General features: G+C 42.7%; 1 protein-coding gene across 2 annotated transcripts; it reads right to left on the minus strand.

The window, feature by feature from the left end:
• Window positions 1-20,937: 20,937 nt before the first annotated feature.
• FKBP5 (FKBP prolyl isomerase 5) lies at window positions 20,938-118,477 on the minus strand. 2 transcript variants are annotated; one of them, XM_045843662.1, is made up of 11 exons: window positions 118,346-118,477; window positions 77,828-77,953; window positions 70,478-70,622; window positions 61,085-61,227; window positions 60,033-60,147; window positions 38,849-39,005; window positions 32,976-33,066; window positions 30,569-30,652; window positions 25,109-25,294; window positions 22,563-22,802; window positions 20,938-21,960 (listed from the first exon to the last, which is right to left on the minus strand). In XM_045843662.1, exons 2-11 carry the CDS (start codon window positions 77,930-77,932, stop codon window positions 21,853-21,855), a joined length of 1,374 nt encoding a protein of 457 aa, XP_045699618.1. In that variant the 5' UTR covers window positions 77,933-77,953; window positions 118,346-118,477; the 3' UTR covers window positions 20,938-21,852. The 2 variants fall into 2 exon arrangements, with proteins under 2 accessions (XP_045699618.1, XP_045699619.1); XM_045843663.1 differs by having other exon boundaries at window positions 77,828-77,956; window positions 118,346-118,469.
• Window positions 118,478-144,179: the final 25,702 nt, after the last annotated feature.

Below are 144,179 nucleotides of genomic sequence, written 5' to 3' on the forward strand. Positions count from 1 at the left end.
CCCTGAACACGGGCCCTTCCTTGTGGAGCGTTGGGCTTCCTGACAGCGAGGCAGCTGGGCTCCAGGAAGGAGTGTTTCAAGTAGAGAAAGTGGAAGTGGCAGTTCTCTTATTTTTAAAAAAGTTTTATTTTATTCTCATTCAAGAGAGGGGAAAGGAGAGAGAGAGAAAAAAAAACACTCGATATCAATATGAAAGAGAAACTCTAGTCGCTGTCTCCTGCCCGCACCCCAGTGGGGGATGGAACCTGCAACCTGGCCGTGTGCCCTGATTGGGAACCGCACCATCAACCTTTCTGGACGATGCCTCACCAGCTGAGCCGTGTGCACCAGCCAGAGCCCCAGGAGTTCTGTTAAAGACCAGCCTTCAAAGCCTCACAGCATCACTACTGACACTTCTGTTGATCAAACCATGTCAGCAAGCCAGCAGCTCAAAGGGAGGGAAATGAACTCTTGATGGGAGAAGCGGCAAAGAAACTGTGACCATCCTGAGCCCATAGACAAGCCACCCTGGGTGGCTGTCCGTGCGATTCCTCACTCAGCCCTCCTCCCTGAACCAAAGCAGATCCAGGGATGTTCTTGCCACCAGCCTGGGATCTCTTCCAGTTGCTGCAAACGAGAGATTTTGTTTTTGTAACTGAGGGTGTACTCCTCACTATAAAGGTGTGTATTTCACTACTTCTCACACTTGCGCGCGCGTGTGTGTGTGTGTGTGTGTGTGAGAGAGAGAGAGAGAGAGGAAAACAGGAGGCTGCACAGGGACACAGAGATGAGGAGCACAGACTCTGCAGCCAGACGGCCTTGGTGTGAATTCTGCCTCTGCCACCCACCACCTGGCTGACCTCGGGCACTCACTTCACCTTCCTGAGCCTCAGCATCGCTGTGAGTGCTGTGTAAGCCTTCGCCACTGCTGTCGTGTTTCTGTTACCGACATCCTCATCTCAGCCACAGGCTCTGAGTCGGCCTCAACCCCTTCGCCTGCTCGCTGCTGCTGCTGCTGCCATGGGCTGTCCCACCGCTGCTGTCGCTCAGGGATTTCAGGGGAGCTCCTCGGTTTCTTGTGCCTCATTTTCCATGTTTCTCCTAGTTGATTTTTTTGAGAGGGAGGAAAATGCTCATTTTATTTTATTTGAGGTGGTGAGATGCTCCTGGTCCCTGGGCAGGGTTCCTTTCACGAGGGAGATTTGTCTCCTGTGTTCAGGGAGACACAGGCACGTCAGAGTGTCTTCCTTGCAGCTATTTCTCAACAACCTATAATTTAAGATCATCAATATGCCCAAGTGGCCTCTTTGGAGTGACACATTCTTCTCCTTGTCAATTACCTATACCCATCTGAATCTAAAAACATGCTGAATGAACAAAGTATGTTACAAAAGTATCCTTTTCAACCAGGTTCTTAACCCTAAGCAACAGACTGACTGAAGCAGAGAAAGGATTGGGAGGATAGTGGTAGTTCGCCGTCCCCAGGGGAGCTGAGATCCGGGACTACTCCCTGGTGCTGCGCAGCTGCAGGCCCTCTGGGGACTTGGGCGACCGTCTCTGCCAGGGCTCAGGGTCTCATGGGAGAGCCTTGGTCACATGTCTGTCCCCACCTACGAGGACAGCTGGGACGGTGGGCAACCGTCCTTTTTGCTTTTATGGCAGAGGAGACTCTTTCTCCCTGGAAAGGGGCCTCAGATGCTGAGCAGCCAAAAGAATGACAAACGGCCACATACCATATTTTGCCGTGTACACTGTGTATTCACGTTTGTGCACATTATACACGGGATTGTTATACCCATGCTATGTAATCATTATACCCATGTATAATGCACATCCTTATTTTCCCTCAAAAATTTGCACAAAAAAGTGATCATTATACATGGCAAAATATGGTAGCTATCATTTATGCAAAACTTATAAACACCCAAAGCAATGGTCTGCATCGTTTGCAGGTAAAAAACGCAGTTAATAAAGCACACCACCATTCATGGGAACCACACCTCGGACTCCAGGAGAACAGGTTCCTCTGAGGGGAGTGGGGCGGGGAACAGATGCGGGACTTCCATTGGATTTGAAACGTTGTATTTCTTAAAATGAAAGCTCTGAAGCAAAGATGGCAAAAATGTTAACACCTGTTTATACTTGGAGGTGGGTACATAGTACCATTATTTTCTATATTTATTTATATGTTGCAAGTATTTCCTAATTTAAAAATCACTTCAATAAATCCTAAGTATTGTCAGGCCACTGCGGTCTCTGCAGACGTCTCCTCTTAGAGCTACTGAAGTGCAAGCTGACCGGCGCCCTCAACAGGCCGCGGAAGGAGTTGCCTGCCAGCGCCCACCTCTCTGGAGTTTTCCCTGCCCCGTGCGCAGGCTCCTCCCTGTGGGCTGGGAGTTGGCGGGATCACTGGGCTGAGATTGTGAGGCTGGGGAACGCTAGGCCTGGAACTATCTCCCGAGAAGGAGTGATTCATTTCACTAGCAAAATTCCACGCCCTTTAAAATGCCTGTCAAGAAGTTAACTGGTTTGGAAAAACTGACAAGAAAACAAAGATCTCAGAAAGTTGGAAAGATTAAAAAAAACAAAAAAACACCTCTTTTGTTGTGGCGCTGACTTCTGTGGCCAGTAGAAGTGAATTAGCGAGTCTGTGTCTACACGTAATTTAAAAACCTGAGCTGTAATGGACGTACAACGTTGTGTAAGGTTAAGGTGCACAGTGTGTTCATCTGATACATTTACTCGTGTATATTGCAGTGTGATCATCACCACAGCATTGATGACTCTTCCACGTCACATAATCATCATGTATTTTTGTGGGGAGGGACGTCTAAGGTCTGGTCTCTCACAACTCTGAAGCACACGATACCGCACTGCTGCCTGTGGTCTGCGCTGTGCATCTGTCTCCAGAACTTTGTCGTCTTCTAGTTCCAAGTCTGCAGCCTGTAACATCATCTTCCTCAGTACCTTCCCCAGCCCCTGGTGGCCACCATTCTGCTCTCTGTGTCTAGGAGACTGGCTACTTTAGCTTCTAGATATGAGTGATGTCATACAGTATTTGTCTCTCTCTGTCTGACTCTTCTCCCTTAGCTTAACGCCTTCAGGGTCCATCCATGTGGTCGCACGTGGGAGGATATCCTTCTTTCTTGTGGCTGAACATTCCACTGTGTGTAAACATGTATGCACATGTGTATTTGTGCAGACATCTGTGTATATGTGGATATTGATGGACACTTAGGTTGTTTCCATGTCTTGGCTACTGGGAATAATGCTGCATTTATATATAATTTTTAATAACAAGAAATCAGTTTCCCCCTGTCCCTTCCCCCTTCCCCTCCCTCCTAGCATATGATAAACACATATTTAAAGACCATGGGTTTGAAAAGAAAAACTAAACAAATGGGACTTCATCAAACTAAAAAGATTTTGCACAGAAAAGGAAATTGTCAACCAAATAAAAAAGACAAACCCACAGAATGGGAGAACTCATTTGCTGATACATCTGATAAGGGGTTAATATCCAAAATGTATAATGTACTTACAAAACTCAACACCAAAATGACAAAAAACCCAATTGAAAATGGGCAAAGGACCTGAATAGACACTTCTCCAAAGAGAACATAGAGATGGACAACAGACATATGAATATTATTAATCATCAGAGAAATGCACATGAAAACCACAATGAGACACCATGTCACACCCGTCAGAATGGGTATCATCAATAAATCAACAATGAGTGCTGGCGAGGATGTGGAGAAAGGGAAACTCTTTTGCACTGTTGGTGGGAATGCGGACTGGCGCAGCCACTCTGGAAAGCAGTATGGAGATACCTCAAAAAAATTAAAAAAGGGTAGGGCTTTTGGCCCAGCAATTCCACTTCTGGGAATATATGCAAAGGAACTGAAAACACTAATTCAAAAGAACATAAGCACCCCTGTGTTCACTGCAGCGTTATGTACAATCGGCCAAGACAGGGAAGCAGCCTGAGTGGCCATCAGTAGACGAGTGGATGAAACAAGTGTGGGGCATTTACACAGTGGAATTCCACTTGGCCATAAAAAAGAAGGAAATTTTACCCTTTACAACAGTATGGATGGACCTGGAGAACATTATGCTAAGTGAAATAAGCCAGGCAGAGAAAGACAAGTACCATATGATGTCAGTCACATGTGGAATCTAATGAACAAACTGAACTAAGTAGTAGAACAGAGACAGACTCATAGATGGAGAACAGATGACAGCTGGGGTGGGGGGAGGTGAGGGGTGACAGGACTGAGCAGAAAAGAAAAAGGACTCATGGACATGGACGACAGGGTGGTGATTGCTGGGGGAAGGGGGCATACAGGGACTAAATGGTAATGGAAAATTATAATAAAGATTATATTAAAAAAAATAAAGACTGGGTCTGAAACAAAACCAAATTGTTAGGTTGCCAGGGTTACCAACTGTTTTAGTTTTGTTCTAAGCATAGCCTAATAAATATTAGCTACCATTACACAACAACAAAACCCAAAATGACTCACATAAAAAAATGGGCAAACAGGGCCCTGGCCGGGTAGCTCATTTTCCGGGTAGCTCACCCAGAAACACCAAGGTTGCAAGTTTGTCCCCCATCAGGGCACATGCAACAATCCACCAATGAATGCATAAATAAATGGAAAAACAGATCAATGTTTTTCTCTCTCTGTTTCTCTCTCTTTCTCTCTAAAAAATAAATAAAGAAAGAATTTTAAATGGACAGAGGACTTGAATGGACATTTCCCAGAGATGATACATGACAAGCCAACAAGTGTGTGAGAAGATGCTCAGCATCACTGATCATCAAGGAAACACAACCAAACCACAGTGAGGTATCACCTCACACCCATTAGGATGGCTGCCAATCAAAACGACAGGAAAATAAAGCTTAGATGCTGATGTGGAGAATCGGAAGCCTTGTGCACCACTGTAGGAGTGTGCAATGGTGCCGCTGCTGCGGAAAACAGCATGGTGGTTCCTCAAAGAATCAGACGCGGAACTACATATGATTCAGTCATCCCACTTCTGGGTGTGTGTGTCCCTAATGAATTAAGAGCAGGATCTCAAAGGGATATTTGAACACCTATGTTCCTAGCAGTATTACTCACAGGAGCCAAAAGGTGGAAGCAACCCAAGTGTCCATTGGTGATGAACGAGTAAACAAAATATGGCCTATACGTACAATGGAACATTCCTCAGCTTCAGAAGGAAGGAGATTCTGACTCGTGCCACAACATGGAAGGACCCTGAGAACGCTTTGCTAGGTGAAATAGGCCGCTCTCAGAGAGACAAATACCACGTGATTGTGCTTGTACAGGGTGCATAGAGGAGTCAGACTCCCAGAAAGAGGGATGGTGATGGTCTCGGGCTGGGGGAGGGGGGATGCGGAGTTGCAGGTGATGGGTACAGTTTCAGTGTTGTAGGGTGAGAAGTTCTAGAGATTGGTTTTGCAACAGTGTGAATATACTTAAAAGGCTGAACTGTACACTTAAAAATGGTTAAGATGGTAAATATTCATGGTTGTTGTTGTTTTTTTACCACAAGTCAGATTTTTAAAAGTTAAATAAATATTATGTTATGTTACAGGTTTGGTAACTAAGTCCCAAGAGGAAGGAAGGGACTTGACTAGGATCACTTCCTGTCAATGCAGAGCTGTCCGCCTGACCCCCTGGTCTTGCCACGTTTGGTCTCTGGTTTCCTCAGATGGACGAGGTCCTGCCGAGGACCCTCAGAGGGAGCTCTGAGTTGTCACTGGGAATGAAACCACAGCACAGCGCAGAGCTGTGGGCCCCACGCAGCCAAACCAGGCTGTCCTGCAGTAACTGGGTTCTGAGGCCCAGACAGACTCACAGCCTGGAGGTGACATTGTCTGTCTGTCTACTTGCCATCAGGTGCGGGATGAACCGGACGGTGTGAGGTCACTGCGCACAGCTGGGCTCTGAGAGGCGTAGAGGCCCACAGAGAAACCGCTGAGGGCCTGAGAGGGGACACATTCAACAACCCACTCCAGCAGGGCGCTCTCCCTGCAGGAGGGGCACCGGGGCAGCAAAGGGCTAGGACTCCCCACAATATCGGAAACTGATGCCCCTCTGACAGATGCTGTTCTGATTAAGACATAAGAAAAACATGTTTCTTTGAAACACAACACTTTCTGGTGACCACTCAGTAAACAAAATTCGGCATGGTGTACTGTCCAGTTGATTTGTAAGCAACAAACTTCTTGGGTTTTGTAGTCGCAGTCCAGTGGGTGGGTCCCTGAGAAGCAGACCTAAGGTGTAGTTCCTCCCTGCTCCCCAGACTTCTGCCTTGAGTGCCTTTTAAGAGGGGGCATTGGCTTCAGGGAGATGAAGATTCTGCCACCAGGAGAAACCACCCAGACTGGGCCCAAGGCAAGAGGCAGGCATGACCTAGGGTGGTGCTGGGGGTATCCACATGAGGGGACTGGTGGCCAGCCGGCTCAGGCTCAGGGGAGTGCTGTACATGGGCGTGTGCATGGAGGTGGCTCTGGGTGTCAGCTGTGGGTGGGCCCTGGTTGGACTTGTGTGGAGATTTGGATCAATAAAATGCATTGGTCTGATCAAGATAGCATAAAGTACATACAACAAAATGGAGTCACTCATGTCAACCAAGACGACTGCCAGTCAGTCATGACACTTTGGCTCAAGAGGGAAACTACTTAAGTCACACTAGACACATCTGGCAGGAGACACACCCAGGATATCTGCGCACGTGATCAGAATTGCCGCGTTTGCAGAGCGGGACCACCCATGGATAGGCTCCTGGGCAAATTCCACACTTGGCATCAAGGGTGCCAAGACATTTATCGAAAAGACCCAGAGGGTGGGAGTGCACCACTCTCAGGGTATAAGTGAGGCAGGTTCCAGACCACTGCTGAGACAGCCGAGCTCCACACACCAGAGTGCTGCTGCACGCCACGTGATCTCCCTGGGCATTGGCTGCCTCAGGCTCTTCCCTGCTGGACTGAGGACTTCGTCTGCCCTGCTGCCCACCTGACTGTGGAGAGCCTTCCTTGCAAGACAGTGATCACCCCTTTGCCCACCCTGCTGTCTCTTGCACCTGCAAACTGAGACTCTAGGACTCAGATTCATTATCCCCCATTGATTGTTGTGCGTGTTATAGTTCTGTTAGATTGTTACAGTGTGAGTAGGACATTAATGTGTGTTCATGTTCTACTCTGAGTGAGCCTGCATTCAATAGAGGCTGAGTGAATAGCACAGTTACTGCGTGTGACTCTCGTCTATGCCTTGGTGCCGGGCTGCTCAGCAGGCAGCTAGCTGAGCAGTTGTCCGGCTGACTTACAGGAAAGACTTTGTCACAAACTTACACTCATGACAACTTGGCCTCTACCGAGGCTGTGCGGGAGCGGGGACGCTGAGGAGGCGGAAGTAAGTCTCGGGCTCTGTTCCCCAAGCTTTGCAGCGTCAGTCACAGATGAGATGCTCTGCGGAGCCACAGCCACTTGGAGGCCTCAGTTCCTGCCTGTGTGGGAGCTGCTCAAGCCCAAGGGGCCTGTCCCTCCCCGCAGTGTCCCTGCATGTGGGACAGTAGCCACATGGGCCATAAATGTTTGGGGGCTTCCTGGTGGCTGACAAGGGCACCAGGGCCAGGAGGGTGGTCCTAGAAAACCGTCCAAGGAAAACACTTCACTTTTTTTCTTTCTTTGTATTGTGTTAAAATACTCACAACGTTTCCTATCTGAACCATTTCGAATTATGCAGTTCAGTGGTATTAATCCCTTCACACTGTAGTACTGCCATCACCACCATCTGTCCCCGTGAATCTTTTCGTCCTGTAAGTCTGATGCTTTTCCCCATCAGCCAACAACTCCCCGATCTCCCCTCTCCCGGCTCTGGTGACCCCCACTACCATTTCTGTCTGTATGATTTTGGCTACTTTAGATAGCACATAAAAGTGAAAGCATACAGTAGGTGTCTTCTTGTAACTGGCTTATTTCACTTAGCATGATGTCCTCAAGGCTCATCCATGTTGTAGAACATTGCAGAACTTAGTTCATTTTTAAGGCTGAATAATATTCCATTGTGTGTATATACCATATTTTCCTTATCCATTCACCCATCAGTGGATGCTTGGGTGGCTTCCGCCTTTTAGCTCATGTGAATAACGCTGCTGTGAACGTGGGTGCACAGGTATCTCTTCAAATCCACTTGGGTAGAATCCCAGAAGGGGAATTGCTGGGTCAAATGGTAACTCTGTCCTTCATTGTCTGAGGAGTTGCTGCGCCGTTTCTCGCCGAGGCTGCACCATCTCACATTTCCATCAGCAGTGCACACGGCTCCACTCTCTGCACATCCTCCCGTCCCACTGGGTGTGACACGGTGTCTCACTGTGGTTTTGATTTGCATTTCCCTGATGATCAGTGACGTTGAGTCTCTTCCCATGTGTTTCTTGGATATTTCTGTGTCATCTCTGGAGAAATGTTTATTCAAGTTTTTGCTCAGTTTTTCAGCCAGTTTGTTTGTTTTTTCTTCTTGAATCTTAGGAGGTCTCTCTCTATATATATTCTTGATATTAAACTCTCATCAGATATATGATTTGCAAATATTTCCTCCCATTCTGTGGGTTTCCTTTGTACTCTGTGGATAATGTCTTTTTATTCTTATATTCCATCTTATTGAGATATAATTGACATACACCACTGTGTAAGTCTAAGGTGTACAGCATGATAACTTATAAAAGGTAATGTGTAAATATTAATAACAAAGGTCATGTTGATACAGAAGAAGAAAAATGCTTGTTTTCATTGTGATTACAACCTACTGTTTTAGGACCTACTGTTTTAACGACTTCTGAAGGTACCATGTAATGGTGTTAACTGTAGTCATCATGTTGTATATTTTATCCCCAGTACTGTTTTTTTAAAAAGATGTCTTTATTTATATGTAGACAGAGGGAAAGGGTGGGAGGAAGTGAGGGAGAGAAACATGGATCGGTTGTGCCCCGCTCCCAGGGACCAGGCCTGCAACCCAGGCATGTGCCCTAACTGGGAATCAAAGCAGTGACCTTGGGGATTGTGGGATGACGCTCCACCCACTGAGGGACAGCCATTCAAATGTATCTGAGGTGATGTCTCACTGTGGTTTTGACTTGCATTTCCCTGATGACTGGTGATGTTGAGCATCTTTTCATGTACCTGTTGCTTCTCTGAATATCTTCTTTGGAGAAATGTCTGTTCAGGTCTTCAGTTTATTTAATTTTTGTAAGATTTTATTTTTAGAGAGAGCAGAAGAGAGGGAGAAAGAGACAGAAACATCTCTCTCTATGAGTAAAATATGAACTGGTTGCCACTGGCACACGCCCAACCAGAAGGCTGGCCTGCAGCCCAGGCCTGCCCCCCTGACCCAGAAAGGAACATGTGACCTTTTGCTTAGCAGGACAATGCCCAACCCCACTGAGCCACACCAGTCAGGGCTTCTGTCCATTTTAAATCAGGTTTGGTTTTGGGTTTTGGTTATTATTAATTTTTTTTGCTATTGAGTTTTATGTATTTTTAATAAATATTTTGGATATTAACCCTTGTCAGATATGACTTGCAAATATCTCCTTCCATTCGGTAGGGGGTCTTTTCATTGTGTTGGTTTTCTTTGCTGTGCAGAAGCCTTTTCCTTTGATGCAGCGCCACGTGTTTGTTTTTTTATCTTGTTGCTTGTGTTTGAACCGTCACACCCAAAAGATCGTCGCTAAGACCCAAGTCAGGGAGCTTTTTCCCTGTGTTTTCTTCTATGGGTTTTATGGTCTCTATTCTTACATTTAAGTCTTTAATCTATTTCAAGTTAGTTTTTGGGAGTGGTGTGAGAGAGGTTTAGTGTCATTCCCTCACATGTGAATATCTAAATTTTCCAGCACCATTTATTGATGACACCGACTCTTCTCCATTAAGTATTCCTGGCTCCCTTGCCAAATATTATTTTGCTGTATATACATGGCTTTTATTTCTGGGCTCTCAGTTCTGTTCCATTGCCAGTACAATACCATGCTTTTTTGGTTACTTTAGCTTTATAATATAGCTTGAAATCAGGATGTGTAATACTTCTCCATTTTTAAAAACTGAATTTATTGGGGATGACATTGGTTCATAAAACTGGACAGGTTTCAGGTGTACAATTCTGTAACACATCACCTGTACATTGTCTTGTGTGTTCCCCACGCCAAGTCACGTCTCCTTCCATCACCATTCATCCCCCAAATACTCCCTCCCCCCCTCACTCTGTTCTTTGTCAGGATTATTTTAGCCTCTGGGGGTCTTTTGTGATTCCATATTAATTTTAGGACTGTTATTTATACTTCTGTAAAAAATGCCATTGGAATCTTGACTAGGATTGCATTGAATCTATAGATGGCATGGGTGGTATGGATATTTTAACAATACTAATTCTTCCAATATATGAACAGAGGATACCTTTCCATTTATTTGTGTCTTCTTTCATTTTTTTTAATCAATGTCTGGTAGTTTTAAGTGTAGAGATATTTCATCTCTGATTAAATGTATTCCTAAGTATTTATTGTTTGGGATGCTATTGTAATGGGATTTTTCCTTTATTTCTTTTTCAGATAATTCATAGTTAATGTATGGATATGCTACTGATTCTTTTCCTGTTTAATCCTCACTCATGGATATTTTTATTGATTTTAGAAATAGAGAAAGAGAGAGAAACATTGATGTGAGAGAGAAACATCAATCAGCTGCCTCCTATACAAGACCCATCCTGGGATTGAACCTACAACCTAGATATGTGCTCTGACCGGAAATTGAACCCATAACCTTTTGGTATATAGGACAAAACTCCAACCAACTGAGCCACTTTGCCAGGACTAATTCTTTTTAAAAAAAATTATTTATTTATTTTTTAGATAGGGGGAGGGAGAAAGAGAAACATCAATATGAGGGAGAAACATCAATCAGTTGCCTCTTGTACATGCCCTGACCAGGACTGAACCCGCAACCCAGACATGTGCCCTGACTGGAAATTGAACCAGCAACTTTTCACTTTGTGGGATGGTGTCACTAGGCTAGGGCTGATTCTTTAGGTTAATCTTCTACCTTGCAACTTTACTGTTTTGTTGATTAGCTCTAACAGTTTTGGGGGGTGCTTTCTATATATAACATCATGTCATCAGCAAATAGAGATAGTTTTACTTCTTCCTTTCCAATTCTGATGCCTTTTCTTTTTTTGTCTTGCTTGATTGCTCTGGGTGGGACTTCTACTACTGTGTGGACTAGGAGTGCTGAGAATGGGCACCCTTGTGTTAGTCCTACCTTAGAGATAAAGATTTAAACCCTTCATCATTGAGGTCATAGTTAGCCATGGGCTTGTCAGATATGGCTCTTACTATGTTGAGGTAGAGTCCTTCTGCACCTAAATTGTTCAGTATTTATCATGAGTGGATGTTGAATTTTGTCAAAGGTTTTTTTGCACCTATTGAGATGATCATACGATTTTTTTCCTTTCATTCTATTAAATGTGGTGTATCACATTGATTGATTTGTAGGTGTTGAAATATACTTACGTCCCTAGATTCTCATTTGATCATGGCATGTGATCCTTTTTAATGTGCTGTTCAATTTGGCTTTCTAGTTTTTTGCTGAGAATTTTTGGATCTACATTCATCAGGAATATTGGCCTCTGGTCTTCCTTTCTTGTATCCTTGTCTGGCTTTGGTATCAAGGTAATGCTGGCCTCATAATGTTTGGCGGTGTTCCCTTTTCTTCGATTTTTTTTTAAAGAAGTTTCAGAGGGACTGATGTTTCTTCACTGGCAGATTTTAAATTACTGATTCAATCTCCTTACTAGTAATTGGTCTGTTCAGATTTTCTATTTCTTCTTGGCTCAGTCTTGGTGGTGGTTTTAGAAATTTATCCATTTCTTCTAGGTTGTCCAACTTGCTGGCCTATAATTGTTTATAGTGATTTCTTATGATTCTTTATGTTTCTGTAGAATTGGTAGTAATGTCCCCACTTTTATTTCTGATTTTAGTGATCTCAGTCTTCTCTTTTTAGTATATCTGGCAGAAAGTTTGTCGATTTTGTTTATCTTTTCAAAAAACCAAATTTTGGATTTATTGAGTTTATGTATTGTTTTTCTAGTCTTTATTTCCTGTATCTGTTCTCTCATCTTTATGACTTCCTTCTTTTGCAACCAGGGTTTCTTCTTCTTTTTCTTTCATTAAATTATAGTTAGGGTATTGATTTGAGAGCTTTCTTGTTTTTAATGTAATCATTTATAGGCCTAAGTTTCCCATTTAGTATCATGTTCACAGCATCCCAAAAGTTGTGGTGTGTGGTGTTCATTTTCATTCACCTTTAAGTACATATATTTTCCTTGTGATTTCTTCTTTCATTTCTGTGTTTGTTTGATTTCCACAATTTTGTCAAGTTTCCATTTTCTTTTATATTGATTTCTAATTCATCTCGTTGTAGTCTTAGAAGATACTCTTTATGGCATTTGTTTTTTTAAATTTATTGAGACTCAATTGGTGGCATAACATCTGGTCTATGTTGGAACATGTCCTATGTGTACTTGAGAAGGTTTACACTGTTGTGAAGTCAAGTGTTCTCTGTAGAAATCTGTTAGTTCTAGTGGGTTTGTTGTGTTAAGTCCTCTATTTCCTTATTAGTTTATTCTTCTGTCTGGTTGTTCTACCCATTCCTGAGAGCAGGGTATCAAATTCTCCAACTGGTGTTGAAGAACGATCTATTTCTCCCTTCGATTCTGTCCATTTTTGCTTCATATATTTTGACCATTTGACATTAGGCACATGTTATATAGTTCTATCTTCTTGCTATGTTGAAACTTTATTAATATACAGTGCCCTTTGTCTGGCCACCTTCTTTTCATTTAACATCTATTTTCTAATATTAGGAGAGACAGCCTTGCTTTCTTATGGTTACTCTTTGCACGTAATTTATTTTCCACCCTTTCATGGCCAACTTATCTCTTTGGATCTCAACCGAGTCTCTTGTAGGCATCATAGGATGTTGTGTTTTCATTCATTCTGCAGATCTTGGTCTTTTGATTGGGAAGTTTAATCCATTTCTGATAACAGACTTATGTCTGTCATTGTGTGGTTCGTTTTCTATGTGCCCTATAAGTCTTTTGTCCCTCATTTCCTGCAATCCCATCTTCTTTTGGGTTGACATTTTCTTTTGTAGTGGAATGTCTAAATGACTTCTTAGTTCGTTTTGTGCATATTCTATTGCTACTTTCTTTTTAGTTCCCAGGGCCATCACATTTAACATAAAGCCATAATATTCAAAGTTGATTTTATAAGGGATTAACTTCAGTAACATATAAAAACTGCTCCTTTACAGTTCTGTCTACAATGCTTTCAGTTTTTGATGTCATAAAGTAACTGTACATTATGTGTCCAAATATGTAAAGTAATCATTCTTATAAATCTATTAATCCCCTAAAGTATGTAGAAAACAAGATTTGGAGTTACAAAGTTACAGTAATACCAATATTTACATTAATAATTGTTTCTTTAATCACCTAGAAAACAAAAAGTACTGTTACCTATAAATCGTGACACCATAAAAGTCCTAGAGGAGAACATAGGAAGAAAAATCTCAGCTCACACAACAATATTTTCCCCAATATGTCCCCTAGAGCAAGTGATATATGGGAAAGAATAAACAAATGGCAGCACTTCAAACTAAAAACTTCTGTATGGCTAAAGAAAACATCAGCACAATAAAAAGAGTACCAGTTGTATGGGAAAACATATTTGTCAGTGATACCTCAGACAAGGGTTTGATCTCTAAAATATATAAAGAACTCACATGACTCCACTCCAGGAAGACAAATAATCCAATTAAAACATGGGCAAAGGCCCTGAAGAGACACTCCTCCAGCAAGGACATACAGAGGGCCCAGAGACACATGAAAAGATGCACAGCATCACTAGCCATCAGAAAGGTGCAAATTAAAACCCCAATGAGATACCACTTCACACTGGTCAGAATGGCCAGCATAAACAAATCAACAAGCATTAAGTGCAGGTGAGGTTGTGGAGAAAAGGGAACCCCAGTACCTTGTTGGGGGGAATGCAGACTGGTGCAGACACTGTGGAAAACAGTATGGAAATTCCTTGAAAATTTAAAAATGCAATTACCTTTTGACCCAGCAATTTCACTGCTAGAATCATACCCTAAGAACCATGAAACACCAACTCAAAAAGAATCTATGCACCCCTATGTTCATAGCAGCATTATTGACAATAGCCAAGTGCTGGATAGAGCCTAAATGCCTATCAGTAAATGGGTAGATAAAAAAAATTGGTGAATTTACACAATGGAATACTACACAGCAGGAACAAAGAAGGAACTCCTACCTTTCATGACGGCATGGATGGAAGTGGGGACTATTATGCTATGTGAAATAAGCCAGTCAGTGAAAGACAAAGACCTTATGATCTCACTTATAAGTGTAACCTAATCAACAAAACATATGAGCAAAAAAGAACCAGAGACATAGAAATAAAGAACAAACTGAGAGTGACCAGAGGGGAGGTGGAAAGGGGTAGTGGGGGAAAAGAAGGGAAGGGTTAAGTCAGGGAACATGTACAAAGGACCCGTGGACAAGGACAGTGGGGAGGGGATTGTCTTTGGGAGCAGGGGTTGGATGGGGCAGGGGAGAGCAACAGGGGCGGGGAGAATGGGGACAACTGTAACTGAACAATAAAAAATAAGTTGTTACAAACCATGATTATAACAATACTAGTTTTGAGTATTGCCTGTTTATTCCTCATTATCGAGAGCTCTATTTCTGTGTAGGGCTTGGAGGTGCTGTTTGGTGTCCTTTCACTTCCCCTGCAGGACGCCCTTGAGTGTTTCCGGCAGGGCAGTTCTAGCGGTTATTACCTCCCTCAGCTTTTGTTCATCTGGGAATATCTGAATTTCTCCCTCCTTTTTTTTAAAGTCAGTTTTGCTGCATAGAGGACTCTCTTATTTTTGAGAACTTTGAATACATTTGCCGACTGTCTTCTAGCCTCCACATTTTCTGAGAAATCTGCAGATAATCTTGAGGTTCCCTTGTAAGATTCAATTTTTGCCTTTGTCCTTTGAAAGTATGATTATTTTGTACTAGGTGTGAGTCTTTTTGAGTTCATCTTCCTTGGGATCCATTGAGCTTCTTGATGTTTTATGCTTGTGTTTGATCACACTTAGGAAGTTTGCAGCCATTATTTCCTATGCTGTCTTGCTTCCCGGGCACTCCCAGGCTGTGTGTGCTGGCCCGCTTGGTGTCCCATCAGCTCCCTCTGCTCTTCTTCAATTTTCCTCTCTGTTCCTCAGTCTCAGTCATTTCCATTGTTCATCTTCAAGTTCAGATTCTTTTTTTTCTGCCTGCTCATATCTGCCTTTGAATCTATCTACTCAATTTTTTTATTGTGCTTTTCAGCCTGAGAATTTTTTAATTTCTTTTGAGGTTTCTTCTTTATTGATATTTCCATTTTATTCACACATAGTTATCTTGTCTTTAATACATTTGCCATGAACTCTTTTTCAGGACAGAGTCTGTTGACTTTTTTCCCTTTGAATGGGCCACACTTACTTGTCTCTTTGTATGCCTGGTGATTTTTTGTTCACTGCTGGCCATTTGAGTCTAACGATGTAGTAACTCCAGATATCATATTCACCCCCTTCTCAGGGTTTAGTGGGGAAGTTTTTTTTGTTGTTTTTTAAAATTGTTGTGGGCTGACCCTGTGCTGAGAATCAGCTGGAGGTGTAAACTTAATGTCTCTTAAGAGCATATTCCTGGGCATGTGTGATCACTTAATTTTCCCTGAATATCCACTTGTTTTTTTTAATGTGCTAGCCTTTAATGTCTGCATCCTGAAAGGTGAAAATGTGAAAAATAGGGGAGTTGCTGGCCCTGTAAACCCCCTCAGGAAGTACCATCAGTCAGAGAGGGGTGGGGCCTTGCAGCAGTGGGGGGAAGGAGAAACAATGGCTGCCAGCCTCTCTGCACCTCAGTGACCAGAAGCAGCAGAGAACTGACCCCAGTATGCAGGGGACAATCTTTTTCTCCCACCCTCACTCCTGCAGGCTGTGACCACTGGCTCCAGCAAAACTTGCAGAGCTGCCTGCCATGGCTGGAGGCTGTGGGTGGGTGGCTGCTGCTCTACTAAGAACTAAACTTGTCTCCAGTTTACCATCCCTGGCCTCTCTGGGAGTTGCAAGGCTCCAGCAGGCTCACATTCCAAGGTGAACATCTGAGAGGTTCTGCCAGTGCAGCTGGTGTCTAGGTTGGGAGAGAGACTCCTGGTGCTTCCTACTTGGCCCCCTTCCCAGAATCCTCCTCTATTCCCATTTGATCTGTTTAGGCTGATGCACTCTGAGTTGTGAGTGTGACTGGAAACAGGTTGAAGATCAAGGTGGCCCGAAGACCACAGACCCATTTTGCAGCCATGCCCCCCTTTAAGTCTGCTGCTTGTTCCCCACCTCAGGGAATTCAAGGCCAAAGTCAGGTTGCAGGAATCTCCAAAAAATCGTGATTCTGGCCTCCACACCTGAAGACAGTATCAGGAATAAAGGTCCACAGACATAGAGATGCAAGGCTGCTTAATGAGAAAGGGCAGGAAGTCAATTCACTGAGCATCTAGCATATTCTGTATTGGGACGGTGTACTCGGTGCTGAGATGGGGACGAGGGAAAAGAATGAGTTCCTGGAGCTCAGTGGGGTTCACCCGACTGCTCACTACACGTTCAGGCTGGTGTCATCTTTATGAAGATGGTGCAGTGGGTGGAGGATCATACACGGGGGTTTACATCTTTGACTGAAAATGTCAGGAGTTGTGTGTGGGAACAAGGTTGTGAGCAGACACCAAATCACTGGTCGAGCAACTAGAAATAGTCACTGGACCCCAAGTGCTGATTATCATCAGCTACTTGTTCTTCCCACCTTATCTCCTTAGTCAAAAACTTAAAGAGGTCACTTTAAAGCCAAGTCATGGTGTCAACAGTAACAAGTATTTTATATAAACACTGATGCAAAGCACACCCAGGTGAAAAATATTGAATACCTCAAAAAAGGCTTAGACACTTGGTGTTCTCGTAGGATGTCAACTAACCCAAGACTGAAATACGTGCCCCGGAATTCCTTCCTTGCATGACTTTGGGTGGGAACCACATGACCGTGTGTGAGATTCGGAAAGTGGAAGCAATGCAGCAGCCACGTGCTTCTTATATGTGGAAGGTCAGTGGGTCTGTCTGGCACGTGGTGGGCACTCAGTGAACAGCAGTGTGACCGGTTTGTGCCCGTGTCTGCAGGGCAGCTTTTCCTAATTGCTCTTCTCAGCAGGTGATACTTCCCCAGCCTTGTTGACACCAGGCAGATCATTGAAGAGTTGGTTAGTTGGTCTTAAGCATCTTAAAAAGGCAGGGTCCCTCCAAGCATGGATATTTAAGTTTCTGAAAAATGAGATAACAAAGGAAAACCTTTTGCGTTTTCTTTCTCCAACCAGATCCCAAGGTGGTGGGAGGCGAGAATCAAATACCTGGAGAAAGGAATCTGAAAACAACAAGAACCCAAACACTGCAGTTCCTTATCTCAACCTGGAGCATGATTTAAACAGCAAACCATGCCTGTCCGTTACACACTGGTGAACCCCAGTGTCTTCACTCCAGAGTGGGATGTGAGGCCTGTGGCTCTCTGCCTTTCCACTGCCAGCAAACGCTTACGGATTCTGAGGGGCTACTAACATCTCATTCCATATGCCAAGAGATTCATGCTTCTGACTAGAAAAAGGCCTACTTTGGAAATGTGTAAGGGCATCACGTGACCTGGACAACCATGGCACAGCCACTTTACCACTGGTCCTTCCCCTTTCTGGATCTCCAAGGTCCTCAGGGAAGCCCTGCATTATGGCTCTGCTCTGGCTGTCCCATCCAGGGGGTAGCAGTGAGCTCCAACAGGATGCTTCTTGGGATGACATTCAGTGATGTCCCTTTTTTGTCATGTATTATTAAGGTCACACATAGATTATGTGCAATTAGAAGTCAAAAGATAAATTATGCAGCTCTGGCCGGTGACTCAGTTAGGTGGAGCATCATCCTATTCAGCAAAAGGATGCAGGTTTGATTCCCGGTCAGGGCACGTGCCTAAGCTGCAGGTTCGATTCCTGGTTGGGCATGCATGGGAGGCAACCAATCGATATTTCTTTCTCACATCCATGTTTCTCTCTTTCCCAAACCAGAAAGCAAATCCTCAGATGAGGGTTAAGAAGGGGAAGAAAAGAGAGATTAGTTATGTAAATACAGCAGCATCAAAATTGTTGGGCATTCTCCATATGCTCTCCCGTACCTCCCAAAGAAATGTCAGCTGTGCATTAGAGAAAAATCTCCAAGGGAGCCCTGGGCTCACCCCAAAACATTTTTTAAAGATTTGTTTATTTATTTTTTCAGAGAGAGGGGAAGAAAGGGAGAAAGAGAGGGAGAGAAACATCAATGTGTGGTTGCCTCTCATGTGGTCCCCACTAGGGACCTGGCCTGCAACCCAGGCATGTGCCCTGACTGGGAATTGAACTGGCGACCCCCTGGTTCACAGGCTGCACTCAATCCACTGAGCCATGCCAGCCAGGGCCCCAAAACATTTTCAAACCATTAGAGAACGTCCTTTTCTGTACATTGTCAGCCACTGCCATTCAAACATGTAAAGAGCCAATTGACGGAAATGACACACAGCTAGGCTGGGGGATTCTGAGTTTTGGGATTTAGACTAATCACCTCACACTCAGTGAATCTGATACCCATGTCGCCAGTCTCAGAGAGTGTGTTCTAATGCATCGCGCTAAGAGGGGAGTTCAGTGTCGCTGCAGAGACCAAGTCAGGATGAACAAAGTGCTTCCTGACACTCCTCCTACTTTCCAGACAGGTGCAGGCTGCCTCCAATTACCCAGATCACAGATTCACAGCCAGGAAGCTGCTCTGGCTCATCTCAACGTGCCCACCTTAGTCATTATTTGCTTAGGAAAAATATGCAAAAAGGGGAATTATCTCATTATCAAATGACTTAGCAGCCAAAGGGGGGGAGTATGCCTCACATGCAGAGACGAAGCAAGGAATGCAGAGAGAGTGAAAGGCCTGGAGCCTGCATCCGCCCTCTGCAGACCTCGGTGCTACCTCTGGAGAGAAGTGCGCCCCTGCACCAGCCCCACTGCCCTCCCTTCTGTAGTGAGTGATGCGTCCTTCATGGTGTGTGACAGCCTCTCCTCAGGCCTTCAGAGTGCGTGACTCCAATGAAACATGCTGCTTAAGAAGAAATGCATGCTTAACATGGGGCATCAGCTGACACAGGCTTACTTATATTTCACATTTTTATTAAAGGGCAAATTAAATCTCTTCGTTTCCCAAATTGAATCTACATTATAATCACTTAAATTGGTCAAATACCCACTGGTTACTGAAAACACACAGTCTCTTGTTTCCCGACCGTGTGGTTCATGGGAACACAGACGCGTCCCTTCTCAGTGTTCAGCCCAGTGTGGACGGACTCACGGGTGCACGTCACAGCACCCAGCAGGGCCCCGCTGTCCTTGCCAACTTCCTGTCTCGTGTCACTCGGTCGAGTATAGTTTTCCAACCCAAACAACCTTCCCTGAAGACTATTTAAGCAAAACCGAGAACAATGTGAAACACACTTGTATAGTTAAGGAACACAGAAAAAAGTGCATCTGAATGGTTTTTTTTTGTTTTGGTTTGAACTCACCCCACTCCATAAGCATCTAAAAGACGGTTCAAAGACACTTGCCAATTTCTAGACAAACTAAGATTTCCGGGTTTTCTGCAAGAACTTGTGAGGTTTCTTTTTCTCAAGCAGCGATGGTCCCCTTCTGAGTGTTTCTTGGGACCCACCCAGTGCACCCTTCTCCTCTGTCTCTTCCACGTTCTTGCCTGCTCCCCCTGGTGACACAGACACACTTGGGGGACAGTGGCTGGGCTGATCTAGTTTTGGACACTTTGTGTGTGTTACCTGCAGAGAGCTCGCTGGCCTTTCCAGGATCAAGTCTCAGTCTCGGGCTCACTGGGGTCACGCTCTCGCCCACAGAGCTGCAAATGCTAAACAGCTGAGCAAACAAGCCAAATCAACTCTTGCTTTTCCTATTTCCTAGGGAAGATTTGGGGCTTTTGAAAGAAATATCTCATGGAAAAAGAAAAAAGCATGACTGGGAATTTAAAAGAATTTTAGATGTCATTATGGTGAAACAGAATACAATTCCATTTGTTCCATGGCTAAGAACCCAGGTAGAAAAAGAAATGACATTTAGTTTTAAAATAAGCCCTAACCCGATAATGAAAGTGTTTTGTTAAAACCACCACAAAATTAAAGGGAATCTAAAATATAATTGCCGGTGTTCTCTACGATGTAAAGCAGTGAGATGCTGCAGGCTGAAGTGAGTGCTGTAGGTCGCCAAAAGCATTCCCAGGAGTGCTCCTCAGTCTGTGGGACCAGAAAGCCAGGCTCACCTTGTTTACCTGGAAGGACTAAGACTCAGTGACATGTACAGATGTGGAGACTCGCCCTAACTCAGTGCCCCAGTATTGGAGACTGTGAGCTGGATGCACCTGCACGGGAAGCTTCCTCACTTCTCTGTCACACCCGCAGCAGCACAGAGGAGCTCTCGGCGCAGGAAAAGGAAGCCGCTGCGTGTCAGTCTGTGAGGAACACCTTAACGCGGGAGAGCGACCACTGATTTTTCCAACCCCAGAGTTTGTTTTTAAAAATTCAGCTACTTAATAGTAAGAAGTCAAGACGGGTTTTTTTTTCAAAAGAGAGGATTGTAAATAAGTTCCATAAACCAGGGTACATACAAATGTTTATGAGCCAGTTAGTTTTAAAAGACAACAAAAAAAGCTGCACGGGTCCTATGTGGATGTGTAAACACATCCACTCCCGGTACAAGAGCAAGTCGGACATTCCTAACAGCAGGGGCTGGCGTGGAGACCAGGTACTGAGTAGCAGCGGGGCTGACAGGTGGGACTGCGGTCACATCGTTTCCTAAAAGGAGCGGACGAAGGAAAATGCACGATTCTGATTGCTCTTTACACACTTCGGCCTCTCAGAACTTCACCCAAAACACAGAAAACGAATCCAGACACCCACTCTGCTCCCTGTCGTTGCTGAAGAGAGCTTTAGGAAGGACAGAATTCCTCCTCAGGGACAGGCAGGTGTGGCAGAAAGCCAGCTCAGAGGGGGGTGGGCTCACTAAGGAGGGGGCGGGGCTAAGTCTGCAAGCAAGTGGCCTGTGAGGTTCTTGGTGCCAAGTCTGTGATGCTGCTGTGGACCTGAGGGGGCCAGCAGGCCGCTCCACTGTGGATTCTGTTGGTTAAAACACAACAGTCACAGTCACAGCACTTCAGTGATTGAAAACACAGACCTCCACCCTCCTTTCCCCACCCGTCTGCAGGAAAGGAGAAATTCAGTGGACATTCATTTTCAGGTTTCTGAAGTGCTACTGACATTCCATCCCAGGTGACACCTCACAGACAGCCCTGATGGTCAGGACCATCCGGGGGACCCTGCACTGCAGGGGGGAAGCTGACCTGAACTGAAATGAGCTGGACTTCCGCTGCCGGCTGCACCTCTCCACACCAACGGCCACCTGTCTGTGTCCCCACAGGGGTCCCACGCCTCCCCTCAGTGACAGCCCTGGGCAGCAGCAGGGGTGGTTTTGTGGGGACCACTGGTTTTGCCATTTGCTTCCAGAATCACACAGACTGTGACAAACTGCACACCGAACACGGTCAGTCCTGAGTTGGGGAAAGCCCGGGGAGCAGGCCGAGGTCACTGGGACTCTTCCCTCCTCTGCGTGGGGTCACACGTGGTCTCCAGATCGCCCTTCTTCCTCTGCTGGACTTCCTGTGTCTTTTTGATCGGCGACCCCTACTAACGTCTTCTTGCCCATTGCTTTACTGGCCTCTTCCTGAGGAAGAAATAAGGGAAATATTCGAGTAATTCCTGGCCCCACCCACTGTCTGTCGAGTCTGACACGAGAGGGCGGTACAAGGACTTTGTTTCCGGTTTCCTGATTGGGTCAGGCAGGGCTGTGCTGCCCATGGTTTAAAGGGGGAGAGTTTACTTTTCTTTGGTTAAATGACTAGCTTGCCACCATTTAATAATCAAGTCCATGTGACAAAAGAGGGTGGGGAGTGTGGGGAGTGGAGGATGAGCTCAGGATACAACTCTGTGGCAGGGGAGGCTGACCTCTGTCCCCCCTGCCAGGAACCTCCAGGGGGAGGGCAGGACCCTTGCCCACCCCTCCTCCTCCCCAGCCCAGCTGCTGGGAAAATCAGAGGTCTTCAACCTGGAGGTGTTATTTAAAAGAAACCTGATGTGCTTGATTTGTTTAATTTCTAGGGAATTAGCGTCCCTCAGGTCCTGCACGGACAGGTCAGTGCGCTACTTCCTGCCCTGGTGGGAGGAAGAGCCCATTCCACCCGGACCCCATCCAGCCTCAGGTCAGACCGCACTGCGCCCCCTGCTCCGTGCTCCCGGGGTTCTGCGGGGAACCGGGTCTGCACACACCTCGGCGTCCCGCTCTGCGAACTTCGCGAACATGTTGGCGTAGGTCTTGCGGTCCCGCTCGTTGTGCTCCTTCGCCTTCTCCCGGCACACGGAGATCTGCAGCCTCGCGGCCTTGTTCTGGGGCTGACCTCCAGCACCCTCTCGAAGTCGCCCTCGGGCCAGCGTGAACTCGTTCATGAGCAGACGGGCCTCGCCCCTGCGGTACAAGCCCTTCTCGTTGGTGCGGTCCAGTCCCAGGGCCTAGAACGGACGGTTCAGTTTTAGAGAGAATGAGTGTGACTAGGGGGCGTTTTAAAGACACTCAGTATTCACATAACTCACTAAAGCTTTCTGGCCAATAACTCACTAATTTGTAGAAAAAGCATACTGAAAGATGGGCTCAAGGTTATTCTGCACTACTGATCAAAATACAATGCACTACCGAAACTAATTTCTGTATTTAATACCATTTCTCTAAGATCACAAAGGGGTCTGGAGGGGGGATCCTGAGAAGTACGTTTTAAAGTTTCATGGAAGGAGTAAATGCCCAAGAATGCCTAGGAAAATTTTGGAAAAAGAAAAATAATAAGAGGGACGTGCCTTACTGGAGAAAAAGATACAGGACTAAACCACAGACACTGAACCAGTCTGGTCACCAGTCCGTGGGCAAACGGCCCGTGGGACAGAACACAGCGCTCAGAGGCAGGTCCTCAGAGAGCGGATCAGCTTCACAGCAAACGGGGCCCAGACAGCAGCTACCCATGACGGAAAATAAGAGTTAATTCTTACCTCATCAGAAACCCAAAAATAAGTTCTAAACTAAGTGTATTTACATGCAACCCTCCCTAAAAATAGAGTAGCCTTATTTTAAAATTATTTTTTTCAAAAATAAACCTAGTTGGAGTAGGTTTTGCAAGTACCGAATGGGGTTAGTTTTACATTTTTAGTGTAGGGAAGACTTCTAACTAGAAAGGAGAAGGCAGATTTGACTGTGTAAACAGCAAAACTTTCCTCACAAAAAAAAACGATGCTATCGACCATGTTAAACACAAACGAGAAGAGGCCCAGCACCCCTGACTGTCAGACAGCGGGGTGACAGCGATGACGTACAGGCCGTCTCAGTCAGTCGGAAACGGACAGTGCAGTTCAGACTGTGAACAGGAAATTCACCGAAGTGCAAATGGCAAACAATGAAGAGATGTGCAAGAAGAAATAAAAATAAAATTGATTGTTGCCAATGATATTAGGAAAGAAACACTGATAATATCCAATGATCACATATAGCATATTAAAGTTGAAAATGTTAATGTGTTAAAATCAGGTCTTTTCACCCAGTATTCCCACTGCTACCGATCTGACCGGTAGAAACAACCCCACGAGTCAGCACAGGGAGACGCTACAGGATTTGTAACACCAAACACCCGGAAATCCACCAAAGGGGTCTGGCTGGATAAACCACAGATGCACACGGTAGATACTGAATGAGATTTAAAAGGATGAGGGAGAGTTACACGATAGACTGGTCAGAGGCAGGAAGATGTCCTCAAAGCTGTATACCCTCACGTTTGACAAGCACACACATCTGCTGCTCTGCGTGGGAAACACAGAGGGAACGAGTGTGAGACGAACGGCGGGTCCTGGAAAGACGGTCGGGGGGGATTTCACAGAGGACCCTCGAGTTCCTGTGTGTTTCTGCAGTGTGTGAAGTTGAATGACTTTATACTGCTACAATACAAATGAAGAAGCAAACAGCTTAAACAATGTAACAGTAATATTTCTTCCTTAGGCAAAAAATTTAGTGAGACATGATAGGAAACGTACTGATCCACAAAATTAAAAATACCAGAATTCAAAAATGATCCTACAAACAATATGTGAAATAGTGGCTTGTTTTTCAGATCCCTTTCTGTTTCCCTGAAGACACACTCCACCGTCAGCCGCACCCACAGCACAGCACACACGCTCACTCGGAGACCAGACACCTGACAGGGACAGGCAGCTGCGCCGGTGCACAGGGACATCGGACACGCTGCAGACGGACACTGGCCCCGCACAGCCGCGCCCTCAAAGACCAGGAGCAGCAGCAACCACACAGGTGTGAACAGGGAGAGGGCCGCGGACACTCAGTGGGTCCCTCAGATTATCCCCGTGTGTTCCTGCCCAGTGAGCAAACGTGGTGTCAGGGGAAAGTGACTTCTCCACACGGCCTCCACCTGAGCAGCTGCCGGCGTCACAGGAAGTCCCGAAAGGCTTGAGTCAAACCTGATTTTTACTGAATTGAACCTGAGGAGCTGGAAGTGCCATAGATTTAAGGAAGGTCATGGGTAACATTTGTTTCATCTTCTCAGACCTTTTATTTTAAGTACAGTCTAGGCATCAGGAAAGTCTTTAATTAAAACCTTTCTGAATTTCCAGTTCATACTGAGGAAGAAATACTCCCAAACATAAATACATAAAGCCAAATAAAAAACCCTCTATTCCTTGCCTGAGAAGAAGGCACAGCAGCCCAGGGGTGAGGATGGAGGGAGGGTGTGGAGTGTGGGAAGCCACCCCCACGCTGACCCCACCTTGTCGCAGCACTCCACGGCTTTGATGTATTCTTGGAGCTTCAGGTAGCACATGGCCAGGTTCAGGAAGGCAGCCAGCAGAAAGGATTCGGAAGCTTTGGACTCCTTTTCCGATAAGCCGTATTCCATATCCAACCAGGTCACTATCTTCCCGTACTGAATCACCGCCTGCACGTACTTGCCTCCCTAGGAGAAAAAAAGCTGGTAATCACTCTCTGTGCAGGCTGGAGGGGGGTGCGGGGGTACAAGAGAAGGGGTGGGCTCAGGCCTCCCTGAGAACCAAATCCTGAAAACGGAAACCTTCCTCACACGAAACCTAGGGGTCTGATCATTTCTTTTCGGTCCTAGGGGCCGGCTACCCAGGCACTTCCCCATCCTCCCGAGGTCCTGGGGACCCGAGAGCAGCTTCAGGACAGCCGCGCACAGGTGTTCCCAACACTCACACCCCCCCTCTTTCCAAGGGGGCAGTGCTCTGCAAGGGAGGGCAGCAGGCTTTGGGGTTATCTTCTCAGGTGCTATTATCCATCTCTCAGACCTTTGAAAGGTTAGTGAGTAGTTTCAGACGATGTCACCAGTTTACGTAAAAGGGAAGTCACCTTTCCCTGTGCTCCTGACCGTCAGCCCTGCACAGTGGGTACAAGAGGCCCAGACAACGTGTAAATAAACGGGGGTCTGCATCCCAAGAGAACCTTACTTACAAAAACAGGCTACAGTTTGCTGACCGACAACAACAGGAATATACTCAGTTGAAAAAGCAGCATCCAACAAAAATAACTATGAAACACAAATTCCAGAGGTGACAGGTGAAAGAAATCTTTCCTTTAGTCATGTTTTCACTCTCTCCCCTGATTGGTAGGATTTGAACATATCGTGAGTGACAACGCATGATTAGCTCACGTATGTGAGTCACACACATGCTCGACACAAGGAACCACGGAACTGAGACAGTGGGTTTCCTGAAGTTTCAGGGTGAATGAAAGACAGCTGACGGAAAAGCTTGAAAACAGGTGACACGTCCTCCCAGACGGCGGACCGTGATCAGACCCATCAGGACGTCAAACCCAAGGTGACCAGCGACCGGTGTCCGGACAACATCACCAGGACTCACCGCCGTCAGCACGGCACACACAGCTCTGTGCAGAGTGGCGGCTCCGTGGCTCAGAAGAGAAACATCACAGAGTCCACGAGAACGTTCCCGCTCTGACGGGCTCAGGGGGCAGTGTTGGACAGCAGCGCCCCCGGGGGAGGAAGCCCTGGCGCGCGTGGTGGTGAAGACCGGGCAGCCAGTGTCAGGGGGCAGCGACTGGGCCTGAACAGGGGCAGAGCTGCGTCCCCCCCGAGTGCCCCCCTTCCGGGGAAGGGACAGGGAGAGGACCGAACAGCTCCTGCAGGTTCTGAATCATCAGAGTGGCAGAGGCTACAGTTTCTAAAAAGAAAAACAAGTAGCAGACTTCACAGTAGTCCCTTTACATTGACGGAGCCCTTGAAAGCCCTTCCACACAGCACGATCACACATACTTTTATTTAGATCTCAGCTTCCAATGAGCAAAGATGTTTGTTTTGTGGTATTTCTGCTTCAGATTTGCTAACACAGGAGTCTTCAACTTGGGTGATTTTGGCCCCTGGGACATTTTCAATGTGTAGAGATGCTTCTCAGTTGTCACAACTGGAGGGCGTGCCTGCACTGGTGGCATCTGTGTCCCCCACAGTGCACACAACAGCCTCCCCCCAATGCAGAATCACACAGCCCCCAAACGTCAGCAGTGCTGAGGGTTGGGAAATCTCACTGAAAGAATGTAGGAAGGAGAAAAAAGGCAGGGTTGACTCTTACGAGGTGTTTTCAAACTAAAATTCTAGAGTCATAAATGACTGGTTTCTTGGTTCAGCAGGGGTGGTCAAGACAGAGTTAAGCCTGGCTGTCTGTAGAGGGTGCAGTGGTTGAAAGATGATCCTTCACCTGCTGGCTTTGGACATGATGTTTCCCCACAGAGCACAAGGGGGCGCCAGAACCCCACCTCACTGCAGTGTCCTCACACTGCCACTGAGCCTCCACACTGGAAAAGAGAAACACTCAGCAGGTGTGACAGTCACTGAAAGCTCCTGTTCTGGGGAACCCAGTCAGCTAGGGGAGGAAGTAAAAATCACGTCTGTCGCACAGCTCGCACAACGCCTGGCACAATGCCATGTTGTTATCCAGGCTGAATTATTTTTAGAGCCAAGTGAAGAGAGTCCTGTCCTACCTTCTTCTCTTCAGTGTTCAGAGGCTCATCTGAGGACATTCCCATCTAAACAGCAAAATCGTTCCCATTTAAAAGCTGACCACGATTCAGCCCTATCAGGGGAGAGATTTACCCACTGAAGGGTAAACCAAACCGACAGGTCAATGAAAACAGAGCTCCCACGCACTGAGGACAGAAATGTCACTGTTATTTCTCTGCATCTGCCGTCACCCACAGTCTGCACGCTGCAGGAGTGCGGGGGCTCCAAGTCAACCCCCCTAGAAAGATGAGGCCCAGGAGGCCAGTGTGGCAGACAGAAACCTGCCTGGAATCTGAAATGGGAATGCACACAGGAAACCGTTCCCCCACTACTCTGAAGCCTCACAGCTAACGCCAGGACCACTGCTGGGGCCTGTTATCTGCAGCTGTGCGGGTGCGTCTGGGGAACTGGGTTGTCCTACAGACTGTTCAGACACGTTCTGGGAGAAGGGTCTTAGGTCAGTGGTTTTGAACTTTTCATTAATTTTCCCCCAATGGACTTGTGTTTTGGAAAGATTTTCTCTATCAAATTACATGTTAAAAATAATGTGTTCCATCTATGTGACTGTTAATCCAGATTTTATTCAAAGATCAGTCATTTTAGGAGGGTTCATAATGTGAAATACACAAATCACTACTGCAGTTGGGATGCTTAGAAGCAACAAAGTTGAAGTAATTGTATAGCAATGCTTTCTGCTACTGGTCACGAATTCTGGCCATTTTCTGTATACATTTAGGAGCTTTCTTTATATATTCAGAGCTATATGGCATGTGGCTTTACAACATTATTTCATTATCAATAGTATTCCCTAAAGTTCAGTCATCAATAACCAATAAGAGTTTCTAAATTGTCAAGCTGTTTTACTACATTGAGTTGATATAATCCTAGTAAATGCCAAGAGCTTCAACCTGCCACCCCCAAACTGTTAATATTCTATTTTGAAGTCGTGGGAAATATTTTAAAAATACATTTAAAGGCTTTAAAGGATTTCAGGTATATACGAAACACCATTCAGGACCTGTAGAAAAAAGTTTTTAAAGAAAATTTTCTTTTTATTCCAGTGTCCTGTGTATTTGGGGTCTATGAAGAGCCCATTTGGTATCTGACTTGAAAGGTTTAGAAGTACCCAATATACATGATTTGAATTTTTAAAACACCAAACTTGCAATTCCACTTCCAGGAATTTATCCGAAGTAATCTGAAACACCAATTCCAAAGAGTATATGCAGCCCTGTGTTCATTGCAGCGTTATTTACAATCACCAGGATTTGGAAGCAGGCCCAGTGTCCCATGGGCAGACGAGTGGGTAAAACAGCTGTGGTGCATATTCACACAATGGAATACTGCTCGACTGTGAAAGCAGAAGAAAACGTTACCCGTTTGTGACAGCATGGTTGGACCTGGAGAACTTTATGCTAAGTGAAATGAGTCAGTCAGAGAAAGACAAGCACCCTATGATTTCACTCCTGTGTGGAATCTAATGAACAAACTGAAATAACAAGCAAATCAATCAGTCAATTAAAAATCAAACTTGCTCTCAAGACTAAAAATTGACAGGATTTTAGGGTTGGGGAAGAAACTTGGAGATCATATAATCTAACTCCCTCAACTTTGCACTTGAAAATATAACGTTTTTAGACCTTCAATGACTTTATATCACTTAGAGCCATAATGCCCAGTTTTCCCAGCTTCCAACTCAGAGCTCATCCCCCCACACTCCCTTGTGGTGAGCTGTGCACTATTTTAGCATATAAAATAAGTAGTTAGAAATAAATACAAATAATTATGTAAGCCAGGAGATTTCAAATTTGTTTAACCAAAATCCACAGTAAAAACTGTTTGAAATGATGACCCAGTACCCATTCACAACAAGTGAACAAAAGATTCATGAAACAAAATTTATCCTTACTGCATAAAGTATTCACTGCCACTGAACTATTTCATGACCAGTAAGAGGTCGTAGCTTGAAGTTGAAACAACAACCACACCTGTCGCTCCCTGACCACACTAACTGTGTGACCTCGCAGTCTCACGGAACTGCCTAGGGTGTCCCCTGGCTGACCGTCGCTGCTGCTCCCTGCAGACCAGGGTGACGGCACAGCGGCGTGTCTCGCAGCCCGCGCTCCATGAAGCCTGGTGAAGCGCATCTGTGCATCGCTGCGTGAGACTGCGGACAGCATCACTGAGCTTCTGTCTGTGGACGGTGGTGGCCGGAAAAACAGAAACAGAAAGGAGCCTTCACAACACCCCCTTCTCTCTCTGCCTCCCCTCCGCACTGAGCCTTCCCTCGCCACGGAGAGGTGCGCATCTGGGGCGGGGGCAGCACTGAGGGCAGCACCTGGGTCAGAAGTGAACAAAGTGCTGTGTCTTTTTCTTTTTCCTTCTCTCTGGGGGTCTCACATGTAACTGAGGAAATCACACGGCACTAGATGTGACAAGCAAGGGTTTTCGAGAAGCAGTCGATGACGGAGGTCACTGGGGAATTTCTGAAGATCGCTCACAAAAGCAGGGGGTGGCAGGGACCACGGTGGCTTCAGAGACATTAATCATCCTGACCTCCGGTCGGTTTCTTTGGAAATCCCTGCATGTTCCCTGTCCTTTGTCATGTGCCTTAGTGACTTCACAAGACAGTGCAAAGTAAAACAAGGTAAAAACTCATGCTCTGAATCCCTTTACTGCTCATAATTATTCTAGATTCTCTTGCTGCATCCCACAAACACTGACTGAGGGCCAACTGTGCACCAAAGCAAGATGCTCCAGACTTTGAGGGACCCCTGGCGGCTGGGCAAGCCAGACCTGGTCTGCCTTTAGGGAGGGCTGCAGTCTAGAACAGACATTGTAGAAGACCATTTCTATTCTTTTGTCATGTTAATTCACCCTTTCTCACTACTTCTTATACTGTAAATGACAGACTTTAAAAATTGATTTGAGAGAGAGAAACATCGATTTGTCGTTCCACTATTGATGCGTCATTGGCACGTGCCCTGACTGGAAAGCGAACCCACAGCCTTGGCCGTCAGGACGGCATTCTAACCAGCTGAGCTGCTGGCCAGGGCATGGAAATGACAGACTTGTACACAGTCCGGCTTATTCCTGCCCAGAAGGGGGTTGATAAAACTCAGAATACGGAATATCAGCACAGTCCTCCGACACCTGAGTAAACTCTTTGAGCTGGAAAGGGCTGCACCAGGACACACGTACCTTGAAGTACACAGTCCCCTTCTCTTTGACGATGGCAGCCCGCTCCAGTTTTTCTTTGGTGTCCATCTCCCAGGATTCTTTGGCCTGTTGTGTAAATTTGTGACAACAGGGAGATGAACAGAGGAGGGAAAAGTGTCAGCCGATACCCAAGAGAACACACAGTGGCCCCTGTGACGACGCCCAGCCCTCGGACACACTGGCTTGTGAAAGTGTGCCGTCGCCACGGCGTCAACGGGCTAGAGCTCGCTGTCCACAGACAAAGCTGCAGCTGGACCCCGAGGCTCAGGGAGGGAGGGAGCCCCCCAAAAATGCAGTGAGTGACACGAACCCCTGGAGACGGCTGAACGGTGCGTCTCTGGAGTTAAGAGGGGAGGCCACACGATGAAAGCTGCCTCCCTCTTCCCTCCTGTGACTTCTCCCCTGAACGCCAGGACAATTGGAGCTGGGGGTTCTCTCAAGCCTCCGTTTTCCAGCTCTGACATGGGAACGCCAAAGTAGGCACGCCACAGCTGTGGATTCAAGAGAATTTTTAAAGTTCCAGGTCATGCAGTTGTCCCTTCCACTCTGATGCAACCAGACATAATAAAGCCTCCAAGTTGTATCAACCTGCAGATGGACACTTGGGGGAGTTCAAGTCAAACATAACTGGGAGGGTACAACTAATGCAAACATATCATTTCAAAGCCATACATACATGATTCCATGATCATCTGCTACACTGTGGTATCTGTGTTATTATTCTCCCCCATTAAAGACACAAATCCAGAGACAACTGTGCTTTCAGTATGAATAGCAGGATTTAGGGGGATCCCAGAGTCCACAGAACAATCTGGGGCCCTTTAAGGAAAATGACAAGGCTATGTCAGAGCTATTTACTGCATAGGAATTAGGAAGCTGAAGTGAGTAACTATGAAATTCTCTCTAATCTAAAGACAGAGAGTGGTGTATTCCTTTAAGGTGAATAATAATACAGTTACTAGGCTTTCCGGCAACCCCATGCTGCCTCACATCAAATTAGCTCTATTATTTGAAAATCTAGTAACAAGGGTCCTTTGCTCTTTAATATTAGGTTCAGGCTTTATGGAGTATAAAAATATTCTTAAAATGAGGCAGAAAATTAAATCAAGTTGCCTCCAAGATCACACAGCCTCACATGGGTTCAGACAAAGCCAGCGGTGTCACGGGGAACAGACAAACCGCTGGTGCAGTGACAGGGGGCAACGCCAGTGAGAGGTGCCACGGGGGCAGTGCCCGCCGGGCCACGGTGGGAGGGGCAGGGAGTGACTTCATTACGAGAACAGGAAAGTCAAAGGTCCAAATACCCGTGAGCTAATGATTCTTCTCTCTCTCTCCAACAACACTGTGCTGGGACACAGCTTTGGAGGGTCAGGGTGGAGCCAGCAGCTGTCAGAAGAGGTGACATGACAACCAGTGATGGTCAGGAAGACAGCGTGCTTGTTGCAGGGAATGTGAAGTGTGAGGGGTGTGGCAGGAAGCTCCCAAAGCTGCACCCCCTGCCTTTCTCAGCCCAAACTTACAGGCCTGCATGACAATGGTTTCTTTTCTGAATCTAATAAAATATAAACAGTCCCATTTCCAGTCCAAAGTTTAACATACAGGACCTGTAGGGGGCGCTGTGGGGAGAAGACAGGCAAACAAAATGCAGTTCCTGAAGCTCTTGGGGAAGGAAGGGCTTTGGTGCTGACCCACAGGGGACTTAGCTGGACACGACAGAGTGCCTCGCTCGGGCCCGTGCTTTCTGTCTGTCCGGTGGGGGTGCCGCTGGGAGCTTCCAGAGGCAGGTCTGAGACGGAGACACAGTTACACAGGGGTGCCGTTTCTGGAACTCAAGGCAACTGACAAACTGTCCTGTTCTCCTACTGGGACAGTATGAAAAGAAAAGGCCCTTGGTCAGCAGGTGTGTCTCTCGTGTTCCGTGTCACAAAGCTGGTGGCCCGTGAAGCCTTGTCTTTTTGGACAATAACTTGCAGCCACAGCGAAGGCCTCTTCACCACTCCTGAGAGGGTGTGACCCGTTTGGCCTGGAAACTTGCACCCCCCCACCCCAGGATCTGCTTGGCAGAACATGAACTTTTCTGTCTTCAACTGAGGGGAAATGTACAAAAAGAACAAGTCTGTGAACAAACAAGGGGACAAGTCTTGGGTTCTCCCCACCCTCAGAAAAGGAGGCGGACCCACAGGGACAGAGTGAGAGCGCTGAGCGCCTTGGCGGTGCGTCGGCCGTGCTGCGTCCGCGGTCCCCACTCCAGGAGCATCAGTGACGACACAAGAGAATGACATGCAAATAAATGCCACCCACCTGCTCTGCCTCATAACATATTGAATAATTCCTACAAGTGGATGGAGAAGAAACCCACCATGATTTCAGAGAGGTTGTATTTTCTCACCTTTTCAAAGCTCTTCAGTTTAACTTCATACATAAGCTCAGCATTCGGTTCAATGCCAAATGTAGGCTTCCCTGACTCTCCAAAACCATACCTGAAATGGAGAGTAGAAAAATAAAACTGTAAAACAAGTGGTGTGTTTCCAGGCACGTCCTTCGGTGCTCTGCAGAATCACATTAGCTCAGAGCTATCTGTGATGGTTTATGAGAAGCCACACTAGACTGAGCTTTCTCTTCTCCTTCAAATGCACATGTGATGCAGCACCTGTGCTCCAGGGGGCAGCATGCTCCACTGATCTTAAGTGTCACTGCCCTTTATTCTGTCTTTTGATAACACAGCCATTATCTGGCTATTAGGACCCTTCCCTGAAGCTTTAGCAGCAGGAGGACAGAGCAGACAGCACTGTCACCAGTATGGTACTATTGTTATTTGGTAGAGGTGTGGGGATTTTTTTTAAATTTTTTATACTTTATTTATTTTTAGACAGAGGGGAAGGGAGGAAGAAAGAGAGGAGAGAAACATCAATGTGTGGTTGCCTCTCGTGAGCACCCTACTGGAGACCTGGCCTGCAACCCAGGCAAGTACCCTGACTGGGAATCAAACTGGCGACCCTTTGGTTCACAGGCCGGTGCTCAATCCACTGAGCTACACCAGCCAGGTCATGGCAGAGGTGTGTTTTAATAAGCTTTCAACTCTCAAGTGCTGTCTCCTTCTAACAGTACCACTTCCAGTTAGATGAATGGGAGGAAAGGCTCACACATCATGGAAAAAAACACATTTTCACAGTATTTCTTCAATACTTTTAAAAAGCACACTGGAAAATACAAAAGACATAACAAATATATAACCAAAAAGAGCGGCCCTAGCAAGCTCTACCACCTCATCCGGAGACACGCTCTCACGGCTCTGCGGCTCTCACACAGTAAAGGTGCGGCGCTCACACCTTGTAGCCCCAACTGACTGGATAAAATCACTGCAGACATGTAAACATGTTCCTTCGGATCACGCAGAATCTTTAATAACCCAAGGCAGTGAGCACACATCTACCAGACTGGAAGTTCTGGTGGAGCTACGTCTGTCTGGGTCGGAGGTTGCCCAGCACTTAGAAGAAAGCCCAGCGTGTTAGGAAAGCGATCACTGGGATTCATTCTGTTCTCGTCTGTTCCAAGCCAGACGACGCTTGAACATATGGAAGAACGTTGCAAAAAACTCAGTAAACCCAAACTTTCATGCTATGGCTCCCAAGATGCCAAACCAGGTTGATGCCAATGAACTTTCTCTGTGGCAAAAGGGCCAGAGTGGGAATACACAGATCTTGATGCTTGCACTGCTTCCTTTGCCCCCGGCCTGGATTGTTCAGGAAGGAAATGCTTTCTCACTCCCCTCCACTGCTGCACAAGGACACGGCAGCTGGGGCCAGACCAAGGCAAAGGGAGCTGCAGGGGTGGGGCGTGGCAGTCACATCAGCAGGGCAGAGGGGGTTTCCCCCAAAGAAATGAGAGGACATAGCTACCAGTGGCCACTTTTAGGAGGTGGTGACTAGTTTTCTATCTGAGCTCCCAGACCTATGTGTCTCCTCTTCTGGTTCTGCCACCTGGTGAATGAGGAACCTTCCTTACCTGCTGGGCACTAGGTTGGTGGGAGAGTCCTGCTGAGCGTGTGGTGACTGACGGCACGTCCTTTCGGGACTGACTGGTATACAACTGGGTCCACTGAGCCCCACGGGTCAGTGGCCCTGCCCTAAACAGCTGATCCAGCACGGGCCTCAGACCAGTGGGACTCGATGGGGGGAGTTTAACCCCCAGGGACGCAAGGGCCTTCAGCAACGTCTAAGGACGGGTTTGTCACAACCAGGGACATGCTGCCGACATCTAGTGGGTACAGGCCCAGGGACCCGGCTCAACATCCTACAATGCACATGACAGTCCCCACAGCCAAGAACACGCAGCCCAAGGCGTCACCAGTACTGGGGCGAGAGGAGCTGTCTTCGAGGCACTCACAAGCGGTGGTCTCACGGCTGCGGTGGGACGTGTGGTGGTGTGTTCAAGGGAGGCACCAGTGTGCCCTCGGTGTTTATTAACGACGGGATTAAAGGAGACTGAAGGAGGGTCTTGTTGTGCAGTCTCTCCTGGGGTCACATGAAGACAGCCTGTGGAGATGCACGGAGGACACGGCCCTCTGGGGAGGGGCATCGAGCCAGCCCTCCCTAAGGCACTGAGAGCTGGCTGATGTCCGTCCACTGCAGCAGCCCGGGCGGGAAGGCCCCGGCACAGACACGGGTCTGACTCGCAGACACAGCCGCCGACAAACCTCTAGGACGCCCCCGAGTGACAAACTGAGAAGACGGGTGTGAGCCGGACCCATCCCGCACGGTGTGTGATCCAGAGTATCGTGCCGCGTGCCTTAAACTCCTACCTTGCTGTGTGCCAGGTGTTTTTCAATAAAACTGGAAAACATTTACTCCTTTGGGTAAATTGAAAAAATCCACACTACCTTACTGCCTTTTGATGATTTTCTTAAAGGCCACAAAGCAAACTTTAATAAATTCCAAATAAATAAAAATAAATAATGAATATCATAATCTTGGATCAAAAGTCAATAAAAATACATTTCTTTGAAGTCAGGGAATAAACTCCTCCTGGCTAGAGATGGTAAAACTTTAGTCTCAAGAAGCTGCGGGCGCAGGGGCGCCCCCGTGGGAAGGAACAACGGGGGAAACAGGACCGGCGGAATCCCCGGGCGCACGTAACACGGAGCTCGTGGGAGCGTCCGCGATGTGTTTTGTTAAAGACCCAGATTCTCATTTTACTCCTTTCGTGTCTTGTTCACACAACAGTTACAGTCAAGCACTTATTGATGTACTTTTGCACGTATCACTTCCACACACACACACAGGTACAAGAAGACAGACATACAAATAGGGATTGATTGAAGTCTTTAAGGGCAGTTTTAAAAGTTAAGCTGATAACAGAGTAAATAAAACAATGTGTACAATATTGATGTTCTTCAATTAACAGTGGCCTGCAGACGGTAGAGACACAACGATGACCACTAGTGACCATCAGCCTCTGCGTGCACACAGCCACTTGTACCCTAAGTCCTTACCAACTGCTCCCTTTTTCATGGACAAAAGAACCCGGGCTCAGAGAGAAGTACTTCCTGAGAGCCACACAAGGGGGCGCTGTGGAGCCGGGGTTTAACTCCGACCCTGTGAGTCCCCAGAGCACAGGGTCGCTGGTGACCCAGGCTGCCACACAGGGAGACACTGTGGCTCCTGGCGGCTTGTGTTTTTGTTCGGGGTTGGTGCAGGATAGAAACAATTCGGAAAAAGGAAAAGTGAAAACTAGCCATACTTGAACTAAAATGAAAAAGATGAATCAATCACAGCGTTTAAATCAAAATAAAACATATCGTCCTGATGAGGAAGACATCCTGCCACCCAGTCCATCAGAATGGAGGAGAAGGTGCGCCCTGGACCCCTCTGGGGAAGGAAACCGCGGTGACACGAAGTGACACTGAGCACAGGTGAGCAACAGCCACGTTCACAGCACTCAGGTGCAGGGCAGCCTGGCCAGTGGGGATCCGAGGAGGGTCACTGCAAGCAGGAGCACTGCACCCGGCGTGGGGGCCCTGCACGCTCGGGTACGGGCTCGCAGCGCACATGGGAATGGTCTCCTATCGCAGAGCAGGTCCTTCCCGTAACTCGGCACACTGACCAACGTCTCGAAGAGACAATAACACGTTCCTTTTTCACTATGAAAAATTACGATAAAAACACACCAAATGAAATACTTTTATACCTAAAAATTTATGAAAAGTAGTTGACTATTTGTATGTCTTAAACTGAAAAAAATCACCACAGTTATAATCGGGTTTCCTTTCTCTTGTGGTCTGAGGATAAAATGGAAAGACATCACAGGAGCAAAACAGCTAATATGCTGAGGGGTTGATATGTGTCAGGCACTTCGCTAAGTTCTTCACATAATTATCTCGTTTAGTTCTCCAAACCTTTATGAAGAAGATACTATTATCCTCATTTTACAGGAGCGGCAACTCAGCCTGAGGGCAGTTAAGTGACTTGCAGAAGTGCACAGGGCTCACTAACAGGGGTGAAGCACTGAGGACACAACAAACCATTTAAACTTGGCAGGAACTGTTTGCATTGATAACCATAAGGATAATTTGCTTCTCTCTGTCCTTGCACCTGAGAGATCTGCCCCACCAGTGCCCTGTGAGCTAGGTCACAATGTAACAAATGATTCCTGTAACATCACATGTTCACAGTGCATCCAGACCTTACCCCAAGGAACTTAAGTCTGAAAACACACACTGGACATAAATACCACACTCTTCATATAAATCTACAACTAGTGTAATTTTGGAATGCCAGATTAAAAGTCCCTGGATATTACTCAGTTATGGAGGAGAAAGTCATCTCTATGCATTTCTCCATTTTCAAAAAGTCCCTTAGAGAGAGAAATAGGTTCACCTGAGGCTGAACTACGAGAGAGAGGAAAGGTGGGCAGAGCACACCGAGGCGGGAATCCCGTGGTGCAGAAAGCAGTATGACAGAGAAGGTGTTAAAGACAAGGGGCGCCCAGCGAAGGCTCCAACAGGTTCGTGGTGCAGAGCATTCTGGGAGGATGTTCAAGTGCGTGGCGGCATAAAGCACCACTCCAGAAAGAGGGCCCTGGCCCGAGTGGCAGGGCAAAGGTGAACGTGCCACTGGTGACTGCTGAGGCCACACAAAGGCAAGCGACTGTGCAAGAGGCACACTAGTACCTACTGCTGAGTGGGGTTCAGCACGATTCTTCATTCCTCAAAACCCTCCTCACCCAAACCCTGGGAGCCAGAGAGGGAGAAGACATGACACAAGGAGATGCACTTACAGGCAAAGAGAATATAACCCCCTGGTTTCACTCAAGGGTCCATTTCTCAAAGGGTTGGATTCATGGCACAATTTCAGATGTGAAAACAATACCAAACATGTTTTCACAAGAGAGACTATTAGTGTCTGGCAGTTCTAAGCTTGGAAAGGCTGATGGGCATCCTTATAATGGGAAAAATTTAGGCAAAAGTGAATCATCTCCACTGCCTTTACATCCAGGAAGAACAGTTGTTGTTGTTGTTTTCCTTAAGATTTTATTTATCTTTTTAGAGAGAAGGGAAGAGAGAGAGAAAGAGAGGAAGAGAAATATGAATGTGTGATTGCCTCTCATGCATCCCTTACTGGGGACCTGGCCTGCAACCCGGGCATGTGCCCTGACTGGGAATCAAACCAGTGACCCTTTGGTTCATAGGCCTGGGCTCAATCCACTAAGCCACACCAGCCAGGGCAGTTGTTTTTCTTTCAGGGACTCTGTATGAGAACAGGGGGCACAAATTCAAGTGGTAATAAATCATCCAAATGTTTCTTCTACTTCCAACCTCTGCCTAATTTAGAGGAAAGGGAAGAGGGGTCAGAGGATCACGTGAGAAGTGCTAATAAATTCCCTCCTTGGGAATATGGTAGCCAAACAAATAAACAAAAAAAGTAAAACTTGCTTGTCGGTTCTTTCATTAACAATCATCAATTGAGCACCACATTTTGCTGTGTATGATGGCTACATACCATGGGTATAACAATCCCTTGTGTGGCACACACAAAAATGTGGGTGCACATTACACATGGCCACATACTGTCAACACCTTCACATCCCTTTGTTATTTGAGGTCCAATACTTCACTCCATCACTACAGCTTGATTTAATTAATTTAATTAATTGTTTGTACTCTTACCATTAACTTCACTGACAACATCAAACGTTGACTGAAAAAGCAAACACATCCCTGTGCTTCAGACAACCTCACTGCGCACTGGACGGCGCGCTGCTCACCGTGATCCGAGGAACAGCACACAGTGTTCTCCTCGCTGCATCTTCTCCAGGGCTTTGTCAATTCCAATGGGAACGTCATGGTCTTCTCCTTCGCCAACGATGAAGGCCACGTCTCTGCAATCAAACGTCCTTTCCCCACAGCGGCCTTCCAGGTGGACTGGGGGAGAGGAGACAGGACAGTCACCCGGCTGCTCCTCAGGGCGGGCAGACCGAGGGAAGGGGTAAATGAGAGTTTCCCCTTTCTCGTTCTATCTAGAGCCATAAATGGACGTCTTGTCCAAGCTCAGCTTGCCTGGTCTGAAAACTGAAGAGCAACAATGTTTCTACCCATTTCCACTTTAAACTTCCAACTACTGATAACTGTATCAAGGAGATAGTTCAGTGGAAAATAAAACAAAGTGGAAACACAGGTTTAATTTAAACCCACTATGTGGCAGAGGTATCCTCACAGGATCAAGAAATACTGGATTATTTAACAGATCATTATCAAAATGGTACAGATTTAATCCCAAGTATGTAACTGCTTCAACACTGAGAACTGCACCCTGGCTTCAGATGTTCGCATGAAAAACAACTGAATGCCCATTTCCGGAATGATGTACAAGGTTAACTATATTCCGAAACTCTTTATTTTTTTGAGGGTCTTAATCTCACTCACAAACATATTGAATAAAAACAGAAAACCCAAAGGCAACACCATCAACAACTAACAGAGCTCCACCCCTCAGTGGGGAAATAAGTGTAAAGTGAGACAGAACCCACAGTCTACAACGAGGTCACAGACCGAGTTACTCCACCGCCGCATCTGAAATGTGAGGGAGAGACCAGCTGCTTGGGGCCTAGTTCCTTGCTCCACTCCAACGCCCTCAGCTCCTTTCCAGGGTCATTTCACATTAAATAAGGGGCTTTTCTGTTTTTCAATACAAAATAAGGAAAATGCATACACGTATTTTTTCCTTGACCGACTACACTTTTTTTCTAGGATGAACAATTCTCTGAAACTCTGAACCACTTTTATAGTAAGGGTTCTTCATTCCTTACCTGATAGGTCTTTGACTCAACAAGAAATATGAGTTTGAATTATAACACATCAATGATATAATAATTTGTCTTTCACAAGAAAATTCTGCATTTCTGCTTCTGAAATATATTGGCCAAGATTCAAATGTAACCACTTCCTAAAATGCTTCAGAGTTGTGGACTGGTTGCTCTACTTCAGATCAATAACTTGCTTTAGAGAGACTAAATAAATATTATTTGTTGTTATACTCATTCCATGAGAACATTATTTTCCGAATACAAATTCCAACATATTCTACTTTTGAACTACATCATCCCAAAGGTCCTGGGAAGCTCTAAAAGTCTATGATCCAATGACCCAGTAATGTAACTCTCAACACAGGCCAAACCCAGTTCCAAAGGTAACGCCTCTGGGCCTGAGAAATGAAACCCTGATGAGTGAACAGCAGTCACACAGACACTAGGGACCACGGTGGCTCACGGACACGTGTGCCTTTTAACTCACGGGGGTTAGTACCATCCTGACTTGTTCCCGCTGCAGACAAGGATGGCGTCTGAGAAGCTCGGCCAAACTACAAAAGGCCTGTCAGGGTGGAGCCGGCATATAGGAAGTTTGCTCTCTGTCCCACACTCATAAATGCTGATGATTCTGTTCTCACTTTTGGAATGCTCTAGATAAAATAAAACTTAATTAACTTGCACACTGAAATGCTGATATTTCTAAAGGAGTTGAAAATTCTGCAAAGTTTGCATTAAATATGTCTAAATCTGCATAAAATTTTAATTTATATTAATGTGATGATACTTTTCATGAAAAAAGATTTGCTGAGCACTGACTGGTGTGCCTCAGTTGATTGGGCACCATTCCGCAAAGCAAAAGGTCATTGGTTCAATTCCCAGTCAGGGCACATACCTGGGTTGCAAGTTGAGTTCCCATTTGGGGTGCCTATGAGAAAGTAACCAATTGATGTTTCTTTCCCTCACTTTCTCTCTTCCTTCCCCTCCTTCTAAAATTAAATAAATAAAATCTTTTCTAACACAAGATTTGCTGAGTGAGGAAAGTGAATTTCAGCCCATGTATTTGGAGTTCCTCAAGTATTGAGATTAATTATCTTGGTAGCCCACAGCTTCACTGACAAATTTTTTGTCTGAGGTTCATTGTCAGAAGCACCTCCCTCCCTAAAGGAGAGGCAGTCAGTGGGGGAGGACACTGTCAGCACATTCACTGCGGGTTTTGGTGATGGAGTCTGAGTGTGTGGTCAGACAGGAAGTCCAGAGACTGCAGAGGGTCCCTTCCTGTGTGTCAGTTTCCTAGCCTGGTGTGAGCTTGCTGCAGGTTCCAGATAGGTATTAAATTATAGAAATAATTTCAGAAGTTCTCTTCACATCTGATATCCCATCACATTAGGAAAAGACTGGCTACTCATAAACATGTTGGGAAAGATAAGTGAAGCAAGCAAAAAAAGAAAAGTTCAAGTCAAATGATAATGAAGACGTAATTAAGAAAGCAAAAAAAAATAATTCTGTGTAGCTGGTCTAAGATGCAATGTTTGTGGCCACCTATTAAGAAGGTAAAAAATAATTGTAGTAACTCTTATAAATACTTACTACCTCATAGATGGACTAACCTTTTTTTTTCTGGTAAATTTAACTCTTCTAAGTTGGACCTGAACAAGCACTACGCACAGTACCATAAACTCTGAAACTAATGAGCTGACCTGCACACTCACACGCACCCCAGTTGGTAAGTGAACATATAAAACCAGCGCCTGTTGGACAAGAGGAGATATCACAGCCTCAGGGAGTATACAGCCCATTGATTCTTTACTTGTATATCTACAAGTAGCAAAGACTATAGTTCCTTTTTATAAAAATGATTTTATTTATTTACTTCTAAGACAGCAAGGAACGGAGGGAGAAAGAAAGGGAGAGAAACATCTGTGTGCAGGAGATACATCGATTGGTTGCCTCTTGCACGCCCCCAACTGGGGAACTGGCCTGCAACACAGGCACGTGTCCTGATGGGAATTGAACCTGCGACTTTGGTTCATAGGACAACGCTCAATCCACTGAGCCACACCAGCCAGGGCTATAGTTCCTTAACTAGCTTCTAAACTTGGAGCACTGGTGTACCAAGTTCTACAGGACGGCTGACAAGCACTCACACACCACCTTGGAGCCACCCAAATGCACGCCCTTTGCCACAGTAAGGAAGCCCCTTCCCGGTGACAGAGGCAGACGTGCCGAGCTCCTGCACAGCTAGTTGCTATTGTTTTATTGTCTCAGTGATCGCTACTAAGGAGAACCATGGCAGCTCTGGCTGTGGAAGAACTGTGGTTGCTTCTGACCTTGCATGTCTTAATACAAATGCTCACTTAATAAATATTTAATAATAACCACCATGACTCACTGGGAGCTCAGCCTCTGGGGCTCAGGAGGTCTGTTGCTAATTCCAACCCGCATAATTTACGGGAAGTGAATGATCTATGACGTGCCCAGAGAGAACAAAAGTACATACAGGATGCTTCTACTCAGGGCTTTTTTAAATAGGGAAAGAAATACACAAGCTGAAAAGAGACACTTTCTCTTGACATAAAGTCTATGCAACTCAAGGGAAAGGGCCCAGCAAACACCACAGTCAAACCAAACTGAATCACCCGAGCTTAGCCACACAGTCTGAGGGCACCCACATCACATGAGCTCAGCCTGCTGCAGAACGTCACTGGGACTGGAGCTCTGACTTCTTGTTCTCTGCCTGCCCTGCAGCAATTTGTTTTGAAGAGCACAGAACACCCTGTTCTGAATGTGCCTGGCACATGAACTCGATGTGCTGACAGCAGTGTGTACACCGATTAAAGTGTGCGTGTGTGCTGCAGTTACAAAACCTGGAATGCAAAAACTGTGGAATTTGTATTTTAGGAAGCAAGAGTGAGACAGAGGCTCCACACTCTTAAAAAAAAAGTAGTGCTGTAAATGCTCCAGCCTAAAGGTGTAGCTCTGGTGAGTGTCTGCTTTTCCTTTTTCTAATTATAGTTGTTGTTGTCTGATGGCTTTGCACTCCTTCCAAAAACAATCACTGGGTCATGGGGATCTCAATGGGAATGTTGCAATAGCATTACTACTGACAAGATCGGTCACTTGGCCACAGAAAACCAGGCTGTGACAGGTTACTCTCACCAGTGAAGAGTTTTCTCTGCTGCCTAATTCATGCAAATGAGTCTCTCTCTGCCTGTGTCTCCTGCCTGATAGAGCAAGGGTGTCCGAGGACAAGGGGATCTTAATGTCTCTCTGAGAAGGCACATGAGAAAGCAGAGGTGGCTTTTCTAAAATCAGGAGAGCGTATTTCATCGCCGATCAGGAGAGGAGCTGTTCCCACCAAGCATGGTGGTGCATTTGGGGGCAAACTGCCTCCTCTCCCCCTCGGCACCACTTCATTCTCTTCGAGATGAACCAATGCCACTGTGATGTTGCTCACGAAACTGAGGGACAGATGCTAACTGCCCAGCAGGCTTGGAAGCCGGCTGCTTGAGTAGAATAAAATTTCTGCAGACGATGTATGTCTTAGTCTGAACAGGAAGCATGCTCACAGCAATACATCCTCCACCAAGACAAATCCTCACAGCTCTTCTTTACACGGACACTTTAATCAGACCTGCATTCCTGTCCCAGTTTGCCACTTAACAGTTGTGGCTTTGGACAAGGGCGCTTGAATGATCTGACTCAGTTTTTTCATCTGTAGAGTGGGGAAAATGATATTAGCTAACTCCCAATTGTTCAGAGGATTCAATCAGGCAGTGATTAAATCTCCTCGCCCAGTACCTGGCATTCATTCATTCATTCATTCACTCATTCATATATCGGGGTGTCTACCACGTACAAACACTGTGTTATATGTAAGTGCACAGAGAGGAACTCAATGAATGTTAGCTATTACTTTCCTGTAATTATGCCACATAAAACTCATTTTGGAACTTTGTATAAGAAACATTTAATGGCTCCACAGAGAGAGCTGTCAGAATATGAGTAAAACTCAGAAGTAGGCAAAGGCAATGTCTTAGGCTTCTTTCGTATCCCACAGTGCCCCACACACTGCTCAGGACCCGGGAGTAATGATTCATTTAATGATTCTTATTCTTCAGTGGGAGTTATTGGGGTGACCTGGTGAACACAACTGTACAGGTTCAGGTGTGCAATTCCACACCACAGCACCTGTGCACTGTGCCGTGTTCACCACCCGCAGTCGTCTCCTGCCGTCACCGTTTACCCCCGATTTCCTTAGTGATCGATCTGAACACAGGACAGCAGGGAAAAGGGAAGTAACTTTAATTTATACAATTCTTCCTTTTTGATATACAAGTACCCCTATTTTCAATAAATTCCAAGAGCTATTTAAATTCTTTACTGATTGAAGCTTTTTTAAACACTATTCTAAAATAAATGATCCATTGGCTGGATTTTTAATTAAAAAAGTATTTTCTGCCAAGATTTTCTCTACCTTAAGACTGAAAGATAGCTTTCCAGAGGGAGCTATATACATCCACAATATTTTTTTAAAGATTTTATTTATTTATTTTTAGAGAGGGAAGGGAGGGAGAAAGAGAGAGAGAGAGAGAATCATCAATGTGCGGTTGCTGGGGGCCATGGGCTGCAACCCAGGCATGTGCCCTGACTGGGAATTGAACCTGCGATGCTTTGGTTCGCAGCCCACGCTCAATCCACTCAGCTATGCCAGCCAGGCATCCACAGTATTTGAAAAAATGAACACTCTCCATTTTAGACCAAGTGCCACAGTATGTTATTTAGTGAAAACGTAAGAAAATGCCATTAAGAATTTGCTCTCTTATTGGACAAACTTTGCCAGGACATTCACAAACACTTCAACAGCATGTGAGAAACCAAACTAAAAATACCTCATAGCTTTATCAGATCTCAACATGGGAACACAGGGAATCTTTCCTCTATTTTCAATTTCTGGTGCCATTTTGGTTTTTGGTGTTTTATTTATAAAGAGCATACAGCTAGATTTTCTTGTCATTTAAATCTTATGAGAATCCCCTCCATATATTTTTGATCACTGATGTGATTTCTTTTATTCCTACCATCTTATTTTAGGTGTTCTATATCATGTTTTCTTGTTATTTTTCCTTCTTTACAATACTGGACTGATCACATTTTCCTTGTTCCTCTACTTCCCGATGCCCCACTGGGTGATTAGAAATTCTACATGCTGTTCTTACTAGTACCTAACATTATATTTTACACAAATCATTTAAAGGTATATAATTTTATCCATTAACAATCAATCAGCATAATCTCTCCTGGAATAAGAAAATCATTTTAGGCAATTTTGCCTCCTCTCTTCATTTCCCATCTGTGCCACATTTTTCTAAAATGATCCAGAACCTTCCCTGGCCAGGTAGAATGTGTGGGTTTGGTTCCTGGTCAGGGCACACACCTGGGTTGCATGTTCGATCCCAGATTGACCCCCCTGCAGGAGGCAACCAATCAGTGTTTCACTCTCTGATCAGTGACTCCCTCCCGAAAATCAATAAACATATCCTCAGGTGAGGATTGTGTTTTTAAAAAAGGACCCAGAACCTAGCTCCAAGCTTATACTAGTATTATTTTGAACATTACTACCACTTCAGGGATCTTTAAATATAAATGTATCCAACTACACTGTCATATTCTCAGAATTAGTTTTTTTGCTCACTAATGTTTCTTATGCCTTAGCCTTCACTTCTTGACTTTATTTTTCCTGGTATTACAGTATATCCTATAGTATTTCTTTTCTCAAAAAGAGTATTGAGTCTGCATATTCCAGAAAGTTAATTTTTTCCCATATTTAAACGATCATTTGGCTGAGGACAGAAGTCCAGGGAAAAGCACTCATAGTTAGATACAATGTTCAAAGCATGGTCTTTCAGTATTTAGTATCACGTGTAACAAGTCTGATGTCACTCTGATTCCTAATCCTTGACAACAGCTTGTTCCTACCCAGCAGAATTCAAAATTCTCTTTTAAGCTTTGGAATGAAACAATTTCCACAGGATGTCCTGTGTGCTGCTGTCGACTGGGCCTTTCAGTCTCTGCATGTCTGACTAGATGCCCACTGTCCATCCCTGACACACCACCTTTGTCTTCTAATTTTTCTTTCACCTTATATCTACTTTTCTGCTCTGTGTTCTGAGAGATCCTTAACTATCTTTCCAATCACCAATTCAGAATTCTGCAACTTTACATTTTGCATTTCAACCTTTCTTCTGAGTTCTAATTTTGATAAACAGATGCTTTTTAAAAAAGTTTTATTAGGACTTCTAGCCAAGATGGAGGCATGGGTGGACGCACTGTGCCTCCTCCCACAACCAAGATAGGGACAGCAATTTAGAAACAGAATAACAACCAGAACTGACAGAAAATTGATCTGAATGGAAGTAGGACAACCAAGAAGTTGAAATACACCCGTTCAACCAGACCAGTAGGGGCGGAGTCAGGCAGCCGGTAGCCTGTCACTGCATGGAGAGCAGAGAGCACTGGGACTGGGTGCATAAGGCATCCAGGGCGCACACGACCGAAGTGGGTGGGCCCTGAGTGCTAAAGTGGCAGCTGGCAAACCCCAGCCGAGGGGTGGCAACCGGCAGACCCAGTGAGGTGGTGATTGTGAAGCAAGGCACTGTGCGCAACCCAGCATCCCAGAGCTGGGAAATAGACTCTCGGGACACTGATTGAGGACACCTGTGAGAGTTGAGGTGCATGGAGAGACACCCAGCCTCACAGGAGAGGTCCTTGGAAAGTCCCACAGCGTGCACAAGCCCACCCACATGGGAATTAGCACGAGAGGGGCCCAGATAGCTCAAGGGAAGCAGCAGAAGGTACTGAGGTCCCACTGAGAACAGAGCAAGTGACATTGTTCCCTCTCGACCCAGCCCTCACATAAAGTGTCACAACACAGCGACTGGGGTGCCCAGCCCTGGTGAACACCTAAGGCTCAGCCCCTCATCCATAACAGGTGCAACAGACCAAAAAAAAAGAAAAAAAGATGGATCAAACAGAAGACCAAATGAAAGCCCCAGAATCCATCCTTTTAAGCAACCAAGAGATAGCCAACCTATCAGGTGCACAGTTAAAAACACTGGTGATCAGGATGCTCACAGAATTGGTTGATTTTGGTCACAAATTAGATGAAAAAATGAAGGCTACAATAAGTAAAATGAAGAAAAATGCACAGAGAACCAATAGTGATAGAAAGAAAGCTGGGTCTCACATCAATGGAGTGAACCAGAAGGAAGAAAGAAATAACCACACAAAAAAGAATGAACAAATAAGAATTCAGAAACAATGAGATGAGGCTTAGGAACGTCTGGGGCATCTTTAAATATTCCAACATCCGAATTATAGGGGTACCAGAAGGAGAAGAGGAAGAGCAACAAGTGGAAAAGTTATTTGAACAAATAATAAAGGAGAACTTCCCCATTCTGGCAAAGGAAATGGACTTCCAGGAAGTCCAGGAAGCTCAGAGAGTCCCAAACAAGTTGGGCCCAAGAAGGAACACACCAAGGCACATCATAATTACATTAGCCAAGGTAAAAACGAAGGAGAGAATTCTAGAAGCAGCAAGAGATAAGGAGACAGTAACCTACAAAGGAGTTCCCATCAGACTGTCAGCTGATTTCTCAAAAGAGACCTTACAGGCAAGAAGGGGCTAGAAAGAAGTATTCCAAGTCATGAAAGGCAAGGACCTGCATCTCAGATTGCTCTATCCAGCAAAGCTTTCATTTAGAATGGAAGGGCAGATAAACTGCTTCTCAGATAAAGTCAAGTTAAAGGAGTTCATCATCACCAAGCCCTTATTTTATGAGATGTAAAAGGGACTTATCTAAGAAAAAGAAGATAAAAAAATATGTATACTAAAATGACAGCAAACTCACAATTATGAACAACCACACCTAAAACAAAAATAAAAGAAACAAAGCAAACAACTAGAACAGGAACAGAACCACAGAAATGGAGATCACATGGAGGGTTAGCAACAGGGAGTGGGAGGGGAAGAGGGGGGAAAAGGTACAGAGAATAAGTAGCATATGTGATAGCTAGAAAATAGACAGGGGAGGGCAAGAACAGTATGGGAAATGTAGAAGCTAAAGAACTTATGACACAAGGACATGAACTAAAGGGAGGAATGTGGGTGGGAGAGAGTGTGCAGGGTAGAGGGGAGTGAAGGGGAGAAATAGAACAACTGTAATAGCATAATCAATAAAATATATTTTAAAAATCTTACTGACTGATTTTAGAGACAGAGAGCAGGGAAAAGAGGGAGAAACATCAATCTGTTGTTCCACTTATTTAAGCCTTCATTGTCTGCTTTTTGTACGAGCCCTGACCAGGGATCAAACCCACAACCTTGGCTATTGGAACAACTCCGTAACCAACTCAGCTTCCCGGCCAGAGTGATAACCACAGTCTGAATTTCCAGGAACTTTATCCTCCCTTTCCTTTGTCAAAGAAACTGGTTGTGGGACTTATGAATTTAATATCTATTAAATTTCTCTGAAGATAGTAGTTAGTATTTTAAAAGTCTTCTTCTATTTCTTCTTATCTCACCTTGGTTTTGCTTTCTCATGGTATTTGCTGATGATTCTTTGTTAGCAAATCATATTACAGAGGAACGATTAAGCAAGATGAAATGGTTCTAGTTCCCTAGCACAGAACCTCTAAGCAGCTGAATTACAGTGCCGCTGTAGACCTTATCCCAAAGGGGATGGGATAAGTGAGATCTCTGGGTGAAAGGTGCCACAGATATGTCCTGGGCACTTACTAGGTGCTGAGCACAGTGTGCACAGGAAGGCTGGGGACACCTTTCCCACCGGTGATGTATGAGACAGTGTTCCTTCAGCAGCAAAACGATTCAGCATATTTACTGCTGTGCATCCCTGCTGTTTCACTCTCCACCCCCACATCTGTTTTAAAAGTTCAAAGATATTTTACATCCTCATCTCTAGCCCAAGTTCTAATATGTAGAATCTTCTGAGGCAGATCCCTTTTTTATTTTAGAAATCTGGCCTTACTGGCTTTAGCCTGGGAGCAAAAATCACAGCCAGACCCTAGGGTACTAATTCTCACTCCTTGGCTGCAAACTGGAATCATCTAGAGGAGTTAAACCACACACACACACACACACACACATACATGCCTGACAACTTGCATCCTTTGAGGGTTGAGACTTTTGCTGAACTGGTCTGGGCTGAAGCCTGGGCATCAGGCCTTTAAAACCTCCCCAGGTAATTCTAAATTCAGCCCAAGCTGAGAACTACCACACTAGAGGTTTACTGGCCCAGCTGTTCCATATTGCTTTATAACAACCCTGATGATCGCCCCATAGCCTGCTTTGGCTCCCCTGTACCAGCTGACTGTGAGCTTGGAGTTCTGTCCAAGCTTGCCAAAAAGAACTGTGTGTACCTCTCTGGAGGTCTTCTCTCCTGTTTTGGGTTGTGTGTCCTGACTCTAGTTTCCATCAGTCCAGTTTCATCCACTTTACATATTCCAGAAATTATTCATAATTTCAGATCCACTCCTTGTATTCTCCCTGTTTTCCAGCACTAACAGGGATTCCTTCCTCTCTTTTAAAATCATTCCCCATCTCTCACTTCAGTGGGATTTCGAGAGGGAAAGCTGGTGAGAGGGAAGGGCACTCCTAACAATCTGAATCCAGAAGATCTGGTTGAAATTTCACATTTGAAAACACTGCCCACCGCCTGCACTGTTTGCATGCGAATGTGGTTGAATGCGCTGTGAGGCCAGAGCACCTGGTGTGCTGGCTCCTGGCGCTGAGTCTCATACACCAGAAGATGTGAGAGACCAGGACCTGGGGGAGAGGAGCTGGTGGCGATTCAGAGCTTCTGTCAGACCGGCTTTTCTAAGAAAGGAAAGCCTCAAAGCAGCCATGTAGCCACTACTGGCAATTAAACTAAAGTATGATGAGTAAGAGTCATCATAACAATGCCAATTAGAATAGTTAGAACACAGCGGCTTTTTAAAAACTGAAAAAGTACAGCATTGAATAAAAAATTACAAGATGCTCCTCTTAACTGAGGGAAGAAAAAGCACACGGGAACAGAATCTGAAGACTGAGTAGGCACGAGGATCTGAGACAGTAAACAATCAAAATTCCTCTGAGAAACAATAAACCCTGTCAAACTAATGTAGGTTTTGTCTTCCACACAGAAAACAAACAAGCTACCGAAAGGAAGCAAAATATCACCATTCAATAAAAATAAAAGCCTTCTTATTCAGCCCACAAATTTATTCTTCAAGAAACAAACAAAAATCCTCAAGAAATGATTTAGATAAAATTACTATTAAGAAGATATGTAATTAATTTGAAGACTGTTATTAAGGACAAAAATAAATTAATCATGGCTTGCAGGTCAACCCTGGTAGAGCCCAAAAGATTTGCTGAGGGACTGAATGGAGGATTTAAGAGAAAGAGGAGTCAAGGATTTATTTCTTCAATCTATTTAAAGGAACAAAAACATTATATAAACATAATGTAGAAAGTAGGTTGGCTATCTCTTCATTGCTTAGTTGTAATTTTTCTGGAGCTCTGATCTGTTCTTTCATTTTGGCTGTATTCTTTTGTCTCCCAGCACCTGTTACATAGTAAGGGGTGGAGCCTTGGGAATTCACAGGAGGAGGGGGCGGCAACCCAGTTCACTGAGTTGTGGTGCTGCATCTGGGGAAATGGTCCAAGAGGGAACAGTGCTGCTTGTTCTGCTGTCTGCTGGTTTTCAGTTACTTCCTCCACTACCCACAAGGAAATTGGGCCCTGCTGGTGCTGATTCCGAAGTGGTTGGGTTTGTGTATGTTTTAGGACCCTGTGAGTCTCTCCAACGAACTCTCCTGTGAGGCTGGGAGTTTCTCATGCCTCCTCAAGCTTCACAGGTTTTTAACATCAGAGGTTTTGAGGCTTTATTTCCCCACACTGGAGCCCTGGGTTGGACAGTGTATCTCCCTCCCCAGTTGTTCCTCCTGGTTTATCCCCATGAGTGAATGTGGGAACACCTGTCCCAGTCCTCCAGCTCCTGCCTTGCCACGAGTCCTCTCTGCCTCAGCTGCTCGTCTCCACCCCTCCTACCAGTCTGGATGAATGTTTCTTCTTTAACTCCTTGGTTGTTGGAAGTCCACACAGTACAATTTTCTGGCACTACTGGTTATGTTTTGTTTTTAACTTTGTTGTTGTCTTTCTTTTGACTGTGCAAGTAGGCAAAGAGTATCTACCTACACCTCTATCTTTGTATGTTTACATTTTTTAAAAGATTTTATTTATTTTATTTTTAGATAGGGAGGAAGGGAGGAAGAAAGAGAGGGAGAGAAACTTCCACGTGTGGTTGCTTCTCCTGGCCTGCAACCCAGGCATGCGCCCTAACTAGGAATCGAAAGAGCGACCCTTTGGTTCACAGGCTCCCAATCCACTGAGCCACACCAGCCAGGGCTGTATGTTTACTGTAATTAGTTTCTTAAATTACACCATATTGGCCAGCAGCCCTGGGCATGCCCGCTTCAGGCTAGCAGGGTCCGATCCCACATTCCTTCGTACATAAGCTGACAGGAACAACTGTGGAGGGAGGCAGACCACAAAACCCAGGGTTCCAGCTCAGGGAAATAAAGCCTCAAACCTCTAACTAAAAATACCTGTGGGGGTTGAGGCGGCAGGAGAAACTCCCAGCTTCACAGGGCAGTTCCTTGGAGACACCCACAGGGTCCTAGAATATACATAAACCCACCCACCCAGGAATTAGCACCAGAAGGGTACAATTTGCTTGTGGGTAGCAGGGGAAGTGACTGAAAGCGGGCAAGACCTGAGCAAGTGGCATTGTTCCCTTCCGGACCCCTCCCTCACATAAAGCACCACAATGCAGTGATGAGGGATGCCCACCCTGGCTAATCCCTAAGGCTCTGCTCCTTATAACCTAACAGGTGCACTGACACAAAGAAATACAGGCCAAAACAAAGAACAGATCAAATCTCAAAAAACAGAACTAAGAGATGAAGAGATAACCAACCCATCAGATGCAGATTTTAAAACACTGGTAATCAGGATGGTCACAGAAATGGTTGAGTATGGTCCCAAAATAGAGGAAAAATAAAGGCTATGCAAAGTGAAATAAAGAAAAATATACAAGGAAGCAACAGTGAAGGGAAGGAAACCAGGACTCAAGTTAATGATTTGGAGCAGAAGGAAGAAAAGAAACATTCAACTGGAACAGAAGAAAGACACAAGAATTCAAAAAAGTAAGGAGAGGCTTAGAAACCTCCAGGAAAACTTTAAACATCCAACATCTGAATCATAGGGGTGCCAGAAGGAGATGAGGAAGAGCAAGGTTCAAAACTTATTTGAACCAATAATGAAGGAAAACTTTCCCAATCTGGCAAAGGGAAAAGATTTCCAGGAAGTCCAGGAAGCTCAGAGAGTCCCAAACAAGTTGGACCCTAGGAAGCATACCAAGTCACATCATAATTACATTACCCAAGACTAAAGATAAGGAGAGAACCTTAAATGCAGCAAGAGAAAGGGAGACAGTCACCTACAAAGGAGTTCCCATACGACTATCAGTTGATTTCTCCAAAGAAACTTTACAGTCAAGAAGGGGTTGAAAAAAGTATTTCAAGTCATGAAAGGCAAGGACCTACATCCAAGAGTACTCCATCCAGCAAAGCTACCATTTAGGATGGAAAGGTAGATAAAGTACTTCCCAGATAAGGTCAAGTTGAAGGAGTTCATCATCACCAAGCCCTTATTATATGAAATGTTAAAGGAACTCATCTAAGAAAAAGAAGATCATCAAAAATACATATAGTAAAATGACAACAAACTCACAACTATCAACAATCGGACTTAAAGAAACAAAAAGAAACAAACAAAAAACAAACAAACTAAGCAAACAACTAGAACAGGAACAGTTTCGCAGAAATAGAGATCACAAGGAGGGTTCTCAGGTCGGACAGGCCAGGGGGAAAAGGTACAGGGAATAAGGTGCGTAAATAGTAGGCATAAAATAGAGAAGGGGAGGTTAAGAACAGTATGGAAAATGGAAAAGCCAAAAGAACTTATATGTATGACCCATGGACATGAACTGAGGTGAGGGAATGATGGTGGGAGGAGGGTACATGGAAGAAGGGAATAAAGGAGAGAAAAAAATGGGACAACTGTAATAGCATAATCAATAAAGTATATTTTAAAAAGTAAACATAAAAAAAGAGAGTAGGAAAAAGAAATTAAGTGTCCACCATGTAGAAGGCACCTTTCTTCATTCACTGTCACAAAATCCTATGGGGGGAAGATTAGTATTTCCATTTTATAGACAAGAAAATTACAGACTCAAGATGGTTAAGTAACTTGTGTAATGTCATAAAAATATCCAGATTCCAAATACATTCCAAGTATATTCTTTCCAAAGCTCATGTGGCCCCCCCCCGACTACTCACTGAAGTGACAGAAACTCTGTGACTCTGTAACCCTGTGTATCTATAGTGACATCATGAATGATGATTGTCTATGGCTCTTTCACTGTAGAACTGGATTTAGTTCCTACCTGGATTGAACCTAAGTGTACGAGTGATGCTTCAAAAACAGGCAAAGCAGTCGAGTCTGAGAAAACCTCAATGAGAACAGTGTGACCTCAGTTTCTGACAGGGGCCACGTGTACGTCACCCATCTGCCTCCCACACAGAGCAGACTTCTTTCAAAGAGGGAAAGCAGGACATCTTAACCTTGATAGATAAAATACAGTCTGATAGATTTTCATAAAATTGATTAGTTCCAGAATAATAGAAAGGGCTTTGGGGAGAAAAAGTAAAAATTAACTATTTACTCTAAAATTGCCCAGGAAAGTATAATCTAACAAGATGAGAGACAAAATATTAGTCATTGCCCCTTTTGACATATTTAAAAACAGAGGAAGTAAAATTATACAGATTATTCAAGTCCAGTTTAAAAATTCCATTCATAATATCCTTCTTGCAAAAAGGATGAACAGATATGAAAAAAATATAGGTATCTGCTCAAATCTGCAAAAGAAATTCAAGAATAAACCAGAAACTAGTGAGACTGGTTACCCACACGAAGAAACAATGGGGAAAAGGGAACAGATTACTAAGGATGAGGGAAAAGTAACACTTCTGAGTGTATCTTGTGTAAAGTTGGCCTCCATATCTCAGAGCTCTGCCTCCGCAGATTCAACCCACAGTGAGTGAAAAATATTCAGGGAAAAGGTACGTTGTTGCCAACATGTACTATGTAGTCAGGTCTATGATGCTAGTATCTGTACTGAACATGTACAGACTTTTATTTCTGGTCATTATACCCTAACCAATGCAGCATAACAACTATTTGTACAGCACTTACTTTGTATTAGGAATTATGAGTCATCTAGAGATGATGTAAAGTATAAGGGAGGGCGTGCATAGGTGATATGCGAGGACCATTTTCTAGAAGGGACTCAAGCATCAGCGGATTTCACTATCTGCAGGTTCTGCGGTTTCCAGGAGTGGGGTGTGTCCTGGAACCAATCCCCTGTGCATCCTGAGGGATGACTGACTGTAGATAGGAATTTCATGGTAATGTTTCATAAATCACAAAAACAAATGAATACCTGCAATGAGCTAGAGTGTGGAGGGAACCCCAGAGGGAAGGTAAATACAACAAATGAACCTGACTTTGACAGATGTGCACCCACGCTGAAGGGAGGGAGGAGGAAAAGCAATAACCTAAGACGGAAAACGTGTGTTCAATGGCTGCCACAGGACTGATGACAGAAGCAACTACACACAGATACTTCCTACTTAGGAAATTCATTTTCACAGGGGCATGCCTGAATTGGTAATTCTAGACTATTTTCCTATATATATTATGATTGATCAAATAAACACATACATTGTGAATGCTGAGAGCCAAGTCTCTCACTCCTGGAGAAAGCAGTCCCCAATAAGCACAGGGAGAGGGGAAGAAGCACCCTGTGGTGTTGAACTGGAACAGGAAGTGTCAGTACGTACTCAGAGTCTCAGTATAAATACAGACTAATGTAGAAACACATACAAACCTGTGCACATGCGTACTGAGGCACATATACTGTGTTTCCCAGCTCTGTCTGCTAAGAGGCTCTAGAAGCGATAACGTTCCACAGCAGGAGGAAATCCAGCACTCAGACCTCACTTTCTAAATCCCATTCTCCAATAAGATGACTCAGAGCTCCTTGGAAAATGGTGATTCTAGACCTGGAGCAGAGAGACTCCACAGTGGGCCTGGAGCACCGGTGGAGCCCAAAGTGAAAAAGTGCTTAAAACACCTTGAAGGGCTTAAAAGGATGCACCAGCCAAGCTGAAGGAGAGCTTCCAAAGGACAAAGGTGGCATGATTTGAGCAGTAAAGCAAGAACAGTGATATGCAATATTACAGAATAAAATAAACATCCACAGTCCCACACTGATATGAATAAACTGAATAAACAAATGGGCAAAGAGGCAACTCTTAAACACAGAATTCCAACTAAATGTAGAAAAAACAGCAGACATTTAAAAGACAGCATTAGGCAAATATCACACTAATAACTGTGCTAAAGTCAGAGTGTGGAGGTGTTCCACAAAAGAAGATACTTGCACGGTCTCCTAGTGTTTCCTCCCAATGAGATACTGAGGAATCACAGAGGGAAAGAGCAGCTGTGCAGTGGGAACCAGGCAGACCCGCCTTCACCCAGTGACTCAGAATCATCACCAGCAACACCTCACCAACACCATGAACCTCCCGAGAATGAGAAGCGCATGACATAACTTGTGTAGTACTGTCCCAAACATGCGCAACCTCAGTCTAACCACGGGGAACATCAGACAGACCCACACTGAGGGATATTCTACAGCACATCCGGCCAGTTGTCTTCCAAAGTGTCCGTGTCATGAAGAACACACGAGACTGATGAACAGTCACACCCTGGAAGGGCTGAGGAGACAGGACAACCAAATACCGTGTGGGTCCTGAATCTGACTGTAAACCAGAGAAAGGCCATCAGGGTGGCCGTCCGAAACAGTCCAGTAAGATCAGTCGGAAAGTCAACAGTATTGTGTCGTGTTCACTTCCTGACTTTGTAAATGCACTGCTGATAGGCAGGACGTTAACGTCGGGGGACGTGGGGTGAAGCATATACAGGAATTCTCTGAACTAGTTTTGCAACTTTTCTGTAAATCAAAAAATATTTAAAAACAAAAACTTGAAAGAAAAGATTCCCATTGAAATAGTATCAAAAGCATGATTTAATTTAGCCTGCGCTAAAGTTAACTCTGCAGGGGGAGTTTTGTGGTAATGTCCCTAACTTGGAAAGGTTTTCCTTTTAATTTAGTTCACAAAAATCTACAGTTTTAATATATTATAAATTGTTAAATGTGGGGAGTCATTGTATTATAGGAAAAAACTCTACTTTTGTATATGTTCAAATTTTTTATACTTAAAATTTTAAATACATGTTATACACAAACATTTTAAAGTAAGTGTTTGCTAATACACCTAAGATAATTTTCTGTCACTTCTGTCACTTCCATAAACATTTAGAATTCTATCATAGAACGTTTAGGGCTGGAAGTGTTCAGAAACCAAGAGGGCCACCCTCCCTGCATCGCTGTGCAGGGGGAAGCTGACGCTCAGAGAGGCGACGTCCGGCAGAGCCGGCTGCAGCGGGTCCTGTCTCCTGACTGCTGGTCTCAGGATTCTTCAACATCACACAGCTGAGCTCATCTTCATTTACTCTAAACCTGCTTGTGAATGATAATTATCTGGATACTTTAACTGTAGTAGCACAGAAACACTATTTATAATTATTTCCAGCTTTTAAGAAAACTAATTTAAGCCCTGGCTGGCATAGCTCAGTGGATTGAACACGGGTTGCGAACCAAAGTGTCACAGGTTCGATTCCCAGTCAGGGTACATGCCTGGGTTGCAGGCCATGACCCCCAGCAACCGCACACTGATGTTTCTCTCTCTCGCTCCCTCCCTTCTCTCTCTAAAAATACATAAATAAAATCTTAAAAAAAAACTAATTTAGACTAATTTGCCACTCATAGAAATAAGGGTCCAAAGCAGTATATACAACATAAGAGATAAGAAAATCAACTATTCCAGTTTGCAGTTTTAAATGAACTCTTTATTTTAAAATCTGCCTTTTATGTAGTTCATGTTGCCATCCTTGTGCTGTGATTTTTTTTCTTACTGGAAGTATTCCTGTTTGCTCACAATTTTTCTGCAGCACTTCAGCTCCTTCAAACCTGTATCCACACAGAAAGCAGGAACTGAACACCAAATGTGTGTCAGGCACTGCGTGATGCTGGAAACAAGGGGAAGACGCTCCTAGTCCTCAAGCACTCACTGTGTCCTGCAGAAACACATATGCACTGTGTCCTGCAGAAACACGCATGTGCTGATGACAACACTAACAGCTGGGCACTGCGTGCTGGGCAGTGCACACTGTGGTGCACATAATGTGCTCTGGGAGGAGGAAGGATCAGCCACCTCAGTCCTCACAGCAGTGTCCTTACTCCCAACACAGGAAATGAAAAAACAGAAAACCCTCAGGTCACTCAGTAAATGGCAACACACACCTTGAACCCAGGTCTCGTGACACAGAGTGGAATGACCACTATCACCCAATGCTGCTCAGACTAAAATGATGAACTGGTTTTTACCTTGATGACAGCCAGTGAGATGCATTTGCGAAATCTGAAGAGCATTACAACCTACTACTCTGTTAGCAACTCTGCCACTGGCAATTTATACAACTTCTACAAACTCACTTTTCTCATCCTGGGATAATACATCTTCCTGTATAAGGGTGTGTGAGAAATACATGAAGAAACATGGATGGCAACTAACACATTTGCTGGCACACCAAGAAATCTGTAGAGTAAGAAGTGTTTGATCGATGGAGTATCATTTCATTCATTTTTTTGAGTTTGTAGTACCTGACACATACATGTTGAGTAAATATTTACTAAATAAAATCATTATCAAATAAATATCAAATTTAAAACTATTCTTGAGATACATTCAATATATTTATTTCTATAAACAAATTGTGAGGACTTCCAGCCAAGATAGAGGCATAGGTGGACACACCGTACCTCCACACACAACCAAGATAGGGACAACTACAATTTAGAAACAGAATAACATCCAGAAATGACAGAAAATTGATCTGAATAGAAGTCGGACAACCAAGAAATTGAATTAGACACGTGCATCCGGTAGGAGGAGCGGAGACAAGCAGCCAGGCACAGGTCGGAGCTCGGAGAGCAGAGGGCAGTGGGATCTGCGCATAAGACATCTGAGGGCACGAAAGGCCTCCGGGGCGCGCAGGACCACAGCGGGTGGACCCTGAGTATGCAGGCGGCAGCTGGCAGACCCTAGCCCAGGAATGGCAACCGGCAACCGGCAGACCCAGTGAGGCGGCGATAGTAAAGCAAGGCGGGGCGTGCAACCCAGGATCACAGAGCTGGGAAACAGAGCCTCTGGACACTGACTGAGACATCTGTGGGAAACGAGAAGCATGGAGAGACACCATCCTCACGGGGGAGGTCCTTGGAGCATCCCAGGGCATGCACAAGCCCACCCACATGGAAATTGGCACCAGAAGGGCCCAGTTTGCTTGGGGGAAGCAGCAGAGGAGACTGAGGTCCCACGGAGAATGGAGCAAGCGCCATTGTTCCCTCTCGACCCCGCCCCCACATACAACATCACAACCCAGAGACAGGGGTGCCCTGCCCTGGTGAACATCTAAGGCTCTGCCACTTACTGTAACAGGTGCGACCAGACACCCCCCCCCCAAAAAAAGGATGGATCAAATAGAAGAACAAATCAAAGCCCCAGAACTCATTCTTTTAAGCAACTGAGAGATAGCTAACCTATCAGATGCACAGTTCAAAACACTAGAGATCAGGATGCTCACAGAATTGGTTAATTTTGGTCGCAAATTAGATGAACATATGCAGGCTACAATTAGAGAAATGAAGAAAAATGCAAAGGAAACCAAAAGTGATGGGAAGGGAACTGGGACTCAAAACAATAGAGTGGACCAGAAGGAAGAAAGAAACAACCAAACAGGAAAGAATGGAGAAATAAGAATTCAAAAAAACGAGGAGAAGCTTAGAAACCTCTAGGACATCTTTAAACGTTCCAACATCCGAATTACAGGGGTACCAGGAGAAAAGGAAGAGTCAGAAATTGAAAACGTATGTGAACAAATAAATAAAGGAGAACTTCCCCATTCTGGCAAAGGAAACAGACTTCCAGGAAGTCCAGGAAGCTCAGAGAGTCCCAAACAAGTTGGACCCAAGAAGGAACACACCAAGGCACATCATAATTACATTAGCCAAGGTAAAAACGAAGGAGAGAATTCTAGAAGCAGCAAGAGATAAGGAGACAGTAACCTACAAAGGAGTTCCCATCAGACTGTCAGCTGATTTCTCAAGAGAGACCTTACAGGCAAGAAGGGGCTAGAAAGAAGTATTCCAAGTCATGAAAGGCAAGGACCTGCATCTCAGATTGCTCTATCCAGCAAAGCTTTCATTTAGAATGGAAGGGCAGATAAACTGCTTCTCAGATAAGGTCAAATGAAAGGAGTTCATCCTCACCAAGACCTTATTTTATTAAATGTTAAAGGGACTTATCTAAGAAAAGAAGATTAAAAAAACATGTATAGTAAAATGACAGCGAACTCACAATTATTAACAACCACACCTAAAACAAAAACAAAGGAAACTAAGCAAACAACTAGAACAGGAACAGAACCACAGAAAGGGAGATCACATGGAGGGTTAGCAACAGGGGAGTGGGAGGAGGAGAGAGAGGGAAAAGGTACAGAGAATAAGTAGTATAGATAGTAGGTAGAAAATAGGGGAGGGCAATAATAGTATGGGAAATGTAGGAGCTAAAGAACTTATGACACATGGACATGAACTAAAGACAGGGAATGTGGGTGGCAGAGGATGTGCAGGGTGGGGGAGAGTGAAGGGGGAAATAGGACAACTGGAATAGCATAATCAATAAAATATATTAAAAAAAAACAAATTGTAAGAAATCTCCAATTCAGCCCAGCTTCTGAGGACCGGTTCCCTCCCCCAGCAGTGCTTACTTTCCACAGTGGCTCCTTCGTTGGGGAATGAGTAGCCCTCTCCTTTCTGTTTGATTCTTCGGATGATGCCTCCATCTCCCAATAAATCTTCTCCTTTGAAATCAAGGAGCTCGATCTAGGAAGGAAGGAGATTTGGCCGTGAAAAGATCAAACACAGCTGACTGAACATACCTAAAGGCAAGGACAACGAATTCTCATTTTACAAAATAAAACTCTTTTCTATATTGATCTCTGCATCTTAGTTGTTGGAAGGGTGGGAGAAAAAGAACACTGCACTTGTCCGTCCCTGGAAAGCACCTCCAGGCACTGACCGCGTCTGGGACCACATCCCGTGGGGAGCAGGGCCAAGCCGGCTGGGGAACACTGGGAGGACGGCCTGGTGGGTGCAAAGCCAGAGCTCCCAAGTGCAGGCCCAACACTGGTGAATATTCTGTCCCACTCGAGAGACCACCACTTTCCCCACTCAGATCCACGGAATTCCCATCTTCAAATGTGAGACTAAATCCTATGAAATCAGGCCTGTAACCACATTGGGGTGTTTTTACCTCATTATGCTTTTTCAAGAATTTCCTCCCCCAATTTAAAAATCAAGTTTGGTCAAATATGTGTAATTCTACACATGAAAAACAACATATTCTCACCTGCTACAGTGGCCAATGAGATCTGTGACAGTTGTAAACTTTTATATGAAAACACCTTAAAGCTTGATACAGTCCTATTTCAACATTTACTCCCCACATTCCCATCCTGTCTTCTGTTGACGCTAATACGCCGCACTCACACCACCCCCCCGAAACCTTTCCTCCTAAGCTGCTCATTTGTTTGTTCGTTTGTTTGATACGACCTTTTTCTGCCACAGACACATTTATGAGAAAGCACTGTCACGCACACCTTGTGTTTGTGGGAAACAATTCAAGAAGCCGAGCTCCAAAATAAAGAAATGGGATCTCATTCTCAATAGCAAGCTTAACTCCTGCTCCACTGCCTCTTGCTCCAGAACCAGCACTACAGCAGAGCCGATGCTAACAGGGCAGCATCACGCACATACTTGCCTCAAAAAAGAGAGTTGCATTCGAGGGGATTCTGGGGACACTGCCAGCCGAGCCATATCCATATTCTGGTTTGCACAGTAAGTGGCACACTTCTCCTTTTTTCATGGTAGCCACCCCAATGTCCCATCCCTTGATGACTTGGCCTAAGAAAAAGGAAAAGGTGAGAGGCTGAAACCACCGTTATGTTAGTGTTAAGTCCTAGTTTGCAGATGGGGGGCTTAACACAAGTGACTCCATTTTGGACCGGTTGTCTCTCCTTTTTAATCCTCACCTGAGAAAATGTTTTTATTAATTTCAGAGAGAGGAAAGGGGGAGTGAGAAAGAGAAAGAAAGAGAAAAATATTCATGGGAGAGAGAAATATCCATTGTTTGCCTCCCATTTGTGCCCTGACAGGGGATCAAACCTGCAACCTTTTAGTGAATGGGAGACCAACTGAGCCACCCAGCCAGGGCAGTTTGTCCCTTTTTTAACAAAAGCCATAGGTCATATTTTAAAAGACTGAAATGTCATAACACAAAAGTTGCAACAAATTTCCAATTCTTTACACTAGAGACTCAGGCAGGAAGTAAGGACTACAGAAGAACTCAGTAAAAGCTGCACACAGAAATAAATTGTGATTTTTTTAAAGGCTATCAGAAGATATACTGCTGAGGAGGACAGAAGTATCCATTTCTCAACTGCTCAAAAATGAAGTCTTTGAAAAGTGGCAGTAATATAATCTTTGAAATGAGGCTGGGTTGCCGTTGTTGCTCAATTTCTAATTCAACCATAATAATAAGTGAATATTTTCTAGGCAGAGATGAAACAAAAATAGTATAGAAAATGGAATTTGCCATAAGGAAGCTGATAATTTTGTTGGTTACACAAAAATAACAAGAAACAACCAAAAAAGAATAAATTGCATAAAAGAGTCCATGAAACAAACATTTTCTTAAAGTTTAGCATAAGGAGAAAAATCTATTTAAAAAAAGAAAAACAAAATGGTATGTGTCCTTTTGTCAAAGCACTAGCACTACAGAATTCAGAATTTTTTTTCCTAATTCCAAGAGACAAAAAGCTAATCTTACTGCTTAAGAACTATGTTGGCCTGTCTATCGTAAAATAGGCAGTCTCAAATACTTTAGGAAACAATAGAAAATGTAGGTAATTTAAAAGGACAAAATCACAAAACTAAGGTGCTACATCAATCAGAAACTAAAGTGTTCAAAGTAGGATCAGGAAAACAGTGAACCCGGAGGAAGCGCACTCTGGAGACGGCTGGAATGTCACACTGAGAGCTGGTACTCCACGTTAGAACTGGGGGACCACATAGTAAGGCCTGTGAGAAGGGAGGGGTACAGCTTCTGAGACTCATGAGGACTCAGCTTAGTGTCCAGTAAGTGTTACAACTTTTCACAATATCAGATACACTTACTTTAGTTAAAATTTTATATAATATATACGTATTATTAAAATACCCAAGAAAGATAGAAAGTGAAAGAAAAAGGTCACCCATTTCCTCCTTGTAAGAAGTCACTGCTACGTTTCCTTTGTGTCCATTCAGGGTGTGCTGCTGCTTTTTAAAAACTGAAACACAAGTGACAGCACATTACACATTCTGTTCTCAACTGCTCTCCACAAAATGCACAGCAGATGCCCCTCGACTTGCCATGGGGGTACGTTCGGATAAACCCATGGTTAAGTCGAAAGTGTCACAGGTCAAAAAGGCATTTCATGCACCTAACCTGCCCAGTGTCACAGGCTGACCCAGTCAGTTTCTACTGAATGCGTATCACTTCTCTACAGGGTAGGAAACTGTCAGTCAAACCTCGAGGACCCTCTGCATCTTGACCTTTCTCTGTCAACGGAAAGGACAACATCCATGTTAGAGGTTCAAAGTGCAGCCTGCTTAAATGTCAGACAGCCTGCATTTGAGTACCAGGTCTGCCCCTTACTAGTCGTGTGACCTTGTACAACTCATTTAACTTCTGTGCCTCAGTTTCCTCATCTGCAAAATAATAATAGATACTAGTACCTACCATAATAATAGTAGTACCTGCCATAATGTTGTTATAAGAATTATTAAACAGAATATGTCAAATGCATGGTATAGTGCCTGGCATGTAATATGTATTTAATAAAGGAGAGCCACTGGGAGTACAAATAGGCCAACCCTGCTCTCACTGACTGCTTAATAGGCCAGCCACTCTCCAATTGCAAACATATTACTGACAGCACTCTAATAGGAACATTTGTCTACTTTGCCTACTTGGTGCAAGTTTATTTGGAGAGTAAAGGCCTAGAAGTGCAAAGGTTACATGCATTTTCTTCTTTCTTTTAAAGATTTTATTTATTTATGTGTAGAGAGAGGAGAAAGAGAGGGAGAGAAATATCAACATATGGTTGCTCCCACGTGCCCCCTGCTGGGAATCTGGTCCGCAACCCAGGCACGTGCCCTGACTGGGAATCAAACCAACAACACTTTGCTTCACAGTCTGGCGCTCAATCCACTGAGTCACACCAGCCAGGGCTGTGCATTTTCAATTTCAGAGATTTTGCCCAAATGCCCTTCCAAACTGGCTACATCAACTTACCTGCCGACACCTGGTTCTACTGTGAAAATCCCTGAACCATAAAAGAAATGTAAAGTCAGCTGTAACAGGCTGCTCTCCTGTCACTAATGTTCTTCAAAGACTGTCACGTGTAAGTCTTTGACTAACGGGTCACTGAGAACATGTTTTTAAAACTATCAACTGATATATTAAAACGAATACTTTTTTTTACTCCTCCCCGCCCCCACCGGCCATCCCTACCTGCCACCCTTGGCTAGGGTGGGGGGCAGTGGTAGGAAGAAAATGGAGACAACTGTACTTGAACAATAAAAAAAGAGAAAAAAGAAAGACAAATACTTGGCACAGTCCTTCAAGAAACTTTTATATTGTGAGGGTTCTACTGTAATTTGTTCAAGACGTTTAGCCAACTACTGAGGAGCCAAGGCCTGTCTAGGTACTAAGAACACAAAGGTGGTCATTCCCCTCTTCCTTCCAAGGAACATGCAATGTCTTGTGGCCAGTGGAGGAGAAACACAAATGCATTGTTTTCTTTCTTTCTTTTTTCCCAGCAAAGCATGGCAAACACTGAAACAGTGTATAAACAAAGGGATTTGCCTTGGAGTAAGGGTTGATGTGATCAGCAAAAGCTTAATTCATAGACGATATATATGCTAGGCCTCAGAAGCTGGAAACCTCAACCAGTGAATTCCACCCACAGGAGCCCCAAGGTCAGTGAGTCATGCCTGGCCTTTCCTTTCCTTCTCATTGGAGAGCACTGAAGCTTCTCGCTGAATAACACGCACAGAGGGAAGAGCTGGAATGAAATCAACATGGGTATGTTCCTAAAATTGTGAACACTGGGATTTTTTAATTAAAAAGCATTTCCCCAATTTAAAAAAAAACACACTCATTATAGTACTCTTGGAAAGTAGAGGAAAGCAGAGAGAATACAATAAAAATACCTCTGAAATTTCAGCATCTGGGGTAAACTGTCAATTTCTTGGTTCATTTCTTTCAAATTATACGAGGTGGGGCAAAGGTGTGTTTACAGTCCAGAGTACATGAAACAGAGCTTATTCTTGTGTGATTATTTATTAATTACTGTAGTGCTGCCCACACAAACAACTGTGAACCTACTCTTGCTCTCCCTGTATATATAGACTTTATGTGCATAGTAAATTTTTACATTCTTAAAATTCTAGTCATAGTTTATTTGGTTGTATAGTCTGGTCTTCATATTTCATATTATATGAGCAATTTCTTATTAACAGGTAGTACTTGAAAATATGACTTTTAATAACTATATACTATTTCATCATATAAGTATACCATAATTTCATTACTCCCCTTAAAAAACATGTAGGTTGTTCATACTTTTCTTTTACTAATATAAAGTTTTGGTGAACAGTTTTGGACCCACATCTTCTCATGACCTTTTTGCACAGTGAAAACATCTTACCTGACACAATCAGGACTATGCCTGGGAGTAAATTAATGTATTTTTAAATAACTTTTTATTTTTCAATTATGGTTGACATATATTAATAGTGATTAGATATTTACATAACTTACAAAGTGATCACCCAAGAAGTCTAGTACCCATCTGACACCATCCAGAGTTATCACAATAGTACTGACTATATTCCTCAGGCTGTACTTTACATCCCTGAAACTGCTTTTTTAAAAATTTTATTTACTTATTTTTAGAGAGAGGGGAAGGGAAAGAGAAAAGAAGGGAGAGAAACATCAATGTGGGAGAGAAACATAAACTGGTTGCCTCGTGCACGTGCCCTGAATGGGAACTGAACCCACAACCAGGGCATGTGCAGTGACCCGGAATCTAACCTGCAAACTTTCAGTTTCCAGGATGACCCCCAACCAACCGAGCCACTCCGGACAGGGCAGTAGTTCTCGTTTTCATGTTTTCAGGAATGTTTTCCTTCATGGCTACACCAGTTTCCATCCCCACCAACAGTGCCCGAGGTTTCCATTTCTCTGTGACCCTGTCAGCACTTGTTTTGTTGTCTGATGGCAGCCATCCTGCTCAAGTGTAAGGGGACGTCTCTCTGTGGTTTGACTGGCATTTCCCTGGTGATTTCTGACATTGAGCATCTTTTCATTTTCTTGTAGCCCCGATATGTCTCCTTTGGAGAAATGTCTAAGTCCATTGTCCATTTCATAATCAGGTTATCTGGGGGCTTTTGGTTGTTGAATTACAAGAGATCTTTATGTATTCTGGGTATTAACCCCTTATCATGCATATCATTTGCAAGTATTTTGTCCCATCCATAGTTTGCCTTTTCACTCTGTTACTGTATCCTTTGATGCACAGCTTTTTTAAACATTTTGATGTAGCATAATTTAGGTATTGTTTACTTTTGTTGCTGTGCCTTTGGTGGTATATCCAAGAAATCATTGCCAAATCCAATGTCATTAAGCTTGTCTTCTAAGAAAATATAGTTTTAGGTTGTATGTTTACTTTAGGGTTTTTATCAATTTTGAGTTAATTTTTGTTATGGTGTAAAGTTAGGGTCCAATTCACTTTTTTGCATGTGAATATCCAGTTTGAGAAAAACATTTGTTAAAAAAAACTGTCCTTTCCCCATTGAATGGTCTCAGAACCCTTGATGAAAACTACAGACTACGTAATTGTTAAGTGTATGTTTGAAGTATAAGCATAGTTACAATACAATAGGATGAAACCTGTATAGTAGTATACAGAAAAAATACACTTTTTTATATGGGAGTAGAAAAGTGAATTAAAAAGATGAAAATAATTTTCTTTATCCTTCCCCAAGGACACTGACTTTAGAGAGAAGAGAAGGGAAGGAGACAGGGAGAGAGAAACTTGGATGTGAGGGAGAAACATGGACTGGTTGTCTCTCAGACTCACCCCGACTGCAGACTGAACCTGCACCCCAGGCATGTGCCCTGACCAGGAGTCAAACCCAGCACCTTCCAGTTGATGGGACGATGCTCCAACCAACTGAGCCACATCCACCAGGGCAAAACATAAAATATCTTAACTATAAAAAGTTTTCCTTTAAAATGTAAAAGTTGACAAATACTTAAATACAAGGTTAATCACTAATAAGTTTCAGATCATTAAGAACACATCTGATTCACTCCTACTGTGGTTTCATTGAAGAATTGCCAGGACGTTGCACCAGCTCCTGATCTGCAGTGGTTTGCGAGCACACGGGGTGGGGCAACAGTAGGTTCGCAGTTGTGAGTGTGTGGAACACAGTTTGTTCCTCTGTTACTATTCACTCATTATTGTATTATTTTCCCCACAAACAACTGTAAATCTACTTTCGTCCCACCCTGTATTCTGCATGTTTTTACAAATAAGGTCTTAAAATTCTATTTTAAATGCCATAGTCACAATCAAATCCCAAAATCGGCACGACTTTCCATTCAACCATTCACTTCTCTTTATTCCCGTGGGAAAACAGGCACACTATATGGGACCCAGAGAGTTGAGTGTGCAGTGTGTGTGCTATGGTCCATGTATATTATTATTCTTCACTTTGGTGAGTACAACTGCTGTAACACAGCATATACACACTGTCCAACCCATGTTTCTTATTTTACACAGGTAACTGAACACACTACGTTACAGGAGTTTTACCAAAGGCGTCCTGCCCTATCATCATATTTCTAAATATCACCTGAGGGAAGCCTCTAAAGGTCCTGTCACACTGTGTTGGTTTCAGTCACGTACAGTTTTATTCCCACACTCTGTGCAGAAAGTACGCAAATGGAATCACAGACTCAGGACTGATCTTAAAGCCCTTCTCCCGATGTCTTCTTTCTGCAGGCGCAGGGGAGAAAGTCAGGCGGTGTGTTCGTGCTCACGCCCCACAGTGAAGAGCAGAGAGAGGAGCCTGGCTGCCCAGCACCAGCTGGGTGCTCTCCCCACGAGACCACGCTGTCTCCACACAGGTGCGTCACAGGTACTGCGTCTACCCAAAGTCACCTCTTCTCTCTGCTCAAAATCATAGGAAACATAAAAGACCCCTTCACCATAGAGTGTTTCACTGAGAAAACCTGGGTGGAGAAGGTACAAATTCTCAGCAATTCTTAAGTCTACTTGCAAAGATAACAGCTGAGAGAAGACTTTTCTTAAATCTCTCAGCTTCTTCCAGAAACTCAAAGGGAAGAGGAAGAGTTTGGGGCAGTGGGAACAAAGGGATCTGCACGGCCATTTACTCTGAGATCATCTAAATTGAATAATGTCATGGCCATGCCCTTGAGGTTCACATCCCTAAATCAATAAAAATGAAAAAAATCTAATTTAACTGTCTTTATTATCTGCTACATCAAGAAAAGAACTGGTATTTGATTTTGACTGCTATCTTATTGAAACACAAAATTAATCTCAAGATTAATGAGCCATTCACTCACTAAGGCCCCAAAGGAGAAGGCAGCAGTGGCAGGGGCAGTGAGAGAGCCTGGAGAGCAGCAGGACAGGAAGCAAAGGCACCAGGACACACGAAGGCCCCTGAGCACCAGGAGAGACAGAGTGGCAGGAAGGTGGAATGAGTTTAACCCCTTAGCTCCTCACCCGCTGTTCCTTTCCCAGATCACTGCTTAGTGAACAATTCCACTAAACTGTAGAGGCAGAAAAAGAAAGAAGTTGTAGGAAACACTGAGCCATGCTGGTGGGCAAGGGGATTAGTCCTTTTCTCCTATACTTCATCTGACAATGAACGAGAAGTCTGTCACTGGAACCTATGGCAAATAAGAATAAAATGACATCACACATTCCACTTATATGTGGAATCTAGTAAACAAAATAAACTAACAAAATAGAAACAGACTCATAGTACAGAGAACAGACTGACAGTTGTCAGAAGGTTGGGGAGGTGAGTGAAAATAGGTAAAGGGATTAAGCAAAGAAAAAAAACTCATAGACACAGACCACAGTATGGTGATGACCAGAAGGAAAGGGGGTGAGAGAGGTAGAAGGTAAAGGGGGATCATGGTGATGGAAGGAGACTTGACTTGGGGTGGTGAACATACAATACAATATACAGATGATGTGTTATAGAATTGCACACTTGAAACCTTTAATTTTATTAACCATTGTCACCCCAATAAACTCAGTAAAATATTTTTCAAAAAGTTGTAATTCAGAATTGAATGAATTCAACACCCAACATGGTCCACAAAGTTTTGATGTATAGGCTATTATTCTTCTTACAAGATTAAAGAAATAAGAATATTAAATCAACTGAAGACATTTAAAAGCATTTGAAAAGAAATTAGTAAAAATCACATTTAAGACTTGAAAACAGTGGTTATTAGCCTTTTTTCCCTCAGGACCTCTCTACATCTTATAAATTGAGAACCCCAAAATTTTACTTATCTATAGAGTTACCATATTAAAAATAGATTAGAAATCTATATAGTTTAAAAATAGATTAAAAATCTATATAGTTGCCACATTAAAAATAGAAATAGTTGCATGCCAATTCATTTAAAAATAACTTCATTATGTTAACATAATTTATTATTACAAAAATAACTATATTTTCAAAAAGACAAATTAGTGAGGAGAGTGACATTGCTTTGTGATTTTGCAAATATAAAATATGTCTGAATTAATACAAGATAACTGAGTTCTCATACCCACTTTTACATTCATCTGTTCCAATTCTAGTTGATATACATGGCAAAAATATCCAAACTCACAAAGATAGGTATTTTGAAGAGGAAGGAGTATTTTAATAGCCTTTACAGATAATTATAAATATATAATCATCTGATACATCAAAACTAGACAAATGGCAGTTTCATAAAGGTTAGTGGCAATGTAGAACCTGAAGCCATATCAATGAACTTTTTCTATTACACTATAGGAAAACCCAGTGGTCCAGCTTGCTCATTGCATGGACCTTGTACTCAGGCATCACTTTGTAATATCTTGCATTGGTCATTGGGAAGATACTGGTTCACTGAGTTACACAGATTTTCCAAATGTTAACAGATTTCATCACATAATATTTTTACAATCACTTACATCAATACCCATTGATTTCATCAAGTCTTTTACATTTTGGGAAGCTATCAAGCTCAAAGTGGCAGATGCAAATGTCCAGAATTGTCATCTTCACTTGAAACTCCAATGGTAACAAATATTGTCAGTTGTTTTCCTTGAATGAACAGGTTACTTCATTCATTTTCAAGAAAATGCCTACCTAATACAAAATAATCAAGTCTGAATAATCACACCCTTTGCCCTCTCTAATAAAAAGGGCAAAATTTTTAAAAAAGGGCAATAAAAACATGCAGCTCGCTGAGCTCTCAGCTGCAGCCAGGGCCCAGGGTGTGTCTCCTGGAGACCACCACCCTCCTGGGGCAGGCGGTGTACTCTACATGTGCTTCCCTTTCTTCACAAAAGAGCAAGACAATGTGAAACTCCAGGACAAGGACTTAATAAAATGAGTATTTTGCACTATATCAAAGTCATTCTTAAGTGGCACTGGCTTCCCTTTTCTCTACCTTAACCCGTAAATGAGGGCAGCAAAGGAAGCCTGACTGCTGGTGCAGTTTGGAGCCACTGCCTGGATTTGGGCTCAGGCACCAGAGATTTGTACCACTACAGACTCAGTACCATCGTTGCAAACGTCCACACACTGTAAAAAGATAAGTAATATCTTAGTGCTATTATGAAAATAATTTTGACATTATGGACCTCCTAAAAGGGTCTTAGAAGTTCCTAAGGACCCAGGAACCATAATTTGAGAACTGTGGCTTTAAAATCTTTACTTTTGGCAAGGATAGTACCCACCAGGTCCCATGTAATAGAAATAGCAATAATCTAAGCAAAACACAACTCAAAAAATACCCTCTTACCTCTGCCAAGACTAAAGACAAATGGCTCCCTTCTATCATGACTGGAATCAAACTTCTTTCCATTTGACAATTTTCCTGTGTAATGGACATAAATTTTATCTCCGATCATTGGTGTTTCCTCACTATTCCCCACTCTTTTGACAATCTAGAAAAGACAAACATCAAGAAAATAAAGTGGAATTTTTAACCTCTAATCAGAGAATCAAAAGATATCACCATCCATTTCACATCCCAAAGGCAGGTTTGCAAATAACAATCTGTCTTTTCTAAATGCCCCCTTCCTAGTCCTCTCAGTAACTCTCTCTACTGGAAAACTGTCCTAGTCTGCTCTTGCTCTGTAATGCTCTATGTAATGTCATTGTTAAACACACTGCTCCCTCACAATAATTTACGGACAGATCCTGCTCCATTGGTTTAATGCCCCCCATGCTTGGACACTAGAATCTCCCAAAGCACAAGAGTTAGTCCCTCAAAACTGAATTAGACCAAAAGATCGGACTTTTAAAAACATTCCAGAAGTCTAAAGCAAAGTTTCAAAGGTGAAGTTTTACTTCCCTCCTTTGCTACAAACACTAGTTCTGGCTAGATTCCGCTAGTTGGATTAAATTCCAAAAAGACCAATTTGCTGGTATAAGAGTTTATACTTCTTATTATTTGAATATCCAATGCATCAAAAATCAGTGTCACTGTACAGTTTCATAATAATGAATAATTTATCTTCTAAATAAGGAAATGCCAAAAAATCTCCAAGCTGCAAAATACTCAGGTATTGTAAAATCCAGTATATTTATTTCATCTTGGTAGAACAGCCACTAATGCAGGTGGTAAATCCTGGAAAAAGAAAACCAAATCCAGGCATGTGGTGGTGTAATTTATTCTGTCAATCACCTGAACTAAATTAATTATTTTTATTAGATAGCAGAGGGTGGTAGCTAATGTCCAAAGAACATCCTTTTGGGGGAAAGATCTTAATTTTTATTTAAAGAATTCAATTATTTGTTCTTACATTGTTCTTTAGGATGTGTCTTTCTTGCCATACCCTCATATTACCACATAAATACCATCTTAGGATCTACAACTTTCTTAGTTCAAAAGCTCAGTCTCTAAAGGAAAACAATCACTAATGCAACTTCATCAAAAACTGTTAGAACTAATCAATAAATTCAGTAAAATTGTAGAACATCAAATCAACATAAAGATATCAGTTGTGTTTCTGTACATTAACAATGAAATATCTCAGAAAGAAATAAACAGTTCTGGAAATGCAAATCAAAATCACAATGAGGTATCACCTCACACCTGTCAGAATGGCTATTATCAAAAAAACAAGACATAAAAGGGAACCCCTGTGCACTGTTGGTAGGAATGTAAACTGATGCAGCCACTATGAAAAGGAGCATGTATGTTCCTCAAAAAATTAAAAATAGAACTACCACATGATCTAGCAACCCCACTTCTGGATATACCAGGGCGGGACCCAAAATAAATGGGAATTATTTTCTGTACGGCAGGCCCCTTGTCGTACAGGATTCCCTAGCTAGGATCCATCTGTATCAGTGAAGCAGCTGGTGTTGTTATGAGAGGCTGTGTTCAGCTTCAGTGAATGTTTTTTGAAGACTCTTTCAACATGTTTGCCCATTTCATGATGGGTGATTTACGCAAGCCTGCCTACCTAAACCACCGAGTGTTCGGCAGTTGTTGACCAAAAACAGCATGATCCCCATGCCCCACCCTCCCTATTCACCCAATCTTGCCCCTAGTGACTTTTTTTAGTTTCCCTGGATGAAAAAAGTCCTCAAAGGGACTTTTGGCAATGTGGAAGAGGTGAAACAAAAAATGGCAGAACCCCTAAAAGGCATCAAAATCAACAAGTTCAAAAACTGTTTTGCGCAGTGGAAAAAGGTCTCAATAGGTATACTTCATCAAACACAGTACTTTGAAGGTGACTGGAGTTTAAATGTGTAAGAATACACAATTTTTTACAAATGAATTCCAGCATTTTTCGCTCCCCTCTTAAAAACACAAAGGGAACAAACTCACTCTCTCAGAGACATATTCACACTTCCACATCACTGTAACATTATTCACAACGCCCAAGCCTTAAAAGTCACCTGAGCGGCCGTGGGCGAAGGGACAAAGAGGATGTGACACACACACTCACACACACAGGAATATTACTCGGCCCTGAGGAAGCAGGAAATCACGCCATCTGTGACCATATAGGTGTACCCTAAGGGCATTATGCTAAATGAAATAAGCCAAAGAAAAAGCACTGTTATATCACTTACATGTGGAATCTAAAAAACCTCAACTCACAGGACCAGAGAGCACAATGGCGGCTGCCAGGGGCTGAAGGTGGGGGAAATGGTGAGATGTAAGTCAAACCATATAAACTTTTAGACATAAAACAAATAAGTTTGGGGGATCTAATGTACAACATAGTGGCTGTAATTAACAACACTGTATTATATACTTGAAAGTTGCTAAGGGATTAGAACTTAAATGTGCTCACCACAAAAAAGAAATAGTAATTATGTGAGGTAATAGAGGTGTTAACTAATTTTACTGTGGTAATCATTTTTTTAAAGATTTTATTTTATTTATTTATTTGTTTGTTTGTTTGTTTGTTTGTTTGTTTTTAGAGAGGGAAAGGCAGAGGGAAAGAGAGGGAGAGAAATATCAATATGAAGTTGCCTCTCATGTGCCCCCTTACTAGGGACCTGGCCTGCAACCCAGGCCTGTGCCCTGACTGGGAATCAAACCGGCGACCCTTTGGTTCACAGGCTGGTATTCAATCCACGGAGGCACACCAACCAGGGCTGGTGATCATTCTGAAATATATAAAATGTATCAAATCATCTCATTGTAAATTTAGCACACCTCACCATAAATTTACATAATGTTATGGGTTAATTATACCAACAGAGTTGCAAAAAATAATTCTAACTTTAAAAATTGAATTAAGAACTACTTAAAAACATTATTACTGACCTTCATGAATTTCAAAGGGGGGAAGTTTGAAAAATTAATCTAAAAGAAATCACATAATATCCTAAAATTGCTCACTGTCATGAACTGCATGCAGTACGTGGGAGCCTCGGCCTCCCCGGAGGGAATCTGCGTTTGCAGGACTGTGAACCAGTCACTGGGCGTGTGGGATGGAGAGCCACTAGGGGGACAGACTGCTGTCCCTGTCAGCCAGCAATACTGTAATTGATGCCACTTCAGGTTTCCCCAGGAAGATGAACTTATGCCTGAATCTGGAGTTTCCTTAAGGCTACAACCTAGTCTCAAGTCATTAAACATAAAAGTAAGCACCACAATTTTATCTTCCTGGACTAGTTACTGACTTCCCAGAGCTGCCTTGGTCTTTTCTAAAAAATATGGATAACAGTTAATAAGAGAGATTACCACAGCCTTGGCACTAGGCTAAATGCTTTATATAATCCCAAACTCTAGGAAGTAGGTTATGCAGTGGTAGGTACCGTGTTACTCATTAACTCTTTCTAGAACTTGGGACAAGTTCCCAAGGACCCACGAGGTCTGAACTGTCCACCAGCTACCAGCAGACTGATGCCTCAACCTCTGTTTCATCGTGACAGAGGGATGCCCAGGAGCCAGTAAGCCCTGAGTACTGAAACATTTTCTTCCCATCAAAATGCAATGAGTACAGAGTTTGACAAGTTCTGAAGCCCAGGGCTGCCAAGGTATGACTATATTATTATTCCAGTTTCACCAGTGAGGAAACTTTTATCATAGATAGGAGGTCACAAAATCAGCAGGCCTATTTAATCTTAACCCAAGCCCCACAGTGAAACCTGAGGCTGATAATTATAAATGATGTGACTTAAGGGGCTTACAATCTGGACTTCTGGCCAAGATGGAGGTGTAGGTAGATACAGTGTGTGTCCTCCCATAACCAAAATAAGGACAACAACAATTTAGAAACAAAATAACAACCAGAATGGCAGGAAATTGACCTGTATGGAAGTCAGACAACAAAGGAGTTAAAATAGACACATTCATCCAGACCAGTAGGAAGGGCGGAGTCAGGCAGCCAGGTGGAGAGGGGTCACAGCACAAAGAGGGTGACACCAGGCACATATGGCATCCCAAGGGCACAAGACCAGAGCAGGCAGACCCTGGGCGCACAGGCAGCAGCTGGCAGACCCCAGGCGCGGGGTGGCAACGGGCAGACCCAGCAAGTCAGCAATTGTGAAGCAAGGCACTGTTCACACAGCCACTAGCTGACCCCCGTCCCACATTCCCACGCAGATAAACCAGGCAAAACTGGGGAGCAAGACTTACTGCGCAGCATAGGGTCCCAGTGCTGGGAAAAAGAGCCTCAGGGCACTGACTAAAAACACCTGTGGGGGTTGAGGCACAGGGAGAGACTCCCAGCCTCACAGGAGAGTTTGCTGGAGAGACCCACAGGGTCCTAGGACATGCACAAGCCCACCCACATGGGAATCAGCAGCAAAAAGGCCCAGTTAGCTAGGGGGAAGCGGAAGGGACTGAAATCCAACAGAAAGCAGAGCAAGCGCCACTGTTCCATCTAGGACCCCACCCCTACATACAGCATCACAACCCAGCAACTGGGGTGCCCCGCCCTGGTGAACCCTAAGGCTTTGCCCCTCATTCCTAACAGGCGGGACAAGACAAAAAGAAAAAAAATGGCCCAAACGGAAGAACAGATCACAGCTTCACAGCAAATACATCTAAATGACCAAGAGATAGCCAACCTACCAGATGCACAGTTCAAAGCACTGGTGATCAGGATGCTCACAGAATTGGTTGAATCTGGTCACCAATTAGATGAAAAATCAAGGCTACACTAAGTGAAATGAAGGAAAATGCACAGAGGACCAATAGTGATGGGAAGAAAACTGGGACTCAAATCAACAGAGTGGACCAAAAGGAAGAAAGAAACATCCAACCAGAAAAGAATGAAGAAACAAGAATTCAAAAAAATGAAGAGAGAGTTAGGAACTTCAAGGCCATCTTTAAACATTCCAACACCCGAAATACAGGGGTACCAGAAGGGGAAGAGGAAGAGCAACAAGTGGAAAGCTTTTTTGGACAAATAATAAAGAACTTCCCCATTCTGGCAAAGGAAATAGACTTCCAGGAAGTCCAGGAAGCTCAGAGAGTCCCAAACAAGTTGGACCCAAGGAGGAACACACCAAGGCACATCATAATTACATTAGCCAAGGTAAAAATGAAGGAGAGAATTCTAGAAGCAGCAAGAGATAAGGAGACAGTAACCTACAAAGGAGTTCCCATCAGACTGTCAGCTGATTTCTCAAAAGAGACCTTACAGGCAAGAAGGGGCTAGAAAGAAGTATTCCAAGTCATGAAAGGCAAGGACCTACATCTCAGATTGCTCTATTCAGCAAAGCTTTCATTTAGAATGGAAGGGCAGATAAAGTGCTTCTCAGATAAGGTCAAATGAAAGGAGTTCATCCTCACCAAGCCCTTATTTTATTAAATGTTAAAGGGACTTATCTAAGAAAAGAAGATAAAAAAAAGATGTATAGTAAAATGACAGCGAACTCACAATTATTAACAACCACACCTAAAACAAAAACAAAAACAAAAACAAAAACAAAAAGAAACTAAGCAAACAACTAGAACAAGACCAGAACCACAGAAATGGAGATCAGATGGAAGGTTAGCAACAGGGGAGTGGGAGGAGGAGGGGGGGAAAAAGTACAGAGAATAAGTAGCACAGATGGTAGGTAGATAACAGACAGGGGGAGGACAAGAGTAGTATGCGAAAGGTAGAAGCTAAAGAACTTGTGACACATGGACATGAATTAAAGGAGGGAATGTGGGTGGGAGAGGGTGTGCAGGGTGGAGGGGAGTAAAGGGGGGAAATGGGACAACTGTAATAGCATAATCAATAAAATATATTTAAAAAACAAACAAACAGCCCTGGCTGGCGTAGCTCAGTGGATAGAGCTCAGGCTGCGAACCAAAGTGCCACAGGTTCGATTCCCAGCCAGGGTACATGCCTGGGTTGCAGGCCATGGCCCCCAGCAACTGCACATTGATGTCCCCCTCTCTCTCTCTCTCTCTCCCTTCCTTCCCTCTCTAAAAAAAAGAAAGAAAAATAAACAAATAAATAAATAAATAAATAAAATCTTAAAAACAAACAAACAAAAAAGGCTTACAATCTCAAAATGTTCCTTAGAAGCCTAAAAATCTTATTGGTTTCACCCCTAGAACCAAGCAGAACCAGAGGCAAGTTGGGGACCGTGTTCTCTGATGGGTGCTCAGAAAAGATGAAAGAGGACCGAGATACCAAGGACGCCTGCAGAGTCTCACTGTGTCTGCCAGCATCCTGGAGTGTGGGATGTGAGATTATATGCTGTCAGGTTGAGAAACCATCTGAAAGAAGGTAAGGTCTCATGATATAAATCCATAACATAACCCCTTATTCTGTAGTTGCAAGTCTCCAAAATTTGGCTTGGCAGACAACAAGCTAATAGTAAAACATACACATTCAGAAGAGATTCAGGCAAAAAAAAAAGCACTCACAAAAGCAACATTAGACAAAAACTAAAAATTCTCATTTGCTACTGTGGACACAAGGACATAGTAGAACTCAGCACACAGGTAATATTTAGAATCAAATATTACCTGTGTGCTGAGGTCAAAGCGTAAAAACTTTGTAAGATAATCTTTTCAGCAAAAAAAATGTACAATTATACAAAACTCATATGCATAACAGTGTAAGAGAAATAACTTAATATGACCAAAGCCATTCAACCTCTCCTAGTTTCAGTTTATTCACTTATATGGAATATATATATCTATTCTCCATATGTAAATAAAAGAATCAAGAGGTACTCTGTCTTCCAAGACCACTTGGAGATACAAATAAAATAACACATATAAAAATGATTAGCTACACGGTACATACTATTTGTATATAAAAACAAATCCTTTTGAACTTTGCAAGGTAGCTCTTCTTTTCCTTAAAAAAAAGTCTTTTGAATTGTTACGAGCTAGCTTTAATACACTAAATATTACATTGAAGTAACAACCCATTTGTCCACTCTGAGACAGCCTTTTGGAGTCAGACATAACTTGGACCTGAACCCCAGATCTGCATTTACTTACATGTGTGATACTCAGCATTTAATTTCCCTGGCTGGGCCTCAGTCTCACCATCTATTGTATAATCTGGGGTCAAAACTAAACCTCAAGTTATGAAATGAAGTGAGGCTTCAGCTGTCATGTTTGGCACTTAGTAAATATTACCACCTCCAGCCCCACCCCCAAAAAGTTTTTACAAACACTCTTTGCAGAGTGAATTCCCCACGTCATTCGTCTGCGTGGCCTCACCTTCAACACTCCTCTATCTTTCTTCAAGGTTAGGTCCTCTCCCTGTGCAGCAACAGCCGCTGCTGCGCTTGCTCTGTTGTTCTTGGCACCTTCATCAGTAGTCATTGTCTTTTATAAGTAAAAAACCTGCTGAGAAAAAACATATTTAGGAAAAATATCATTTCTTCATGCATCATAAAATGTTCCCAGGAACTGAGCATTCATAACCTGATCTGAGCATTCACATAGGAAAACGAGGTTGACATGTAGATGGGGAAACAATTCCCAAGGAACAAAAACAGCTATTTTGGTAATACAGAGTTCACTTTCCATTGCAACCCTCTGGCAAAAATTGTTAATTCTGAGCTTTACTCCCCTTAGATATTGTGCTGGTTTTCTATAGCTGTCATAACAAATTACCACAGACTTAATGGTCTAAAAAATACTCATGGCCTAAATCTTACGCTTCTGCAGGTCAGAAGTCAGAAATGAATCTCACTAGGCTAACAACAAGGTATTAGGGCTATATTCCTTCTGGAAGCCCTAGGAGAGAATCTAATTCCTTGCCTTTTCCAGATTCTAGAGGCCACCCAAATTCCTCAGTTCACAGCCCCACTCCTCCATTTTCCAAGCCAGCAATACTGCCTCTCTCTGATCACCTTCCCTAGTCACGTCTCCCTGAACACAGCTGGGAAAGTTTCTCTGCCTTCATAAGTTTCTTAACAATCTTTTGTGGGACAGCCCGGACTCCAAGATGGTGTCAGTGGTACCAGTGTAGGGGAAGAAATTCATGGATGTCAAATAGGGGAGCCACCAGCTGAGAGCAAGGCAGGATTTCACCCCAGGAGGCCCTTGTCAGAGCATTTCAGGAGTGACTCAAAGAGGTTACCACTAGTATTACAAGTATTCAATGCGAAGAAGGGGAGCATCACTGGGGTTTCTATGGTACTGGTAGCTTACGTGCTTTTTTTAAAATCCTGATCCAAGGATATGTTTACTGATTTTTACAGAGAGAGGAAGGGAGAGACAGAGCGAGACAGAGATAAAAAAAACATCAGTGTGTGAGAGAAACATCAATAGGTTATTTCTCATATGGGCCCAAACTAGGGATGGAACCCGCAGCCTACCTTTGTGCCCTGGCAAAGAAATGAACCTGTAACTTTTTTGGTGTATGGAAGGGCACTTGAACTAACAGACTCACCCAGCCAAGGTAGCTTACATGCTTTTAAACATAAGAAACTCAAACATGAGGAGTGATGCAAGTATTGTACCATTGCAGAAGGCCCAGTGTGGACTCCACATTGACTATGAACTTTGCCAAGCATCTCTGAATCCTTTCACATCCTAATTAACACCAAAGAAAAGATAAATGGTACTGGGGCAAAAAGGAGAATCCATGTGAGTATGTTAGTCCCATCTGGATAATTCAGAAAAATCTCCCCATCTCAAGATGGCTAGCCTTAACCACATCTCCAAAGTCCCCTCCGCTCTGTAAGGCAACATATGAACAAAATCCCAGTGACTGGGATGTCGCCGTCGATGAAGAGCTGTTATTCTACCACCACAGATACTCAGTCATCCAATTAGGGTCATAAGAATTTCTCCCAAGTCTAGAACTATGTTGACTTCCTCAGTTTTAAACTAAGGGCTCTACAAAAGTTTTTCCTTTCTCTCCCTTTATTTATCTATCATCCAGTTGGATAATAATGTTCTAATCTGACAGTAAAATTAAATCTAACATTTGGTATTATCATTCTGAAAATTCCCTCAGAATTTCAGAAAGCTCAAATTAGAACATTCATTTAATCTCAATTTTCTAATAAGTTCAAATTTTAAGTAAACTTGATATACACAATACATATTTTCCTACCTCATCAAACTTCATCACTGAAAAAATATTTTAAATTATTGAGTCCCTTACATGATTCCAAAGTTTGAGCAGCATGTAATAAATGCTGAACTCACACATTTTTTACAGATTTAGTGACATATACTTAACATACAATAAACTACACATATTTAAAGTATACAATTTGTTAAGTTTTGACACATGTATATATATCCATAAAGCCATCACTACAATTAAGATAATGAACATATTTGTCACTCTTAAAAGTTTCCCGTGTCCCTTTATAATTTATCCCTGACCAGCTCACATCTTCAGGCAATCAATGATCTGCTTTCTGAGTAGTTGTATTTTATAGAATTCCACATAAATGGCATCACATCTTTTTCCCACTGGCTTCTTTCTCTTCTTTTAGGTATACTGAGAATCAAACACATTGTTGGGTGTTTCAATAATAGTTCATTCCTTATTACTGTTGAGTACTACCCCTGCACAGAGACAGTGCATTGCTTATTTAATTTGCTTGTTGATGTACATTTTGATTATTTGCCTATTGATGCATTTGGATTGTTTTTAATTTCTGTCTATTACAACCAAAACTGCTTTGAATATATGGGTACAAATCTTTATGTGGCCATACACACTATTTATCTTGAATGATGCCTAGGAAGTGAAATGGCTAAGTCACATGGTAGGTGTATAGTCTGGGTCTTTAAGAAAGTATCAAAATGTTTTCCAAAGTGGCTGTACCATTCTGCATTCCCACTAGAAGCACAGGAGTTTCAGTTGCTCCTCACCATCACTTTTTTTAAAGATTTTATTTATTTATTTTTAGATAATGGAAGGGAGGGAGAAAGAGATGGAGAGAAACATCAATGTGTGGTTGCTTTTTTGCATGCCCCCAAATGGGGGCCCTGGCCTGCATCCCAGGCATGTGCCCTGACTGGGAATTGAACCAGTGACCCTTCGATTCACAGGCCGGCACTCAATCCAGTGAGCCACACCAGCCAGGGCTCACCAGCACTTTTTTAACTGAAGACATTCTAACATGTATATAGTGGTATCTTATTGTGGCTTTAAATTGCATTTCCCTAATGATGAATTATGTTGATCATATTTCCATGTACTTATTTACCATCCATACAGCTCTCTCTGGTGAAGGGTCTATTAAAATCTTTGACCTATTTTTTTAAAGATTTTATTTATTTATTTTTAAAGAGGGGAGGGAGAGAGAGAGAGAGAGAAACATCAATGTGCGGTTGCTGGGGGCCGTGGCCTGCAACCTAGGCATGTGCCCTGACTGGGAATCGAACCTGCGATGCTTTGGTTCACAGCCTGCGTTCAATCCACTGAGCTACGCCAGGCAGGGCGATCTATTTTTTTTAATCTTCACCTGAGAATATGCTTACAGAGGGAGGAAGGTAGGGAAGGAGGGAGAGGGAGAGAGAGAGAGGTGAAAGAAAAATATTGGTTGGTTACCTCCTGTGTGAACACTGACCACGGATTGAAACCACAACCTAAGTATGTGCCCTAACCTGCAACCTTTTGGTGTAAAGAACAATGCTCCAACCAACTAAGCCCCTCGGCCAGGACTCTTGTCTACTTTTTTACTGAGTTTTCCAATCACTGAGTTTTGAGAGTTCCTTATATATTCTGAATACAGACATATGAGAGTATTTTTTTCCAGTCTGCGGCCTATCCTATTAGTCTCTTAAAGGTGGCTTTCAAAGAGATGTATGTAATATTGACATAGCCCAATTTATTTTTGTTTCTTTTGTAAATCACGTTTTTGGTGTTATACTTTAGAAATTGTTACCAAACCCAAAGACACACATATTTTCTTCTAAAAATGTTATAGATTTGGGCTTTACATTTAGGTCTATGATCAATTTTGAATTATTACATATGATGCAAGGTATGCATTAAGCCATGGATTCAGTTTTTTATATATGAATATCAAATTTTTCTACTACCATTTGCTGAAAAGACATTTTTTCCACTTAATTGCCTTGGCACCATACTCAAAATTAATTGAACATATTTTTTTCTGGACTCTCCAGTTCCATGGAAGTATCTGTTTATCTTTATACCAATAACATTGTTTGATTATTATAGCTATAATAAGTTTTAGAAATCAGATATTATTAAGTCCTCTCTGCTCTTCATCAAAATTGTTTTGGCTATTCTACACCCTTTGCATTTCCACAGAGATTTTAAAACTAGCTTGCCACTTTCTAAATAGCCAGCAGGGATTTTGATTGGGATTGCACTGAATTTATCTTTAGAGAAAACTGACAATATTGAGCCTTCCAATACTTGAACACACTATCTCTTCATTTAGGTTTTCTTTAATTTCTCTCCGTAACATTTTATAACTTTCAGTAGAGAGGTCTTACATATGTTTTATGAAATCTGTCCTTAAGTATTGAAATTTTTAATTTTACTATAAATGGTATTCTTTTAAAATGTCAACTTCTGACTTCATTTGCTAGTATACAGAAATACAACATACTTTTCTATATTGATCTTGATTCCTGTAACTTTGGTAAGTGCACTTAATTGGCCTAGTAGCTTATTTTTAGAAATCATAAACAATCACATCATCTGTGACCCCTATTCGGGTCAATTTGGTAAAATTTTGTTAACAATTTTGCAACTATATTCATAAGGGATATTAGGCTATAATTTTCTTTTCTTGGAAGGCATTTGTCTGGTTTTAGTATCAGGATAATACCAATGTCATAGAATGAGTTAAGAAGTATTCCCCCTCATCAAATTTATACAGTTATTTGTGTAAAACTGGTATTTATGACTTCCTAAAATGTTTGATAGAATTTATCAGGGAAGTTATTTGAACCCAGAGTTTCTTGGGGGAAATTCAATTTCTTTAACAGATATACAATTATTCAGGTTATTTGATTCTTCTTAAGTGAGCTTTGTTATTTTGTCTTTCAAGAAATTTGCCCATTACACCTAACTGTCCAATGCACTGACATCAAGTAATTCATATAATTATCTTATTTAGCCTTTTAGTAATGATTGGATCTGCAGTTCAACCAATTTTTTCATTCCTGATATTGGTAACTTGTGTCTTCTCTTTTTCCTAGTCCAGCAGGCTATACGGTCTTCTCAAATACCATATATTGGTTATCAATTTTATTGGTCTTCTCAAAGAGCCAGCTTTTGATTTCACTGACTTTCTCTACTGTTTTTTGATTTTTCTACTTCATTGGTTTTGGCTTTTATCTTTAACTCATTTCTTCTGCTTACTTTGGGTTTGATTGCTTCTTCTATTCTATTTTCTTAAGGTAGAAGCTGAGGACATCGATTTGAAACCTTATTTTTTCTCTAATATATGTATTTAGTGCCATAATTTTTCCTCTGAGCACATGCATTACTATATCCCACAAATTTTGTCATTTTTTTTCATTTTCAATAATATACATTCTAAATTAATCTTTCATTTTTTTCTTTGACCCAAGAGCTTCTTGAAAATGTGTTAGTTTCTCTCAATCACCAACTCACACCATATACAAAAATAAATTCAAGGTAGATAAAAGACTAAAATGTAAGTCATGACACCCTTAAAAGCCCTAGAAGAAAACATAGGCAGGAAAATCTCAGATATTCCATGCAGCAATATCTTCACGGATATGTCCCCTAAAGCAAGGGACACAAAGGAAAGAATAAACAAATGAGACTTCATCAAATTAAAAAGGTTCTGCATGGCTAAAGAAAACAGCATTAACATGAAAAAAGAACCAACTACATGGGAAAACATATTTGTCAACAATACCTTAGACAAGGGTTTGATCTCCAAAATATATAAAGAACTCACACAACCCCACTCTAGGAAGACAAACAACCCAATTACAAAATGGGTTAAGATTTAAACAGACACTTCTCCAAGGAGGACATACAGAGGGCCCAGAGATATCTGAAAGGATGCTCAGCATCACCAGCCATCAGAGGGATGCAAATTAAAACCACAATGAAATACCATTTCACACCAGTCAGAATGGCCATCATAAACAAAGCAACAAACAAACTTCTTGTTGCAGAAGATGTGGAGAAAAGGGAACCCTAGTGCACTGTTGGTAGGAATGCAGACTGGTGCAGCCATGTGGAAAACAGTATGGAGTTTCCTCAGAAAACTAAAAATGGAACTGCCTTTTGACCCAGCAATTTCACTGCTGGGATTATATCCTAAGAATCCTGAAACACCAATTCATAAGAACCTATGTACCCCAATGTTCATAGCAGCACAATTTACAATAGCCAAGTGCTAGAAGCAACCTAAGTGCCCATAAGTAAATGAATGGATCAAAAAACTATGGTTCATTTACACAGTGGAATACTATGCAGCAGAAGGAAAGAAGGAGCTCCTACCCTTTGTGACAGTATGAATGGAACTGGACAGCACCATGCTACGTGAAATAAGCCAGGCAGTAAGGGACAAATACCATATGATCTCACCTTTAAGTGGAACCTAATCAACAAAACAAAACAAAACAAGCAAGAAAAATATAACCAGAGACATTGAAATTAAGAACAATCTGACAGTAACCAGAGGGGAGGTGGGAGGGGACCATGGCGGGGAAAGGTTTTCATGTATAAAGCTATAAAGGACACATGGACAAAACCAAGGGGGGTGGAAGTAGGGGAGGGAGGTGGGGATGCCTAGGGTGTGGGGGAGTGGGCAGTAAATGCAGATAACTGTACTTGAACAAGAAGAATAAGATTACAATACAATACAATACATTACAATACATAAAATAAAATAAAATAAAATAAAATAAAATAAAATAAAATATTAGTTTCTAAATAAATTTTCAGGTTTTGAGATATCTTTCTATAATTTTTAATTTAATTTCCTTTTGGTCAGCTGACATACTTTTTATCATTTAAGTAATTTTAAATTTATTCACACTATTTTCTGAACCAAAACATCATCCATATCAGTAAATGTTCCATGTGCAAATAAATACAATGTATATTCTGCTCTATTGGGTAGAATGTTATATAAATGTCAATTAGGTCAATTAGTTATTGGTGTTGTTTAAATTTTTTTTTATTTTTAATTAAAACATTTATTTATTTTTTTATTTTTTAAATTGTTTAAATTTTCTAAATTACTTATTTTTTGTCTACTTGCTCTTTAAATTATTGAGAGGTAAAGTATTGAAATCTCCAACTATAGTTGTGGATCTTTCTCCTTTCGGTTCTATCAGTTTCTTCTTTTTTAAAAAATTGATTTTGAGAGACAGAGAAACACTGACTTCTTGTTCCACTTATTTATGCAGTCATTGGCTAATTCTTGTATGTGCCCTGAGTGGGCATCAAACCCTGCAACATTGGTGTGTCAGGACAATGCCCTAACCAACTGAGCTACTCAGCCAGGACCCAGTTCTATCAGTTTCTGATTCATGTATTTTGAAGCTCTGTCATTAGGTTCATAAATTTTTAGGACTATTCATTCCATGTGATGAATTAGCCACTTTATCATTATGAAATTACCCTCCTTATTCCTGCTAATAATCTTGACTCTACAATCTAGTTTGTCTAACAGTGTGGTGAATCGGGGGTGGGAGGAGATGGGTGGAAGAGGGTATAGAGGGGATAAATGGTAATGAATAAAATAAAATCTAGTTTGTCTAAAATTAATATACTTATTCCACTGTTTTTGATTAGTATTAGCATAGAATATTTTTTAAACAGATTTTACAGAGAGAGGAAGGGGGTGGGGGGCAGGAAGAGACAGAGAAAGAGAGAGAGAAATCAATGGGAAAAAAAAGATCCATTGGCTGCCTACTGTATGTGCCACAACAGAGGACTAAGTGCTCAACCCAGGCATGTGCCCTGACTGGGGATCGAACCTGTAACTTTTCAGCACATGGAATGACACTCCAAACAAATGACCCACATCGGCCAGTGTGTAGCATGAAGTATTCCTTTCCAATCTTTTACTTTTAGCCTATTTGTATCTTAATATGTACAGTAGATTTCTTATGGCCAGCACACAGGTGAGTTTTGCCTTTTTACCCAATTTACTAAGCTCTGCCTTTTAACTGAGTTGTTTATAGACTTTTTATAGTAGTGATTACTGACAGTCTCATACAAATCTAACATCTATTTGTTTACTATTTGTCACATATGTTCTTTGTTCTTTTTCACTTTTTGGGGGTTCAGGGGAGATCTCTGGGAAATGTGTGTCTATTGTTCCTTCAAACATTTTCCCTTCATGAGACGACAATTACAGGTATATTAAGCCACCTGAAGTTGCCTATCAGCTCATTAATACTCTATTCATTTTTTCCTAGTCTTTATTTCTGAGCTTTATTTTGCATAGTTTGTATTGCTATGGCTTCAGGTTCACTGACCTTTTCTCCTGCACTAATTTAATGTGAATCACATGCAGCACGTTTTTCATCTTACACATTGTGGTTTTCATCTCTAGATGTTCAATTTGGATCTTTTAAAGAAATTTCATATCGATTTAACATTCTCCATCTTTTCTCTACTTTCCTGAATATAAAGAATATAGTCTGAACTGTTTTAATATCTTTGTCTACTAATTCTATCATATGTGGCATGTCTAGGTCTGTTTCTAGTTTTTGATAATCCTCCTCATGGGCTGTATTTTTCCTGTATCATTCCAAGTCTGATATTTTGAGTGAAGGCCAAATGTGAATTTTACCTTGGTGGATGCTAGATATTTTCATATAAACTATAAATATGGAGCTTTGTTCTAGGATGCAGTTATGTTATCAGGAACAGTCTGATCCTTTTGAGGCCTATTTTTAAGCTTTGTTAGAAGGGATGAGAGCAGTCTTTAGCTTAGGCCTTCACTCGCCCCACTGCTGAAACAAACCCCTTCTGAGTACTCTACCTGATATCCTGTGTCTTTCGAGGTTTTTCCTCTTTGGCTGGTGGGAACACAAACTATTCTCAACCCTGAAAATGAATCAGGGGTTGTCCCCTTCAGCTCTTTTGGGTGGTTTTTTGTCAGCTATGGGTAGTTTCCACACAACACATTCATTATCAGTACTTATCTGAAGACTTAAAGGGATTCTCTACAGACCTGTGGAGTTCTCTCCTTGTACAGCAGCTCTCTCTTGTCCAAACTAGTTACCTTGGCCTCACTAGGCCTCACTGTCTTCTCAAATCAAGGAGACTGATGGGATCTGCCTGGGTTCTACCTCCTTACACTGCAACCTGGAAACTCTCTCCAAGCAGTAAGTTAGGATAATTGCAGGGTTCATCTCTACCTTTCTGCTTTCATGGGGATCACTGTCCTGTACTGCCTATTGTTCAGTGTTGAAAAGTTCACATTATGTTTTCTGGGGGTTTTGTTTGTCTGTTACATGATTACAGCCAAGACAGTAAATCCAATCTGTTATTCCATCTAGGCTGGAAGTACAAGTCCATGAGTACATTTTTAAGCCAGAAAAAGGAAGATAAAACAATTATGAACGAAATTCCAAGTGGGGAAAGCATCTGATAAAATAAACACTGTTCAGAAAATATTTTGACAGTCTAAAATTTGAAAGGTATAGTTTTTCTATGACATTACAAAAGTCAAAGCATGAAATTGATAATAAATCTCTCTCCCAAATGGCAGGTACTTCCTTTTAAAACAGAGTTAAACTATGGTTTTGTTCATATTTCTGGATTTATGGATAGTTGCAATATCTCCTTTTTTCTTAAGCCTATATCAAAAACAATTAAACTTTATAAAAAATTTAAAATTGTGACTTTACATTTCTAAAAGCCATAAATATACAATTTTTTATTTAATCTTCATTGGATTTTTTTCCATTATCATTTAGTCTCCTTATACTCCCTCCCCTCAGCAACCACCACACTGTTGTCCATGTCCATGAGTCTTTTTTCCTTAATCCTTCCACCCCTCACCTGTCCCCACTAGCTATCATCCTGCTCTCCATCTATGAGTCTGTCCCCATTTTTCCTTGTTCGGTCAGTTTGTTCATTAGATTCCACATCTGAATGAAATCATATGGTATTTGCCATGCTCTGACTACCTTGGCATAATGTTCTCTGGGTTCATCCACACTGTTAGAAAGGATAAAATGTTCTTCATATTTACAACCGAGTAGTATTCCATTGTGTAAATGTCCTATAGTTCTTTTATCCACTCATTTACTGATGGGCAACTTGGATTGCTTCCATATCTTGGTGATTATAAATAACGCTGCAATGAACACAGGGGTGCTTATGTTCTTTGGAATTAGTGTTTTGGGTTCCTTTGAATATATTTCCAGAAGTAGAATGGCTGGGTCAATAAGGCAGATCCACTTTGTACTTTTTAAAAGTATTTCCATACTGCTTTCCAGAATGGCTGCACCAGTCTGCATTCCCACCAACAGTGCACTAGGGTTCCTCTTTCTCCACATCCTCACAAGCACTTCTTGGTTGTTGATTTATTGATGATAGCCACTGTGACAGGTGTGAGATGATATCTCATTGTGATTTTAATTTGCATTTTTCTGATGATTAGTGACATTGAGCATCTTTTCATATGTCTATTGGCCATCTGTATGTCCTCATTAGAGAAGTGTCTATTCCAGGTCAGAGGAATAGACACTTCTATTCCTCTTAGAATAGTCCATCTTCTAATTGCATTGCTTGTTTTTTTAGTGTTGAGCTTCTTGGTGTTACTGTACATAGAGACCCCAAAAATTCCACCAAGAAACTATCAGAAATGATAAATGAATCCAGCAAAGTAGCAGGATACAAAATTAATATCCATAAATCAGTTGCCTTTTTATATGCCAACAATGAACTAACAGGAAGGGAAATTAAGAAAACAATCCCAATCACAATTATTCCAAAAAGAATAAAAAATACCTAGGAATAAAACTAACCAAGGATGTAAAAGACCTGTACATGGAAAATTACAAGACACTAAAGAAAGAAATAGAATATACAAATAAGTAAAAGCACATATTGTGTTCATGGATAAGTAGAATTAACATCATTAAAATGTCCATACTACCCAAAGCAATCTATAGATCCAAAGCAATTCCTATCAAGATTCCAATGATGTATTTCACAGAACTAGAACAAATATTTCAAAAATTTATATGGAACCACAAAAGGCCCTACATAGCAACAGGGATCCTCAGAAAGAAGAACAAAGTTGGAGGAATCACACTACCTAACATGAAATGTTACTATAAGGCCATAGTAATGAAAACAGCATGGTACTGACATAAAAGCAGACACACAGATCGGTGGAACAGACAGAGAGCCCAGAAATAAACCCACAGCTTTACAGTCAATATTCGACAGAGGAAGCAAGCACATACAAAAGGCTAAAGCTAATTTATTCAACAAATGGTGTTGGGAAAACTGGACAGATACATACAGAAAAATGAAACCAGACCATCTTCTTAAACCACACACAAGAATAAATTCAAAATGGATCAAACACTTAAATGTTAAAACCCAAAACCATAAAAGTCGTAAAAGAAAACATAAGCAGCAAAATTTCGGACACTGTTCATAGCAATATTTTATCAGATATATCTTCCCAGGCAAGAGAAACAAAATAAACAAATGGGATCACAATTTTTTTTTAAAAAATCTAAGTTAAAAGCTGTTTTCCCCTTCTTTTGATTAATTCAACTGAAAAATATACAGTGAAAATCAATGTTAGCAGTTCAAAGTCATAATGCTGCAAAGTTGGCTTTGTTGACACTTTTATCAAAAGTCTTTAGCAGGTCTATAAAACTTGCTTTAGTTTTGGAACAAATCTCCGATGGACACCTGTAATATGCAAGTCCTATAAAGTATTTCAATATATTGAGATTTTAACACTGGCTAAGCTATAAAGGAAAGCCCCAAACTACTTAGAACACACATACTCTACAGTGGCAATTACAAAGAACATGAAAAGCAGCCTGTGACTGAGACACATGGCTTGCTTCTCTGTGTGCCTATTTAAACTTTTGAGTCACCCCAGCACCACCTGCAGGTCTCTGACCTTAAAGAGCACATACTTTTGTAAGAAACCAGCATATATGGTTCCAAAGAAATTGATGGAACACAATGGGAGCACAGAAGGCAGTAAAAATCTCTGCTTGGGTGACTTCCTTTACCCACTTTGAAAACCACTTTCCAGCCCAGTGGCTATGTGGCTCAGACTACATTGCTTGGCTCCTTGCCTTCATGCTGCTTAACCACCATTCATTCCATTTATCACAGGTGATTACACAACAAGCCAAATTCCCAAATTTTAATCTAAGAGAACTTCTGAGAAAAGTCCAAAGCTAGGGTGTGAGGGAGTGCTTTTAATGGAGTGTGAGAAGGCAGAGAAGACACTGAAGGATTTGCTGAAAAGAAACAGAATTCAAGAAGCTGAGTATAAATCTGAGACTGGCTTATTCTAACTATAACCTTATACCTCACCTTCACGCACTCTTCCTGGAGAGTTGGGTAACTCTGATTTCTGTCTACAGGTCTAAGGGCTCCCTCTTGAGTTAAAAAATTATTCTATTAGCCAAAACTTAAACTTTTTAAATTATAAATATAATATATTACAGAAATTTGGGGGAAAATAAAAAATGGTCATCATAATTCAAATATTACAATTTAAGGGTTCTTTTCTAAAACATGTACTTTATTTTTTAGAACAGCTTTGAGTTCACAGCAAAAATTGAGTAAAACAGTCAAAAGAGCCTTGAAAAGAACAGAGTTTGGAAGACTCACACTTCAGGTTCTAAAACCTACTGCAAAGCTAATCAAGTCAATGTGGTACTAGGATAAGGACAGACACATAGATCGATGGGAGAGAATTGAAAGGGGAGAAACTCTTAGATTTATGGTCAACTCATACTGAAAAAGCATGCTAAAATAATTCATTGAGGGACAGAACATTCTTTTCAATAAATGGTGCTGGAACAATTGGATTTCCACATGCAAAAGGTTACAAAGTTGGACACCTTTTCTCACACCATATACAACAAGTATCTCAAAATGGATCAAAGATCTCAATGTAAGAGCTAAAACTGTCAAATTCTTATAAGAAAATACAGGGGTAAATCTTCACTGACCTTGGATTAGGTTAATAGTTTCTGTTTTTAAAAAATATTTTTTAATTTATTGATTTGAGAGAAAAAAAGAGGGGGAGAGAGAAACATTGATTTGTTGTTTCACTCACTGACATATTTCATTGGTTCATTCTTGTGTGTGCCCTGACTGGAGATCAAACCCACAACTTGGAGTATCTGGCCAATGCTCTAACCAACTGAGCTACCTAGCCAGGACTTAGGCAACAGTTTCTCATGTGAACTTGAAAGCACAAGCCAACAATGAAAAATACATAAATTAGATACCATGAAAATTAAAAACTTTTGTTCTTCAAAGGACACCATTAAGAAAGTAAAGCACCCTGGTTGGTGTAGCTCAGTGGATTGAGTACGGACCTGCAAACCAGGGGGTCGCCAGTTGGATTCCCAGTCAGGGCACATACCTGGGTTGCAGGCCAGGTCCCCAGTATGGGGCACATGAGAGGCAACCATCCATTGATGTTTTTCTCCTTCTCTTTCTCCTTACCTTTCCCTCTCTCTAAAAGCAAATAAATAAAATCTTTAAAAAATAAAGATAAAAAATAAATGGCTCCCTTTTGCCTTTAAAAAAAAAGTGAAGAAACAATACATAGAATGGAAAAGTTTGCAAATCATGTATCTGATAATAGGATTTATCTAGAACATATTAAGAACTCCTACAACTCAATAAAAAGTCAGCGCAATAATAAAATGAACAAAGGATTCAAATAGATATTTCTCCAAAGAAGATACACAAATGGCCAATAAATGCGTGAAAAGATGCTCAACATCATTAGTCATTAGGAAAATGCAAATCAAAGCCACAGTGAAATGCCACTCCTAACCCAAAAGACAGATAATAACAAATATTAACAAAGATGTGAAGAGTGTGGAGCCCTCGCATGTTGCTAGATGGAGCATAAAACAGTACAGCTGCTTTAGAAAACAGTATGGCTGTTCCTATAAAAAACAAACAGTTACCATCTAATCAAAAATTCTAAGAATATAAAAATAAATGTTGACACAAAAACATGTACATGAGTGTTCATAATAGCCTTATTCATAACAGCCAAAGAGTAGAAACAATCCAAATATCCACTAATTACTGAATGGATAAACAAAATGTAGTAAATCCAAACAATGGAATATTATTTATAATAAAAAGCAACAAAGTACTGATAACATGCTAAAACATAAATGAACACTGAAAATATTATGCTAAATGAAAGCCAGGCATAAAATCCCATTTATTGTATGATTCCATTATATATAATGTCCAGAATATACCCACAAAGACAGAAAGTAGACTGATGGTTGTCTAGGGTACTGGGGGAAGAAGCGGGTAACTACTAATGGGTATGATATTTCTCTTATTTTTTTAAAGATTTTATTATTTATTTTTTAGAGAAAGGCAAAGAGGGGGAGAAAGAGAAGAAGAGAATCATTGATGTGAGAGAGAAACACCGATCTGTTGCCTCTCGTATGTGCTCTGACTAGGGACCAAAACCCGCAACCCAGGCATGTGCCCTGACTGGGAACTGAACCAGCAACCTTTTGTTTTGCAGAATGACACCCAAGCAACTGGGCCACACTGGCCCAGGAGGTATGAGATTTCCCTTTGTGGTGATGAAGTGTTCCAAAGTGGGATACTGGTGATAGTTGTAAATCTCTATGACTAAACTGGAAACCACTGATTTGTGTAACTTAAAAAGGTGACTACTGTTATAAAAACCATTCTACTGAATAGATGGGGCATAAAACTCATGATATACATCAATTACAATTTACTTATTCTATGTAACACTGCTGTGAACATTTTTGTGTCCAGGCTTTTATCATATCATATAATTAAAAGTACTGATTCTTCAAACAGGTTGATCAGTGAGAATCTTGGCTTGACAACATAGCAGGTATATAATCTTGGGCAACTCACTTAATGTCTTTGTGCCTTAATTTCCCCATCTTTCACATGAGGTTAACAGTATTCACACCTCTTGGGATTCTGAAGATTAAGTGATGCATGTACAGGGCTTTGCATGGTGCCTGTCACATAGTAAACTTTCAACATTAGTAGCTGTTATAATTGTCAATCTAGTTCCTATTATTTTCCTGTGATGCTATTCAGTAGTGTCCCTGGGTCAAAAACCATGAACATTTATGTATCTGAGTATATTTTGCCAAACTACATTTTAAAATGTGTTGCAGTAGCAAACACATGGGAGAACCAAAGAAACCACACCATCAATACTGCGCTACAGGAAATTTATTTGGTTCATGTACTAGGTGTCTAACTTTGTTCACTTTCACTGCTTTCGGCCCTTAGCAGCTTGAAACCCAGCAGTTTTCTAATAATCCTACAAACACCTACAAGATGTGAAATCTGTGCTGGACCCTGTATTGGGGGCTATAACAGAAACTAAAGTGAGTAAGGCAAGGATTTTGCATGAAGTAGGCAAAGAAACATTTTAATTTAAGATAACTGTGATTAAGGGTGAGAGAGCTACAAAGTATTCACAAGGGTAGAGAAAAGACGGCAGTGTTTGAGTTAGCTCTTGAAGGATGGGCATAATTTCAACTGGCAAGGGTGTGGCAAGAGTTAAAATCAAAGCTGGTTAAGAGAACACGACACATTCCAAGACTATGTGGACTGAGGACAAAGTGGCTGGGGAAGGGAATGGGGAGAGAATAAGGCAAGGGTGCCCTAGGAGAACAATAGGGAACAGAGCCAATGGCTCTGTGAGCAGAAGGGGACGGTTTCTTCACAGGGCAAACAGTCTGCAGAAAGACACCAAGACACGAATCATCAGGACCCATCCAGGGAACTGCACGTAATCCAGTTTGGCTAAAGGGAAGATACGTGAGGGGAGGAGGCAGATGATGCTAAATAAATAGGCCTGGCTGTGAAGAACCTTGTGTGCCAAAATAAACCATGTGATCTTTATCCCAAAGGAAATAGACAACTGAAGTGCTTTTAAGAAAAGAAATGACAACCAGACTACCTTAAAAAAAATTGCTCTAGCAACCCTCCAACAACTTCCCATCTCTCACAGGACAATTCCGAAGTCCTCCTTATGTTTAAAACCCTACATGCCCATCAGAGGCTATCTCTGAAACTGCTTCCTATTGCTCCTCTCGCTCACCCTGCTTTTGCTGCCCGGGCCTTCCTGCTGCACCCTCCAAAATGCCCCTCCTCAGGGTGTCTGCACTTGCTGGTCTCTTTGGCCTGAACTCTTCCCTCACAGAGCCATGCAGTTGCTCCCTAAACTTCCTTCGGGGTTCTGATTAAATACTTCCTTATCAGAGATCCTGCCCTATTACCTGACACAAAGAGAGCAGACATGACAGCAATCAGCCCCACCTTTTTATCCCTCCACTCACCACCTGGCACACATGTTTGTCTACTGCCTGTGCTCCTGTAACGTAATGTAAGTTCCATGACAGATTTTCTCAATAATCACGATACAGGAGCTATTACTGCCGTTTCCAGATGGCAACATTAAGGGGTATAATATTCGAGTGAGCAGTGGAGCAGGTAGCATGACTCCTGACCCTGCACTCTAACCATTTCATGCACCCACTCTCTACTGATGCTGGAGCCACCATTCCTGTGCACAGGCTCCGTCCTGACAGGGACTGAGACAGTAAAAACTTTAAGTTCACACTATGTTCTTCTAAAAAGATATGGATTGTTATCATTTGTTATTAGCCAAATTTTAAAAGCCAGGAAACTTTTTTAAATGATGAATTAAAACATGCAAGGTATCTGGACGTTTATCTATCCAACAATGAACTGTTACTTCTCTTTTTAATTTTTACTTACTGATTTTAGAGAAACAGAGGGAAAAAAACAGAAACACCGATTTGTTGTTCCACTTATTTATGCATTCATTGCTTAATCCTTTAAAAAAAAAGATCTCATTTCTTTTTAGAGAGAGGGGAAGGGAGGAAGAAAGAGTGGAGAAAAACATCTATGTGAGAGAGAAACATCAGCTGGTTGCCTCTCTTGCATATGCCCCATCGGGGATGGAACACACAACCCAGGCACATGCCCTAACAGGGAATCGAACTGGTGGTCCTTCAATTTGTGACTGTTCAATTGGGCATTTGTCCTGTTCAGGACAATGCCCAACCAACCTAGTCACACAGGTCAGGGCCATTGATTGATTCTCTTATGTGCCCTGACTACGGATCAAACCTGTAACCCTGGCATATTGAGACAACACTCTAAGCAAGATACCTGGCCAGGGCAAACTTCTTCTTGTTTAAGACCCATAGATATTAAAACAAGATGAAAAGATTTTCTGAAATGAGAGGAAGCATAGCATATGATACCAAAACTAATTTTCCAAGACCCCTTTTCAAGTAAATATTCAACTTCAGAAATAAAATTAACTCCATTTTAAAAATAACCCATCAAAATGTTATGAGATCACTACCAAAGGAAAAACATGTTCCAGGTAAATACCATGTTATCCAATAAATATGGTATTATATGTAGAGTAAAAGAATGAAAGTGAGGCCTCAATAACAGTCTCTCCTGATTCATTTCCTACTCCTCAGATTAATTTCCTCTTCTTTTAATCCTCATCCAAGGATATGTTTTCATTGATTTTTTTAGAGACAGAGGAAGAGAGGGACAGACAGAGAAACACTTATCAGTTGCCTCCCATATATGCACCACGACTGGGATTCAAACCCACAACCTTTGATGTACAGGATGACACAACAACTAAACCACCCGGCTAGGGCTAATTTCTTCTTTCACTGACTATTCTTTCATCCATCTCCCATTATGGAGTACCCCTTTTCAAAACATAGTTTTGCTCTGGCTGGTGTGGCTCAGTGGATTGAGTGCAGGCCTGCGAACCAAGGGGTCACCAGCTGGATTCCCAGTCAGGGCACATACCTGGGTTGAGGGCCAGGTCCCCAGTGGGTGGTATGCAAGAGGCAATCACACACTGATGATTCTCTCCCTCTCTTTCTTCTTCCCTTCCCCTCTAAAAATAAATAAAATCTTTAAAAACAACAACAACAAAAAAGTTCTCAATGAACAACTTTTCCCTGTCAACCACCTCTTGCCAGAACTCATTCATTCTTAATTTCAACTACTACGTGTCTCTATTAGGATAACTCCCAATCTAGTTATAAGTTCTCCCTCTTCCCATCTCCAATTTCTGACTTCTATTTGCCTGACTATAGGCACTTCAGGGCTCTTCTATATCCCTGTATTCCTCAGGAAAAATCAGCTTTTCTAAATTGGCCCCTTCTGTATTTACTTCATCATCTCTGTTATCTGCCTGTGCTCCTAGGTTTACAACTTTAGTGTAACTTCTCTCCATTTACTCAACATGACCCGCCAAGTGTTCATTGTGTTTCCTACTATCCTACTTTCCAGTTCCACAGCTCACACGCATTCTGGGTTTTCTTCACTTCCTTCCTGAATCCCAGTTTCCAGCAGACCCGCTGATTTCTGGCCCACTCCCTCTCTTGCATCCATACCATACATTCCGCCCGTAAAGCCTCTCTCATGCAGCACACTCCCCAGTTCAAGGACTTCAAATAGTTCCTCAACACAAACCCAAATTTCTCAAATCAGCACTTAAGGTCTTCTACCCCTTCAGACGATCACTAGTAAATGTTTACATTAAACATTCTAAGGATACAAAACCCTAGAATACCAACATTTTGATCTTCCATATCTGAATCAGTAAATTGCAAACAAGGTTTATTAAGAATATAGTCAACCATCCTACACTTGATTTTACCTAATTACATCAGAAAATGGGAATATATTACTTAATCTACCATCCTCTGAACATTTCAAATTATTGGTCTGGCCAAAAAGTTCTTTCAGTTTTTTTCTGTATGAAGGTTCTAGTGATGTTTAGTTGTCTTTAACTTAATTCGAAACAATTTTGTTAGATTGTATTGTGACAGCTGTGATATCAGCATGGATTTTAGAAAAACTCATCAAATCTGCAAATTTTTGTGCAGCCATTTTATATTGAAGATGAAAGAAAACATGTAACATTTCTTGTGTATTATGTTTTATTATTTCAAGAAAGGTAAAACCACAACTGAAACACAAAAAGAGATTTATACAGTGTATGGAGAAGGTGCTGTGACTAAGTGAATGTGCTGAAAGTGGTTTGTGACATTTCTTAGTACTGTTGACATTCTGGCCAAATCATTCTTTGCTGTGGGACTGTCTTATGCACTGGAAGATGTTTAGCAGAACCCCTGGCCTCTACCCACTAGAAGCCAATAGCAGGAGACAGTCCACATACTCAAAACACTCAGTTATTGGTGAAAATAAAAAATATGTCTTTTATGGAAAAAAATAAATGGACTTTTTAGTCAACCCAATACCACAAGAAGGATTCATTTTCAAAAGTTGAACACTTCCAAAATGAAACTGTGTACAGCTATTAGAAAACAACACCCCATATCCTTAGTGAACATTAGAGATTATAAAGGGGTGAAATTATTTTAAATGGCAGCAAATTTGGCAAAATCTATAAAAAGTTTAAGTACAAATATCCTTTAGCCCAGCAAAACCACTTCCAGGAAATTACCTGTAGATATTCTCACAGAAGCAAGCAAAATTATAGGCAGAAGGATATTAAACACAACATTGTTGTAATAGTTTTTGGAAAATAGGACACAACTGAAATTCCTTTACTAGACTATTATTTTATGTCCCCACAAGGGAATATTATGCAACAATTAAAAATAAAGAAGAGGCTGTATATGAATTGATATGGAAAGTTGTTTAAGAACAGCCTAAGGGGGGTGGGGAACAACTTACAGAACAGAGAACAGAATGTAATAATTTCTATTGGTTAAAAAAATGCATATACATTTGTAAATGCAAGGAAGTATCTAGAAAACATACACCAAACCATTTATAGTAGTTAACTGGAAGAATAGAACTCAGGGAAAGAAACAAGGGATTTTCATTGTTTTTTTCAAAAAAAAATTTTTAATCCATGTTTATTGATTTTAGAATGAGAAGAAGGGAGGGAGAGAGGGAAAGAAACATGGATGTGAGAGATAAACATTGACCAGATGCCTCTCATACATGCCCCAACAAGGGACTGAACCAGCAACCTTGGCATGTGCCCTCACAGAGAACCAATCAAACCCACAATATTTCTGTTCACAGGATGATGCTCCAAATAACTGAAATACACAGGCCAGGGTAGGATTTTCATTTTGTGTGTGTGTATATGTATACATATCTTTTAAAAAATAATCAGTTTATTATATTTTCATTTAAAAAAGAAAAGGCTGAACACAGCAATGGTTTGATAAATATATTAATCTTGATTATCTAGAGTGCAGGAAATATGAGCTACTAAAATGCTTAATGAGAAACTCCTCCATTCACTCAACAACTATTTATGGAACACTTATACCATGTGTCAGGCATTGTGTCTGATGATAATGGTGAACAAGAAGGACCTCTTCCCTCCTTCCAAAGAGCTCACAAAAGACTTGGGTCTTCATTTTCCTGTTTCCCTGTGAGAACCACTCTGACTCCAGGTCTGTATTCTCATTAAGCCTATTATAGGCTTATTATAGGCTAAAATACTTATTCATTATCAGAAAATTCCCATTTTAAAGAAGCTATGGTTTTCTATAAAATAGATAGAAATGAATAGAACAACTATATCAAACAACAAAGGGTTTAAAATTACTATTTCCTTCATAATTAATTTTAAAAGTTATTAGAAGCACAATTTGTAGAAAGAACAATTCAACAAACACCCTTTCAAATAAATAAGTAACCCAGATGTTAAATGAAGTTTAAGGGAATTAACTAAGAACATTCAAACACCAAAATAATGGTTATAGGAAATTTTTATTTTCTTTACTGATTACAAATGTTTACTAAATTTTTGTACAATGAACATGTACTACATAGCAAAAAAAAAGTAAAAATTGTTCCTTAAAGAACAATTTGCAACAACACATCAGCTGCTGAGCAAAGTCACACTCTTTTATCCCACTATACCACCAGGTCCTTCATGGTCTGGCCTTGAGACTCCTTGTTCTGTCAGCTCAAAGCCCATTCCCCCTTTTGCTGGAAACAACATTCTGGGACTTTCTGCTGAGAAACCATGGGTTCTCACCTCTTCAGGCAGGCCCCAATCCCCAATCCCTGCCAGTCAGTGTTTTCCATCCCCTTGGCCACCACTATGGTTCAGAGGTTAACCTGACAGATCCAAATCAGTCCAGAAAAGAGGCTAATTTTAATGAGGCTATTAAGAAAATCATAATTACTGATGCAAAAATGCAGCTAAAATTCCTAAAAAGAATCTTGAAATAGAATGTTCATTTAATGTAGCAGTAAAAAAGTAGTAAGTTACCTCTTTTATTGAAATATACACCAATAGAACAGCAATGAAAATTCATTATTAGAAAATTCCCATTTTAAAGGAGCTATTAAAACTTCATGCTTGTCTCAAATAAGAATACTGAGTTTGCCCTGGCTGGGTGGTTCCTTTGGTTGGAACGTCATCCCATTCGTCATAACATGGCAGGTTCAATCCCCAGGTCAGGGCGCATATGGGAGGCAACCAACTGATGTCTCTCTCACATCAATGTTTTTCCTCTCTCTCCTCCCCTTCTTCTCTCTCTAAAATCAATAAGAACATATCCTCAGGTGAGGATTTTTTTTTAAAAAGTGCTGAGTCCATACAAACCATATCTTGTTAAAAAAAAGGTAAGTATAGGAACAGTATGAAAATGCACGTTAGCAGGCATGTACATTAATCACATCTCCTCTGACAGAAAATTTGTAATAACTTAAAAAATACAGATTCTTATGAGTAGTATTTTCTGAGGCACCAAAAATGCCACAATATCAATATTCTACCTCAATAAAAAAATCAATAAAAATAATAAAATAAGATGCCACACTACCCCCCAAAAAACCTTGTGATACATCTAACTTTTAAGTAGTTTTGACCAATTAATTTCTTTTCTATGCTAAGATTATAGAGTACATTAATAAATTATAGGGAAACAAAGCTTAATTCAATAGAAGAAAATAAAACTTAACCATTAGAACTTCCTAAGAGTAAAATGGACCATCTTGTGGAACTAAACTAAAACCAAAACTGTAATTTTCTGGAAAAAAAGACATCCTTGAAGAATTCAACTGATGTGCCAGCTGTTCCATTTCTTGAAAGTATATCACTAAACACATATAACAATCTGTAGCATTTTTTCTAGCATTCCACAATTTTCCTGGCCTATAATAGACATATTCTATCTATTATCATATTTAAGCATCTGACAGCATTGTTATAAGAATCCATAATATTCATTTCTAACTAAATGCACATATAAATTTTAGTTTTCAAATAGCAATGGATTTCAGTGGTTAAATATCATATATATTTTTTCCACAAAGTCTAAATACAAGACATTTCCTGAACTTTTAGCTTTCAGTCTCCTGTTCGTCAATGGATACAACTCTAGAGGCAATATATAAACACACCCCAGACAAGGTATTTCCACTTCTGACAACAGTGGACATAAACTTAATATGACCAATCACAACTACAGTCCACATAAGTGGTATGTGGCAACTAATGCAACAACAGCAGGAATTTAATAAGTTACAAAAATGGAAACATAAATTATATTTCTTAAGAATTCAATAACAAACTCCTTTTATAACTTAGAATTCAGAAAATGTTTCTCTCTCCTGAAAAACTGGTAAGCTTTCTTTATCAGACATTAACTATGAAACCTATCCTGTTTCCTTTTTTCTCTTGCTTGCCAGGAAGCTCAGAGCTAAAATTAATGTTCAAATACAGAAACTATCTTGCCTCAGATTACTGATGTAAAGAATTCTTTGCACTCCTTCATCCTGCTCATTATTTCTTAAGTGATTAGTGTTTGTTTTCTGACTGTTTTTAAAGGTCCTGGCCCTTTTTGTTTTAATTACAAACTAGCAAACCCTTTCAATAAACAGAACAAATTATTTAAAAATTTAACAATTTAAAAGATTATATCTTCGTATCACTCAATAATAATCTATTAAACAAAATCTGTTAACCTATCTTTATATAATATATAGACTCTAAAATGTATCTTTATTTTCCTCTTTTAAAGTTAACATAATTCATGACTTACTTTTAGAAAAGCCACTGGCAAGTTTCTAAAATAAAAGAATAAAATGACACAGGATCAAAACAAATTAAAAAATTTGGACACTAGATTAGGAGGATTTGCAATTTTTTAATCTTTTAATTTACTAACAAAATTGGTCTGGCAAAGCTAGGGAAGTGTCATAAAATAACTCACATAAAATGTATTAAAAATTGTATTACTATTATCAGCATTCTTACATACAAAATAGACCATAAGGATAAGAATATTTCAATGGTCTAGAAACCTTTAAAAAAAAGGGAAATGTAGCCACACTTCTTTAGAAATTATAGATACACAAATATACATGAAAATATTTGAATATGACAATATCAAAAAGTTTGTTAAATGGAAATAAAAGGACATTTAATAAAATGAACAAAAAATATAAAGATAAAAAGAAACAACCCATATTGACAAGTCTAGATTAAAAACTAAAAAATATATCATGAATTAAAGAAAATGTATAATATAATCATATTAAACTACAAAAGAGAAATAAACACATTTCACAACAAGGACAACAGTCCTTGAGTCTATAAGAGTGCATAACAATGTTAAAGCACTTCACTTCTAGGAGCCACAAATAAAAACCAGAAAATGATAACAAGTGGAAGAAGCAAGATGACCAAATTTATGTAATAAAAGTGACAAAACTCAATTGTCCTGTTTTCTCTCAACATACAAGAATTGCAGAGCTTATACCTAAAAAAGTTAAATGATAAAAAACAAAGAATTCTCAGAATGAAGTCAATAGCAAACTTTATTACTATATAAATTTAGAAGGCTAGCAACCACTCATAAGTATATAGTTTAACAGATTTATTTCAAACAATAAAGTCTGCATAAGAAAACGTTTAAAAAACAGAAACAGAAAGCCCTATATATTACATAAAGAAAATGGCTAAGAGAAATCTTCCCACAAATTCAGCCCTGAAAAAAAATCTAACTCTGAAGTATTTATCTTCTCTCCTAATAGTATACAGAATAAAATCTGTTATAAAGGGTAATCATTCAAATACAAAAAAAGTAACAAGGCCTAAAAGAGGGGAAAATTCCCTTCTCCCTTCAGAAAAATGAAGATAGGAAAAAGAAACCATGCCATGGGAAATATAAATAAGTGACCTGCTACAAAGCACTGAGGACACGGAATTTTTATTTTTGTGTTGACATTTGTGGATTATACAATTCAACTTCATAGTATTTAAAATCACTATTTCAGTAAAAAATAAATCTAGTCCAGAATCCTATTATTTTAAATGTATACAATCCTTATTTATTTTTTAAATTTTTACAGAGATGTAAAGAAGGGAAAGGAACATCAATTTGTTGTTTCTCACATGCCCCTAACTCAGGACCTGCCCTGCAACCCAGACATGTGCCATGACTGGAAATTGAACCGGTGACCCCTGGGTTCACAGGCTGGTGCTCAGTCCATTGAGCCACACCAGTCAGTGCCTATTTTTCTCTTAAGGAATATGGCAGGGTGAGCAGAGGTCTGGAAGCATCTTTATGTAACCCATGCCACTTTTTCCTTCTCTAATCATGGGAAAGAATATAGAAAATAATTATGAGTTATAAAATGATTTCACAATAAAATGATGATTTATGTGACTAAATACTTGTACAATACACACATTTTCAAAATGTAGGGAGGGCAACTTCCCAAAATTAAAACAATATATTTCAAAGGAAGAAAAGTGTTATTAATAGTGATTTGGTGATTAGGAGCTGACATTTATATACGAGAAAAAATTACTGGCCCTGTAGAAAGGAAAGGGAGTATTTATTGAGCAACTAGAATAACCAGACTCTAAGCTTAGGGTTTTACAAATATTCTATCACATTGCATCTAGGTAGGAAAATAATATAGAAGGAAACAATGCTTAACTAATTTCTCTAAGTATATTTACGTGTAAGAGCCTAAAGAAGATGTAAACTTAGAGACAGACTACCATAACAGAAGTACAGGGTCGGGGGCCCTGAGATGAAAGCACAATCATTATCAATTTTTTATGTTAATCTTACTGTCCTGTTAACTGCTCTGTAAAGGAGTCAAAATAGAAACAAAAAAAGTCTACTTTATTTGATACTGCTTATGTTTATTACACTATTCCATTTATAATTTACAACTCTAAAAACGAAAGAAAGAAACCCTTTCTTCTTAAAGCAGATTTTGGAGTCGTGGTTTTAAATGTTACTTTAAGAATAGTAATGCTTATCCAAGAAATGTAATCATGGGTTTCTTATTAAGAAGGGTAAATTATTATCACATTATTCCTCATGGTAAAATTACTTTTTACCTTGGTGTTTAATAACATTAGTAGAAAAATTATTGGTAGTACTACTGTAATTCCCACCTGGATGGGTAAGAATCACACTAGAATGACATTTAAAAAAGCTTTCATTTAGCTCGGTAAGTTGCAGGCCTGCTCACTAATTTGCTGTGATCTTAAACATGTGACTTTTCTTCCTCTGGACCTCAAGGTCCTCCTCTGTAAAACAAGATGGCTGGACTAGACAATATTCCCCTCCTTCCCCTCTCTGGCCCTGCCTAATTCATGGCTTTGGCTATTTAGGATATAGACTACGCATGCAAGGACAGAGAGGAAAGCAGCAGCAGAAACCCTCTAAACAGGAGAAGAAAAGAAATGTACATGTTTATAAAAAGAAATGGACAAATTACAGAGTCCTAACAGTTCAGGAAAAAAATTCATGAGCTTCACTGTCAAAATTAGTTTGAATAGAAGTTTCAGTTATATTGAAGTCAGGAGAAACAGTGAGAAATGCTAGAAATACAGCCTTAGAAATGTTAACTATAACGTACAAGAATGCTTCACAAATCACCCAAGAAATCCTCCCAAGTTCCCTTAGTACATGTGGAAAAGATGTCATACTCCTTGGCTTAATCATTTGTAATTGTGCCCTGACATAACCACCCATTATTTTCCAGCAGGCTATTCCTGTTGGAAATGATGATTTGGCTTCATCATTTCAAACCAACCTAGGAATATCTTCCCTTCATTTATTACTCAATGTTCTATCTGAAGTGCATTTTCCCTTCTTTCAACTTATAACAATGTATCATACTCTAACAATGTTTAAGGCACATTCTAAGGGCTCAACATGTATTTTTTTTGCATTTTTAAAGATTTTATGTATTTATTGTTAGAGAGAGGGGAAAGGAGGGAGACAGGGAAAGAAACATCAATGAGTCAGAAACAGTGATCAGTTGCCTCTTGCACACACACCCCCAACTGGGGACCTGGCCCCCAACCCAGGCATGTGCCCTGACCAGGAATCAAAGAGCAACCTCTTGGTTCACAAGCCGGCACTCAACCCACTGAGCAATACTATCCAGGATTTGACATGTATTATTTAATTCTCTCAACAATCCTAGAAGGGAGGTTAAATAAATTGCTTAAGATTACACAATAGCAGAGCTAGGGTTCCAACACAGGTTGTCTGGCTCCAAGGAGCCTCTCTTCTTAATTTGCTAACTAGTCCTTCAAAGCTCAAACAAGTTCTGTTACTTCCTGAAGTTCTCATCTGCTTAGCAGTTGAGAACTTGCCTCTTCAGTCATTAAGTAAATCACTCACTTGTCATTTACCATGGGACCTGTTACTTATCTTTTATGCGTAGTTCTATCTTTTCTACGAACAGGATCTTGTCTTATTTATTCTGTAATAACATTATTTAGAACCTCACAGAATTTACTATCTGGAACACTAAAGTGCTTATTAATAAAGCTATAATAGCATTTAATATTTACTGAAGACATATACCAGGCTCAGACATATGAGGCTCCAGGCTAAGTACTTTATATGTATAATTTCACTTAATCCTCACAACCCTGAGGTAGATATTAATACTGCCCCTCCCAGTATTACAAAGAAAACTGGGACTTAGAAAAGCTAAATCGCTTGTTAATATCACACTGGTGTGGCTCAGTTGGTTGGGAATCATCACACAAAGGTCACCAGTTCGATTCGGCGTCAGGGCACATGCCTGGGTTGCGGGGCTCAGTTTGATTCCCAGTCAGGGCACATATGAGAGACAACTGATGTTTCTTGCCCTCTCTTTCTTCCTCCTTTCCCCTTTCTTCACAAATAAATAAATAAATAATTTTTTAAAAAGCGAGTCTATGTCAGCCCTGGCCAGTGTGCCTCTGTTGGTTGCAGTGTCATCCTGTATACACTGAAAAGTTGCAGGTTCGATTCTTGGTCAGGGCACATACCTAGGTTGCAGGTACAATCCGCAGTTGGGGCGCATATGGAAGGCAACCAATCAATGTTTCTCTCTCACCTCAATGTTTCTCTCTGTCCCTCCCGTCCCTTCCCCTCTCTCTAAAAAGCAATGATGCCCTAGCTGGTGTGGCTCAGTGGATTGAGCACCAGACTGCAAACCAAAGAGTCGCTGGTTTGATTCCCAGTTGGGGCACTTGCCTGGGTTGCAGCCCAGGTCCCCACTGGGAGAGCTCACAAAAGGCAACCACACATTCATGTTTCTTTCCCTCTCTTCCTTCCCTTCCCCTCTCTCTAAAAATAAATAAATTATAAAAATAATAAAAAATTGAAAAGCAATGAAAAAAAAGTCCTTGGGTGAAGACTTAGGAAAAAAAAAAGAGTCTATGCCATACTCTTAATCTCCAGCCTACCACAAAACATCTTGAAGAATCAGTCCTAACAATTCAGTTCAATTTGCTCTCACTCTGCAGCACTAGGTTGAACATTAAGGATTCAGAATTAGAGATACAGATGTTGTCCTCAAGAATCAGGCCATTAAGACTTCAGGACCAAACTATGATATCATTGGCAGAATCACCATCATCAAAATTTAAAAATTTTAACTTATATCTTAAATCAAAATATAAAAAAACCCTTGGAAACTATCTTGCACATCATTCCTTCTCTCTTTGGCTCCCTCACTTCCTTTACCCTAGGACTCATCTTTCCAGTTTCTGTATAATAGAGTAGAAGGATCCCGTTAATCCTAGCAACTATTAGGATGTCTAAATTTAACTTATTGATAGATTGGACTCAAGGGTATATATTAACTAAGGGTATAGTTGATGAATTCCACACCCATAATGAAATATGGGCAATGAAGGACAGCTAGAAAAAAAAAAAACAATGGCAAAAAGAAGCAACAGAAAGAGGGATGTGAAAGTCACACTGTAAAGCAAAGATAAAAAAAAAATGAAAAAGGCAGGAAAATGGACACAAATAGAAGGTGAAAGTAAGAATCCGGAATGAATTCAGTGGAGATACATAAATGAAAACACTAAAATCTAATCCATTTTATGAATGCTAACTCCTTTAATTACTTCTTTTCATAACCTCTAGTGGAAACAAAAAAAAGTTTATAAAAGCCCACTGAAAAACCATTAATTATGAACAGTATGTAAATTAGTTTTTTTCTAAGAAAACACTCATTTCAAAATGTCAGGACTGTGAAGAGACCTTAAAATACTATCTAATGCAAACTCACTCATTTTACAAGTAAAACAAGGCTCAAAAAGGTTAAATAACTTTAACTTGTCCGAGATCAAATAGCTACTTAGTAGCAACACTCTTGATTCTCATCCCAATGTCTATTATCACACTAAGCTTCCAGAAATGGTGTATTTTTCTCCTCCATTTTCTACTCTGAATAACCATTAATTTCTGCATAAGCATCTCGGAATCCCCATATTATTCCTAGTTCCCATGGGATAAAATCATCAGATATTCTGGATTATTTAAAACAGTAAGGTAATTATCTTATTCCCGAAGTCAGTTATCTTCAGTTGGGGCTTGGTTCCTACCAGAAAGAGATGCCATTTCCCAGAAAAGCAGAAAGATGAAAAATCTCCATAAACTGACCAAATACAAGCCAACTTCATAAACTATAATCTCTCTGGAAAGGAATCAGGCCCAAAATTCTTGGAGGCTAGATGACTGCTAATGGGAAGTACAATAGATATTACTTATTTTCCCCTTTCTATTTTATATCCTCCCAACTAACCACAGTCTCCTATCTTTTTGACAAATGTCAATTCCAGAAGCCTGTTAAAAAAAGGCAAAGTAATAAAATAGAGTATGGTGTCACTTTCAGCAAAAGGTGGCTTTTTGATGGGAACTATCATTGCCAGGAAATAATGGGAAAAGGAACAAGAAAGGAGTTTTACGGTAAACCTACAGACCTGTACTTTTAGCCACCAACACACTGGGAAGTCCTGAAAAATACGGTATATATTCTCAGTATTTCCCTCACTGCAAAGCACTTGCAGATATTCTGGGCTATAAGGATCTCATCCTGTGGTCTAAGGAAGTCTGCTGCTTCCATTACTTGATAAATTGTGGGCCTTGCCAGTCACCATTCACCAGGTTATTTGAGCTGAATGATTTGGAAATCAGTACAGCAGTACTCCTTTATCCACAGTTTTGCCTTCTGCGGTTTCAGTTCCAGAAACAAACAATTCATGGGTTTTAAACTGCACGCCATTCTGAGCATAATGATGAATTCTCACAACATCTACTCCATCCCACCCAGGACGTGAATCATCCCTTTATTCATCTTATTCGTGCTAAGTCTGCTACCTGCACATTGGTAGCTGTGTAGGTATGACAGTGCTTGTGTTCAAGTCACCCTTCTTTTACTTAATAAAGGCCCAAAGCATGATAGCAGTGATGCTGACAACTCAGTATGCCAAAGAGAAGCTATAAAGTGCTTCCTTTAAGAGAAAAGATGAGGATAGTACAATAAGATATTTTGAAAGACCACATTCACATAACTTTTACTATATTGTTGTAATTGTTCTATTTTATTATTAGTTGTTAATCTCTTACTTGCTTAATTTATAAATTAAACTTTATCATAAGTGTGTATAGGTGTCAAAATTATCCATGGTTTCAGGCATCCACTGGGGGGGTGGTCTTAGAACTTTTCCCCTGCAGATAAGGGGGACCTACTCTACATAACCTAGGTTTAAATACAATAATTACCTAGGTCTTAAACGTGATATGTTTGCCTATAAGGCCAACTGACGCCTTTTCTTTATTCATAGAGAATAAAGTTTTTACTTACCCTCCAAGAAAGGAGAGAGGCACAGTGTGGAAAGATAGACCAGCATTGAGGGGTGGGGGCTTTGAGCTTTTATTGGATTATCATTGGATTTAAAAAGGGCAGGGGGTTGCTGTTGTGTGGCCCCTGGGCTGTAGGGGTGTTTTAACAGGAGGTTGCAGTTTGTTCCAATGTTATCTTCTGCCTGGTGCTACAGGCAGCAGTTAGTTCTGTTCTTGCTTTCCAGTAATCTCGAGTCCTGGGGACAAGCTCAGAAGAGTAAAAGGGCAGTCATGGTTAACAAGGTCAGACCTGCTAGGCAAATGGTGCCACAACAGCAAGTGGGGCTGGCTTTATCCTTTCATCCCCTCCTCTGTTTTTAAAATGGATTTATTCTTAATGACCTAGCCCAGTTCTGGTTTTGGAGAGTAGGGACGAAGGTCTCTTCTTCTATAACTACTTCAGGTGGGCTAGGGATATAGAGCTGTCCCTGCCTGTGGGTCTGGGTATGGGTCATTAAGGAGAAGAGGGTGGAACTGGACAGCCCAAAAAGTGAGAGCTGTGGCTGAAGGCCCTTTAATCTCCCAAGCCTGGATGCTCTGTTGAAGGATATAAGATACTTGAGGAGACATGGCCTAAAAACAAGATTAAAGAAAAAGGCAGCCCTGGCTGGCGTAGCTCAGTGGATTGAGCGCGGGCTGGGAACCAACGTGTCCCAGGTTCGATTCCCAGCCAGGGTACATTCCTGGGTTGCAGGCCATAACCCCCAGCAACCGCACATTGATCTCTCTCTCTCTCTCTTTCTCTCTCCCACTCCCTCTCTTCCCTCCCTAAAAATAAATAAATAAAATATAAAAAAAAAAAAAAAGAAAAGAAAAAGGCTGCTGCCCTGGCTAATGTGGCTCAGTGGACTGAGCACCAGCCTGTGAATCAAGGGGTTGCCGGTTTGATTCCCAGTCAGGGCCGCATGCCTGGGTTGCAGGCCAGGTCCCCAACAAGGGGCACATGAGAGTCAACCACACATTGATGTTTCTCTCTCTCTCTTTCTCCCTCCCTCCCCCTCTTTAAAATAAATAAAATCTTTAAAAATTTTAAAAGAAAAAGGAAAAAGGCTGCTATAGGTCCTAGGAAGGGAGTTAATCAGGAAAACCAGGACCAGATATTGGCCTTAAAATCCTAAAAACAGAGAGGCAGAATAATAGGTAAATTTGTATGGCTGAGACCCCAACAGTTCTCAATAATTCCAAGTCAAGGGATGAAAAAATGAAGCATTGGCTTGGAAGAAGACTAGAAAAATTAGCATTCAATCAGTTTGTAGGTGACAATTAGACATTGCAATTTCCACTGAAACACAATTTCTCTCCCTAAAATCACCCTCATTTTATCAAAGAGACTACATTAAGTCCAGTTTCAATTTGGCCTGATTATTTGCATGAACACAACAAGAAAAGTAATTGATTATATAAGCTCTTTCAAATCTGCTTTGCTGGAATTTTCACAAGGGACCTTCAGACTGAGCTTGTCAGCCCTTCAGGGCACAGTTGCCATATGGCTTTGCCTGAAATACCTATTACTTTGAGTGGATTCCTCAAGTTTTTGAGGTCTCCAAAATGTCTTGAGGTTCCTTCCTTGCCATCTTCTGGGAAAGCAGACTTTGTTCCTTGCCCAGAAAGACTGCCATGAACCACAGGACAAAGCAAGGTACCAGGCCATTTCTCCAAGGGGCTCTAACTGGTGAAGCCTTTTCTGACAAAGAAGAAAATGCCCTGTTTTACTTTAGAAACCTAGCTTAATTTTGATATGTATGAAGTTTATTATAAATTAGGAATAACTTCCTGCTTTAACATGTTAACCAAATCAGGACAAATATAGTAGAAATGAAAAGGACAAAAAGATATAAAGAGATATTTTAAAGTTAGAGACAAAGTGATTTAGTGACTCATTGAGCTTATGAAATAAAGGAAGAGTAACAAATGACCAGTGAGAACAATGGAGTTATTAACAGCTAAAGAGGCAAAGTCTGAGGAGTAGTGGGTGTTTTTTTTTGTTTTTTTTTTTTGGCTGGGGTGGGCAAGGGTTATTGGGTGTGCAGCTGCTAGTGATGGTATTTAAGCATATTTAGTTTCAAGACATAGGTGAAAATCTGGGCCTTAAATTCAAACAGAAGATACAGAATTGAGACCTAAAAAGCACAGTAATGACTGAGTTTTTAGGAAAAAAAAAGGTAACAAAAATATTTGGGCAACAGCATTCCTCAGATATCACATGTTCAAGATAATCTAACTTTCTAAATGAATAGTGCTTCATTGTATAGATATAGGATCTTTGGACTCATTTATGTTAAATGAAAGCTAAAAAATTCATCTTTCTTTCCCAGGCTATGAATTGACAGAAAGACAAAAACTGTTTCAAAATTAACACTACCCAAAATCAAGTCTTTGAACTAAAATACACTGCTTTTTAAGTTTCTCTATTTAATAATAAAACTTTTGGGAAAAAACTGAGAGAAAATAGGGTACATCCATATAAGAGTTAAAACCATTCTAACCAAAATTTTTATAATTAATAAATCTGGAGAATAGGTACATGGAGGTTTATTATAGTGTTCTTGCCAGTTCTGTGTAGTTTGAACTTCCAGAAGTAAAAGTCTAAAAAATACTACCTACTGATATATTTTAAATTCATGTCAGTTAAGGCATGACAATACAAAACAAAATTCTAACAGATAAAATATTTCAAATGTTTTATTTAGTTTTTAATAAACCAATGAAATTTATTGGGTATGAAAGGGCAAAAAGGCCCTGTCTGTCATTTCAGAGAAACATGAATATATTCATTAACTGGAAAAAGTTAGTCCTTTTATTCACATTGGCACATGTTAGACATTTGTCATTTTTCTCTTCAATGAACTTACATTTTTGTTGAAGGAAAATATATAGGCCACATAAATGTATGGTTTTGGTTAGTAAAGTCAAAATAGATGTTTATCCTCAGCATCAATGATTAATTGGTTGAACCTGCTGGTTAGGCCCCCTATTACTTCAAACATCTTCCACTCTAGTAAATAACCAAATAAATCACTCTCTACATAGATGCAAAAAAAATTTTTTTAAATGAACCAGCCCTGGCTGGTGTGGCTCAGTGGATTGAATGCCAGTCTGCAAACCTAAAGGTCATGGGTTCAATTCCCTGTCAGGGCACATGCCTGGGCTGCAGGCTAGGTTCCCCAGTTGGGGGCATGCAAGAGGCAACTGACTGATATATCTCTAACACATTGATCTTTCTCTCCCTCTCTCCCTCCTTTCCCCTCTGAGAACAAATAAAATCTTTAAAAAAAAACATATCTATAAATTATACCTAACCCTAAATTGTGAACACATATTTAAAATTATATAAAATAACAGAGGGGAAAAGGTTGAATTTTTTTATTTTATTTATTTATTTTTAGAGAGGGAAGGGAGGGAGATAGAGAGAGAGAAACATCAATGTGTGGTTGCTGGGGGTCATGGCCTGCAAACCAGGCATGTACCCTGACTGAGAATTGAACCTGTGACACTTTGGTTCGCAGCCCGCACTCAATCCACTGAGCTACGCCAGCCAGGGCTAAAAAGTTGAATTTTTAACAATTATAGTCTAAGTTATGATTCAAATAGGTGTAATTTAAATCAAATTACTCTACTGAGACTATGGGAACACTAAAATTAATGGAGAGCAGCAAATTCACTTACCAGTGACCAAGAACAGTTTATATGGTTTACAAACACCAATATTTCCTCCTTAAGATAAGTAACATCATCTGAAAAATGACAAAACTTGCTTGCCTCCTGTCTGGTAAAGACCACACAGTAAAGACTGTGGATGTGCAACTCTTTCAACAGGAACAATCACCACCTTGAATTCCCAGAAAGCTGCTGCCAGCTATCAGTCTCACTCCCTAGGTGACATGCACAGAGCAACAAAGTAAAGCTGGGTTTCCTTGCTGGCAGTTCTGCCTTGAGTCATTTTCAGTATCCTGTTTCTTCTGGCAGAAATATGTTATCATGAAACTTAGTAAGAAGCAGCATAAATATATGTGTATAGAGATAAAAGACTGTCAGCGATTCTTTTTCCACATCATTAATTCTGAATAGAGGTATTTCACATTTTGCAAATAATATTATTCTCCTATCTTCAACAAATTTTTGTAGCTTTTTTCCTTACTAAAGTAAAAATTACATTCCAGAAGATGCACAGACCTTAAATACTCAGTTCAATAAGTTTGAACAAATGTGTACAATAACCATCAGTGAATCTAGACATTCCTTGTACTAATCTTGTAACTTTCTGAAACTTAAAAATTATATGAAAATGAAGTTTCCGAAAGTGTACAACTGAATTACCATCACCCAAATCAAACTATAGAATATTTCCATCTCCCTAAAAAGTTCTCTTTTGCCTTTGTCCAGGCAACCACAGTACCTAGAAACCACTGACCTGATTTCTATCACCATACCTAAGTCTTGCCTCTTCTTTTATAAATGGTGTCATTTGATACATTTGTGTGTCTGGCTTCTCTTGCTCTGAATAGTATTTCTGAGATTCATATATGTTGTTGTGTGAATCACTAATTCTTATTACGAAAAAAAGCTGTTGTGAATATTTTGTATCAGGTTTTTTGTGGACATTATTCCTCATGATGCAGTAAAATTTCATTTAAAGGGGTAGGGAGTTTCCACATAAATAAGCATGGGAAGTCATACAAGTATAGATAAATGGATTTACATATGCACATATACATATAGTAATTATATACAATTACATACAAAATGAAAAAAATACAAATTTCATCTATCTACCTGTACCTGTGTATCTATCTACCTGTATGTGTATATGTACAGTTGACCCTTGAACAACACAGGTGTGAACTACACAAGTCCAATGGTACATGGATTTTTTTCAATAAATACAGTAAATGTATTTTATCTTTTATGACTTAATATTTTCTTTTCTCTAGCTTAGTTTACTATAAGAACACAATTTATAATGTTGTACAGATCATAGAAAGTATGTGTTAATAAAGTGCTTATGTTATCAGTAAGGCAAAGGCAAGCTTAGAACAGTTAGCTCCCCACATCCGCAGATTACCAGCACAGGCTGAAAATGCTGTTTTGGATCTGCAGTTGGTTAAATTCATGGATGTGAAACCTGTGAATGTGAAGGGCCAACTATAGTTAAGTTTTGGAGGTGTCAAAAGACATACTCCAATTTTCAGCTGGGGGCTGGGGGTCGACACTCCTAGCCCCTGCGTTGTTCAAAGGTCAACTGTGCACACACGCATACATACAGATATGTAAATGAACAGATTCTGAGAAGTCCACCTACAACCAATAAAGATGTACTAAAGTAATTTATAAAGTTCATAGTGAAAATCTAAGATGGAAAAGATAACTATCTCAATTTTTCTTATTATGTATTAAGAATAATTCAAAAGAGAAACAAATTTCTCTCCATGTAAATTACCCTGTTCTGCTTCGATGAAATACCTTCTTCTCATTAACAAATCCCCTTCCCAAACTAAAATTTCTAAACATTAAATGTTATCCTCCACCGTATAATAATTTTTAAGGGCAAAACCTAAAATAAACTGTGTTGAGATCATAAGATTTTATTTTATTATCTTGCTTTTTTAAAAAGTTAAACATGGAAACAATTCCACTGGTTAATATTTAACATGGGTAAAGACTTATTTTTATCCTCATTCAGAATACATTTTCTCCATTCCTAAAAGTAATTTACTGCAGCATTAAGTCTGTAATAGAAACATTTTGACTTTCAAATTCCACTGTGTAATTTTCTCTGACAATAGAGGAGGTTTTTAATTTCCAGAGGTAAGAAACATTAAGAAATATATGTGCAGCCCTGGCCAGGTGTGTCAGTTGGTTGAAGTGTCATCCTGTAGACCAAAAGGTTGCATGTTCCACCCCGGTCAGGGCACCAGGGTACATACCTAGGTTTCGGGTTTGATCCCGTCAGGCTGTGGAGGCAGAGGTAGCAGCCGATCAATGTCTCTGCCTCTGTCTCTCAAATCAATAAACATATCCTCTGGTGAGGATTTTTTTAAAAAAAGGAACATGTGTTCAAATCTTATTTTTGAAGAAATCAAACTGAAATTCCCATCCCTGCTTCTGATAATCAAATGGTCATTTTCAGGGCACTAGGAGTGGCTCTTCTCTTAATATCACCTATAAATGGCCAAGATGGAGTCAGAATATTACATATGGCTCTAGAATTAACCACTGCCTGATTTAGGAAGGGTTTCCAACTACAAAAGGGAAAAAAGAACCTTTGGTCATTCTCCATCTTTTATTCCTTCATCCAAAAAATGAGCAATTTCAAAAGCATACAATTTAAATGTACTACATTTTTAATCTTAAAAAATAGTCTTAGTATTTGGATGTTCCCTAACTTTTACAGGTATGCAACTATTTACTTAAAAATCCATTCTTTCACTCTGAAAATATATCATTTTCATTTTTTCTAATTATTGTACCTCTTTCTAAAAGAAAACAGCCTTGAATAATTCTTTCAAAAATGACAACTGCTCCAAATAGCTACAATTCCCAACTTACTTTCAATATCTTTTGCCTGATTGTTTGAGAATTAAATAAAAATTTATTCTTATTTTTGCAGTGTTTTTCTTCCAGACCAAGGGTAGAAAACGTATATCAAATACGCAGACCCCATATACCCTCTGGTGATTCTTCTCTCTTATTAACCAGATGTTTTCCATAAGACTAGAATTAAATACTAAATTTAGCATAAAATGAACTTGCCCCTTTTGAGGACTATAGTCTTACATGTTTAAGCTTCAGCAGAATGTAGGTCAATTCTCATCATAACGAACTATGAGGTACAAATTATTTTCAGTACATACTTGAATGTCAGTGTTTAAAATATTGCTAAAATATCCTTAGTAACCTGTGAGCTATACAGATTACAGTTACAAGGGTAAAGAGGCCCTGCTATAAATTATGCCAACCTGTTTCATTTGGCTGAACTGTCTTTTACACAATAAATGAACATCTTATTTGCAAATTAAATCACACTGAAGGGGCTACTGTTTTTAAATCAATAGTTATGGGATATACATATCACTGTCTACCCAGTCTGATGAGTGTAGATTTAATTTTCTTTACAATTTGGGGGATTAACGTCAAACATTTAAAATGCACTACAGAAAAACTCAGAAATGTGAACTAATGAAAAAACAAAATCTAATTATTAATCAGTTAGGTTAGAAAGCTCAGTTTCAAAATTATGAAATATACATTTTAACTATTTAGCAGAAGTAATTAAAGAATTTAGCGTGTCAAAATATGTATAATATAGGTTCTACTTTAGGAGTTGTGAATATTATCAGGGTGGGGCAAAAGTAGGTTTACAGTTGTTTGTATGGAAAATAATACAATAATAAATAAATAAATGATAGAAGAATAAACTCAGTTTTGGGTACTCACAACTATAAACCTACTTTTGTCTCACCCTGTATTAAAGGCCTACCTACAGTGGATATTCCTAATGCTAGGTTAACATGCATATTACTATTAAATAAAGCAGTATTAATATCTAACAGTGTGATTTGATTTATCCTCAAATCTGGCTGTTTTGACATGTCCTTATTTTTTGTGGCTTTATTCATTCAAAAATATTTACTCACTCCCAAACTCAAAAAGACCCACACCTGAAGGCAAATGACCTACAAAACACTCCCAATGTTTATTGTGTAGATGTGAGAATTCAACTTACGCTTAATTTTGAAACTGAAATGTGGTTGATAGTTTTATGATATGGTCTACCACAAATTAAAATGGACAAAAATCAGTAATTAAAATATCTAAAAAGAGAATTTGAAAATGGGCTTTTAATTATAAAAGGCACTTTTACAGCTGAAGTTCCTAAAGTATGCTCTTGTGTAAAGAAAACTATGAAATATAAATTTAATTTTTATGTGATATACTTAAGCATCATTACAGAATAAAGATTATAAAACTTCTAATTATCCATAGTAGTTAAACTGATATATTCCCCAATCTTATGTGATTCCTTACAACTAATTGTACAGGAAAAAAACCCACTCTACATCTAGAAGAGCCACTGTTCAATCAATATACCCTCAGGGTCAAAAAGCCAACCCAGTTTAACAGCAGCAACTTCTACAGCTATAGAAAGAGGATGTTCTTTCAGTCTAAGCTAAGAAACATTCAGGAAACTAAAAATAACCCAAGATATGTATTCTTTTCCAATCCAAGAATAAACAGAAAATTTAAGACTTAAATAGTTGTCTAATTCAATATTTTTTAAGTTTTTCACGTTGAACTGGTTAAAATTATGTTTTAAAAGGACATTCATCCTAAATTCCCAAAACTAAAAAAAATTACTCAGAAACATACTTGTTTTGTTAAATGTTGGAAAAACAAAAGACCTCATAACATATAAGCCTGTTGTTTAGAAAAATAAAACATTTTATAAAGACCATCTTGATTATTTTTTAAATCCCAGTCACAACTAGTCTCTTGGTTAGAGTTTGGTTTTAAATAGTGTTGCTAATTAGGTAAGTAAAACTACCATTCACTGAAACACCAGTAAGATGGAATAATTAATAAAAATTGTAACTTTGTTCTTAAGAAGTTAAACTTACATTAAGTATAAATCATATCCAATGCAGAGATAAAACAAAACCCATGAGGAAAAAAATGAGTAACTAAAAGTTTCTCACAAATGAATGTTATTAACTCTCATCTAAAGTATATATTTTAAAAATAACTATTATATATTATTTTTAAATATTTTTCTGTAGATGCCCTAAATTGGTTAGGGCCATAGCTGTAGATTGTTAAATGGAGGCCCGTTGGGAGAGAGACAAACAGAAAACGCTAAGTGAAAGTATGACAAATAAAAATTTCCCACAAGAACAATAACTTCTTAAGTCTGCCCTTGAATTTTGATTCCAACAGCAAAAGAAAAAGCTACTATAATTCTCTAAAGTAAAAAAACCTTTGGGGTGGAGCGTGACAGAACTCTATAGACTATTAAAAATACTAAACTAAAATATTGCCTCAACTTTTCTCTTGTCCACAACGTACCAAAATAATGAGACAATAAAAATAAACACTCCTGTCTCCCCTCAGAAAGGCAAAGAAGGCTCCCATTCAATGTTAAGCTTTGTGCCACTGTAAAACATACTCCTGAAAAGTAAATCCAAAACCAAGAGCTCGAACTGCTTCTTGTAGAATTTACTGAATGGCGGCCAAATACTGTATACGCTGTCCTGAACCACACTGAAGGATATCTAGAGTTCTGAGCTCTCCATTTACAACTTGTATCTTACTATGCTTTCGCCACCACTACTGAAAACGGTTTTTTTTAAATGAGACTAAAATATTACTCTTGGCTCACTAATAGAAAGACATCAATCTATACGCTGACCCCTTATTTTTTCTTTTTTTTATAACCAACACTGGGTTTAACTCCTACACTGTCGCCAGGACACCTTTTAGACATCAATACCGGGAAAGAAGTAAAATGAATGAGGAGCCTTAAAACAACTTTAAAATGGCTTTCAGGTGTCATTGGAATAATCACCTGTTAGAATGGGCACCGCACTAGCACCCTCCAAGTGGGCCTGAGAGCTGGGATGCTGTTCCCAGTCACTCGTCCCAGCGCGACAGGTGAAGGCGGTGAACACGTCTCCACACCCACCGTCCCGGTAGCGCAAACCTAAAGCGAGAGTGCAGCAGCCGGACACTCCGCTATCCTCACCACCCACGGGCCCCTCCCGGTAAGCGCGGCTCCATCGCGCCCTCGGTGTCCCGGCGCACAGCTCACACCAGCTCGAATTCTCCACCCGCCCAGGCCACGTAAGGCGAAGTTTCTGTCTCTCCCGCGGCGGCAGCTGCTCACACGGACGCTGAGCAGGTCCGCGCGGGTTCAGTTGCCTGCTCCGGGCGGCTGCGGTCAGTGCCGCCCGGCCTCGGGCGAGTCGGAGACTATCAGCCGGAGCCCGGACCTGTCAACCCGGGCGGGAAACAAAGCCGAATGAGGACTAGCGTCTGCGACCGGCTTTGCCTCCGGGAAGGGGTGCGCGGCGGGGCAGCGAGCGGCTCCCGCGGCCACCCGGCTCCACGCCTCCCGAAGGGAGCACTGGCCCCGCGGCCCGGCGGGGCGCAGAGGGGCCCGGAATGGGGCTGGGGGCCTGCGCCGCGCTGGCCTCGAGGATTCCCGGGCCCCGCTTGCCCAGACGCGCCGCTCCCGAGCTAAGGAGCCGCGTGAGGGGGCGGGGAGGTGGCGCGGCAGCGGCCAAACCGTGAAGGAGGGGGGATTGGGATCCGAAGGAGCCGCGGCCACCCGCCCGATCCCTGCTGCCATGGCGCCGGTACCTGTCGCCGCGGTTGCTCGTCGCCTCTGTCTCTTTCCGCCTCACCCGCGCGCGGTTCACCCTCAGCCCGCCCACCAAGCCGCCCGCGCGCCGGACGCTGCAGCCGGAGACTGGCAGCGCCGGAGAGCCGGCCCGAATCCCAGGGACAGCGCCCGCCGCCGTCCCGCCCCTGCCGTCCGCAGGATCCGCCTTCCATTGGGCCCCGGAGCTGTCAGTCCGCCCCCAAAAGGCGCGCGGGCTGTCACTCTGCAAGTCCGGATTGGTGGGCACCCTCCGTCCATGCAAATGAACCCCTCCCCTGTCCATTTGCACCTCCGCTTCAGTGTAACCTCCGCCTCTTCACGCCAGCCCACGTGTCTGGCGCTGGCCCTTTGTGGGGCTGGAGGGAAAGCATGGAGGAAACTAACCGACCACCCCCTCCACACACACGCGCACACACACACAATCATACTCACACCCCTTCCCTTACCTCCAGAGGAAATAATGCCTGAACAAGCTAGTTGACTTCACAAACCTTTCCAACATGAGATCCCATGTGACTGAGACAGCAAAATGCCTTAAAAAATGTTTGTGGTCTCTACCAGCATCTCTCCTCCAATGGACAACCCTGCTGAGGAAACTCAGCTTCGAGAGCAGCCCAGGCCCCTCCACCTCTGTAGATGGCCACCTCTCAGTTGCTCCTACAGAGATTTCTGGGCCTTGGGGGCTCAGTCCTCTCGTTTTTTGAGGAAACAAACCTTAAATTCCATGGCTATGGGATTTCATAGTTACCTAAGGAAACAATGTCTCATAACCAGATTAGAAGCCACATCTCCTAGCTTTAGATGTGTTCTCTGCACTACATCACGTTGGTCACTTAGGTCTTTATGAACAGCCACTTTGACAAATCATTCCAGCCTTCAAGAAGTGGTGCCTGTAGAAAAGACAATCAGAGCCAACAGTGAAACCTCCTCAAGGGCCAGACCCTGTCTCTGTACCTGGAAGCTTCTCTTTTAAGCATATGCCAGGAAGAGTCACTGGAACAGTTTATTCATGCATTAATTCAGCAAGACAATGGTGATTAAAACTACTCTGCATACTGCCTTGGCAGGCCCTGGCTGATGTGGCTCAGTGGATTGAGCACCAGCCTGAGAACCCAAAGGTGACAGGTTTGATTTCCAGTCAGGGTGCTTGCCTAGTTGTGGACCAGGCCTTCAGTGGGGGATGTGGGGGATGTGCAAGAGGCAACCACTCATTGGTGTTTTTCTCCCTCTCTCCCTCTTCCTCCTCCCTTCCCCTCTCTCTAAAAATAAATAAATAAAAACTACTCTGCATACTAACACCAACTGATTAAATATCTACTCTACACAACAGGTATTAAGTACTGTGGTGGGAGGGGATAATGCAGAAGAAAGAGGGGAGGAAGGGAAGGGTTTTCAGGAACAACTGTGAAGGACCAAGGGGAGGGTGGAATCAGGGTGGGGGAGGGGGGAAATGCAGACAAGTGTACTTGAACAAAAATAAAATAATTAAAAAAAATTTTTTTGCCCTGGCTGGCATAGCTCAGTGGATTGAGCGCGGGCTGTGAACCAAAGCATCGCAGGTTCGATTCCCAGTCAGGGCACATGCCTGGGTTGCAGGCCATGGCCCCCAGCAACCACACATTGATGTTTCTCTCTCTCTTTCTCCCTCCCTTCCCTCTCTAAAAATAAATAAATAAAATCTTTTAAAAAAATGTTAAGTACTGTGCTATGTGCGAAGACATTGCCCCAGCCCTTGACAGCTTCAGCCTAGGAGATGCTGATGTCAGTGCTCCTTTGTTACAGGAGATGTCTGCATAGGGCACCGTGGAAGGAGGGAGGAATCAGCTCTTCTGGGGGAGGCAGGGAAGGCATCATTGAAGAGGTTATACAATCTTAAAAGGTCGTTGCTTGCCAGGTGGAGGGATATGGAAGAGGAAGGAAAGGGACTCCCAGGCAGTGGGAGGATAGCATAAGCAAAAACAGTACAGACCTGAGAAAGCCCAATAATTGGAGGAAGAGCAAGGAACAGTGTGGGCAAATCTGCAGGGCTGTGTAGCCATGTCACAGGCTGTGGGACAGGCTCTTCCATGAGGAAGACAGTGCCAGGAGGCTGCCAGGCTGTGTTATAACACAGCTCTGCAAATAACAGGCCCTCTACATACCTCTATAGGCTTTTTTCCTTAGGCCAGAGTCTGTGTGGAAAAGTCATTTCACACTTCCAATGGCAGCCTAGCTGGCCCCAGCCTTCTCTCAAAAAACCACGGTGGTCACTGCACTTGCCCTGCTCAGCATTTGGAAACACGTGTGCTTGCAATTTCCCTGAATATCACTGCCCTTCAGAATTTAAAGATAATATGAGCTGTCGCTGTAGACACCCGGGTGAGGGCTGAGCAGCCCTTTCCTAATGCACAGAGCAGCTCTATGCCAAACTTGTTACCAAGGCTGGCTTTGAGGTATGTGGCCTCTGCTTGGCTTAATGCTCTGCTGTCACCATCTTGAAATTCTTAATCCTTTTCCAACAAGGTACCCTACATTTTCATTTTGCCCCAGGACCTGCAAATTATGTAGTTGTTCCTACCTGTCACTGTTAGTGCCCTTGGAATGCCTGTGATTCTGCTCAAATCCCATCTCATTTTTAAAGCACCTGGCATTCACTAGGTTTGTTCACATGTATTTTATCACTTGATTCCCACAATGGCAAGGTGAAGTAAGCTAGTGTCGCTAGTCCTATTTATTGGTTGAGAAAACTGACGTTTGACAACAATTTCCACGTGTCAGAGCTAGGAAGCAGCAGAGTTTGTACTTGAACTCAGCCCACCCAAGCTCTGTTCCATGTGCTATAGAGCTACTTCCATGTTGGTTTCAAAATCCTTTCAAAGACGGTTTTGTACACGAATGATGTAGTGTTTTAAGAGACAGAACATGTGGTGGAGTGGATATCTGTCATTTTCATGGCTAGCTGTCATCTTTTGAATAGTTTTTCACCAATTTTGAAAAATTCTCAGCCATGTGGCCCTGGCTACATGGCTCAGCTGGTTGGAGTGTCATTCCATGACCCAGAAGGTTGCTGGTTTGATTCCCAGTCAGGGCATATGCATACGTTGCAAATCTAATTCCTAGTTGGGGTGTACCCAGGAGGCAACCAGTTGATGTGACTCTCTCACATCAGTGTTTCTCTCTCTCCCCCCACTTTCTCTCTCTCTCTAAAATAAATAAATAAATATTTTAAAAATATTTGCAGCCATTCAAATACTGTTTCTGTACCTTTTGCTCTTTCCTTCTGGAGCACCAGTTGAAACACATGTTAGACCTTCTCACTACATCCCTTTCTTCTGTACTTTCCATCTCTGGTCTTTCTATGCTTTCTTCTAAAAATTTCTTCTCACTATTTTTCAGTTCACTAAGCCTCTCTTCAGCTTAAACAAAGTTCCTCTTAAATCTACCCATTAAGTTTTTTAATTAGGTTATTATATATGTAATTTTTTTAGCTCTAAAATTTCTATTTTGTTCTTTTTCAGATCTGGTATGTCATTTCCTATATCTCTTAGTGCCCTGCAATAATTTTCAAGCTTGGCTTTTTTTCTCCTTAAGTATGGTAACTATAGATGTTTTACAGTCTGTGTCTGTTAATTCCAGTCTGAAGCCTCCATGGGTCTTCATTGTCAGCTTCCATTGTCGGTTTTTACTACTGGTTCTTTCTCATGTTGTTTTATCTCCTCATGTATCAATACCTGGTTATGCTTTAGACATTGCATTTAAAAATATCATTTGAGGCAACGAGATACTCTCTTCCTCTGCAAAGGATTTCCATTTGTTTTTGCAGGCATCTGGGGACACTAGCAAGGTAGAATCACCTTAACCCAATGTCAGGGCTTCTGATTTCTGAGTCTCCCAGATGACGTGAAACTGGGCTGTAGTCAGTCTATGGGAGGGTTTGCTAACTTATGGTTCCCCCTTACTAACTGCTGCAGTTCTCTGAGGTCCTAGTCAAAGGTGAGGAGTTATTTTTGTTATGTACTGTTTCATAGTACACTATCCCAAAATTTAGTGGTTTAAAACAGATGTCAACAGACTAGGCCATAAAGGGCCAGATGGTAAATATTTTAGGTTTATAGGTCATATGGTCTCTGTCACAACTATTCAAGTCTGTCTCTATAGTACATAATAGTCAATGCAGCTATAGACAATACATAAATGAATGACATGACTGTGTTCCAATAAAACTTTATTTACAAAAAAACAAGCAGCCATCCTCAAGATGATAAAGGGTATCTATGAAAACCCACAACTGATATCATACTTAATGTTGAAAGACTGGATACTTCCCCAAGAAACCAGAGAAGGAACAAGATAAAGTTGTCCACTCTTGCCTCTTCTATTTAATATTGTACTAGAGATTCTATCCAGGGCAATTAAGCAAGAAATAGAAATTAAAAGGCATCCAGATTGGAAAGGAAGAAGTAAAACTATCTACTCACAGAAAACACAAACTTGTGTATAGAAAATGCTGAAGAGCCCACTAAAAACCATGACAGCTAATAAATGAATTCAACAAGTTTGCAGGGCACAAGGTCAATAACAAAATGAATTGTATTTCTCTTTATACTTTCGGTGAAAAATCCAAAAATGACACTAGGAAAAATATTTCATTTATAACAGCATTGGAAAGAATAAAATAGCCCTGCCTAGCGTGGCTCAGGTGGTTGAAGCCCATCCCATGGACCAAAGGGTTTTGGGTTTGATTCCTGGTCAGGGCACACAGCCAGACTGCAGGTTCTATCCCTGGTTGGGGTACGTGCGATACGGCAGCCAATCGATGTTTCCCACATTGATGTTTCTCTCTCTCTCTCTCCCTTCCTCTCTCTCCTGCTTCCTCTCTCTCCAAAAGCAATGACAAAAAAAAAAAAAAAAAAAAAGAATAGAAGCCCTGGCTGGCGTAGCTCAGTGAATTGAGCGCGGGCGGGGAACCAAAGTGTCCCAGGTTCGATTCCCAGCCAGGGTACATGTCTGGGTTGCAGGCCATAACCCCCAGCAACCGCACTTTGTTGTTTCTCTCTCCCTCTCTATCTCCCTCCCTTCCCTTCCTAAAAATAAATAAATAAAATCTTTTAAAAAAAAGAATAGAATACTTAAGAATAAATTTACAAAAAAAAAATACCACACTTATACTATGAAAACTACAAAACATTATTGAAAGAAATTTTAAAACACCCAAATAATTGGAAGAAATCTTATGTTCATACATTAAAGGACTTAATATTCTTAAGATGGCAGTACTTCCCAAATTGATCTATAAATTCAAGGCAATCCCATCAGCACCCCAGCTAACTGCTTTATAGAAATTGACAAGCTGATTCTAAAATTCATATGGAATTGCAAGGAACCTGGAATACACAAAACAATATTTTTTTTAAAGCAAAGGGACTCACATTTCCTGATTTCAAAACTTACTACAAATAAATCAACACTTGGTGCTGGCACAAGGATAGACATACGGATCAATGAAATAGAACTGAGTGTCTGGAAATAAACCCACACACTTGGGGCCAACTGATTTTTGACAAGGGTACTAAGTACTGGTGAGTTTGTAGAGGAATTGGGACCCTTGTGCACTTCTGGTTGGGATGTAAAATAGTACAGCTGCTGTGGAAAATGGCACTTCCTAAAATGTTAAACATAGAACTACCATACGACCCAGCAATTCCACTCCTAGGCATATACCCAAAGGACATGAAAACAGAAATTCAAATAGACACTTCTACCTCAATGTATACATAATTATTCATAATAGCTAAAAGATGAAAATAATCCAAATGTCTATCAACAAATGAATGGATAAACAAATGTGGTATATCTATACAATGAACATTGGCCATAAAAAAGGGTAAAGTACAGGTAGATGATACAACATGGATAAACCTTGAAAACATTATGCTCAGTAAGACAAGCCAGTCACAAAAGACCATATAGGCATATTATATGATTCCATTCATATGAAATATCCATTGAGAAAAGATAGGAAGTAGATTAGTGATTGCCTAGAACTTGGGGCATAGGGGAAGGAAAGATAGGAAGATGGTAGGTAAAGGTAGAGGATTTCTTTCTGAGGTGATAAAATGTTCTAAAGTTTACTGTGGTGATGATTACAAATACCTGTGGATATACTAAAGACCACTGAGTTGGATACTTTAAATGGATTAAGTATATGGTATGTGAATAGTTATATTTCAATAAAGCTGTTAAAAAAAAACAGGCAGCCATCCATGGGGCTAGTTTGCTTACTCCTGGCTTAAAACAACAACCAATGTATTTATTTGCTCATGATTCTGCAATTCAACCAGGATTCTGCAGAGACAACTGGTCTATGTGACATCCATTGGAGCAGCTTGACCAGGCCTGAATGACTTACTTCCAAGATACCCGTACTCACATGGAAGGCCAATGGAACCTCAGCTGGGATGTTGGGATCCTCATTTCTTCCCCACATGGTCACTCCGTGAAACTCGGCTGGGTTTCTCCCAGTGTGGTAGTCTCAGGATAGTTGAACTTCTAAACATGGTGGCTGGCTTCCTTCAAAGAGCAAATGTGGGAGCTACCAGGCTTTCTTAAGGTTTAGGCCTGAAACTGACAGTGTCATTTCCACCACACGCAGTCCATTAAAGCAGATCACAGGGCAGTCCAGATTCAAGGGAAGAAACCAGTAATGGTGTGAATACTCAAATACATGGTTCACAGGGGACCACTAAATTAACAACTTATCTCTGTCCCCTAAAGATTAATTTTCCTCCACATGCAAGATACAGTTGCCATCCTCAAGACCCCCAAAGTCTCACCCCATTACTGTGATAGGATTGGGCTTGAAGTCTGTAACTTGATCATCTAAATCAGGTCCAAGTATGGATGAAGTTTCTCAAGTGATGCTCCTCTGGATCTGATGACCTTTGAATTAAGACAACTTACTGGCTCCCCACAGAGAATGAATGATGAGGCAGAGAAAGGATACTTGCAGGCACATAGCAGTCACAGGTCCACAGGAATTCTGCAATTCAGCTGGACACATGTCATCAATTCCTTGGTTAGGTCCCAGTTCTTAAAGTAGTTGAATTTCTTACATAGCAACTGGCTTCCCCCAGAGACAAAATATGGAAGGAAGCTGCTTCTCAAGTCTTGAACTAGACCTAGCACAACATCACTTCCAGCACATTCTGTAGGGTAAAGTGGATCACAGAGCCAGCCCAGAGTCAAGAGTACATAGAACAAAAACAGCCATAGCTGTGGTTGATGGGGTGAGAGGGGGGTCATCAAAGTATAGTCTACCACAGGGGTGGTTTATCAGAGTCTCTAACTTTGGTGGCCATGAACTCCAGTTTTGTACTCCTCATCCCAAAAAGCTTTCAAAAAGCACAGCTCAGACTCTCCAATAACTCAGATTGGCAAAAGCCCTCGGGCAAATCTGCCCCAAGTACTAGATTCACTTCCCTGGTAGGGCTGCCAGATTGAATAAATAAAAAATACAGGATATCCAGTTAAATTTGAATTTCAAATAAACAACAAATTATTTTTTAGTATCAGTACATCTTAAGTATTGCATGGGTAACCTTATGCTAAAAAACAGTGTGTTGTTGATCTGAAATTCCAATTTGACTGGGAGTCCTGTATTTGACTAATCTCTCTGGACTCCTACCTTTTCCTGTATCATGGTCCAGTAATTCCTATCTTGTCAGATTTTTGATGCTTTTAAGATTTAAAAATATTTGTCTAGGGCCCTGGCCGATGTGGCTTAGTTGGTTGGGTGTCATCCTACAAACTGAAAGGTCACAGTTTGGATTCCTGGTCAGGGCACATGCCTGGGTTGCAGGTCCAGTCCCTGGTCAAGGTGATTGCAAGAGGCAACTGATCAATGTTTCTCTCTCTCTTTTTCCCTCCCTCCCCCTCTCTCTGGAATCAATAAAAGAAAAAAATTTAAAAATATATAGATGTGTGTGTATATATACATAATATGTATATATAATACATATGTGTGTGTGTTATATATACACAAATATGTGTATATATAATACATATGTGTGTGTATACACACACACACACACATACACCACACACATACATATGGGATTTTTCTGGAAAAAGTCCAACTATTGTTAACATAGCGAGAACAGTTTATATGACATTAATATAACATGGCAGTCGAGGGGAGTGGACTGGAATGTGCATGAGTGAACAGTGACAACTTCACTGTACTAGTCAGTGAGGGTGGTAGATACCACTGAGTGACATGTGTACTGTGTGACTGTCATGTTCAAAATGACTGAACAAGTAGAGCAATGAATCTGCATTAAATTTTGCATTAAGTTTGAACATTCTGCCACAGAAACTATTCAGATGATTCAGAAGGTCACAGCTATGGACAACTGATGATTGGCAGCTTCATCACAACATGCCCACTCATGCACCACATCTTGTGCAGAGTTTTTTGGTGAAACATCAAATCACCCAGGTGACTCAGTCCCCCTGCAGTCCAGATTTGGTGCCCTGTGACTTCTGGCTTTTCCCAAAACTAATATCACCTTTGAAAGGGAAGAGATTTCAGACTATAGATGAGATTCAGGAAAATATGACAGGGTAGCTGATGGCAATCGGGAGAACAGTGTGAGGTCCCAAGGTGCCTGCCTACTTTGAAGGGGACTGAGGTGTCATTGTCCTATGTACAGTGTTTCTTGTGTCTTGTATCTTCTTCAATAAATGTTTCCATTTTTCATAATACATGACTGATACCTTCTGGACAGACCTTTTATATTTGTCTCTAACAGGAAGATTGGTCAAAATTCTAAATGGCCTTTTTATGCTGAGGAAATTCCCTTATTATGAGTCTTGTCCCTCAACCTGGAAGTCAGAAGTCAAATTTTCAGCCTCTCTTGCAGCTATAACACAGACATGTAACCTAGCTTTATCAATCGCACACCCAAAGGAGACTTCAATTTGGAAGTGCAGGATGTGAGGCTTGGTGAGAGACTCCCACTTTTCACTGGACAAGTGGCTATAAATAATTCCATTTTTAAAATGAGGCAAATCTATGTATTAGTCATCCCCTAATATCCATTCTCCTCTCCTTCTCTGATTTTTGAGTTGGGTATATGGTTACCTGAAATAAAGAATGTTTCCCAGCCTCCTTTACAGCCAGATGTGTCCCTGTGTTCTGATCAATAGGAGCTCAGCAAAAATGTCATAGAAAATGTCCTTAATAGGAGGAAGAATGTTCCTCATTTTCCTTTCCTCTTTCTGTTGGCTAGATGCAGATGTAATGGTTGGCGCTCAGAAAGTCATATCGCACTATGAGGTAGACGCCCCATGTTGAGGACAGAATAGTAAAACATAGAAGGAATCTGGGTCCCTGACAATTGTAGAGTCTTAGTTTCACCTGGCTATTTACCTCTGGACTTCATTAATGAAAGAGAAACCAATATCTAATTTTACAAGACACTGATATTTTGAATTTTCTGTCACTCACAGCTGAACCTAATCTTAACAGATACACATAATGATGTGGAATGATTTCTAAAGATTAATTGTTAAATTTTTTTAAAAAAGGAAGATACAGCCTTGGCTGGTGTGGCTCAGTGGATTGAATAACAGCCTGTGAACCGAAAGGTCGCAGGTTCAATTCCCAGTCAGGTCATATACCTGGGTTGTGGGCTAGGTCCCCAGTTGGAGGTATGTGAGAGGCAACCAATAGATGTTTTTCTCTCTCTCTTTCTCCCTTCCTTCCCCTCTTTCTAAAAATCTATAACTAAATTCTTTTTTAAAAAGTAAGTACAGAGCAATGTATACAGTCTGGTACTATTTGGGGGGAAATGCAGATAGGTATATATCTATGTTGGTATATGAGCAACCTTGTCTGGAAGAACATAATGTTTGAAATTTTCCCATGTACAAATATTACTTATTCAAAAGCTAAATTTAAAAATAATCAAAAATTGCCCTGGCCAGTGTGGCTCAGTCAGTTAGAGTGTCGTCCCATAACTGAAAGGTTGCAGGTTCAACTTCCAGTTGGAGCACATGCCTGGGTTGCGGCCAGGCCCCTGGTTGGGGGCATGTGAGAGGCAACTGATTGATGTTTCTCTCCCTCTTTTTCTCCCTCCCTTCTGCTCTGCCTAAAAATAAATAGATAGCTAGATAGATAAATAAAATATTTTTAAAAATAAATAAAGTAACAGCAGATTAGGGACAGTTCACACCAGGTGGGTATTGATTGCAAAAAAGGAACATGGAAACTTCTAGAGTGAAGGAAATGATGCATACCGTGTTAGAGATTACACAGGCAAACACAGTTGTCAAAACTCATCAAACTGTAAAAATAATCCTTTCTTAACTGCACACTTGTTTTTTTCCCTCCATCCCTAAGCCCCAGAGTGAATTAAACCTGTAACCCAGAACTTTCAGCTTTTGAAGCTCACTCCATCCCCTCAGCCCCCACACAGAAACGTTTGTCTCCGTTTTAGAGAAAACAGAGGTCCGGCATGGCCACGTCAGCAGGACTGCTTCCCCTGAGGTCTCAGAGGATTTCTGAGCACTGCTCAGAGCCCCACTGAGTTTCTTTCCTCTGCGGACCAATGCCTGAAATTCACGAGACCTAGTAGCACCCTTTTAGCTTTGGGAGCCTGGGAAGGGCGATAGCACCGACCTTGCTGGCTCCACGAATGAGGAGTAACCCTTGCAGCCGAGCGTTCCATTCCACAAACAGGCCTCAGTGAGGACTGGGCCACCGAGCTGAGTGACACCCAGGCCCTGATGCCACTGAAGCATTCACAGTCTCAGTTCAGTAGGTCTAAGACCAAGCCTGGAACTTGTTCAAAACACAGACTCCTGAGCTCCCAGGAGATTCTCAAATGGGTGGGGTGTTGTTAACAAACTCCCAGGTGTCTCATGCAAACCATCTTTGAGTAACAGCGGTTGGGCCAGAAGGAATACTGAAGCCATTTAGAATAAGTAAAGGCTGAAATTGTTCCACATTTGATGAATGAACCCCAAACAGGATGCACACAAGGGAGATCTCGCCATGGCACATCATAATCAAATTGTTAACTCAGGTTTAAGCGATCTAAGAGCAGACAGGGTCGGGGGACCTTAGAAGAAAGCCCCAGAAGTGGGTAAGAAGGGCAGGAAAGGGGGGAAAGTGAACCTGATAGTTCAAAGTGAATCCTCAAGACCCTCGCGGTTTGCTGAGGAGCAGCCAGTTGGGCCTGCCACTGGGCAAGGGCCCAGGCTCTGTTTTGTAAGCTAATCCCCTCTCCATCTGCCCCTTCGCTGTGAGGAGCCAGATTTGTATCTCACTCCACAGTTCTCGGAGATCTTTGGGCTCTCTTTGCATAGCTGGATGGTGCTGTCACCCTGTTGTGCAAACAACCAACAGGTACAGTATTTTCCAAGCCTGGCTTCATGCAGGACTGTGTGCTGACCGCCCCTGGGGAGACAAGGGCCACCAGCACCTACTCTCTGGAGACTAAGCTTTGGTGTCAGGAACCCGGCTGACCCCGGAGAACTGAAGTTGCCTGTGTGTCCCATGCGCTCCCAGAAGGATTTACTTGAGTTTCACTGCAGCTTTGCTTTCCTGTCCAGGCCCCACGGTCTCAAAGCAAAATTAATCTTATCCCAAGAAACTGGTGTATCAGCCTACAGAAGGGGCAGAGGTGAAAAGGTCTGAGGGTGGGGGGACCGACTGGGGACATCTGGCAGCTGTGGAGGATATTGCTCAGGTCAACAGGAGCCACACTAGTGAGGAGAACCCGGGACTTGAGAGAGATGGCGGCAAAGGCCAAATCCAGTGGCCTAGAAGGGAGATAACCCAGTGAAATTTTGTATCATTTCAAAGACTTTGACTATATCGGCTGATTTCTACACGGCACTTATTGGAAGCTGGGTCTTGTTCTAAATGCTTTAAGTGCCTTAACTAATTTAATCTTCGACAACAACCCCAGAAAATTGTGCCAGTGATCTGCCAGTCCCACAAGTGGCAGAGCCGTGGCTTGTCCTCTAAGCCGCACCACCTTTTGGAAGTGAGCGTAGGAAGATTGAAGCTGTTGGCTGGTTGGGTAACAAGTCAAATGTGTTGACTGGAGGGTCAGTAAACTCCCCTGCCCTGGGGATTCTCGTTTGAGCTTTCCCCAGATTTAAATGATCAATTTGCATATAGGATAGCAGAAAATGAAAAAATCAGCCCCTTGTCCAAAAACGTGCAGCCACCTAGGGTGGAAGTGCAGGTGATTTCCAGGCTACCTGCCCGGCCTCACCACCCATCACATCCTCTCTTTCTTTCCTGCCTTCTGCCCTTTCTGCCACCAAACCTGGGGGGCAAGTTCTCTGGACTTTCCTCCCTTCTCCCATCTCTCCAGTTACCAAAATCTTTCAAGGCTCATCCCAAACCTCACCTTTTCCAGAAAGCCCTCACAGACACCCCTGTTTGGAATGACTCTGCCCCTGGCCTGTGTGCTGAGATGGGGTGTTCTTTCAGCATCAGCAACAATTTACCTTGCATTAGGTCACTTCTTAGTGGGTCTGTCTCCCTGGTGGCACACCCACAGGGATGACTCAGTACATAGCTGACACCTGCCCCAGTCCTGGTCATGGAAACCAAGCCATTAGAGGATCCTGAGGATACCTCTTGTCATTGATGTGAAAAACTTAGGCTTGGAGAGCCATATACATCCCAAGTAAAAAACAATAGGGTAAAAGGAAAATGTTATGTATGGGAGTTTAGTCTCAAAATCTATTTTCTTTAAAATTTTCTATGTGGTATATATTTATGATATGATCGTATATATATATATATACATACATATTGCATATATATACATATACATGTGGAATGTGTGTATACACACACACACACACACACACACACACACTGCCATCAGAATGGTGCCCAGAATAGTGCCTGGTATGTGCAAGTCAAAATGTTGGCTTTGTCAGCACTATTATGAAATGTCTTCTAACAGAGACCAAGAAGAACCCCCTCAATCTGGAAAGATGAGGAGGTCCTTCATAGGTCAAGGAGGAGATGGACACTACAGGCAACAGAAACAGCACAAAGGCTCAGAGGCGTGTGGCAACGTGGCCATGGGGGACCAGGGAGCGGGGACATCGTGTGCAGCCGGGGCAGCGGAGAGGGGCAGGGGCTGTGCCTGCGGTGCACAGGGGGTGGCTGTGCCATGTCAGGCACCTGGGCTTTCTCCTGATGGAGAGGGGAGCAGCGAAGACTTCTAAGTTACACATCAGCTGTGTGTTGGAGGCAGATGGCTCTGGCGGCAGTGTGGGGGATGGTATCCACTGGGAGGTGGGACCCCCCATTTAAAAGCCCTGGGAGGGAGGTGGTGAGCCCTGAAAGGAAAGAATGGATGGGAGGAATGGGACAAGAATAGCCCATGGGATGGGGGACTGTTTGGACAGAGCAGGAGAGGGCAGATCTGGGGTGGCCCCCAGCTTTTTACCCTGGGACTCCATGTGATGTTAGTAGCCAGTATAGGACATACAGCCGGCGCACCAGGGAGGCGGTGGTGTCTGTAATGCTCTGGGAGGGTTGGGCAGAGCTGATCACTTCAGCGTGGAACATGTTGTTAAGTTCCAGCCCCAGGGGTTCTTCTGCCTGTGTGGTATTCCCCAGGCCCCCACCCGACACGCATGCACGCACACTCTTAGAAAACAGTTACTATGTCTTACTCATTTCTGTAGCCACCCCCTCAACCTTCCCACCCACCCCAGCACCACCCCAGGCACAGGCACTGTGCGTGGGGCTGCCGCTGAACTGGGTTAAAGGGAATCCAAGCTTGCGGTCAGCCCAACCCTGCAGATCAGGTGCTTGTGTCACAAACACACCTGCTCCTCCCCACCAGTGCTACCCTGGAGGAATCCAAAAGAACCCCGCCCTTTGAAGCCCAGCCGCCCAAGGCCCTGCTGTCTGCCCCAGAGCTGCCACATCAACCTGGGCACTAGGCCTTCTTTGCAGTCTTCCCCCTCCCTTCCCACAGGGATAGAACCAGGGCCTGAGGCCTCTGTAGGCAGGGAAGACGGAAGCAGTGAAGTGGCGAGTGTGGCAGTGAAAACCAAGAGAAGTGCAGCCTCACATTTACTGGCCCCTCGAGCAAGTGATGGCTCTTTGGAGATGTTTGTTCCCACCCCCATTCCTGTCAGCCCCTAAGCAAGGTGCTGCCTGGGAGTGAACTCATAGCCCTCAGGGCTCCCTCTGCTTCCCACAGGCCATCAGTGAGGAAAATTAATACAGAAGACCCCAGTTTGATATAAATGCAGAGGCACCCAGACCCCAGCAGCAGAGCACTCTCCTCATCCCACGTGCCCTGGAGCTCCTCGGCTCAGCAGGTATGCGCTCGGCTCACCTGAGAACGGAGGATGTATATATGTGAGTGCCTGTGTGTGTGTGTGCATGTGAGTGTGTACACTCAAGCGAGTGTGGGTGTGACTGTATGTGTGCCCACGTGTGCATGTGTGATGCATTGTACATGTGCACAATGCTTGTGGGAGGAGGGGAGGACTAGGGGAGCATTAAGGCACACTTTTGCAAATTTGCCTGTCCCTTAGTGGGCTTGTAGGTAGGAGTGGATTTGGGTGTAGTCGAGGGAGCAGGAGACATACGTTTGCTGTGAGAGGGGTTTCAGCTTAGGTGTTTGTGAATGAGGGTGGGACAGGTGAGGTGGGGCAGCTATCCTTCTGGCTGAGGCCCTGTCTGTCCATCTCATCCTTCCTGAGGTCACTGCCCAGCATGGCTGCCTTTTCCAAAAGTGCCCCAGTTTGATACCCTGGGCTGGTCAGGCCTGCCCAGCAGGAAGGCACAATCTCTTAGAGGCCCTAAGAAGAGTGAGCCTCGTCTCTGAAAATCAGAAGGGGCATGTGCAAGTAGGCAGGAGCAAGAATTCAATTCTTCCAACAGTGGCTGACAGAACAGATACCTTCCCCATGGGAGGCCCTGCCCCAGCATAGGAGGGTCACAAAATGAGGGAGGCTCTGTCGGTCCCGGTCATGGAGACTTATGTGACCACTCGGTGAATCCTCAGAACTGTGGGGGTCTCAGTGGGCAGCATTGGAATTAGGTCAGAAGCGACTGGGAGCACGTCAGAGGAAGGAAGTGGGAAGGAAAGGGTGGGGCACTCCAGGTGCAGGGATAATCAGAGCAAAGGCACTGAGGCAGGACGCTGGGGGAAGTTAGAGCTAAAGGAGCCTTAACGCTCCTCTGGAGGTGGCCTTCCTCCCATACATAGGAGAGAACCAAGACCCAGAGAGAGGAAATGCTTCTAAGACCCAGAAGCAGAAATGAGGTCTGCTGACTTCCAGGTCAGTGCTCCCTGTCTCTCCAGAAAGCCTGTAAGGGAGACCAAGGAGTCAGGCTGCTGATTTTCCTTCCTTTGCTTTCTTATCTCCAGTCAGGGAGGGCTGAGTCAAGAGTCTCTGTTCTCGGCCTCCCTCTGCCAGCAGCTAGCTGTGTGATACTGAACAAGTCATCTCACCTCTCTGAGCCCCTCATCTCCAATGCGAAGGGGCTATATGGCCTGGCCTCACCCAAGGGTGCCACCTTTGCCTCCACAGTGAGCTAAAACTTATCTTAGTCACCCAGCTACCCGCAGCACCCAGTAGAAGCTACAGCTCAACATGGTGCTCAAATAAGTGTTGTTAAATGAAGGGGAAAAACGATGTGCTCTGTGACAACTCTGTCCGCCTCCCTACTTTGACAGCCTTAGCCTCTCCCCTGCCCAGAGAGGACAGGGGATGCAGGAGGCCCAGAATTACAGACCCCGAAAGGGACGGTAGGAAAGAGAAATGATCTGACTACACAGAGCCCCTGACTTCTGCCTGTGTCGGGGTGGATGGCCCAGAGAGTGCCCTTCCCCATAGCCTTGGCCGTGACCGCTGGCTGCTGGGGTGCGGGCACTGGAGAAGGGGCACGAGCTGTAGCAGAACATGGGGGGCAGCTGGACTCAGGAGGAGCCCTGGCGTGCCTCTCTCTGGCTCCTGTTCTCTCTCTGGCTTCTGTCTCTCTGTCCAAGAAGTGTCCCAAGCCTTCCGGCCTCAATCCTGAGGAATCAGGTGGGCTCTGGAACCTCCTGTTTCCCGAGCCTTCCTTAGTTTTTCTTGCATTTGAATAACTCCTTTTTTCACGTCTCCTTTTCATGTGAAAAATGTTATTGCCTGAAATGTTCAAAATCTTGATCTAGGTGATAGTTACGTGGTTACAGACATGTGTAAAAATTTACCAAGCTGTACACTTAGGGTTTGCACATTTTCCTGTGTATAGATTACCTCAATGAAGTACCGCTAGCATCTCAAAGACACACACACGCAGAGCAATGTGTAGAACAGACCTGCTCAGCCTGTGCAAACGCAGGACACCTGGTACCCCATAGTCCTTGGTGTGGCTGTAACCATCCCTTAAGCCCTGACACCCACAGGCCAGGCATCTTGACTCTAGACACCATGCTCCTCTTTTTTATTTTTAAAAATACGTTTATTGATTTTAGAGAGAGAGGAAGGGAAAAGAGAGAGAAAATGTGGATGTGAGAGAGAAACATCAATTGCCTCCCTTACACACCCACTGGGGATCAAACTGGCCACCCATGCCTGTGCCCTGACCAGGGATCGAACCGCAATCTTTCGGTGTACAGGTGGATGCTCCAGTAAGGGCCACACCAGAAGGGCCACCATGCTCCTCTTGCTCCCCAGATTTATGGGAACACAGAGACCAGGGATGGGGTGGAGCCCACAGAACCTGGAATTTCCCAGTAGTGCTTGACTGGAGCTCCCGGAGGTCTGGTGAGTTGAAGGAAGAAAATGTACCCATTCCCCTTTCTGAGAGGGAGGTTTCGGTACCGGCCTCTCCAGGCCCGGTCTTGGCTGCGTAGGAAGTTGAGGGGTGTCCCCAGTGAAAGTCCAGGAGAAAGGTGCCTTCCTTGCACCCCTGCTAAAAATACCCCCAGGCAGAGCTGCTGCCACTGAGCAGCAGGAAGGACAGAATGGTGCTTCCACTTTAAACCCAGATGCAGCGCAGCAGTTGGGGTTGAGGTAAGGGTGGGAGAGGGAGGCTAGGGACCTGAGAACCCTGTTGGTACTCCCCCTGCCCCCATACTCCCCAATGCCCGCCCGCAGCTGGCAGAGTGAGTGTGTGTGGTGACAGGGTGTCAGCAGGGAGCTGGGGAAGGCTGGGGACGAGTGGCGAGGAATCTCTGTCCTGCTAACTGGAGTGGACAGGCTTCAAGAACAGGAGTCCCATACTCCCTGTCCCACCTCCTCTGAGAAGTGCTCTGTCCCAGCAGTCCCTGCCAGGCTCCCTCTGTGGTCCCTGCCCTCTGGCAGTGTGGCCTCCTGCCCTTGGGGGCTCCTGGCACACACAGGGCTGAGGATTGTCACTTTGTAGTCTCTGGCTCCGGCTCTTCTGCTCTGCCCAGAGAAGGGGAGCAGTGCAGCCCAGTGGTGAGGCATTTCACTGGAGAGGAGGTGTGTCAGTGTGGGATCCCAGGGAGGAGAGGGGGGCTGAGTAAAGGGAAGAGGCCCTCCTAGCTGCCCTCTCCGGCTCTCTGTCCCCCCACAGCTCCCTGGCCCCTCTCAGGCATGGGAGGCCTGGAGTGGGGGAGCACCAGTCAGCAGCTGCCCCTAACTTTCTGAGACCACAATAAAGAACCACCACGAACTCAGCGTGTGCCATGTTCCAGCACTCTTCTGACCCTTATGTGGGTTATCTCATGCAATCCTCTCAGCAAGCCTGTGATGTTGGAGATACCACTCCCTGTGGTGATGAAGTGCTCACCCCAGGATCCCACCAGTATTCTATGTCAGAGACAGGGCCTGAGGTCATGATTTGGGACAAAGAATGTACATGATGACTGTACAGAGAACAATGAGACAGAATTTTGGAAACTGGACCTTCCTGAATAATTTAGAACACATGGTTGCTATCCTTGATACTTTGGTAGAAAAAAGAGCAGTGGCTTTAGAGCCCAAATTTGTACGACCAGTTACTATTTTGGCCAAGGACTTTAACCATTCTGAGCCTCAGTTTCCATCTCTATAAAATGGGTACAATGATCCTTGCACGAGATTGCTGAGAAGTAATGAATAACCCAGCATTTTTTTTCTAAACTTAGAAAACAGCAACCCCTTCCTGCCTCAGGGCCTTTGCATGTGCTGGAACCCCAAGCCCCCAGATGTTCACATAATGGTTTATTCTTGTTTAGGTTTCAGCTCTAACACAATTTTCCTGAGAGAAGCCTTCCCTGACTACCCAGCCCGTCCCAGTACTCTTAATTGCATCACTCTGTTTTATTTTCTTTGCACTTAGCACAATCTGAAATTGTCATGCTAATTTATTTGTTTTGTTTCTTTATTTGTGGCCTATCTTGCCTCCCCAATTGCTAAGCATGTGGGTTTCTTGAGACCTGGGACCTCTGTGGAGTTCAATAGACTGTTCCCCATGCTCAGAGCAGCTCCTGGCAAAATCAGAACTGCTACATATTTATGAATGAGTAAATAAATGTGCCTTGGAAACAGCATTATATTTAAGTGTCTGACTCTCCCACAGGCCTCGTGGAGCCAAAGGGCAGTAAATATAGGTTAATGGGGACTCAAGAGGAAGCTTTGGGCCTGGCCTACGCCCAGCCCTGAAGCTCCCAGGCTGCGGGGAGCCATGAGGCTACTTGAGCTTCTGGCTGCTCCAGGATAAAGGTCAACCCTCTTGCTGGAACATGAGGTTCCGCACCATCTGGGCCTGCCTGCCTCTGGCCTCATCTTCCTGGGTTCCCCAACCTGTAGTCCACGTCCAGGCCAGGCCAAATAAGCCAAACCACCTGCCAGAGAACGCGGGGCAGCTTCACGCTGGTGTGCCCTAAAGCACACTCTTTCTTCTACTCTGGGATGCCTTGCACCCTCCTCGCTCTGCCTGGCCAGCTCCTCAGTCAGACTTGAAGACTGGTCTCTTCAGAGGAGCCCTCCCTGACTCCTCTGGCCACACCCAGTCCCCAACTTCCCAGGACATTATAATGATCTGTTTTTGTACATCTTCCCAAGTAGCCCAGTGATCTCTTTAGAGCAACAACCAGCTTTTGTGCTCCTAGTTTGAAGCACAATGCTTAAATGCATACAGTAGGTGCTTAATAGGTACTCTAGCAGAGCTTTTGGACTTTGGGTTCCCAGGCATTACCATAATTCCTGGAGCACAGAGTAGATGCTCTTTCAGAGCCCGCTGGACACATGAATCTGAGCAATTTGTCACTGGCAGAAGCTGGAGGAGAGGTGATGAGCGGGGTTAGGGTAGGAATGGAAGATGCTTCTGGGGAAACAAGACAGCATCAGAGGGAAGAAGGCAGAGGGGACCTTAGGAAATGTCCCAGGAGAATGGACATACAAAAAGCAAAAATAAAGAGCAGACTCAGATGGATGGAGGCATATAAACAGGGCTCTCACTGAGCAAGGAGAGAGAAAGAGAAAAGGAAGAATAAAAGAGGAAGAAAGAACTGGGTTCGAGAGGACAAAATGTGCCCATGAGAGCTGCAGAGGACAGGAAGCCAGGAGACAGAACAGGCCAGCGACCCACGGGAGATCCCGTGCCCTTGCTTCAGCCCCTGGGGGTAGATAAGAGTGGCACAGACAATGTGGTGCTGTGGTTACTTCCCAGGGTAACAGCACTGGATGAAAGGCCACATGTCACCAGGTTTTGGGACTTCTTGGGAAACTGTTCCTCTTTTAGCTCAGGAGAGGCCCTGTGTTATGAAACAGAGCGCCCCAGGCATCACAGTCACAAACCTAGTTTCTTGCCTTTGGGTGATCAACTTTGCTGCTCTTGCCTCGGCCTTCTCATCTGGAAAGTAGGAAGCATTCTCCTTACTTCATAGGAACGTTGGCCTTCCCATCTGGAAAGTAGGAAGCATTCTCCTTACTTCATAGGAACGTTAAGATCATACTGAGACAGGCCTGTAAATAAAATGTGCACAAATGTCAAGGATTGACACACAGTGGTGATTTCTCCCAAAGCCCTGCTGTAAATGGGTCCTAAGAGAGGCCATGCCACCAAGTCACTGGTGCCACAGACAGATCTGAGTTCAGAGCCCTGGAACCCAGGCTCAGCCCCTGGTTTGGGATCCCAGTGCCAGGTCAGTACACTCAGGCACAGTCTGTTCCCAGGTGAGGGGGTGAGCGGTGGCAGGCGGGACAGCCCGCTGCAAGACACCTGCAGCTGCCAGCAGGCCTGAACATCCAGCTGCACGACTGGGTGTCCTCTGAGGCCCTCACATTGCAGCCTGTTCGACAGGCTGATTACGCTTTTCTGCGTAATCACACTGCAAGGTATGCAAGCGCTCCAAGGAGACAGCGTTCCTGGAATTATTTAAAGGGAGAAGGGTATGAGGCTCTGACGCTTGAGACATGGAGGATTTACGACTCAGGTACCTGGTCTAAGCAATCTAGCAGCCCATTTAGAAGTGCTGGCTTTGATGTCAGACACAGCTGACTGTGAACACTAGCTAGCTCTGTCACTTCTCTGAGCCTCAGTTTCCTTCTCTGTCAAAGGGTGCTAATGATAGAACCCACTTCCCAGGGCTGTTTCCATGCTTGTGTAAATAAAGCCCTGAGCTCAATGCTTGGTCCCTGGTGGGCAATCCATAGTAGCGATTACGTGAAAAATATCACACACTCCTGGGGGAGGAAGGCCAGATCATAAACAAATCAATCTGTGAATATCTAAGTCACTTTGAGTAGATTAAACTAGTCACAATTCAGAATACCACCAAGTGTCAAATCCCACTTTGCAGCATCTATTAGGAAGGTGTGGCTCCTGGGTTAGGGAGTGGGGTCCCCCTCAACCTCCCCATTCCCCTCCTCTGCTGTGTTCTCTGTAACTGATTGGGAGGATGGTGGATTAGTGGGCCTGACAAACTTTTGGGGGGAGGGGGACAACCTAAATAGAGCCTTCAGCTCACTAGCCAAGAATATTGCTGAAGGCTCAGGGAGCAAAGAGTGGTGGATCAACCTTAAAGGCCCACAACAGAACCTTCAGACCCAGCTTGGAGAGTCCATGGCCTTGGAGACAGTTTCCGGGCTGGGTGATGGGAGAGAGAAAGGGAACCATGGCTTCACCCTTCTAGAGTCCAATTTCTCTCCTCCAGGGCTTTCTCTGTATCCAACCCCCCACCTGCTGTAAGAGTTCAGAACCTAAGTAACACCCATTGTGGGCTGGGGGTAGGAGTCAGGTTGAAGGTGGGCAGATGAGAACAGGAGTGATTGACAGCAGGATGCCAGGGCTGAAGAAGGAAGTATAACTTTAAAGTGGCCTGTGTAGGACTGGACAGAGGCCATATGAAACATACGGTACATTCCGGCCCCAGTGTAACAAACTGTACCAGCCTTTTTGAGAGCTGGGAGCTCTGGGGAGGGGAGAGAAGAGAGCAGAGGTTCCTTAGAGGTTGGCTCAGCTTCCTCCTCCCCCACTTCTCCCAGAGCTCACACCGCTGGGAAAGTCCCGATGTTACTTTTGCAACCACAGGAAACCTACTATCCCTGCTCACACTCTGTACTCAGTGTTCTCAGCAGCTCCAGACTGAGAGGCAGCAATGAGCGGGGGAGGTGGGGAGGGGTAGTGGTGCAGGCAGCCACAGCAGCCCTGGTAACATCAGGGGAGGTAGCAGGTATCACAGGGACTCAGAGTCACTGTCTATAAGCGCTGCAATGGAGGTACAGAGGACAGGGAGGTGCAGGGAAGGAAGTGCCTTGCCCAAGGTCACACAGACAGTTGTTCAGCGGGGTGGGACCAGAGTGCATCCACAGCTGGGCAGCCCTCTTGGGTGTAGTGTGTAGGAGTGGCAGGCCAGGGAACAGGCAGTGCCCAGGAACTGAGGGTGGGGAGCCCGGATCCAAGGCTGCCTCTAAGCTCTGGTTAGCTTTTGGCAGGTCTGTCTTGGGCACTGTCCCCTCCACCCTTTCCAAACCTACTCCCTTCCTTAAATGTTGGAGATAATGCATGTAAAGTGCCTAGCATGGATCTTGGTTTGTGATGTCAGCCATAATGAGTCACCTCCACGCCTCCTCTCTCCTTCTCCACAAACACAGGTCAAGGCCTAGAACCTCCTAGATCTTTCTCCCATATCACCACCTCCTTCCCACTGAGACCCTATAGCTCTTACAAACATTTGGCTTGGGTTATTATTTAACCTCACATGCTGTGTGTTTGTCTCTTCAACTGGCCTGCAAACTGCCCAAGGGCGAGACATCATATCAATACACCCAATATTTATTAAACTTCAACTCCAGGGCCAAGCTGGGCCTGTGGGGGATGAGCTGAGTGATAGGGGAGGCCTCAAAGAAGCAGACTTTGTTTCTGCCTCAAGGACTTTCTAATCTGGTTAGAAGGACAGGATTAGTAAACAGATCACTAGAATGTGAGACAGACCACACGCTGTGCCGTGAGAAAAATACAAACCCAGTGATGGGCATTCAGAGGGAAGAGAAATCAGATTTGGCTGGTGCTGTTCCAAGCAGGCACCAGCTTGAGCTGGAGCTTGAGAGATAGGTGGACATGGAGGACAGGCTCTCCTGGCATGGTGACCAGCACAGCCAACTGTGAGGTGGGAAGGAAGGAGAAGAAAGGACTTCGGAATTGTACCCTACTTACTTACTTACTTACTTAATTTATATGTATTTATTGGATTTGAGAGAGGGAGGGAGGGAAGGAGGGAGAGAGAAACAATTTGTTGCTCCGTCCATTTCTGCATTCATTGGTTACTTCTTCTACATGCCTTGTGGGGAATCAAACTGGAAACTCTGGTGTATTAGGAAGATGCCCTAAGCAACTGAGCTATCTGGCCAGGGCTGTGTTCTAAATTTTAAAATATAAAGACCAATTTAATTTAATTTAAAGAGTCTTCCATACAGTAGGTGCTCAATATGCAAGTCCGTGGTTTGGAGGCAGAGGAACCTTCAGGAGTAGCTCTCAGTGACATCTTTATGCAAAAGGAAGGGTAAGGAGAAAACGCGACTCCGAATAAATACGGCTTTTGGGGCTGGACAAAGGGGGGTCTGGCTCCAGTTTGGGGTCGTCTTCCTCCACCCCACTGTCTCCCACCCATTAGTGTCTGGGCTCTTCCTACTCCTGGCGTCCTGCCAGGGGTTTCCCAAACTATCCAAAAGGACTGGGCTTGCTTTGCCAGCCTCTGGGAGTCCCTGGAATCCCCAGGCTGGTGTGAAGAATGGATCGAAAAGGGAGCCAAGGAGCTGGGCTCCTTTAGGGGATCGCTTGAATTGGGCCCCTCTACCCGGCTTCCGTTGTCACGTGACTGCAACCCAGGCCTCCCAAGGCTCCCAAGTCTGAGGCTGGAGCGTTCCCAGCTATCCTCCAGCAGAGTCCTGGGCTCAGCGCTGGTGCAGCCTGAGCGGCGCCTTCTCCTTGGTAGAGCTACACCACCTGTCCTCCTGCCCCATTCCCACCCCCAGCTGTGATACCCCGGGCCCCACACACGCCTGGGGTTCTACTCCAGGGCTCAAGGATGCACAGGTCTGGGTGCTTTAAGGCTGGTGACCACGCAGGGCAGTGTTGGCTACTCGGCCAGGGTGCGCGTCCCTGGGGCCCCTGTCTGGCCCAGGCTCCGGCGCGCTCACAGGCTGTGGCGGGGAGGTTCCGCGCCCAGCGCAAGCCGCAAGCACAAACAGAGCGAGGAGGCTGGTGTGAGCGCCTGGGCCCCGTGCCAGCGCGCCGGGGCTGGAACACAATGTACCGAGCGGGCGTGCGAGCTGGGAGCGAGAACAGCCTGACTCAGCAGCTGGGTAAGTGGGTGTGCTCGCTCACCAGATAAACCGCTCTTGCAGCCTGCGGTCAGCGAGGACTGACTCTCAAGCGGGAGGGGCGAACTCACGGCTGGCTCCGGTTCGGCTCCCACCCCAGCCTGCCGCTCGCTCAGGACCTCCACGTGGCCGTTGGCGCATCGCTCTGGCACCTCGCCCCTGCGATACAGCTGTTTACAGGCCCCAGCCTGAGCAGAGCAGGCTCTGTCTACCACCCAGGGGCACTCTTCACGGCCACCAGCAGGTGTGGCCAGGCATACAGCTGCTAGATACATGTCTAATTTCCTCCAAATCCCACCACTCTGGGAAGCCTCTGGATGATGGAACTCTTCGTGGCATATGGAGGTAGAAATTCGTTCTAGGGCAGTGAGAAGAAGAGGAAGAAGATGCTGGGAGAAATGGGATATGGGCCAAAAAGATCTCCCCCATCTATGTTCTCAGCTGACCTAGAGTTCAGAGTCTCTTCCTGTCCGTACCCCTCAAAACCACTAGGCTCCTGAAGATTTCCTCAGAGGGAGGGAGAAACAGGTGGAAGGTGCTTTGAAGCTTGAGATCCTGCTTTTCTGCCTTACCCACCCTCCTACCCAAAGCCACAGCAAAGACCTGCAAATACTGCCACCCAGCCACAAAGCTTCTCCTTTCTCCTCTGCGCCTGCTGTACTCTGTGGTTTGGTGGGGTCATTGTGAAGATGAGAGCCAGGACCTCAGCTAGCAGCCCAGAGTAGTACTCTTCCTGGGGGGCAGGGACCTGCCCCATGCCCCAGCCAACTGGGGTGTCTGCAAGGTACCCCAGAGGACATGCTGTGCCTGGAGTGTGCCAGGGCAGACAGGGAGGGGCTCTGTCTGCTCCCGAGTTCCAGGAAAGGTCCTGGCAGTCAGCACAGGCCTGGGCTCCAGGGCCGTCGAGGGTGGGGCTAGGGGAGGGACCCTAGTCTGCTGAAGTGCCTCACCTGGGCCTCATACTCCCAGGCCCCATCTGATGACATCTCTGGCACCCTCTGTAGCCAAAGGTGAGGAGATGGATGCCAACAGAGGCCTGGGCCCTGGACCATCTTCTCACACTGACAGGCATACTTCCCACACATCTGCTTACCCAGCCAACACTCACAGAAGCTCCCAGTCAGGAGGCATCTATGTTGTCATTGACCTCAAACTTCCACCTGATCTATGAAATCTCTCCATAATAGCCGAAGTCATAGATTGTTCTGAAGCTGTTTGCATACCTATAGTAACAGGGATACTCTCTCACAGTGCAGCCCACTGTCCTTCTAGACTTCTCTAAGCCCAGTCACAGACGGGACCCACCCCTCACATGGCTTAGAAGTGACTGAACTTAGGTTCCTCACACCAGCTCCTCCCTGTTGCCTACCATGGCCCTCTTATCCCCCCAAATTTCCATGATGGTGGATTAATTTTTAACAGTTTTCTCTTTCACTGTCCTATATCTGATCTTTTACCAAATTCTTCCCTTTGCTGCTTTTATTACAAGATGCATTGTGTTTCTGTCACCCTTTCCTCTCCAACCCCATAGATTCCACCTTGGGCCCAAATTCCTACAGCAGCTGCTACACTGTCCTTTTTAGTCCAGGTTTTTTCTTCCTCCTACACACCCTGTGGAATAAGCTTTCTCAAATACTGTTTACTGTGCATGTTATCAATTTTGGATTCCTCATTCAGCACACTGGGTACACCAACTTCTAACCTGCATGTCCCATTTGAAGGGACCCAGGTTCGTTCATGCTGTGCCCAGGCCACAGAGCCCAGCACAGGGCTGCTGCGGTGCAGGAGGGTGGCAAACCATCTACCTGTCCAGTTGCTCCTTTCTCATGGTAAGAGTTCTTTCTCCAGACTTGGTCTCCCCAGTCCATGAAACCTGTTAGCTTCCTGATGCTCACTCGGGCCCTTTGATTTTGAGAAGCAACTATTTTTCTTTCCCCAAAATCTTCAGAAAGGGGTGGGGAAGAGAGAGGCCGACATCCAAGTTTGAGCCAGACTTCGAGTGCAGCTGCCTGG

Source organism: Phyllostomus hastatus, unplaced genomic scaffold (genome assembly GCF_019186645.2).
Source record: "Phyllostomus hastatus isolate PE091 unplaced genomic scaffold, TTU_PhHast_1.1 phas_contig_40, whole genome shotgun sequence".
NCBI classification, from domain to species: domain Eukaryota; kingdom Metazoa; phylum Chordata; class Mammalia; order Chiroptera; family Phyllostomidae; genus Phyllostomus; species Phyllostomus hastatus.

Excerpts from the sequence above, each read along its gene's own strand:
- FKBP5 (XM_045843662.1), bottom strand. The coding sequence starts at position 77,932 with ATGACTACTGATGAAGGTGCCAAGAACAACAGAGCAAGCGCAGCAGCG. Across the intron at positions 33,067-38,848 it reads GTGCTGTTCCTCGGATCACG|GTATGGTTTTGGAGAGTCAG; the intron begins GTGAGCAGCGCG and ends TCTCCATTTCAG. Across the intron at positions 30,653-32,975 it reads AACTGAAGAGCTTTGAAAAG|GCCAAAGAATCCTGGGAGAT; the intron begins GTGAGAAAATAC and ends TTTACACAACAG.